We start from the raw sequence: 103597 nt of genomic DNA, 5'->3' as shown, positions 1-103597 counted from the left end.
GTGTGTGTATACTAGCCCTGTAGACCAAACTGGCCTCAAACTCAGATATCTCCCCACCTCTGCCTAATGATGTGATTAAAGTATGCGCCACTGCCCAGCAGAAATTACCTTTTGGGTCACCTTAATCACCCAAAGTAAGTTCATATGGATACTAAGGATGCTTCAAAAATCAGGACAGGTTTTTGTTGTTTTCAATGAGTTGGAAGTGTTTTGACTGCGTGTATGTCCCTGGTGCCCCAGAGACCATTAGAGGACATTGTGTCTCCTAGAATTGGAGTTATGGGTGGTTGTGCGCTGCCTTACATGCGTACTCGGTACCACTAAGTGCTCTGAACCGCTGGGCCGTCTCTCCAGCCCTTTACACTTATTTTTACATTGTGTGCGTGAATGGGCACGTGGGTGTCACAGCGCTGAGGGTTGATTCTTTTTCCGCCATGTGGCTTCAAGGTATCAAACTTAAGCGCCTTTGCTGGATGAGTCATCTCTCCGGCCCCCAAATTACAACAGGTTAACAGGGTAGCATGGGTTGGTTAACTAACTCCCTAACAGAACGACTCTGAAGCTTGAGGGTGGCGGGTTTTGGTAAAAAGAGGACCACCCACCCCGCCCTAGGCACTACGGACGGATTTAGAGAATCCACCATGCACTGCCCACAGTAAGGCTTCAGTACAGGCCCCAGCAGGAACGGCCACGCACGGGACCTGCCAGCGGGAGGCCCGGCCGCTCCAGCAAGCAGACCCTCGGTTCCGGGAGGCACCCTCCCATCGGGGAGGAAGCTGGGCCGCCCGGCCGCGGGCCTGCGTCTGGGGAGCCCAAGACGGGCGCCCTTTGCCGCTCAGGCACCAAACGCAGCACTCAGCACACACCGCTGCAAATCCCGAGTGCGCCCGGGAGAGCCCGGAGGCTCGCACAGCGCGCGCGTTCACAACAGAACGTCCCTTCCGCAGACACCTAGGAGACGAGCCCGGGCCAGAGCGCTCCCCGGGCGCCTCTCAGGCGCATGCGCCGCATGGCGCGCCCGGCGGCGCGCGCGCCCCACGAGCCGCGCGACTCGCCGAGAACGCCGGACCACGCATGTGCAGAGCACCTGGCTGGGGAGGAGGGGCTTGCCTTCGTCCCGCGCGCTCCCGGTGGAGGGGCGGGGCGCTGTCAGGGCGCAGGCGCGGGCGCGCGGCCGCAGCGACGGTTGGGGAGGGTTCTTCCGGAAGGTTCGGGAGGCTTCTGGAAAAAGCTCCGCGCGCTGGGCGGGCCCGCCGCTATATAAGGCAGGCGCGGGGGGCGGCGCGCCAGTTGCTTCAGTGTGGTGGTGCAGCCGGTCACGTTCCGTGCGTGGTCACTCCGCAAAGGTGAGGGCCCTGTCTGCGGGGCTTCGTGGGGCTGCGGGGTGCGAGCCTGCGGGGTGCGGGCGGGCCGGCGGGGTGCGGGCCTGCGGGGTGCGGGCGGGCCGGCGGGGTGCGAGCCTGCGGGGTGCGGGCGGGCCGGCCGGCGGGGCCGCCTTCCGAGTCCCTCAGCCCGCGGAGGTGGGCCGCCATTGCCAGACCCTAGGCCCAGGCCCAGGCCCAGGATGCGGCCGCCGCCGCTGAGAGGAAGAGTCGGGCGCGAGGCGAGCGTTCGGCCCCCGCCTCCTGCGTCGGCCACCGCGGCTCTCGGCGGGGCTCCGGAGGCGCCATAGCGGAGGGCGGTGGGGGAGGGCGGCCGTTGGGGACGGCGTGCGTGGAGCCGCTCGGGTCCGAACGTCTTCCCGGAGTTGCGCACATGCGCCTCGTAATTACCGCATTCTGAAATGAGGTCATCCCTTTGTCATCCAGCCTCCCCTTCTCGCCTTTTCCTGTGTGGCCCCTTTCTTAAGACAAAATCGAGTTCTTCAAATCAATTTATAGAGTGGGTATTAATTAGTACGGTTGCAGACCGACCGTGAGGCTTTAAAGTCGCCCTGTGCTCTTCCTAGATGCCTGAGGAAACCCAGACCCAAGACCAACCCATGGAGGAGGAGGAGGTCGAGACTTTCGCCTTTCAGGCAGAAATCGCCCAGTTGATGTCCTTGATCATCAATACTTTCTATTCAAACAAAGAGATCTTTCTGAGGGAGCTGATTTCAAATTCATCCGATGTAAGTGTATCCTTGGGGAATTAGGTTTCGGTTCAGTAAAAAGATTTCACCTTGGCTTTATGCTTGACGTTTTTCGTGTTTTCTTAATAGGCTCTGGACAAGATCAGATATGAGAGTCTGACGGACCCTAGTAAACTAGACTCTGGGAAGGAGCTGCACATTAATCTTATTCCCAACAAACAAGATCGAACCCTTACTATTGTGGATACCGGAATTGGAATGACCAAGGCTGACCTGATCAATAACCTTGGTACTATTGCCAAGTCTGGTACCAAAGCCTTTATGGAGGCTTTGCAGGCTGGTGCAGATATCTCTATGATTGGCCAGTTTGGTGTTGGTTTTTACTCTGCATATTTGGTTGCTGAGAAAGTGACTGTGATCACCAAACATAATGATGATGAGCAGTATGCCTGGGAATCCTCAGCAGGGGGCTCATTCACAGTGAGGACTGACACAGGTAGGCAAAAGCCAGAATTTTTGCGGAGATTGGGGTGGGGTGGGGTGGGGTGGGGTGGGGGTTGCGGTGTTTGCCTGACTAGGTTTAGTCAAGTGGTTGAGAATAGGTGGAAGAATTGTAAAGAGTTCAGAAGTAGTCTGTGATACCTAGTTTAGTCCTCTGACAAAATTGTTAGAGGGTGAATTTGAGGAGCTGGGTTGCTGGAGGAAATACAAAAATTGTATGTATAGGTAATGTTTGCTCAGTAGTAGTGCAAACTGTGGGGGCCTTTGCATGTGTAGTGAAGGTGAGCTGTCTGGGGTTCAGGAGCAGAGTGAAGACACACTAATAATGATTTCACTTCCCCTCACGCCTCCAGCAAGTACTGAGGTTACAGACTATTTTAATACTGTCTCAGCCATTGAGGAGGCCATTACCTTTTTCCGTTCCCTAGGTGAACCAATGGGCCGTGGAACAAAGGTTATCTTACACCTGAAAGAAGACCAAACTGAGTATTTGGAGGAACGGAGAATAAAGGAGATTGTGAAGAAACATTCTCAGTTTATTGGCTATCCCATTACTCTCTTTGTAAGTTTTCCTTTCAACTTCAGAGTAAATTGAAATAACTAAAGTGCTAGGTTTTGTTTTGTTTCTCTATGTAACAGCTGTGGCCGCTCGCTCTGTAGACCGGGCTGACCTCAAACTCGGAAAGAGATCCACCTGCCTCTGCCTCAAGTGCTGGGATTAAAGGCGTGTGCCAACATGGCTGGCCAAAATCCTAGTTTTTTGTTCTTTAATATTTGTTATGTATACCAGTGTTCTGCCTGCATGTATGCCTGCACACCAGAAGGCATCAGATCTCATTATCGATGGTTGTGAGCCACCATGTGGTTGCTGGGAATTGAACTCAGGACCCCTGGAAGAACAGCCAGTGCTCTTAACCTGAGCCATCTCTCCAGCCTAAAAATCCTAGTTCTTAAAAGTAATGGTAAATCTAGTGTTTACTAGAAGTAGTGTGAAGCCTGTTTGGAACCAGTTTGTTAGGTCTGTATATTCTGAAAAGGGCTGTTGTTGAAAGTATAGACAATACTGATGGGAAAAAAGCCTTTGGTTATGTAATGCCTGCTGGGTTTATTTTGATTTATTTATATTTCATTCCTTAGCTGTATCCTTTAGTTGTATAATGCAGACATTGAAGTGACTTCTTTTTTTGAAGGTGGAGAAGGAACGTGATAAGGAAGTCAGTGATGATGAAGCTGAAGAAAAAGAAGATAAAGAGGAAGAGAAAGAAAAAGAAGAAAAGGAGTCGGAGGACAAGCCTGAAATAGAAGATGTTGGTTCTGATGAAGAAGAAGAAAAGAAGGATGGTGACAAGAAGAAGAAGAAGATAAGAGAAAAGTACATTGATCAAGAGGAACTCAACAAAACAAAGCCTATTTGGACCAGAAATCCTGATGACATTACTAATGAAGAATATGGAGAATTTTACAAGAGCTTAACCAACGATTGGGAAGAACATTTGGCAGTGAAGGTAAGTGACTACTGCATGCTTTAAAGCTAGTCTGCAGTTTATCAGGTTGGATTATCTTTACACCCACTCACCTATAGAATGTGCACTTAAAAGTGTTTCATTTTATTGCAGCATTTTTCTGTTGAAGGACAGTTGGAATTCCGGGCCCTTCTTTTTGTCCCAAGACGTGCTCCTTTTGATCTGTTTGAAAACAGAAAGAAAAAGAACAACATCAAGTTGTATGTGCGCAGAGTTTTCATCATGGATAACTGTGAGGAGTTAATCCCTGAGTATCTGAGTAAGTATGAGTGGGAAGAATAAGCAATATTAACAACAGTCAAGAAAATGGATCCTATTCTGGGGTCTGTATTGGTTTAGGGGGTGCTGAGGATGTAACCTGTTGGCAGAGTTCTTGCCTAACTTGAGGCTCTGGGTTCAGTCCCCTGGAGATAAAAGATGATGCATTACAGTGTTTAAAAATGATTAGTTATCTTTGGTCTTCTTTTCCTACCCAGATTTCATTAGAGGAGTGGTGGATTCTGAGGATCTTCCTCTAAATATTTCCCGTGAAATGTTGCAGCAAAGCAAAATTTTGAAAGTTATCAGGAAGAATTTGGTCAAGAAATGTTTAGAACTATTTACTGAACTGGCAGAAGATAAAGAAAACTACAAAAAGTTTTATGAGCAGTTCTCAAAAAACATAAAGGTTGGTGTTGACACATTTTCCTGTTACTGGCAGTTTTCAAACTAGCTTTGGTTTCTGGTGGTTGGTTTTTGAGACAAGTGTTTTGTTTGTTTTTTTTTGTTTGGTTTTTTGTTTTTGTTTTTGTTTTTTTGAGGAAAGGGTTTCTCTGTAACAACTTTGGCTGTCCTGGAACTCACTTTGTAGACCAGGTTGGCCTTGAACTCACAGGGATCCTTCTGCCTCTGGCTCCTGAGTGTTGGGATTAAAGGCTGGCCTCAAACTTTGATGCCTCTGCCTCCCAAGTGTTTGGATAAAAGACTGATTCTATCTGTAAACGTGGGAAATGTTCATGTGCCTTATGGTTTGTTCCAGCTTGGAATTCATGAAGACTCTCAAAATCGGAAGAAGCTTTCAGAGCTGTTGCGGTACTACACATCTGCTTCTGGAGATGAGATGGTGTCTCTCAAGGACTATTGCACCAGAATGAAGGAAAACCAGAAGCACATCTACTTTATCACAGGTGATGGTGTTTTCTCTACCTGTGTGATGCTGAGGACAGCATTTTTGTAAGCAAGAGTGTCCAATCTAGTTACACTTTACACTTAAGCCTGTAGCTAGGTAGAAAAGTTGAATGCATGAAACCATTTCTTAAAGTAACTTTACAATATATTTCTCAGGTGAGACCAAGGACCAAGTTGCTAACTCGGCCTTTGTGGAACGTCTCCGAAAGCATGGCTTAGAAGTCATCTATATGATTGAGCCCATTGATGAGTATTGTGTGCAACAGCTGAAAGAATTTGAGGGTAAGACCTTGGTGTCAGTTACCAAAGAAGGACTGGAACTCCCAGAAGATGAAGAGGAGAAAAAGAAACAGGAAGAGAAGAAGACAAAATTTGAAAACCTCTGCAAAATTATGAAAGATATTTTGGAGAAAAAGGTTGAAAAGGTAAGTGAATGTTTCCCTGTGTTCCTATCACTAACCTGCTACTTGGTCCTTTTATCTTAGAAGAAAAAAATAGTTTGGATTACATAACTGCTGATTGGTGCCTACACTTGCAAATATTAGCATTTTTGCTAAGTTTTTATAGGCCTTAGTCATCACTTGGTGTGTTTTTGTTTTTAAATAGGTGGTTGTATCAAACCGATTGGTGACATCCCCATGCTGTATTGTCACGAGCACATACGGGTGGACAGCAAACATGGAGAGAATCATGAAAGCTCAAGCCCTCAGAGACAACTCAACAATGGGTTACATGGCAGCAAAGAAGCACCTGGAGATAAACCCTGATCACTCCATTATTGAAACCCTACGGCAAAAGGCGGAGGCTGACAAGAATGACAAGTCTGTGAAGGATCTGGTCATCTTGCTGTATGAAACTGCACTCCTGTCTTCTGGCTTCAGTCTGGAAGATCCCCAGACACATGCTAACAGGATCTACAGGATGATCAAGCTTGGTCTAGGTAAGCTGCAGACTACATGTTAGAAGGAAACATGTCAAATGGGTTGTTCATTATGAGCTATTTGAGACAATAATTGGATTATTGCTCATGGAAGACCTCAGCTATGTAAGGGGTAAATGAATAGTGTCCTTTCCTTTGTTTTGAGATAGTCACATTAGCCCAGACTTAGCCTCAGATAGTTGAGAGTAGCCTTGGACTAATTCTGCTGCCTCTACCTCATAAATGCTGAGGTTTACAGGCATGTACTTGACCTGCCCAGTATGAATGAGGTTCCTGGGGTTTTTTGGTTTTGTATTTTTTTAATGCTTAGTCTAAAGCAAGTCATTTGAGGCTGGCATTAACAACTGCAACACTTTTATTTTCAAAACAAGGTATTGATGAAGATGATCCCACCGTGGATGATACCAGTGCTGCTGTAACTGAAGAGATGCCACCCCTGGAAGGAGATGACGACACATCACGCATGGAAGAAGTAGACTAAACTTCACCAGAACTCTGTTTGATGCTTACTTTCATTCCTTCTCTGATAATATATTTTCCAGGATTTTTGTTTATTTTTGTTAACATTTAAAACATCTGTGGCATGTAAACTAAGGGGAAGATAAAATTTCTTTCTACTTGTGATACTGTGATACTATAGGTTTAATTCAACAGGTTGGTAGAACGTTTGTTGTAAGACGTAATGTAACCTATTAACTTTGTGGTCTGAAGTGTTTAGCTGTTGAGAAGCTGGATTCCTTAGTAGACCAAATAATTTGTCACTTGGAAGTATTCTGAGATTTAGCTTCATGTTTAAAAGGAAAAAAAAAAATTAAGATGGCTTAAGTTTCATCTTAAAATTTTTCATCCCCTGTAGTCATTCTGCATGTTCTAGTCTTAGAAGAACACAAGCTAAAACAAGAATTCCCCATGTGGCTTGTTTTCCAAAGTACTGAGAACAAAACCCTATGCTTCCCTAGGTCTTGTAACCCAGCAAGTCTTCTGAATGGAAATATAGTGCTCGGTAATATTCTACTTTAAAAGGTAAATACAGATGAGATTAAAAAAAAAAAACAGGTGTGAAATGTTTTGTTTTTTTAAATAAGAGGTGGCTGCTTATTAGCTCCATAGAAGGTCTGGGCCCAGTGGAATGTAGATGATTTAATACCGTCTGGCCTCTGTATTGAGGTCCTCTTTATTTTTTCTTACTCTACCATGTCCAAATGTTGACAGACTAAGCTGTAACTAACCAGCCTTATTTTTTGGGGGGGTGGGGGGATGATGTCCAGTATTTTTGGCATCATGCAGAATTGAACTGGGATTCCTGTATGCTGGGCAAGAGTTCCTCTACTAAGGTAAAGCCTTAATAGTTTTTTTTGCTGGAACTGGTAGTGTTTGGGCATTTGTGTTCTATATTCTAAAATTGGGCATTTGTGTCCAAATTCCTTTCCAAATCTCAGATATCTTACTAGAATCTTAACTATGTAGCTTAGTGGTAGAAGGTGGTTGAAGACATTTAAGCAATAAAGAACTGGTTTAGGAGTCAGGCAGTGGTAACGCACACCTTTAATCCCAGCACTTGGGAGGCGGAAGCAGGCGGATCTCGGAGTTTGAGGCCAGCCTGGTCTACAGAATGAGTTCCAGGAAAGGCACCAAAACTACAGAGAAACCCTGTCTTGAAAAAACAAAGAAAAAAAAAAAACTGGTTTAGGAAGAGGTAGCCAGGGTGCAACGGGGTTCAGTGTTAAAACCAGCAAAGTTTTACAGGGAAATCTGCTCCCTTGAGTGTGACAACCTGGATGGTGCAGCTAGCCTCTGGTGCACGTGGGATGTGCAAGATCCTAATTTCATCAGTACCACACAAACAGCCCTGGACATAGAATGGCAAAGTCAAAGTGGTGGCAGTACATCAAATAGGATCCTGATCAGAATGCATGGGTAAGGGAGGGGGTAGTGGTAGTGTAGGAGGCACTAAGATGTTAAATACTTGGAAAGCTCCAAGGTGGTGGTTCTCAACTTGGGGGTTAGAACGGCGGTTGTCTAAGACCATCAGAAAACACAGATAAAGGAAAAATTGCAGTTCTAAAGTAGCAACAAAAATAATATAGTTGAGGATCACCACAACATGGAGTGTATTAAAGGGTCACAGCATTAGGAAGGTTGAGAACCACTGCTCTAAGGCTTGGTTACTGAGTCAGGATTACGAAAGCCTAGTGTTCAAACTCTAAAGTCAGTCCAAAGCCTTTGAGATACTTAGTTGCTTACTAAGCAAAGTGATACCAGTTGGAAGAGTTGGGTGTCAGACGGTACAAATACACAACCCTTATAAAGACAAAAGCCAAATACTATAGGATCCTACTATAGAGCTAAGAGTTCCACCATGAAGAGGCAGAGGAAGTAGTCCTACATAGGTTCAAATAACCCAGGGCTGGCTAGCAGGTGGTAGTAGTCTAGCATGCATGAAGTCCTGGTTCCATCCCTTCAAAGTACAGGCAGGATTAGGACTTCAAGGCCAGCTTAAACTGCATGAGACCTTGTCTCGAGCAATGGGAAGGTTGAAGTCTAGTTCAAAGTGGAGTTGGATGATGGCGGTGGCTACACAATGTGAATATACTCACAACAGTAGTTAAAACAGTAAAAAGGTGGAGGCAACTGAACAACCTCATGTCCACTGGCCCAATTACACTTACAGGATTGTTGTAGGGTTTCTGTTGCTATGAAACACCATGACCAACTTGGGGAGAAAAGGGTTTATTTACCTTACACCTCCACAGCCCTGTTAATCATCAAAGGAAGTCAAGATGGGAAGGAATCTGGAGGCCGAGGCCATGGAAGGGCTTCTGTCTCAGCCCTTTACTCCCTTTCTCGTCATGGCTTGCTTAGTCTGCTTATAGAACCCAGAACCACCAGCCAGGAGCAGCACCACCCAGAATGGGCTGGGCCCTCCCCCTTCTATCCTTAAGAAAATGCCCTGTAGGCATGCATACAGCCCCATCTTAGCCCCCCCCCCCTTTTTTTTTAACCCCCAACCTCTACCCCTGAGACATCTCTAGCTGTCTTGAAACTCTAGACCAGGCTGGCCTGGAAGTCAAAAATACCTGCTTGCCTCTGCTGGGATTAAAGACATGCAGACATACACCACATGGCCTGGCTCTGGAGGCCTTTTTTTTTAATTAAAAAAAATTTAAGGGTTTACTTTATAATACCAAGTTATAGACTACCATTTTGTAAGAGCCAGCAGCATGAACTTAAGCAGCTAGTCATCACGTCCACAATCAAGAGCGGAGATGAATGAATGCACCCATTTGCCCATTTTCTTGAGCTGACCATTTTCTTCTGTCTATATAGTAAGCAAATATGTGTGCTTGCATAGGAATGATGATGCCCACAATAGGCTGGGTCCATATCAATAAGACAACCCTTCACAGACATGCCCCGGTACTAATCTGATTAAAACAGTTACTGAAATGAGATCCCCCCGCCCCCCAGAGGCCTTAGTTGAGGTTCCCTCCTCTCAGATGACTCAAACTTTTGTCAAGTTGACACAAGACTAGCCAGCACAGGGGTTTCCTTTGAGTTTGACACAGGGTCTTAACAGCCAAGGCTAACCTGAACTTCCCATGGCTAAAATTGTCTTTGAGCTCTTCTTCCAAGTGTGGCATTACAAGTGTACCCCATCATTCCCTGCTCTGGGTGTGTGTCTAGTCTTGAGGATTAAATGTAGGATCTCATGCATTTTAGGCAAGTGCTCTATCACTGAGCTGAGGCATATCCATAGCTTCTCTTGTTTCTTGGGTTTTTTTTTTTTTTTGGTTTTTTTTTTTTTTTTTAATATGGAACGCTTCACGAATTTGCTTGTCATCCTTGCACAGGGGCCATGCTAATCTCCGTATCGTTCCAGTTTTAGTATATGTGCTGCTGAAGCGAGCAGGGTTTTGGTTTTTTGAGACAGGGTTTCTCTGTGTAGCCCTGGCTGTCCTGGAACTCTCTGTAGACCAGGCTGACCTGGAACTCACAGAAATCTGCCTGCCTCTGCATCCCAAGTGCTGGGACTAAAGGTGTACTCCACCACGGCTGGGACCATAGTTTATTTTTTCTTGTGAGATCTCCATGTAGCCCAGGCTGTCTTGGAACTTGCTATATAACTGGTCTCACCACTCTGAGAGATCTTCCCTCAGTGTTTAGGATTACAGGGATGAGCCACCATTCCAATTCACACAAGTATTTTGCAAACTTTTATCACCCACAAACAGCATCCCTGATTGAGTGAGCACTAACTTGGTTGACATGGCCTCTCTGCCTCTGCATTCCAGCTTAACACTCCATTGTCTGCCTCTGTTTAGATGCCACTCTCTTGAGAAAATCTTTTTGTGACATATGCCTCTGAATGTTCTTGTGTTCTCTCCCTCCCTCCCTCCGGTGCTGGGGATGTTACCCAGTACCTCTCACATTGTAGGGTAGCCTCTACCACTGCACTACACCCCCAGGCTACCCATACCTTCGTTGCACACTGTAATGGAATGACTGGTAGCTGCAGGTCAGCCTGCCTCTCCTGTCTGCTGCAAGGAAAGGTGTGGACAGAAATTCTTCACTGCTGGCTTGGTGCACAAGGCAGGTGCCTGATCCATATTTGTGGGATGAATAACTGATAAATACAACGGATACTTTGCCTTTGTGCCCAAGGGCAATTCATTTACATGCTTTTGTATCATTTAGGAAGCTTTGTTCCCCCTGTCTAAGGGTTCTGGATGTGCTCAGACCTTTAAAGAATGATTCGCAGAGTTGTCTTCCATGGGAAGGAACATCACCTCCTTGGGAAGAACATTCCAGGAAGCTGCGCTTCTGGTGAGTCACTGTGTATTAATAGCAACACCAAAATCTGAACAAAGATTAGTAAGTTACTGCAGAGCCAAGAAGCTGAACTGACTGTCTGCCAAGTGTTGGCCTGCAGCATGCTTCACCTTCCCATAAAAGCTCTTCAAAGCCTTGACACTTGACCAATGGGAGTTCTAGGACTGGAGAGGTCGATGAGGAGACTGGCCAGCTTGAACGTGGTAAGCACTCTCCATTCTCTGCCTTAGATTACATTCCTAAAGCTAGCCACCAAGGTCTAGTCCCTTATTTGTCCACTTCCTCCTCTTGAGGCTGACCACCAAGGTCCAGCTGTCAAAGTATTGAAGTCCAGCAATCAAAAGCCCCTTTGAAGCCAGCTGGTGGTAGTGCATGCCTATAATCCCAGCACTCAGGATGCAGAGGCAGGAGGATCTCTGAGTTCAAGGCCAGCCTGGTCTGCAGAGCGAGTTCCAGGACAGCCAAGACTACATAGAAAAACCCTGTCTCAACAAACAAACAAAAACAACAACAAAAAACTCTTTGGTTCACCTAATTAAATGCCCAATCAAAATATCCTAGCCCATTCTAACACAGACCTCCCCTTTCTCTCTTCTTAAAAATGACACTACCGGGCAGTGGTGGCACTCGCCTTTAATCCCAGCACTCGGGGGGCAGAGCCAGGCAGATCTCTGTGAGTTCGAGGCCAGCCTGGTCTACAATCCAGGACAGGCACCAAAACTACACAGAGAAACCCTGTCTCAAAAAACAAAAAACAAAAAACAAAAAAAAAAAAAAAGAAAGAAAGAAAAATGACACCTGCAATGTCATTTGCTTCTGTTTTCTGCCTGAGTCAGAAATCAGCCACTTTAACTTTTCTTCCCCTCTCAGTAAGGTGCTCTCAGGGCTGGAGAGAAGGCTCAGCGGTTAAGATCACTGTCTGCCCTTCCAGAGCATCTGGGTTCAATTTCCAGCACCCACATTGTGGCTCATGACCATTTATAATGGGCCCTGATGCCTCCGACTTCTGGCATGCAGGCAGACATGCAGATAGAGCACTCATACAAAAGTAAATAAATCTTTTAAAAAAAGAAAAGAAATGTGAAAACAGGTGTTTGAGTGTGTTTGTGCCTAATCCGGGGCCTAGGAGGGAACCCCAGTGTGGAGGGTCTACGCCAGTTGAACCACTTGTTTAAGATTTAAAAGATTCTTAATTGTGAATGTGTGTGTGTGGAGTGAGGGTCGAGCACGTGATGAGAAACAATGGGAAATCGGAAGACATGGAGTTCCAGGCAGTTGTGAGTTGCCTGATGTGAGTATCAAAGCCAAGTCCTCTGCAAAAAGTATGTGCCCGTTTACCTTCTGTCTGCTCGCTGGTTGGTTTTTGCTTGTTTTGACACAGGCCTTTATGGAGCCCCAGCTGGCCGCTAACTCCCTGAGTAACTAAGATGACACTGAACCCTGTTCTTCCTGCTTCTGCTTCCCAAGCGCCAGGATTATAGGCCTGGGCCATTTTGGTGTTTTGTTTTTAAGGCAGCATCCACTATATAGCCCTGACTGGCCTTGACATCACTGTGTAGCCCAGGTTAACCTAAAATTCATGGTGATAACATCCTTCTGCCTCAGTCTCCAAGTGCTGCGATTACATGCTACCACACCAGACAGACAATGCATTAAACGCATTGTATTTATTTTTCATTTAAATTATAGTGTGTGTGTGTGTGTGTATGTGTGTGTACATGTGCCATGTGTGGAGGTCAGAGGACAACTTTCAGGGGTCCATTCTCTTCTTCCATCATGTGGGTTCCAGAGACAAACTTAGGTCCAGTTGTCAGGCTTGGCAGCAAGTACCATTATGTGTTGAGATCTCGCACCAGCTCCAGGAAGTGCATTTCAAGTTGACGTCCGGTGGATGGGCTTAGTGGAGGGGTGCCTTTAACACCAGCCTTCAGGAACCAGAGTCAGGCGGATCTCTGTGAGTTTGAGACCAGCCTAATCTACATAATGAGATCCAGATCAGCCATGCAGGACTACATAGTGAGACCCGGTCTCAAAACCAAAAAGAAAGCACCAAACTAAACATAAAATGATCTAAGTCTGACAACAAGTATCCTCTGTCCTTCTGAAGGTGTGAACCTTCCCTTGGGCATCAGTTTGGCACAGCTGAGAAGTTACAGTGCTTCCCCTGAGAGAACTGGCCTGAACTAGAGACATTTTGCCTGCTTGATCTTAGGAGAAAGGTAGAGAAATGTTGGCATGGGAAGTTTAAAAATACCTAACTGTCCCCAACCAGACAGACCTGGTAATTGTATTGTCAGAAACTAAAGGGAGCACAGCGATCCTGAGCAACACTGGAGACACAACCAAGAGGCACGCAGAGGCTTTGGTCTCCTCTCTTCTAACACCGGGGAAACTGAGGCAGGAAGATGTGGAGTTTGAGGCCAGTCTGGGATATATAATGAGACCCTGTCCCAAAGGGAAATGAAACAGAATAAAGCAACTGCCCAAGAAGAAAAGAAATGTAAGGGTTGGAGTTGTAACTCTGTTGGTAGAGTGCTTACACAGTGTGCCCAGTCCCCAGCACTGTCGGAACAGGGTCCAAGAATGGAGTCGTCCAAGGGGAATTCTGAGTGCTTGTGAGAAAACAAGACAAGAGTCTGCTGACCTCGGTTTCCTCCAAACACTGAATTGTTCGTGGACTGTGTTTGCATGCCCCTCCCAGGTGTATCGGATCGGAGTGAGTTCACTTCAGGTTATTGGTTACAACTGTCTATTGGTATTGTTTCTGTGCCTCTGTGGGAAAACGTGTTTTCACCAGGTGCAGCTGTCCTTGTTATTATATACAGGTTGAGCTCATGAGACCTTTGCTCAGGTGACCTCTCTTCAAATTGGCTACTGCATGAGACTTTAGTCCACCTCATTTTTAGGCTCCACTCTCCCAGGTCCCACCACCAACCAAAGTGGTAAACATAGCACCTCATAAAATGGTCTATGCCTATAATCCCAGCACTCGGGAGTGGAGACAGGAGAATCAGAAGTGCCTGGTCATCTTGGGCCACATAGTGAGTTGAAGGCCAACCAGGGCTGCATAAGATCCAAGAGCCTATTTCAAAAAAATATATATATATAAAAAAAAGAATAGACATTGCTCTGCTGGGCGGTGGTGGCGCACGCCTTTAATCCCAGCACTTGGGAGGCAGAGGGCAGGCAAATCTCAGTGAGTTTGAGACCAGCCTGGTCTACAAAGCGAGTTCCAGGACACCCAGGACTATTACACAGAGAAACCCTGTCTCAAAAAAACAAAACAAAACAAAACAAAAACCGAAAACAAAACAAAACAAAAAAATTACTGGGGCTGGAGAGATTGCTCGGTGTTAAGTGCTGTGGCTGGTCTCCCAGTGGACCAGGGTTTGATTCCCAGCACCCACTTGGTGCCTCACAACTGTAAACTCTATTTCTAGAGGATCTGATGTCCTCTTCTGGCCTCCATAGGCACCAGGCACATACAAGTTGTGCAAAACAGCCATACACGTAAAATAAAAGTGGATATTAAAAATACCAATAATTGGTCAAAGAGCCCCCCAAAGCCCTTCAAACACGTGAGCTGTTGCCACTGCTCTTGGTGCCCACCGTAACTAGCTAGGAAGGCCCTGTTGCTTGCAGGACAGAGATCCAGCTGGAGCTCAGCTGAAAGGAGAGAACAGCCGCCCGAGGTTCCTCAGCACTGGCCGCGGCACGCTCCAACAGCAACCTCAGGCGGCGTGTGCCCCCGGTGCAGCGGTAGTGTGAAGGTTACGGGGTGACCACTTCCTGAGCGGATCTAAGGTGTACTCTGCAGGAGAGACTGCATCCCCGGGACTGTGGACCTGCCAAAATCCCAGTGCTTCTCAACCTTCCTGATGCTGCGTGCGACCCTTTAATGCAGTTTCTCATGCGGTGACCCCAAACGTAAAATTAATTTTTGTATTTCGTAACTGTAATTTTGCTACTGCTGTGAATTATAATGTAGCTATCTGATATGCAGGGTATCTGATATGCCACCTCTGTGAAACAGGCCCAAAGGGGTCAGGACCCACAGGTTAAGAACCGGTGGCTTATGCGTTCATAGGCCCCAGGAAGAACCTGGATGCTAAATGGACTTACCAAACTTTGTGCTTATATCATAGATTAGTGCTGCTTTCAACCTTAGCCAGCTAACTCTCCTGCTGTGGGCAGCAGGGCAGACTCATAACTGGTCAAAGTGCTGAGAAGAAGCGATTGTCGGGGCTCAGCCCTAAGTAGGACATCTCTATCCACACCCCCAAGGTCGGGAAATATGGAAGAGGGGCAGAAAGAGCCTAAGAGCTGGAGGTGGGGAAGAGCGCTGTGAAATAGTCTTCTGCACTGGACACAGCAGTTGCACTTAAGGACGAAACCCTGACAAGGTCAAGTCCAAAAGCTTAGTTAACAGTCCGGCTGGCAGCACGAGGTAAACTCAGCTCAGAAAAGTGGGGGACATGAAAGGGGTAGGTGGACATGTTGAGGGGTGCCAAAGGAAGTAGGAGTAGGGGTGGCTAAGACGTTGTATGCACAAATGAGATTGTCGAAGAATAAATGAGGGTTGGGGATTTAGCTCAGTGGTCCTAGCAAGCACAAGGCCCTGGGTTCGGTCCTCACCTCGAAAAAAACAGAATAAATGAGACGCAGAAGAGAGAGAGAACATAAATGTAAGGCAGCTAGTATGTTAGTCGACGGAGAGGTGGAGCTTGTGCTTGGCCTATGCATGGTGCTAGCTGGAGCTCCAGCATGGAAAGCGGAAAGAGTGGGCTTCCTCAGCAGTCAGGAACACTTGACGCTCTTGCAGAAGACGTGGGTTCAGTTCCCGGCATCCACATGGTGGCTCACAACCATCTAACTCCAGTTGCAGGGATTCCCGACACCCTCTCTGGCATCAGTGGGACTGTGGTATGCAGGGACATGGGCAGAACACCCATATACATAAAATAAATTTAAAATAACGATAATCTTTAAGAAGAAGAAAGAAACACACGCGTACCCAATACCAGTTGTAGCCTGCAAGTGCGTTGACCTGTAGCTTGAGGGGTGTTGGACTGCAGCTAGTCTGGTGGGCGAAGTGGGCTCACCAAATGGGCGTTATTGGCTGTAGGTCCCCAGTTTCTTGCTTAGAGATCCAGTTCCACAAGGGACCTTTTATGTTCCTTAACAGTCCACGCTTTTCTGTTGTTGTTGTTGTTTTTCAAGACAGGGTTTCTCTGGGTAGCCCTGGCTGTCCTAGAACTCATTCTGTCGTCCAGGCTGGCCTCGAACTCACAGAGATTCGCCTGTCTCTGCCTCCTAAGTGCTGGGATTAAAGACATATGCCACCACGGCCCAGCAATAGTCCACTCTTATTTCCTGAGGTGTTTGTTGTGGAGACAGGGTCTCATGTAGCTCAGGCTGGCCTTGAACTCACTAAGTAGTCAAGGATGACCTTTAGCTCCTGATCCTCCTGCCTCTACCTCTTGGGCACTGGGATTACAAGTGTGAGCCAGCATACATGGCTCCCTTAACTCTAGAGGTCCCCTCCCCGCTTAGGTCCTCCCTTGAGCTCCACCTACGTCTGATTTCACCTGTGTGGCTTTCCATTGTGTATTTCCGAGGCGCCCAAGGGCGGGAGAGACAAGAAACTAGCCAAGCTCCCTCCTTCCCTTCAGTTAATGAGTTATTCTCTCATCTTGTCCCACCTTTTCCTTAATGCCTCTCCATCCTCATATGTACATAGGTGGAGTACTGGGAACCGCCTTCAAATGCATGGGTGATCAAGGATGTCCTTTCTCATCCATCTGCCCTGGGAGTTCAAGGTGGCTCCACAATTAGGATTCAAAGTCCCCCGGCCTGCTGGGAGATGACAGTGTAGGAGTCAGATAGTAACACGTATACAGCTTCTGCAGACTGCAGAGGGGCAGCCTAACACCTCAGTGTCCCACACTTCGAAGAGCTGTGGATGGCTGGGGGGTTGGGGTGTGTGTGGCCCGGTGAATTGGCTATGAGAGGCGCTAGAGTGGCAGTGTGGGACAAAATCCTCAGCTGGAGGGGAGAGCCAACTGTGTGGATGATGTTCTGGGGCACCAAAGTCTTGGCTTTTACAAAGGCCTCTCTGGTCTAAGTGCAGCCTGGTAGAGCACCTCAAACCCAAGGAAGGGACAGCTCTGAGGAGCCCTGTGGCTGTGAGCATCAGGCTGTCCCAGGATGAGTGGGATGGCTCATGGAGCATGGGGCAGGCAGACAGCAGGACTCTGGACACTGTGAACTAAGGGCGGGGTGGTGGGAGCTGGGGTTTAGGGCCTATGGTCCTGGGTGAACCCAGGAACATGCACATTGGGTTGCCATGGAGATAACTGTGACCTCACACAGGCCTGAAGCACAGGGCACCTGCCTCTCTTCTTGACTCATGGGTGACCACTTGGGGACCAAAATGAACATCCTATCCAGGAGGTAAGTCTAGAATGATAGTCCTGTGCCCTTCAAACCCGAAGCTTGAAGCTAGTCAATGGCTTTACATGGTATCATGGCCACACTGGCTGCCAGCCAGCTTCACAGAGGCCTCACTTGGTGTCCCCTGCCCAGCTACTGTTGGGACCAGTCTCTTCCACAGCAGGCTAAATCTGGGCTGACTTTCCTGGGGAGAGTAAATGTGGTCCAGCCTGGATCTCTGGATAGATGTGGCCGGCCACTGAAGCCACTGTCCCCAGTGGGCACTTGTGAAGGACAGAGTGGTATGGGTGTGTGTAGAAGGATAGTAAGAGGAGGGTCTACTAGATTCCACCTGGGGGGGGCACTGTCCTTTGAGGATGAAGATGTGACCCCTCAGGGTAGGTGACCCTGCCCTCTTGCCTTTCCCAGGAGACCTTGCTGTGAGGTGCATAGAAGGGGGGGGGTGTCCCTTGATTTGCCCTGGGCACAAAGAGTGGGGTTTGAGAAGGGCCAAGAGATGCCCAGGATTGACCTACTCCACTGTCAGAGAGCAGGGACCCTCTGTCCAGAGCTGAGCACCCCTGCTCCCCACTTTGAACCCATAGGAGAATTCTGGGGCATCTTGGAATTAACATGCCAGATTAACAGCTACATTCAAAGCCATAGCAGGGCGGGGGACATGTAAAATAAAATATTATTTTACCTGAGGAATTTCCTCTAGACAACTGACTTGGAATGAGAACTAAGACCCCAGTTGCAGCTTCACTGTGACCAGGCCTTTGCCTGAGACGTTCCTCGTTCCTCTGGTTAGAACTTTGTGGTCCAGTGGGTTCTGCTAAAAGCCGGGCTCCTTGGAGAGGCCGACTCCCACCCGGCACAGTGACCTTCCCTGGGGGGAGAAGGCTTTCGAGACTGGACGGCATTGCCTTGGACTGCATCTCACCTGTACCCCTGCCAACCCTGTGCTTCAAAGTGAATCCAGGGCCGCGCCTGTGCTAGCGGCCAGTCCACTACCGAGGTACACCCCGAGCCTGGTTTTGACATTTTGTCAGGGGACCTCAGGGACAGGAAATTTGCAAACTAGAAAACAATAAATATTCCTTTTTAGTTCGTTAATGTTAGAATGGTCAGGGGGCTGTCAAGATGGCTGCCAAGGCTGACAGCCCGAACTCACCCCCAAAGCCTGCATGAAAGGCGAGAACTGACCCTTGGGAGTTGTCATCTGACCCCCACAGGACCACTGTGGCATGATCATGCGTGTGATCACACATACATGCAAAGTGTCTGCTCAGGCTAGGGCTGCAGCCCAGTGGTAATCACTTGCCTAGCAACTCAAAACTCTGGGTGTAAGCGCCAACATGGCAAAATGAAAAACAAACATAAAGGTATTTGATCAGAACAGTACCTAGTAGAGAAAGGGGTGTCAATCTTAGAAAAATTAATGACGGGGGTGGGGGGGGGTGGGAGACAAAACAGCCTTCTGTGATTTGTGCACCAAATAAGGAGCCTGTCAGCCTCTCTGAAGGTCCTTACAGGTGAGGCTCAGGGCAGTGTATTACCTGCACTTAGGGTAATTTGCTGTCTCCTGAAACTTGTAGATGATTCTGCTGTCCCAGAAGGCATTTACAGCAGGAGCTGTTCTTATGAGTGTGTGTGTGTGTGTGTGTGTGTGTGTAAAATGTGGGCTTCCTGCTCTCCTTGGATCCTGGTCTGAGGCGTCATGTCTGGTCTCAGGTTCACACAGAGAAGCATCCTGAGAGAGGGTAGACTAGGTCAACAGAGCTAGGTGAACCCATCTCAGACTGGCAGGCTCCTCAAGTTAATCCTCTTAGCACACTGCGGGAAAGGGGATTAGGGAACCTCAGAACACATGCTAGTGCAGGACAAGACGTTCAGTTTTGAACCAGACTGGTGGTGGATTGTTGGGAATCCTTACTGGGAACTCTTGCAGTGCTAGGGACTGAGCCCTGGGTGCCAGGCATACAGGCAAGTACCAACACCGAGCTGCAATGCCAGGGTCCTATGTGACAACCTTAGGCTGAGCCCACAGATGGGTTGTTTTTTAGGATTTTTGGCTGGTCTCAAACTTCTGAGCCTCCTGCCTCAGCTTCAAGTGCCAGAAATACAGTCAGTGCTACCACACCTGGCTAGTGGTTTTTGTTTTTCTTAAACACTTCCATATTGTTTTGTTTTCTTTTTTCTTTTTCCTTTTGTTGTTTGTGTTTTGAGACAGGGTTTCTCTGTGTATCCCTGACTGTCCTGGAACTCGCTCTGCAAGAGCGGTGAGCCCTCTTAACCACTGAGCCAACTCTCCAGGCCCATTTCTGCACATTAAAAAAAAAAAGTTGATGTATTTGTGTGTGTGTGTGTGTGTGTGTGTGTGTGTGTGTGCGCGCACAAGTTTGTGTATGTAGTTGTGTGTGTTTGCTTCTGTGTCCTTGGAGACCAGAAGAGGGTGCTGGATCTCCTGCTCCATCACTCCATTTATCCCTTTGAGGCAGGGTCTCTCTCCAAACTTTAGGGTTTGTGTTCTCTCATCCACCTCAGTAATCCTCCTGTCTCCGCCCTGCTCAGAGCTGGGGTTATAGTCGTGATCACCTGGATTGCTGTGTGGGTGCTGGGATCTGAAGGTCCTGTGACTCTACAGCAAGCATTCTTAACCTCTGAGCCACCTTTCCCGCCTGCTTTGGGACATTTTAAAAATTGGGTTCTTGGGGTAGGGTTTGTGTTGGTTGGTTTTTGTCACCTGGAAAGAGGGCGTTGCCTATTGGGGACTATGGGGGTCCAGCCCCTTGATAGTCCCAGGGTCCGGGAAGAATCTACAAGCAGCTGATAATTAATCTTTGATGAAAAGAAATGAATCTATGTACACGAAACTCCTTAGTTCATACACTTTATTATTCTGTGATAGTTCTCTCTCTACACAGCTTCTATTCTGCTCTCATGTCTAGCTCCTTTCTTGCCTGATTTCTCTATGTTAATCTACTGTCCCCCTCTAGGTTCTATCTTAATTCCTTCATCTAGTTCTGTCCCTTCTAGGTTCTCATCTATCTAGTTCTTTCCCCTATCAGCTCCTCTCCCGTCTCCTTCTCTCTCATCTGGTTCTTCCTCATCTTGTTCTTCCCCATCTGGCTCTTCCTCATCTTCCATCTCGTTCCTCTAGTACTCTCTACTAGCCCTTCAATCTAGTTCTTCCCCATCTCAGTTTGTTCCTCTCCAGTTCTTACCCATCTAGTTCTTCCATTCTCTTTTCTTCTCTCCCCCTCTGCCCTGGAAGTCCTGGTATATATAAAGGGAGGGTCCGAGCTAAATTGTGTAAAGCTATTACTTAACGCCCACCTCTCCTAGCTGGTGTCTCCTTGTGGAATTTACCTTAAGTCAGGAGACTTGCCTGTGGGCTGCTATCATTGTTAGTCCTTGGAAGTTGGGGCCCACGTGGGCGTTGTCTCCTTGTGGAATTTAAGTCAGGAGATTTGCAAGTGGGCTGTTATCATTGTTATCCTCGGAAATTGGGTGCCCACCTGGGTGGTGTTTCCTGTAGTCCTTGAAAGTGGCCAAGGGAGATATCTGATTCCAGAGAAAGTCCTTCCCGAGGCTGTTCTCCAAATTCCTGGAATGTGTATGTCCAGAGAGTGATCAGTCCACACTGTTAGGCCTTCTTAGGGAAAAGTCAATTGGGAAAACTATGAAGGCACACATGATTTTCATAACAGAATACAGCTGATATATAACAAGCCAAGTAACACCAAAAACTCCTTGGAATTTGGCTTCCTCTGGAGGAATTCCTATATCCCTCCAGGTAGTGACTTTGCCATAACCAGCTGAGTTCTTATGATATGTTCCTGTGGCCTGCAGCAGTTCCCTCCATCAGATATGCCTGTGAGCACAGCTGTGGGGCATTTACTTGATTAGTGGATGTTAGAAGCCCCAACCCCCATGGGCAGGTGGTCCTGGTGGTCCTGGATTGCGTAAGAAAGCAAGCTGAGCAAGTCACTAAAGCTTTCCTCCATTGCTCTGTGATCTCTGCCCCCAACTGCCCTCAGTGATGAGCTGTCTCTGGAAATGCCAGATGAGGTGAGCTTCTCCCCAGGTTCCTTTGGGTCACTAGGCTTTGTTTGTTTGTTTGTTTTTCGAGACAAGGTTTCTCTGTGTAGCTTTGAGCCTTTCCTGGAACAAACTCAGTAGCCCAGGCTGGCCTCGAACTCACTGAGATCCACCTGCCTCTGCCTCCCGAGTGCTGGGATTGAAGGTGTGTGTCCGTGTGGGTCACTAGGCTTTTTGGCAAACCAGCACAAGGCTTTTTGTTTTCGTTCCTTATGGATCCTGATCATTACCTCTGCAGAAACTCTCTCCTTGCCCGTGCGCTCTCGGCTCCCTTGGTTCCTGGAAGAAGCAATTCTGTCTGGTGCAATCTTACTCAACAGTTTTGCTTAGATTTCTTGTGGGTTTTTTTTTGGGGGGGGGGCTGGTGGGGGGGGGGGGAAGGTCCTGTCTAAAAAGTCAGTCTCTGTGCCAACATCTTTGTTTCTGAGACATATTTCTCTGGGTAGCCCTGGTTGTCCTGGAATTCACTCTGTAGACCAGGCTGGCCTCAAACTCACAGAGATCCACCTGCCTCTGCCTCCCGAGTGCTGATTACAGGTGCGCACCACCACCAACGAACTTTTTTTTAAGATTTATTGTTATGTATTACAGTGTTGTGCCTGCACACCAGAAGAGGGCATCAGATCCCATTACAGATGGCTGTGAGCCGTCATGCGGTCGCTGGGAATTGAACCCCGGGTCCTCTGGAAGAGCAGTCAATGCTCTTAACCTCTGACCCATATCTCCAGCCCAATAAACATTTTAAAATTGAAAAAAATAAAATAAAATAAAAAGCCCAAGATAGCTGTGGGTAAGGGGGACAGCCAGGCAGAGGTCAAAATCAGAGTATGTGAGGGTGCTGGGTGTGGAAGGTGCACAGATGGGCTGGGGCTTGGGAAGGGTCCCCCGAGGACAGGGTAGCCTGGAGGGCGGGTGGGGGATGGTCTGAGTCTGCAGGGGAAGCTCCCTGGGAGGCAGGTGAAAGGCTAGACTCAGGCCTGGGCAGGGGTGGGGAGAGGACCCAGCTAATGGCTATCTGGAAGTGGGTGCCAACGTTCGCTCATCAGCTGGGTGTGGAGTTTGAAGTAAGAGGGGTCAGGTGACCTGTTTTTGAGCAAGAAGAGCGCAGAGATGTCCTCACGAGTGAGATTTGTATAGCAGGAAGATCTGGGTTGGACCCCCACTGGAGACACCAGTGGAAAGGTAGGCGGTGGGCCTGGCCACGCAGTTTGGAGATGAGATCAGGGTTATACGGCAGTCCCGGCCCGGCCGTCTGACTGACCTGTCAGGGCCTAGGTAGAGACAGATGTTTAGTATAGTACCCAGGTTTGGAGGTTAATAAATAGAACTTGGCCGGGCAGTGTTGGTAATGCTTTTAATCCCAGCACTCGGGAGGCAGGCGCAGGCAGATCTCTGAGTTTGAGGCCAGCATGGTCTACAGAGAGTTCCAGGACAGCCAGGGCTACACAGAGAAATTCAAAACAAAAAACTAAAAATAGAACTTGCCTGGATGTAGAGACTTGGTAACTTCAGGTAGATGCATTGATTTCTAGAAGTTTCTTTAGGTAGTTTTCAAAAATAAAGCAAAGTGAATGGTTTCATATTCTCCCAGTTGTAAGGATTGTAGAGATGGGGTTCAACCTGTTCCACCAGCCCACTCACACCTCAGAGTGTCCCTAGAGAAGGCCTCTGAGACTCAGGGTCCCTTGCCAGTCCTGGGGCTGCTGGGCCTCCCTAGAGCTGGGCAGAGGCCAGAAGCAGCTGTCTCCAGGGACAAAGGGACCTGGGATGGAAGAATGAGGAGGGCTAAGGGCAGCCGTCCTTTGGAACCCCCAGCTCTCCCCCCCTTTACTGTTCATTTTAACCTTAATTAGTAAAGAAAATTCCAGAAGCTTTAGCCAGGAAACATCTCCGGGATAAGTTTAGGAGATGCCTGGTTAATAAGACAAAAGAGAGTCCTCATTCCTTTCACAAAGGACGTTTTCTGTTCTGTTCAATCAGCACAGAGCAAAGCCCTTTGCCAGGGTCAGACAGACCACAGACACAGGACAGATGGAAGGCTTTAGGAGATAACTGATTAATCAGGTAACATCGCAGGATTGCTGGTAAGATGGTTTGTGGGTAAAAGTGCTTTTACCCCGTGCAAACCCGAGGTCAATCCTCAGAACCATGGAAGAAAGAGAACCAACTAATAAAAGTTGCCCTCTGACCCCAACATGTGCCCCATGGCTAACATGCATCAACACACAATTTTTTAAAAGAAAAACTGCAGGGGTGTTGGATGACGCAGTGGCTTTGGCAATAATAGACTTGGCTTCAATCATTCTCCAGTTTAAAGGCTGAGGGGGTTGAGAGCGAGCCCAGGGGACCAGCTGTGGTTTGGTCTGTTTCTGCCTTCTGAGGTTGGTAGGTGTGAGAAGCAGCTTGTGCCCTGGGACTGGGGGACCCTGAGAGCTGTGCCTGCACCTGGAGGGGACTTGTTACACTGGTGTCATATTAAAGAAAAAAGCCTTCCATCTGTCCTGTATCTGTGGTCTGTCTGACCCTGGCAAAGGGCTTTGCTCTGTGCTGACTGAACAGAACAGAAACCGTGAAAGGAATGAGGACTCCGTTTTGTCTTATTAACCAGCACTTACAATGGAAGACAGGACTTTCTTGACCCAGAACGGCACTCACAACCACAGTCAGATGGTACTGTCTATAGCCATGCGCTGCACCCAACATTAATGGGATATTTTGTTTGGTTTTTGTTTTGTTTTTGGTTCCAGACAGGGTTTCTCTGGCTGTAGCCCTGGTTGGCCTAGAACTCACCCTGTAAACAAGGCTGGCCTCCAAGATGTGTACCACTACCGCCCGGCAGGATATTTGTTTTTTAGATTTATTCTTTTTTGGGGGGTGGGTGGGGGCAGGGTCTCACTATGTGGCTCTGACTGTCCTGGAACCAGCTCTATAGACCAGGCTGGACTCAAACTCACAGAGATCCACTGTGGTGATATTATGTTCCCCAAAATATTGTGCACCCTAATAAACTTATCCAGGGTCAGAGAACAGAACAGCCACTAGATAGACATAGAGGCCAGAAAATGGTGGCACTCACACCTTTAATCCTAGCATTCCAGAGGCAGAGATCCCTCTCGATCTCTGTGAGCTCAAAGCCACATTGGAAACAGCCAGGCATGGTGACACACACCTTTAATCCCAGGAAGTGATGGCAGGAAATAGAAAGGTATTTAAGGGTGAGGACGAGGAACTAGAACCTAGTTAAGCTTTTAGGCTTTTGAGCAACAGTTCAGCTGAGATTCATTCTGAATGAGGACTGAGAAGCTTCCAGTCTGAGGAAACGGGATCAGCTGAGGAATTGGTAAGATACTTGCTACATCCCACCTGCCTCTCCAAGTGCTGGGATTGAAGTTGTATGCTACCATGCCCTGTGGGTATTTGTTTTTTGAGGCTGCTTTCCACCTGTTGGTTGCAACACACACACACACACACACACACACACACACTCTCACACTCACACTCTCACACTCACACACACTCACACACACACACACACTATTCTGGGCCTGGGCATGGAAGAGTACATAATTTAAGATTAAAGCTATGTATTTAGTTTAGCTTAGTGTAAAGCTGATTGCATGGGGTATTCAAGTACAGCACGGTCAGTTACATTGCTTTCAAGGTGGGTTAAACAAAACAGTCTGAGTACACAGTAGGGAAACAGGTTGAGTGCACAGTGTTTTATTATTTTTAATTTTTTTGAGGTTTTTTTTTTCAAGACAGGGTTTTTCTGCATATCCCTGGCTGTCCTGGAACTTGCTTTGTAGACCAGGCTGGCCTCTGCCTCCAGAGTTCTGGGATTAAAGGCATGCACCATTACCACCACCTGATTAAGAATGTGTTTATTGGGGCTGGAGAGATGGCTCAGAGGTTAAGAGCACTGACTGCTCTTCCAGAGGTCCTGAGTTCAATTCCCAGCAACCACATGGTGGCTCACAACCATCTGTAATGACATCTGGTGCCCTCTTCTGGCCTGCAGTCATACATGCTGTATACGTAATAAATAAATCTTTAAAAAAAAAAAAAAAAAAAAAAAAAGAATGTGTTTATTTTTTTTATGTGTATGAGTCTTTGCCCGAATATCTGTGTACCGTGTGTATGCAGGCAGTGCCCTCTGAAGCCAGAAGAGGGAGTCAGATCCCCTCTGACACTGGAATTACAGGTTGTAAGCCACTGTGTACACATAAGTAATCAAACCCAGATCCTCTGGGGAAGCAGCTAGTGCTCTTAACCACCCAGCCACCACCCCAGCCCCTGTGAGGGCATAGTTTTAAATGATCTCAGAGCATATTATTAACTCAGTTGCAAGGTCTAGCAAAAGTTCACCTTCTGAAGACAGGACATTTTTTTTTTTAAAGATTTATTTATTTATTACATATACAGTGTTCTGTCTGCACGAATCCCTGCAGGCCAGAAGAGGGCACCAGATCTCATTACAGATGGTTGTGAGCCACCATGTGGTTGGTGGGAATTGAACTCAGGACCTTTGGAAGAGCAAGCAGTGTTCTTAACCTCTGAGCCATCTCTCCAGCCCAAGACATTTTTTAAAAAGGCTATTACAGATGGATGGCGGTGGCACATGCCTTTAATCCCAGCACTCAGGAGGCAGAGGCAGGCTGATCTCTGAGTCTGAGGCCAGCTAGGTCATCTCTGGCCCTCACTCTGTACTGCTGAGTGTGCCACTTTTCTTAGGCTCAGTTTCCCCAGCTGTAAGCTAGGTGTCCTTTCCTCACCTAAGCCCTGCAGGTGTCAGAACAGCCAAGCCTTAGTGTTTGACTTTGTAGACCTGGCTGGCCTCAAACTCGCCAACATCGGTCTGCCTCGGCCTCCCAAGTGCTGGGATTAAAGATGTGCACCACCAGGCCCAGCTTTATTTTTATTATGTGTCTGAGTATTTGCCTGAAGGTATGTGTGCACCATGTGCCTTTGGAGGCTAGAAGAGGGCATTAGATCCCGTAGAACTGAAGTTGTGAGCCACCGTGTGAATGCTGGGACTCAAACCTGGGTCCTCCTGTGGTCCAGCCAGTGCACTTAACTGCTGAGCATTTTCTCATTTGTAGACTGTGTGGTCAAGGGCATTTTGTGCATGTGTTTTTTCTTTTACATTTATTTGTTGTGTATGTGTACCATGGTGTACGTGTGGAGTTCAAAGAACCACAAATAAAGGCATCAGGCATATGTATGTGATGCATAGACATACATGCAGGCAAAACATCCTTACACATAAAATATTAAAGAGCCAGGTGTGGTGGCGCACGCCTTCAATCTCAGCACTTGGGAGGCAGAGGCAGGTGGATTTCTGTGAGTTCGAGGCCAGCCTGGTCTACAGAGCGAGTTCCAGGACAGCCAGGGCTGTTACATAGAGAAACCCTGTCTCAAAAAACAAAAAACAAAAAACAAAAAAAAAAAAAAGAAAAAAAAACTGTCTCAAAAACCCACATATACACATTTTTTTAAATGTGTGTGGACATTTTGCCTATGGAGGTCAGAAGGAGGAGTCCAAGGCTCTGAGACTGAAGTTACAGGTGGTTGTGAATCATGTGCTCACTGGGAATTGAACCCAGGTCCTCTGGAAGAGCAGCCAGTGCTCTTAACTACTGAGCCATCTCCCCTACCCTCTCCCCCCTTTTTTTTTTTAAAAAGTATTTATCTTTATTAATTTAAACTGTGTTTATGTATACATGTGTGCAGATGCCCAAGGAAGACAGAGGTGTCTGGCCCCCTGGAGCTGGAGTTACGATGGGTGATTTTGAGCCACTGTATGTGGGTAGTGGGAACTGAACTCAGGTCCTCTGCAAGAACAGCAAATGGGCTTCACCTGAGCCATCTCTCCAGCCCCTTCCTTCCTTTTCTCCCTTTTTTGTTTTCCGGAGACAGGGAGGGTCTCACATAGCCCAGGTTGGCCTCCTCTCCCTATGTAGTCCAGGATGATCTTAAACCCCTGACCCCTCAGCGATGGGATTAGAGGCAGATGTGAGCACCAGCATGCTAGGCTCTAGCTTTCTTCTCTGCTGGGACTTTCCCAACTTTTAAGATGCCCATGAGCTCTGTGTGATCACGAGGGCCAGGTTTTGCTTGCTTTCCAGGCTTCAGAGCCGGGGTTTTATTGCTGAAAAGCATACGATGTGATGCGTGCACATCTGTAACGGATGCTCTTTCCAACAGGGCCTAGCAGATGCTTCGAAGATTCTGGAGAAGTCGAGTGACATGCAACTTCACGGAGGTCTGTAGCGCTAGCTTTCTTGGTATTTAAAATACACTTATTTGTGTCTGGGTGGGTTGCCTGAATGTCTGTGCACCAGAAGGGGGCGCCAGATCCTCCGGAGCTGGAGTTACAAACAGGGTTGTGAGCCATTAGTTGGGTGCTGGGAGCTGAACCTGGGTCCTCTGAAAGAGCAAGCGCTCTTAACCACTGACGCAACTCTCCAGGCTCATTTCTAGCATTTTTACATTTTATTTTGTAACTTTAGAGAGGGTCTCATGTATCCAGGATGGCTCTCTTTCTCTGTGGAATGTACGGTCTCTTGTTCTCTCCGGATGCTCTCCCCCGCCCCCCAACCCTGTTTTCACCCACCATGTAGGTTTTTGTTGTTTTTAAAGGTAGGGCTCATGTAACCCAGGCTGGCCTCTTGCTATATAGTCCAGGATGACCTTGAACTTCTGATCTGAATGCTGGGTTTTCAAGCTTGTCACCACTCCAGTTTATAGGTGTTGGGGACCGAGTCCAGGGTCTAATGTGTGCTAAGTAAGCACTGGATGGACTGAGCTATATGTGCTAAGTAAGCACTGGATGGACTGAGCTATATATATCCACAGCCCTCACTTTGCTTTTTGATGGAGGGTCTTGCTATGTGTCCCAAGCTGGCCTTGAACTTCTATGTAGCCCAGGCTGGTGTTGAACTCATGTTCCTCTTGCTTTGGTTACTTCATATTCCCAGAGAATCAAGAAGGCGGGCCTGGGCTCCAGGGTAGGGCTGGTTGTTTTAGGAACAAGGCTCCCTTCCTCTCCTCTGTGGCCTTCCCTGTTCCAGACCCTCTGACCGGGCTTTGTTCTCTAACTTGGTATTTTCAGTTAAGTGAAAGTCCGTGTGCCTGGCCTTGAGGGATGGCCAGCCTGAGGCCCGGCCGACCTACCTGCATCAGGGCAGCGTTCAGTGCAGCTGGCTTCCGGAAGTGGCAGAGACATGCTCGCCATCGCCTTCAGGTGCCCTCCCGTTCAGCAAGGCCGGGGGTGGTGTTGGGGGTTGGTGCCATCCCTTCAAGTCTTGGCTCCCTTCCTCCCTTTCCAAAAGGAAAAGTATTCAAATCCTAGTGTTCTTTGATCAAGAAAACGAAAGCTGCCTTCCTCTGCGGCCTGGAGCTAGTGGGAAAGAGCTGGACTACAGCGGCCAGGCCTGGGTTCCTCTGTGAGCTTTCTCAGCCTCACTGCTTCTGCATGTGTGCGGAGACCAGTCAAGAAGGAAAATTCAGTGCCCTCCACCTCCTTCCGGCTTTGGGCCCAGAACCAGTGTCAGAGTGCTCTATGGCCCACCGTGCCCAAGAACGGCTCCCCTGCCTCCACTAAGCTCTGGGAGGACTTTTGGCCAGGGTCCCCTCCTTACCAGGGCGAGTGTCAGCATGTCCTGTGGTGTGGGCAGCGAGCACCCCAAGTGCCCCACGTGTTAAGCTGTCATGACAGAGTGGGCATCAAGCCTTTCCTCACAGGTCAACTCCAGAAGGAACCTCATGGACTTTGCTGAAGGCATCTGGAGAGAGGTATGCTTCAGACTGGGCTGAGGCCCGAGGGTCCAGAGACCTGGGGAGCCCTCCAAAGCCAAGGCCAGCCCGGTGAGAGGGCTGTTCGGGTCAGAGTCCAAGCAGGGAATGTTTCCACCTGTGCACACAGCACACAGCCTAGGCAGGCAGTCTGGGGAGGGAACTAGAGGAGGTTGTCTCACTACACAGCCCAGGCCAGTCTCAACTCCCAGGACAGGCCTCCTGCCTCTCCTACCCTTTGAGTGCCGGGGTGACAGGCAGTGCCACCACAAGACAGGAACAGATACTGACAAAACATGCTCACAGAAAGCAAGAAAGGACAGACAGGAAGTCGGGGACTCCCCAAAGGCCCTGCCAAGCACCCTAAGAGGATTAAGCACCGTTGTTGGTGATGCACCCCTTTAATCCCAGCACTCGGGAGGCAGAGGCAGGTGGTCTCTGTGAATCTGAGGCCAGCCTGGTCTACAGAGCGAGATAGCCAGGGCTACACAGAGAAACCCTGTCTTGAAAAACCACAAAAAAGTTTTCCACTGGGCAGGGTGGCACACACACTTAAGTCTCAGCACCTGGGAGGCTGAGACAGGAGGATGAGAAGTTGAAGGCTAGCCAGGGCTACATGAGACCCTGCTTTTTATTTAATTTATTCATTTACTACTTTGTTCTTTTGGGACGGGGTTTCTCATTGTAGCCCTGAAGGTTAGCTGGGGCTACATGAGACCCTGTCTTTTGTTTTATTTATGTTTTTGGTTTTTTGGGACAGGGTTTCTCTGTGTAGCTTTGGCTGTCCTGTAACTCACTCTGTAGACCAGGCTGGCCTTAGAGATCCACCTGCCTCTGCCTCCTGAGTGCTGGGATTGAAGATAGGCACCACCAAGTCCAGTAAGACCCTGTCTTTTAATGTTTGAAATGCTCTATTTCTGTATGTACGAGTGTTCGGCTTATATGTATGCAGTGCTGAGGTGGCAGGGGAGGGGCTGGAGTTCTAGATGGTTGTGAGCAGCCATGTGGGTGTTAGAAACTGAACAGCTGACCCTGCTCTCCAGCCCTGAGACCAGGTCTTAAACAAGCCAAACAAACCAGGTGTGGTGGCACATGCCTTTGATCCCAGTACTTAGGAGGCAGAGTCAGGAGGATCTCTGTGAGTTTGAGGACAGCTTGGTCTATATACATAGCTCCAGGCCGGCCAACGTTACATAGTGAGATCATCTTTACTACAACAACAATAATAATACAGCCCCTACCACCACCATGTGGGGATGTAACTTTGTAGAGTGCTTGCCAAGCATTTATGAGGCTCTGGGTTTGATCTCCAGAACGATCCCTCAGTGAGGAGGTGAATGCAAGAGAATCAGAAGTTCAGGGTCATCTGGCTACATGGTTAGTTGCAGGCCAATCTTGGCTGAGACCCTGTCTTTACAAAAGGAAAGGTTTAGATGCACAGCAAGTCACACTCACTTGCCACCTGCCATCATAGTGATGGGGACATCTTTTTTGCCTCTGTGTTACACACTACCCTGCTAGGACTATCCACTGGCTCAGAAACTTTTCAGTTCTGTGGTGATGGGAATTGAGTCTCAGGCCCTCACACACAGCCATGCCCTCAAAAAACTTGTCATCAGTTTTTAGATCCTTATGATGGTGACTCAGAAGATACCCCGGGTCATTCCACCTACCGCAACTCCCGCCAGCGTGCCTACCGCCTCCTGGGTGACAGGAACCGCAACGCACCTTCCTACACACTGAGGTTCAAGATTGGTGAGGAGGCCAGTGTGGAAGACTCGCTCCCACCAAAGGCTCCAGATCTCACCATGAAAACTTCTGGCTGGACCCCCATAGCCCTGGAAGTCAATGATGTCGACATGCAGCCTGAGGGGGAACTAAAGGCACTCAGCCCCCAGGAAGTCAGTGGGTGGCCTGCCAGGCTGTCTCCATCACCAGAGGACTGGAGGATGGCAAGGGCTGCCAGCCCCCTCAATCCTGTGGAGACCCCCGAGATGAGCAGACACCTGCCCAGCAGAGCGAGAGCAACACGGCCACCTCCCCGACTTGGGGGCGAGAGAGACAAGGGACCCAGGCTGATGCTGTCCAAGAGGAAGCTGGAGCTTTTACTTTCGGAGCCTGAGAGAACTAAGAGAAAGAAGAAGTACGTGGCCCACTCAGCCCAGGCCGGGTTAGCGCAGGATAGGGGCGTGGGGCCAGCACAGAGCCAGGACTCACTCCAAACCAATAGTGATGAGCGGTAAACAGGGCTCTACCGTCTGGCTTAGAACTGGGTGTGCAGGCCTGGGGAGATAGCTCAGGGGGTCAGGATGAGTTCAGTCCCCAGGACCCAGATGGTAGAAGGAGAAAACCATCTGCTAATGGTTCTCTGAGAACCACACAGGAACACATGTGCTTGTGCACGTGTGTACACACACACACACACACACACACACACACACACGTAAAAAACAGGCTGCAGTTCAGGGATGGTTCCAGTGGCCTTCACCGGGCATCCTAGACCCCAGGATCTTGTTACATAGCCCCGGCGACCTTCCTGCCTCAGTCTCCTGAATGCTGGATTGCAGGCTGAGGCAGGGGGCAGGGCAGATCCCTCCCCATTCCTAGTGTGTTCACAAGTCTGTGTGCACATGCTCATCAGGCCCTCCGTGCCACCTGGAGCAGGGTTTCTTAGCTCGGGCTGAGCCTGCTAGGACACTGGGCTCACTGGGGGTGCTGTGTCCCCCGTTCCACTTTGGCCAGCTTGTTCACTGTCCTTTTCTCTGTCCGGTAGGTAGTGAGAGCTGAGTGCGAGCCTGGTGCCGCCGCTGGAGGTTCAGGCCCCATCTCCTCTCCAATCTAGTGTCATCCCCATGGCGGCAGGACAAAGACCACAAGGTTCCCAAGTGCAAATAAAAAAGGCACCACAAGGAGGTGCCTTTTCTTGGCAGGGCAAGGTCCACCTTGGAGTGCTGTTGGGACCATCCCAGCATTAGTTAGGGGGTAGGGTCTTGCTCACCAGTGCCCCAGCTGGCTCCGCCAGGGAGTAGAGCTGGTGGTGACTGTCTAGCATGCTGACTCTTCTGATTGTGGGGCGGGGGAGGGTACTCCCTGGGGAGGTCTGATTGTGGGACGGGGGAGGGTACTCCCTGGGGAGGTCTGATTGTGGGACGGGGGAGGGTACTCCCTGGGGAGGTCTGATTGTGGGACGGGGGAGGGTACTCCCTGGGGAGGTGGTACTCCCAAGACAGGAAGTCCACTTATGGGGCTGGAGTAAGCCTAGTGTCCCCAGCAGTCCCCCAGAGACTCAGGGAACAAGGAGAGCCCGCAGGAGCTGCTGTGGGCTCTGTAGGACAGTCCCTAGGTGTTCCTCGGTGGACAATGTCGGCTGGTCACTCAGGAGTCCTTATAACCGGGACAGCAGCCTCTGCCACCAAGTGCCACCCTCCCAGTTACTGTGGAGACACAGATGCTGGGAGCAGATTAACTGTCACCCTTACTGGAGGCCAAGGCCACCGTCTCACCATGCCGGAGTGGTATGGAAATGAAGTGTGGGAGAACGGGACTGATAGCGGGGCTGTGTTTGAGACACAGAAGGTCCCTGGGGATGGAGGTGCCTGCCAGCCAAGCCTCAGTGTTTCAGTCAAGAACACAGCTGCTGCCAGGCCTCGGGGATGGAGTGCAGCTTTCCTGGCCTCACTGGCTGCTTCTGTACCCGTGACCATGGCGACAAAGGTGAGGCTGGCGTGCAGCTGGGGAGAGCTGCCCCAGGGGGGAGACGCAAGGGTTCCCACACCAGACTGAGCAACCACAAGAGGCGGCAGCATGTCATGCTTAGTGTTTTATAATAAAACAAGCCGTTCCATCAGCCGTCTAAAAACAACACACTTTCAGCTTTCCGTTCCCAACCACAGCTTTCCGTTCCCAACCACAGCACCTCTTTCTCCCGTCACTTTCTCCAGCGCAAACCAACCACTTTCTTTTCACAAGTCCATCAAACTTACCAAACGTTTAAGGATGAATCAATGTTAAATACTGGATTTTAGTATTCCAGAAAGAGGATCTGAGAAAAGTCTAGCTTTACTCTGTGCACAGAACTGCAACTCCACGCTCGTAGAAGCTTCGAGGGTCTTCCTTTGTAGCAATTTCAAAGTCCACGGTGAAGATAAGGTCTGCCCGCGTGAAGTTCAGGTAGACAGGCAAGGTCACCTGTGGGACAGACAGACAGACGGGCTTGCTGTGATTCACTCTGTAGACAGGAGGCTCCTGCAGGGGTCCAGGGCTGTGGTGAAGTTGTTGCCAGGCAGGTGGTCCCAGGCGTGGCCCAGCCACGCAGCAAGGGAAGCTGGTACTCACCACGTTAGCCTTCTTCTCGGTATTCGTCTGCTTCACCCAGCGTAGCTGCGTTAGCGGGAGGACTGTGGAGATGGCATTGGAGAGCGACAGTTTGTTGTTGCTGCATGTGGCCCCCTGAAGTTTCAGACCTGTGAGGAGACATGGCTCAGCAGGGCTGTGCTGCCTGGCCCCTTCACCCCATCATCTGGAGAAGGGCCGCACTGCATGGCTGGCTGGCCCCCAGACTCTAGCTCACCCGTGACCCCAAAGCTGCAGGCATCAAGGGAGGCGCTCTGGGAGGCGGTGACATTGACTTCCAGGCAGAGTTCCTCCAGGGACCAGCTGTTGGCCTGTGCTACGTACTGCCTGGTGGCAGTGATGTAGGCCTCGGGCACAAACAGGCCCCCCAGGCACACATGGATGTTCTGTAGAAAGAGCAGCCCGTCAGGCACAGACCACCCTAAAGGACACTTTCCCACCCCAGTCCGGGACCACAGGTGCTCCCGACTTCTCGGGTCACGCTCACCCACCTTCAGCTCCTTGGCGCCCCCGGACGCGGCGGCCTGTGAGATGCTCTGCAGCTGTTTGACCCTCTCACTGAAGTCCGACACCCACTGGATCACCGTCATGCCCGCAGGCACCGTGTAGTGCGACCAGCTCCGAGGCAGGATCCCTGCGGCAAGGAGCCGAGACCCGGGGTTGGCGGCAGCCCTGCCAACCGCGGCACCTGCTTCCCGTAGCCCTCCTTCCTGGCTGCACCTGGTACCCTGTCCACACCCAGAAGGCCCAGGCAGGTCCACACCCAGAAGGCCCAGGCAGGTCTGTCAGTGGGGCTTCTGGGGTCAGAGCAGTGTGGGATGCACACTTGGTCCTTGGACGGGGACCTCCTGCCCCGCTCCTGCTTGTTTTGGGTCCCTTCACTGCATCACCCTTCAAAGTCACAGACGCCGCACAAAAACTTCAGCAGAGTCCAGGGAAAACCAGGGGCATTTCCAAGACGCTCCCCACCCGAGCCACCCTGGTGAAGTCTGAAAAGATGCATGGGAGGCTTGGGGCTTCGGGGCGTCTATCCACCCTGCACCTCTCAGTACCTTTCACCAGCTCGTTGATGAGTGTGCGCAGATAGTTGGTCTGCTTCTTTTTCCCCTCGCACACTTGGACCACATCAGCAAGGTCCTGGCGCACATCTTGGAGTAACTTGGCTCCCATTTTCACTTCTCTCTCAAAGAACCTAAACAGAGGATCCTAAAACCCAAGAGAAAGAGGCTGAAGACAGGGAAATCTGTGTACAGAAGCAAGTCAGCCTTAAGGGGGCCCCAGCCATGGCCCCTGTTCCCGATACAGAATGACTTCTGCCCCTAACTTTCAGATCATGGACAGTTGAATTAAAAGTAGTCATTCCAGCTGGGCGGTGGTGGCGCACGCCTTTAATCCCAGCACTCGGGAGGCAGAGGCAGGCGGATCTCTGGGAGTTCGAGGCCAGCCTGGGCTACAGAGAGTTCCAGGAAAGGCGCAAAGCTACACAGAGAAATCCTGTCTCGAAAAACAAAACAAACAAAAGGTCATTCATCTTGCTCAAGGTTGGGGATTAGCACTCTGACTATTAAGACAACACTGAGGCTCCAGCCAGCTACCTTGATGTTCTCCACAGTGCGCTTAAGTGGGCTCAGCGTCTGTGGGATGAGGTGCAGCCAGTTAGATGCTGTGGTGTGCAGCGTCCTCATCCAGGCTGGACGCCCATCGGATGTGGAGTCCGTCCTTGTCTTCTTCTCCGTCTCTGCATAGGCCAGGTCATCCTCATCCTCCAGCATCTGCATCTTCAGCATCTTACTGATCATGTCCACACCTGGGCAGTCACAGGGGTGGGAGGCAGCCAATGACGTCAACCTCAAGGCCATTAAGTCACCACAGCAGCCTACTGGACTGTACTCTGTGCTACACATGATCTACAGCGCAGACCAGGGCCGGGTGAAGAGGGGTCAACAGAAGGAAATGGCCCAGTCAATCACCGGCGTGCCCCACGCTGTCGCTCCAGTAGGTCCATACGGCTGTGGCCTCAGAAGCATGGACTCAATCTGCTGTGGGGACGCTTGAGATGGCAGTTGGGATTCCTCTGAACTCTGCCCCCACCACCCACGCCCAGATCCAGCTGTGTCTGAAGACACAATGGTGCCTGGCCTGTCCCTCCCCCATGGAGACTGAAGGGTAGACAGCTGAGCTTCCCTGCTTTCTGGGCTGGGAAGGCTGAGAAGCCAGGGAGTGACCACGAGGCACCAGGTTCTTGACGGTGCTGACGGGACACAGGACTGAGTCCTGGTGTCACCTGCCCCAGTGACTTTCTGACAACCATAAAATGAAGGATGGCCTCTATACTGGAGAGGCTGTACCTAACCTGCTGCTTAGCCTCCAGGTCTCAAATACTCGTTCTCAAATGCTCACTACCTACTCTCCATGGGTAACAGTCCCCATCTCACCAAGGTGGCCGCCTCCCATAAGCACCTCAGAAACAGCAAGCTCCCAGAGAATGTTCTCTGCAGAAGGGCAGGGAGCTGGGAACCATCCATCCTGCCTCACCTCCTGCTGAGGCTTGCACCAGCCCTGCCCCTTCTCAGTCTCTTCACAGAAAGCAGGCTGTGGCTACTCATCTGGGGAGTAGCTTTAGAAAGGCCGACTAGCTGGCACTTGGACTCTATTTCATGGCTCTCCTCTGGCTCAAGGTACTTCTCAGTAGTTCAGGGGAAAAGTCTTTTGTGTTTTTTGAGACAGGGTTTCTCTGTGTATCCTAGTCTGTCCTGGAACTTGCTCTGTAGACCAGGCTGGCTTTGAACTCACAGAGATCCACCTGCCTCTGCCTCCTGAGTGCTGGGATTAAAGGCATGCACCACCACTGCCTGGCCAAAGTCTTGTAAAGACAGAGTAACAACTGGGCATGGGGGCCCATGCCTCTAGTCCCAGCACATGGGAGGCTGAGCAGTGAGTTCCAGGCTAGCCTGAACTACAGTAGGACTGTCTCAAAACAAACTCCAAACAATTAAAAAAAAAAAAAGGAGAAAAATTAGGAGTTCTTTGGCTTGTCTGAGTACAGGCTCGTGGCCACAGTGTATGGAGGTCTGAGGACTGTGGGTTCTGAGGACAGAGCTAAGGTTATCAGGCATGTGCAGCAATCCCTTTTAACCACTGAGGCATCTCACCTGATGGTTTTAAAGAGGGCCTTAGGTTAGCCTAGAACTCTTGACCTTGTTGCCCTCACCATGTGGTTGCTAGGATACAGATGAGAGCCACGAAGCCTGGCTCTAAATGGTTGTTTTAGAACATCGTTGAAGGGGAGTGTCTGGGGCTCACTCACAGACCCTGCCTAACTTGTGTGTTAGGCTCTGGATTCTAGCTCCAAAGCTGTGAAAAGTAAAACAAAACAAAACTGACTTAACACAAGGTATGTTTTGTTGTCAGAGCCACGGTCTCATGCCCTAAGCCTGGGCATGCAGTGTAGACCAGATGCTGAACTCTTGATTTTTCTGCCTTTGCCTCCAGGCTAGGACAGAGGTCTGCGTACCTACCACCAAGCCCCATCAGTGCTTCCGACCTTGAACTAAAGCACCCTTCTGCACCTTCCCACAGAGGTCAACAAGCCCTCCCCAGCAGGCTCAGGGTGGGCAGGGCTCCAGGAGTGAGGGGACTCACTACCCACCTTGAGTGGTAAGCAGGACCCTCTCGGCGTTGTTGGGCAGGCCCAGCCACGAGGGCGTCTGGGCATCAGGCAGCAGCTCCACCCACTGCACAAACTCCTCGCGCCTGGAAAAGCAGGACATTTGGAATCAGAGTTGGGTAGATTGGCTCCAGACACCCCTACACCATGATGTCTGTCCCCACGGGCAGCCGCACCTGATACCGTCAGGCATCTGAATGTCCTTGTGCCCATCAACCTTGCAGGCCAGCTTGAATTCACTATCGAAACTCCGGGTTGTGAACAGCCGCTCCAGGAAGGTATTGAGCAGACGCTGGTCAAACTCATTGTCCACGCGGCCACCATAGATGGACTGGGCCATCAAGGTCTTGAGGGCAGACCATGGGATCTTATCCGGTGAGATATTCTGGCGGCCCTGGGGTGAAGAGAGGCTGGGTTATATGTGTCCACTGGAGGGGGCCAGCTCTGTGCCTCTGGGGGTGCATCTGCTCACTTGGGACCTACTCCCTTCTAGAGGTGCTACACTGTCCAGCTCTGGTGTAGCCTACTTGCCTTGGCTGTGTCATCCAGCCACGTGTCCACTGTGTCACAGGCTGACCGAAGGTCAGACTCTCCGAATTCGTACTTCTTTGACCACCCCAGCGGAGCATAGCGCAGGCGCTCTTGGATGATGGCATGGAACCAAGCCAGCAGGAAATACAAGCGGGCACGCTCATTCGGAGACTAGAGGAGGAAAATGACCAAGGACAGAATCGTCACAGAGCATCATGTGTTTGTCTAAGGAAACTAGACACCCTCACACTTCGGTCACCTGGACTGCAGCACCACAGTCACACGGCACAGATGACGGCAGAAAGTACCCAGTTTGTAAAGACCAGGACAGACACACGGCACCTGAACTCAGACAGGTGTCTAGAAACAGGCTTTCTACAAGTGGACTCCAACAGTGGATTCTGGCACCAAGCAGAACAGAACTGACAGGGGTCCTTGCTGAAGTAGCTGTCCTCATGTGGAACAGGGGCAGTGAGTGGCTTCAGGGGCTGTGCCTACTCTGCCCTCTGGAGTGGACTCTGGGTCACAGCACTGGGGGTGCAGCTGCTCCCCCGAGACCTACTCCTCCCTTGCCTGCCCCTGTGCACGGAACGCAGCTGGTCTTGGGTTTATGTACAGGGGTATCCGGGGGGTGCGCTCTTTACCTTGCATATCCGAGAGACGGGGATGCTACTGAATGTCCTCAGCATGTTGGCCTTCACCCCAGGTGGTGGCTCAAACACAAAGATTCGGCCTGCCCGGAGCAGGTTTACTGGCACCTAAGGGGAAGGTAGCCTCTGTGATGTCTGCTTTTATTTTGGCGCGACAAGGTGTGGCTAACCTCAAGTTCTCGGCAATCCTCCTGCCCAGCATCCCAAGTTCTGGGTTGCAGACATGTGCCACCACACCCAGTTGACCCTCTGGTTTCGATGCAGCCAGTTCCTTGACTGTGCACACCATTTCCACAGGAGGCACCAGCACCCAGAGCTCCCACACCTTTTGCTCACCTTGGGGTTGATCTCCATGGTGAGGAAAAGTCGGAAGCAGGCATGGGGCTGCAGGGAGTGCAGCTTCTTCTCCAGCTGCATTAGCCACCCTGGGGCCAGATGCACGTTCTTCAGCATCACCCACCTGCACACACATACACACAGTCACAGTGACTTGATGGCTTTCCCAGGGATCCTGGGGACACACGGGATTTTAAGACCAAACCAACTGCACCCACCTGCCTGACTTCACAGCAGTGTTGATTGCCTTATCTGCTTGGTTAAAGCCTTCGGCTGAGCCTGAGACATGGAAACTTAGTGTGAACGGCAGCCTTATGCTTCAAGGCTGCACATGTCCACGAACCAGCAAGTGTCCTTACCAATGGCAATAGAAGTGATCTGTGTGTTCTGCTCAGCTGCCAGGTCCTCAACATGCCCACTGGCATCATACCCAGGCACAGAGCACATCAGGACAGGTGTGTTTGGCTTCACCTGTAAATGAAAAGACGATCAGCTGCAAGACAGGACCTGTCAAGAGAAGGCCTGAGGGCGGCGCTGCCTTTGGAAGACTGCAGCCAACAAGCTGCTGGTGCGAGGGCAAATCGGGGCTGGGGAGCCGGGATGGGGCACCGGGACATTACCTCTGTGCCCACAATGTGGGTGAGGTCCAGTGGCTGCTCCATGATGGACATGAAGGACTCCCCAAGGTTTGTGGAAACAAACATGTGGGCCATGGCCAGCAGGCGGTCGGGTCGGAAAGCCTGAATCAGCAGGAGGCGGTGGATGGCCTGCCCGATGGGAGCTGCAGGGAGGCGTGACAAGGTGGGTGAAGGCACAGGCCTGGAGTCTCACTCCTGACTTCCCCATCCAGGGAACCGGCTTGGCCAAACCTTCAGCCCCTGAGACTCCGCTCCAACTCGTCCACAAAGCACACACCCTACTGGCTCTCTTGGGCCCAAGGGGCATCTGCCCTCTCGTCTACGACCACTTCAGCTGCCCAGCGAGGAGACTGTAACACCAGGCGTGGGGTACTGATCAGGAGCCATGGGTTGATATTACTGCCTTCAGAGACTATTCCCAGCTAACCTTGAACTCACGATCCTCCTGCCTTTTCCTCCATGGTGCTGGGATTACAGGTGTGTGGCTGCCACACCTGGCTCTTTGTTGACTATGTGTGGTGGCCTGTATGTGGGAGCGTGTGCACTCACATGGCATGGCATGTGTGTGGAGGGCAGAGGTCAGCTTCACGTTTTAGTCCTCTTCACCCTGAGACAGGATATCTGTCTCTTTACCGGCATGGGACCAAGGCTAGCAGGCCTGTGAACCTCTGTTGATCTCTCTCTGCCTCCCATCTCCTCACAGGGCTGTGCTGGGGTCACAGATGCTTGCACTACTGTCTGTAGGTTTTGGGGATTGAAATTCAGGTTGCCTGTCTTGTATGGCAAACACTTTTACCCACTAAACCATCCATCTCCATAGCCCCTCATCTGTTGCATTAATTTTTTTTTTTTTTTGAGACAGGATCTCACTATATGGTCCTGCGTAGCCTTGAACTCATAGTAGATTAGGCTAGCCTTGAACTCTGAGATCTACATGCCTCTGCCTCCTCAGTGCTGGTATTAAAGGCATGTAGTATAATGCCTGACAAAAATAAATAAATAAAACTATTTATTATGTTTGAGACCAGGTTTCTTTCTATGTGGCCCCTGGCTGCCCTGGGGGAATTTTTTTTTAAATACATTTGAAATGTTTTAATTATATGTGCATGTACATCCATGTGTGTGTTGCATATGGAGTGTGGAGGTCAGGACTCTCCAAGCACGTGGGTCACAGGGATGGAACTCAGGTCTTTACCCACTGAATCACCTTGCTGGCCCTCGTCTATTGATTCGGAAACCACACCACACATACCTGTTGGCAGCAGACCCAGAAGACTTCACTGGGAAGACAGAATACTGGCTGGCTGAGTGCAGTAGCACCCTTTGCTCTGTGGTCTGGTCCCTGAGGCCACATGCTCCTGCCTGCCCTTTCTTCTTGCGGCCTGGTCAGGTATGATGCACTCAGCCTTGTGGCACAATTAAAGACAATTTCCCCCTTCATGTTTGTTAGGTATCCCCCACACCTCAGTAAGGTGGGCCTTAGGCCTGCTAGGTAAGTACTCCATCACCGAGTTATGTCCCTAGCCTCCTCCATCTGCCTATGGTCGGTCACTAATGATGACTAGAGGGAGGAATTACAAGTCTGACCCTCCATTTCTTAGCCAACTCCTAAGCCATCTCCCTAAATGATTTCCTAAAACGGTGATTTTGCTGCTTAGAGACAAGATCTCACTATGTAGCCTAGGCTGGCCTGGAACTTCAATCTTCCCACCTCAGTCTCCTGAGTAGCTGGGGTTCAGGGTTCATCACCATTCTGGACTGGCTTCTAACATGTCCTGATGCTGAAATACTTCCCTGGGGTGGGGGTGGTGTGTGTGTCACTGACGACTTCTTTTGGGAAACAACACCTGAATTTATATCCAGGCTCCGAGAGAGAATGGCAGGGGCCTGGAGCTGACTCACTTGTAGGTGTTTCCTCGCTCCAGAGGTACGGCACGGTCTGCTCTGGTGAACTACTGTCCAGCCAAATGCCGAACTGCTGTAGAGACAAGAGGAAGGGGGTCAGCAGAGAACAAGAGTATCTGGTGTGCGTGGTGCTGGCGTGCAGCCCAGGTCTTGCTCCACTGCACGAGCGAGCAGACCGTAAGGGTCTGACACAGGCGCACCCAGTCAGGACTGCAGGCTTTCTTACCCGAGGAAGCTGCTCACAGACATTTCTCACTGGGAACACGTGAAAGACAATTATTACCTCATCTGCCTGAACCTTGGCAATCAGATCTTTAAAGGCAGGCAGACAGCTCAACCTCACGACTGCTTCCGCCTGCTCCACAGTCAGACCCTGGATTTTGGGGGTGGAGCCAGCACTCAGTACAATCTCCTTCCCTCTGAGGAAGTGCTGGAACTCTGCATCATAGGTGGGCTCCCTGCGAAGGGTGGAGAGGTCAGGCAGGGTCTCTTGCCCCAGCAACTGAGACACAGACAAAGTGATTCACAGACAAGGGAAAGGAGAACGAACGCATCCTGACACAGATGCCAAGACCATCTGCAGAGCCACAGCTGAGCTAGCCAGACTCACCCCATGGTGCCTTTCAGCTTGATCCTCGCCAGCAGCATGGCGAACGTGATGTGGTCCTGATGCAGCATGCCTCGAGCCACTCGGTTAAATGCCACCTGGGGACCAAGGGGGACACGTTGGTGTTCTGGAGACAGTGCTTCCGTACCCTTACACCAGACAGAGTGTGCCCTGCTCTCTACCTGGAAGAGGTCCTTGGTTATGACGGAGAGGCGCTGCGTGTGGTCAGTGGCGCCCTTCAGGTTCGGGTTCTCGTACAGCACGTTGTGGTAGATGTCGAGGAAGAACTGTAGTGAGTACTGATAGAGGAAGTGAACCTGGAAGGAAGTCACGTGACCATCAATCAGGGCGGGCCTCGGGCCACAGTGGGTTCAGGGCTGCTATGCCAATGGCCTCACCTGCTTCAGGGACTCCATGGTGAAGTAGATGCTGCTGCAAGCAGTGGACAGTGGCAGGTACTGCTGGGACACAGTCTCCACCTCCTGCATGACGATGTCTGTCTCCTCCACTTTTCTGGTGACCTCGGCAGCTTCCCGCTTGAGATTTTCCAGGGTGGTTATGATGGTGTCGTCATCCAGAATGCGGCCTTTCACCTCGTTGAGAGCTTGCAGCAGAGACTTTTCTAGCTGCCGGAGACGCAGCTGGAACTCCCCTTGAGAGAGAAGACAGGATTGGAATACCTGTGCTCCAGGGCACACAGTGCCACCCTCGCCACCTTCTCCCTTCAGAGCCCAGCCTGCGCCTGCACCACCACCCCCTAGAAGCCGAGGACCAGAACCTACCTTGTAGTTTCAGGAGGTCAGAGCGCTTCTCATCCACGTCAGGCCTTTCTGCTTTTAGCACTTCATTGAGACACTGGCTCTGTAAACTGCTCCGCGTGACTGTGAAGTTCACGAAGGTGACCCGGGAACAGAGATCTGGTGGGAACTCCACCTGTCAGAAAGGAAGACAAAGCAGGCTGGTCGCTTCACTCAGCTCCTACCACCACCACCACCACCACCACCACCACCACCACCACGCGCATCTAAGTGTCCCCTGCTTACGGTTGGGTCTCGGGTAGACAGAAAGATGACAAATGACGGTGACAGGTCTATGTCTTGGTCACCGAGGGTAATCAGCACTCTCCCTCCTGTCCGTCGAACTTCACGGTTCAGTACCGGATTCAAAACCGGATCATAGCTTTCTACGTCCTATGTAGGACACAAACGTAAGGCAGACGTGAGTTTCTTGTCTGGGCCAGTGCACCACCCACAAGCCACAGGACCTGCCTGTGAGCCTACCTTTGAGAACACTGAAATACAAGTTGAGTTATGCCCTTTTTCATTTTTTTTTATTTTTAGAGTCAGGGTTTCCCTGTGAGATCCACCCGCCTGTCTTCTGAGTGCTGGGATAAAGGTGTACACCACCACACCTGGCTGGGGACTTGATTTATTCTTGTTCTAGTATCAAACCAAGCCTAACAAAGTTCAAACACCGTCAGTGTTTATGCTGTGAATTTAGATTTACTTTATATCAACTGAGAGATTGATGGACCGTACCAGGAGTGACAAATCAAATATGAACACAAACCTGGACGAGAAGAGGATTGCCAAATCTCAGAGCACTCTCCAAATTCTTCCGGAAGGCATCATCCAAGAAGCTGGTCCTTGTGATCTTCCGGTCCTTATACTCATTCATGATGAATTCTGTGGCCTGTCCCGAGGGGTCAATGATCAGTGGGTACCTGGAGTGAGGTGATAGGAGAGTAGGTAAAGAGTCCACCAGGAGAGGCAGAGGCTCCTGTTCAGACGGGAAGAAACCGTCACTCCACACAGCAATCTCTAGACATTCCAGTTCACAAATGTGATTTACATCGTTCTCTCTCTGGAAAACCACTGAATAAAGATGTAAACATGAACACTGCCCTCTTAGCCCGGCCTCCCCACACACCACTTTCCGCTCATCTCTTCCTACAAGGTGTGATTGCTAGCCGCACCTCTGGCCTGGAAGCGTACCTATTGAACCGCTTTAGCATGATGGCGTTCTCTGTGCACAGGTCGTCAGCAGGTAAGGAGCTGGCTTGCCAGCGGAGGCGCTCGTCAGCGTTGGAGAGATACTCTGTCCTGGCGATGTCTGTGCGGAACTGAAAGGGAGGCTGGTTATCTCCCCTGTGGTCCAGTTAGGACTTGGTCAGACTGTGCCCAGCGCTGGCTGGGGTGCCGGTTACCTGGATGTTGGCTTGCTGTAAGTGGTGAGACCAGGTGGTGAACAAGTTCTGGCGCATCTGCTGGTCAAAGTACCCTGCGTACGCAATGAAGGCTGCGGACAGGAGGCAGTCGCCAGCAATGGTGGACATCTGGTTCTTGAACGTCTCACTTGTCTTTTCCCAACGCTCCCTTTCAGCAGATAAGCTCTTGAGAAGCGCAGTGCTCCGGTTTACCTAGGGGGCGGGGCGGGCATCAAATGACATGTTTAGGAACACCCTGAATACTAGAAAGGAACTCACCCTCGGGGCCTATGAGATGGCTCAGTGAGTGAAAGCTCTTGCCGCCAAGCCTGATGACCAGAGTTCCACCCCTGCGACCCACGCAGTGGAAGGAGAGAACCAACTCCACAAGTGTCGTCCTCTGGCTGCCACGTGTGTGCTATGGCATGTACATCCGACCTCAGAATTAGTGAGAGAAAGAGTATCTGTGTGTGCAGGGTCTGGGGAGGACTAGTAGACTCAGGCAGACTGGGCTATAGACACTAACGAAACATGTGTCGGCATCTCATCAGAGCACAGACAAGGGCAGAGCACTAACTTTAGCCCTAGAGAAATGCACATCTGGGATTGTCTGAGGTGAGGAACAGCTGGGTATGGCCAAAGGGAAGACACACTGATGGCCTACTTCAACGACTCAAGGAGGAAGTGAGTGAAAGTAAATGTACTTGGTGCACACTCAGGGCCCCAACACACACAGAGCTGGTTCACTGCCTCGACAAGACATGCGGTGTAAGAGACAAGCCCTGTTAATCTAGGCTTCCACCAGGGAGGCCATGAGGACCTCCTTGGTAACAGAGTTCAGGGAATCTTGGGCCGCAAGGCAAGGCTTACTTTCGCTTCAACAGCTGCCAGGTCTGCCTTGATGGCCTGGGCCTCGGAGATGAGGACGGCATACTCTTCCTTGTAGCGGGCGATGCTGGCCTCCAGATCCCGGATCATCTGCTCCACCTCATTGGCTTTCTGCTGGTTGTCCTTGGCATCATCTTCCAGCTTCTGCAGCTCATTTCTCAGGGGCTCCACTCTCTTCAACATGTCTGCATAATTCAGCTGGGAAGGGCAAGGCATAGGGTGTGACAGAGAATGACATGTGACAAAGGACAAGGCGGGCTGACGTGAACATGTGAAAATGCCACATTGAAGCCCATTACAGTACGGCCAGGTAAAACAAGGGCTGGGGCTGGGGCTGTAGCCCTGGCATTCGGGCTGCAGTAGCCTGGGCTATAAAGGGAGATTCTCTCAAAAACCAAATGGGGGCTGAAGAAATGGCCCAGCAGTTAAGAGCAATTCCTGCTCTTACATCACAGAGGAACCGAGTTTGTTTCCCAGCACTCAGCCCTTTTCTGGATTTCTCATGTGCACATATTCACAACACACACACACACACACACACACACACACACACACACACACACACACACACACAATAGCAGGGCAGTGGTGACGCACGACTTTAATCCCAGCATTCAGGAGGCAAAGGCAGGCTGATCTCTGAGTTCAAAGCCAGCCTGGTCTACAAAGTGAGTTCCAGAACAGCCAGGGCTACACAGAGAAACCATGTCTTGAAAAACCAAAATAATAATAATGTAATAAATAATATAATAAACCTTAAAAACGAAGATCCCAAACTAAGTCAAAGCAAAACTTAAACCCTGTGGCTAACAAGACGGCTCAGCAGGTCAGAGAGCTTGCCATGTAAGCCTGGAGACCAGAGTTTGACCCTCAGAACCACGCAGAGGTAGAAGGACAGAGCTGACTCCACAAGCTGTCCTCTGACCTCCACATGCCCACGGGACGCACATCCCCATGTAGCAGCCCCCTCCCATTTGAGAACCGGCTCACTGGCCCACGCTGCTCTCGGCAGTGCCCCTCTCTTTCCTAGTAAGCGTGTCTAGGTCTATCCCACACTTGACTTCTCTCCATCTTTTCCTGCCGGGAGCCACTCATTTTTACCTAACCCACACTGTTTTTCTTTTCAACGTAAACAAACAAAAACAAGAGAATCACAACAGCAAACAGCTAATGGAAACAAGACGTGACAAGAGACCCCCCACCCCGTGCCCAGGGCCGGCTGTAGAGGGACCTACCTGTGCAATTGCCCACTTCACCATGGGGCCGCAAGCCAGGGAAGCCCGGTTGACAATTTCATAGTTATAACTGGGGTTGGACATGTAGTTTTTCTTCATCTTCTCCCTTATGGCATCACTGGGAGAGGAAATTATTTCTAAGCACGCACAGAATAAAAATAATGCACTTTCACGAAATACAAGTGTAAAGGCCTCGCACTTCTGACGGTGCTGGCTGAGCCCTGGTTCTCAGGGGAAGGTGACAGGGCTGCTGAGGACAGCCTCTGCCCGCTTCTGCCTCTGGCCCTCACTATAGCAACTCGGGCCAAGACCCCTGCTCTGCGGCAGCAAGGGCCGAGTGCAGTCCCTCCTAACCATCTGGAGGGACGAAGCTGTTGCTGGCAGAGGCAATGTCAGAGACACGTGCAGCGCAGAACGCTGGCTTCCTTGCTGAGACTGTATTGAAGGCACCCTGGGACTGGTGTGACCCGTGCTCCCTCTGGAAGACGAGATGCCAGCGATGACCAAGCAGAGCCTTTAGAAAGTGTCCACTGCGAACTGCCGCAAGCAGACAGGAGCGTCCCCGAGGGGCCTCACCTGATCTCCTCCGCCGAGAAGTTGACGATGGTGGGGATGAAGTTCTCCCTCATGATGATGGAGCGGATCTGCTTCCAGTCTGTGGTGCTCTCGCCCAGCAGCAGGCAGATGGACTCCAGCGCCAGCTTCACAGCAGCAGGAGGGTTGGCCATGGACCTCACCTCCACCAGGTGCTGCTTCTTGATGGACTTCACAGCTGGTCAGCAGGGGTGGTGGGGGGAGGCAGAGTACAAGTGAGATGTGGACAAGGCTGCCTGCCACCAGGGCTCCACCCACTTAGAGCACACCTTACATCACCTACCCTAACTGCAACTGTCCTTGGCGAGCACGGTTAGCTTGTTTTACAGTTTCAGGAATTACACTGTCAACCAGCCACAATTATTTTCTCTCTCTCTCTCTTTTTTTTTTTTTTTTGTCTCTATGAGACAGGGTTTCTCTGTGTAGCCCTGGCTGTCCTCGAACTCACAGAGATCCACTTGTCTCTCCTCCTGAGTGCTGGGATTAAAGGTGTGCACCACCACTTGAGGCTATTTTCTCTCTTTTAACTTATGTAGGAGAGGAAAACTTTTCAGAGATGATGACTTGTTCTCCTAGAAAGTAACATCCCCACTTTTGCTTTACGAGGCAGATAGCGACCCCAAGCCACAGCCAGGCTGAGGCCTGCGCGAGCCTCATTAATCTGCTACAATTCACAGTTGTCTAATGGCTGCTCTAAAAAGGGGTTAATACCTTTATAAGCTGAAATGCGGTTTTTTAGATTGAAGATTTAGAAAGTACTTTTAGTTACTGAGTAGAAAATTTTTCCTTATTATCCATCTGTGTGTGGAAACTCAGAGCCTCTGTAGATGTGTAACCGTCCTAGGTGTGAAATGAAAGCTGTAATAACTGGGCCACCAGACACAGCCAAACTCTAGTGAGCATACAGCTAAGGTCACTCTTCCTTACAGGGTGACCACAGTCAACATGGGAGCTACTGCTACAGCCCTGCACGGGTCTTTCAGAACAGAGGAAGAGTGAGTAGAGACCCTCCTGCCTGTGTCTTCCGAGGGCTGGGATTAAAGTCGTGCCCATGCACCCCCGAGTGAGTGTTTTGCCTGCAGGTCTGTATGTGCGCCATGGGTGCAGTGCCTGAGGAAGCCAGAGGAAGACACTAGGACCCCTGCACTGGATTTACACAAGTAGGCACTGCCATGTGGGTGCTAGGAACTGAACCTGGGTTCTCTGCAAGAACAGCAGTAAGTCTTACTGCTCAGCCGTCTCCAGCCCTATTTTCAGACAGGGTCTCAAGATCCTCCTGCCTTGCCTCACTACGACTTGAGATTATAGGCTTGAGGCCCAGACTCAGCAAGAGAGAGAATCCATCTGCTAGCTCTCTTACTAGAAGGGCCTCATGACAGTAAATCAGACCGGGGCTATAGCATGCTGCTCTAAGAGGTGGAGACAGGGGAGCACTTCAAAGAGGCTGCAGGTGTCTGCCCACGATGCTCCCGGCAGCACAGCCCCCGGACCTCACAGCGTCTTCGGTGTCGCTGAAGGTCCACGTCTGACAGCACTGACATACCATTCTGGGCCTCAATGACGGCAGGCTCCACCTTATCAAGATCCTCCTTGACACTCATCTGCTTGTCTGCAATCACCTCCTGCTGCTTGTGCAGCTGCTCCTGGATTTCCTGGCTCATGACCTAGAAAGCAAGGATGGCTTAGGTGCACATGGCTAAAGCACTGTGGACCTGCTAAGTGAACCTTACACAGCTCCCCTCCTGCCAACACACACCTGCTAGCCCATTCAATTTAGAACCCTGTACAAACCAAGCCTCCTCTTGCATAGGCCCAGGCCCGCAGGTTGGCTCCCTGGAATAAGGGACGCACCTTTTTCTTTTCAGCCTCTTGCTGGTCTTTCACCATTTTCTTCAGCTTGTCGTTGGCGGCCGCGTTCTTCACTTCCAGCTCTTGGCTCTTGATCCTCAAGTCCCGGCGCAGTTCTTCCACCTACAGAACAAGCCATTCTCAACACAGACACACGCAGCAAGTCCTCGGTGGGGCCGTGAGGGGCTGCTGCTCCTGCTCTACCTGGTCGACGGTTTCTTTGATTTTCCGGAGACCGACATTCAGGTGCATCTGCTGCTCCTCCAGCTCGCTGCGCTTCTCATGGAAAAGGTTGGCGTAGTGGTTGATGAAGTCCAGGTAGTGGCGGGGCGTGATGGCCATCGTTCTCCCTCCTCGCTTTGCCAGGCGTGCGTTGGCCTTTTAGAAAACAAACCCAACACTTCACTCCTCAGCCAGCCTCAACTCTACCCTGTCAGACTGCAGTGGGACATGGAGAGCGGGCCTGGCCCTCAGAACACTCAAGCCAGCCCCCGTTCTCAAGACTCAACAACCTCCATCCTTAAACCCTGGCGAGTGACAGCACACACAACGCCCATGCTGGAGACGCTGTTTCTTTGTTATTTTGAGTTAGGGTTTCACGTAGCCCAGGCTGAACTTGAACACCTGACCCTCTTGCCGCTTTCTCCTAAGTGCTGGGATTACAGGTGTGGGCCACCATACTCGGCTCAGAAGCATATTTTATGAGAAAAACGCTCGACAAACAACGGGTTTACTATGTCAATGTAGGCCGTGTTTAGTCTTTTTTTTTCTTCTTCTCAAGACAGGGTCTTATTATGTAACACAGGCTGGAATGCAATTCTCTCTCTCTTTTTTTAAGTTAAAAAAAATTTATGTGTGTGGATGTTTTGCCTACATGTGTGTCTGTGTACCATGTGCATGCCTGGTAGCCATGGAGGCTAGAAGAGGGTGTTGGATCCCCTATGACTGACTGGAGTTACAGAGTTGTGAGCTGCCATGTGAGTGCTGGGACTAGAACCCAGGTCCTCTGAAGAGCAGCCTGTGCTCTTACATGCTGAGCATTCTCTCAAGTCCTAACTAAGTTTCAAGGTCCCAAATAAGTGTTGGGATTGCAGGCATGTCACCAAAGGTTTCTGCTTATTTCCAGCGGACATAGAGAGTAAGAACCGGTTTTGTGTGATAAACAGCTTTGGCTGCTGCTGGAAGGGAGGCATCAGAAACAGGACAACTGGGATGGCTGTGGGGACACTAGGTGACAGGCTGCCACAGCTCTGAGTGGGTTTCATAAAGGTTTCTCAACAGTCACCTGTCTGTTAAAGCACTCCTAAAGTGCAGGACAGTGGGGACGATTCACCGCGACCAGCCTGTGCTCCTGTACGGTATCTGGGAGCTTCTGGACTCCAGCAGCAGCGTTGGCTCCTACAGCCTGCAAGGCTTTTGCCCACCTGGCCATTTCTTTCTTTCTATGTTATTACTGCGTGCACATAACACGGATGCCATGGTTCCCATGTGAGGGTCAAAGGACATCTTTCGGGAGTCAGGTCCTCTCCTTCCACCTTTTGGGGGTTCCTGCGATCAAACTTGGGTCACTGGGCTTCCACAGCAAGCACCTTTACCCATCAAGCCATCTCACTGGTCCCCATCTGAGCAGTTATGGACACATGAGAGCCTCTTGTTCTAGAGGAACAAAGCCTGGGCGGAGAAGGAAGTGTGAAGGGAGAAAGAAAGGACCGCTGACAAGAATGGACGTCATCTCCTGAGCATGAGTGAGGTTAGCCTGGGTCACAGACAGGGCTAGTTCCAAGGCAGTTAGGGCTACACAAAGAAACCCTGTCTTGAACCCTCCCCCGCAAAAGAAAAAAGAATAGATGTCATGAAGAGGTGAGGAAAAGTATTTGCTTTGCTGCGGCAGAGCAAGGTCAGCTGGGAAGCTCCCAAACGTCTAATGCGATCCACTAGCTCGGCTTTCTGCGGGCTGCTCTCCAGCTGCACACACCTGGTGAAGAGTCTGATGGACGAACACACAGCTGTTCACGATGGCTTCCCGGTGTGTTGGTGGCTGCGGCAGCTTGTCGTACACGACTGGCATGTAGTCAGGGACTATATAGTTGGGCTTCTCCAGGTCCATTTTACTGGTGAATTCTTTGCCGACCTGATACAGCGCTTCAGTGGACCAGTCACCAAACCAGTTCAGCACACACCTGAAAAAGACGCCGCCCTCATCTCAACAGCTCTCCAGAGGGCATCTGTCTGCCTTGGATGGAAGCTCAGTGCAGACCTGGAGCCAGCAGAGGTCAGCATTACCTGTTGAAAAGGGCTGGTGACGTGGCTGCCCGGTCCTTGAGCCCCTCTGAGGACGGGTTCATGGTGAACACCACGTGCAGGTTGCGGATCACCTGGCTGGTGAACCACTTGTAGAGCTCCTCGTGCGAGTCCAGCATCAGGCCTTCCTTCTGGGCCCCCTCTTTGCACTGAGTCATCAGCGTGGCATATTCATCCCCTTCAAAGAGCCCAGGAACCTGGGGAAAGAACAGACTCACTGTGGCTTAACTGACCTGTAAGGAGATGCCATGCAACACATTACAGCACACGCTCCCCTACCTCTCCATTGGCCAGAAGGGTATTCATTCGCTCCAGGAACCCAGAATCTAGGACATTGGATTCGTCCATTATGAATGCTATCTTTTCATTTTTACAGCCAGAACGTCTCAGCACTGTCCTCAGATCTTCGTCAAAGTCTTCCCCTGTGTACTTCCTGTGGACCTACAGAAGCAGCCACAAGTTAGAATTCTTCTCATTCAACAGCTACATGCAGAATCCAGACTCAGGGACTGAGAGGCTATCCAACAGACCCACCTTAATCTGGTACACGCTCAAGCCATTCATCCAGGCGACAAAACGAGACAGGGTGGTTTTGCCAGCTCCACTAACACCAATCAGAAGCAAATGACCTTGAGGCTGTCGGAATATTCTGGAACATCATCAGAAGAGATCAATTTCCAGGCTTATATGACTCACTTCCCATCTGATACTCAGGCCCGTGACTTTTCTAGGATGGTGTTTGAATGTGTATGTTAAAGCACCGTGAGCAGCTGTGCAGGGCTGGGTCTAGTGGACACAGAAGACACAGCCCTGCCCTCTAGATGCCAATGACATGAGAGATGAACCCAGCTCTAGCTGGAGGCTGAAGGACCCAAACTGGCAGCAGGCCTACAGAGAAGGTTCTTGGAGTGAGAGCCCAGGACAGTGAGGCTGGACTGAGGGATAAGGGAAGGTGTCAGCAGCAAGGCTGAGGTGGAGGTGTGGGGAGACAGCACACAGCTCAGGAGACAGACTGTGGCAGTAACGGTAAAGCCTACCTGTCAATCCTGAGCACATGGTCGAGCACTTCATTGAACAAGACCAAGGGAACATCCAGTTCTTCTTCATAGAAGACCTTCAGCCGAGCCTTGACATAGTCTCTTAGCTCTTCTTGGTCTACTGGGATGTAATCCTGTTTGGGAAAAACAATGCAGCCTGCCATTGATCAGGTCACTGAGCCGTTAAGACATGCAGTTCCTCGACACCAAGGACCGCTTAAAAATGCACAGCATCAAGGGCTGGAGAGATGGCTCAGCGGTTAAGAGCACTGCCTGTTCTTCCAGAGGTCCTGAGTTCAATTCCCAGCAACCACATGGTGGCTCACTACCATCCGTAATGAAATCTGGTGCCCTCTTCTGGCCTGCAGGTGTATATGCAGACAGAACACTGTATACATAATAAATAAAAATAAATCTTAAAAAAAAAAAAAAAAAAAAAAAAAAAAAAAAAATGCACAGCATCAAGACAGCATTCAAGGAGTGCAGAGCATCCCATGCACGGATTCCTCTGTAGCCCTGACTGTAGAAAGCACACACCACACACGTCAGCTCATCCAAACTCAGACTCCCACCAAAAGCTCAAAGGTGGCTGATGGCGCTCTTGGAGGAAGCTGACAAGCCGACTCTAAAGAGCGTTTGGAAGAAGAAAGAGTTGAAAATGGTCAAGATATTCATGGAAAAGAAGCAGGCATGAGGGCCTGTACTGCTGTAATCAGGACAGAAAGCAGAGAACAGATCAACAGAGGTTACCAGAGCTGGAAGACACACGCACAGGGAAGCCTAGCAAGACAGCAACAATTAGTGAACACAGGACGAGTACAGAAGGGAAATGCGTAGACAACCCACAGCTCACAACACACCTAAACCAGTTAGAGGTGGTTAAACTAGTAAGAACGCTTGCTCTTCAGAAGACCCCATAAATAGTAAAAGGAGACCACCGGGGAAGGTCTCCTGCAAACGACAATGACGGGCTACAGCTTAGCCCAGAAAGTTCCTTGACACTGAACGACCTACTGGGCTGTCTCTAGCGTCAGCTGCCCTCCCGACAGGAAGGCGCCCCTGACAGGTGGAACTCTGTTTTATTCCATTATGCTTTGTTTTTTGGGATGGGGATTCATTATGTATGTTGCCTTGGGCTCAAGTGATTCCCCGGCCTTTGCCTCCTAAGTAGCCAGACCACAGATGTGTGCTCAGAACACCTGTTTCTGGAGAGCACGGGGCATGGAACCAGGGTCTCATGCATTAGGCAAGTGCTCTACCACTGAGCTACAAAAGCCAAGCCCAGCTTACGATTCTCTCCAAACTCAATTCACAGTTGCCTGTCAGACTTCCAGGCTGGGAGGAACCCTCTGTTCCTTCCTTTGCTTTTAGAGCATGGCCTCCCCACAGAAGTTTTGACTTAGCAGTGATCTCTGCATGAAATATGCATCAAGACTAAATGGGAAGCAGTTCCCCCCTTTTCCCTCCTCCACAGGAAAAGCACAATTCACAGCTATTTGCAAATGTCACTGCTATTATTTAGCATTTGACATTAAGAAGCTTTCACTGGGCGGTGGCTCACGCCTTTAATCCCAGCACTTGGGAGGCAGAGGCAGGCGGATCTCTGTGAGTCCAAGGCCAGCTTGGTCTATAGAGCAAGATCCAGGACAGAAACCAAAACGACATGGAGAAACCCTGTCTTGAAAAACCACTCCCCTCCCCCGAAAAAAGAAGCTTTCATACGTGCAGTCTTGAGGCAGGGGGAGGGCTTGGACTTGCCTCTATTGGATGTGCCTCCCCATGGAGGCCTTGCCTTCTTGGGAGGGATTTGGGGGGCAGGCTGAGAGGGTGGGAGAGGGAAGAGGGCAATCTTTGATTGGTGTGTAAAATGAATAAAATTTTTTTTTTAATTAAAAAAAAAAGTTTGAATTTGTGAAGACTGTGAAAAAAAAAAGCTTTCATACAAATTGCTCACAACTGCCCCATTTTTAGTGTTTGGGTGACCTTCTGCAGCTGCTAGACCACTGCTCCTGCCCACAGATCATCACACATGGAAGAATCCATTGAGAGGCTAGGCCAGCTACATGTCTTCTGGGGCTTTCTGCCGAAAACCCAAAGACTAAAATTGCTTAGTGCTGCCAGGCAGTGGTGGTGCACGCCTTTAATTCCAGCACTTGGTAGGTAGAGGCAGATGGATCTGAGTTTGAGGCCAGCCTGCAGACAGCCAGGGCTACACAGAGAAACCCTATCTTGAAAAACAGACAGACAGACAGACAATGCTTAGTGCCTCTGCTGAAACTACAGTCCTTGATGTTCTCCTTTTTCCATAGCACTAGGGACTGAAAGCCCCAGACATGCCCACTTGCCCTCCCGAGCTAGCGACCAGAGGATAGCTCTGGTGGGAGCTTCTGCTGCCCTGCGGCGGCGGCGGTCTGTACCTTGGACAGCCAGTTGCTGTACAGAATAGGCCGGCTCATGGCCTTCTCTTTGTCTATGTTTGGGAAGTGCTTCAGAGCAACCATGTCGATGTTCTCATCTGTCCAGCGTCGCTCTTCGTCCTCCACAAGCCTGTTCAGGGAGAGCAGCACAAGTGTCAGTCACGAGGCCTGGTGACAGCAGCCGCATGGCGGGGCTGAGAGCCTCCACCCCAGTTCCTGGGGTGGACGTGGCTGAAGCAATCTGATTTTTTTAATTGTTTTTTTAAAAGATTTATTATGTATACAATGTTCTGTCTGCATGTATGCCTGCAGGCCAGAAGAGGGCACCAGATCTCATTATAGATGGTTGTGAGCCTCCGTGTGGTTGCTGGGAATTGAACTCAGGACCTCTGGAAGAACAGCCAGTGCTCCTCACCTCTGAGGTATCTCTCCAGCCCGCAAATTGATATTTTGATACTAAACAGACCCTGGCACCATGACACTGTATAAGACTGATTTAAGGCCGGGCGGTGGTGGCGCACGCCTTTAATCCCAGCACTCGGGAGGCAGAGCCAGGCGGATCTCTGTGAGTTCAAGGCCAGCCTGGGCTATCAAGTGAGTTCCAGGAAAGGCGCAAAGCTACACAGAGAAACCCTGTCTCGGAAAAAAAAAAAAAAAAAAAAAAAAAAGACTGATTTAAGATATGAATGATAAATTTGGTTCCTTTCTTTTTCCAACCTCTACTATACTACCCAGACTAGCTGTAAACCCCCAGATTCACCTCCTGCATGGTGAGATGTTGGCTATACACTACCAAGCCCAGCTCAAATTTGTTTTTACACTTGCTAACAACGTTCTACCTACATAGGAGAGCCTGGAGCGTGTCTACTGTAACATCAACAGAGCAGACAAGAGACACTGTCCTGAAGCATGGGGTCTTCTGAGAAGCAGAGTGTAAAATACTTGTGTGTGTGTGCGTGTGTGCGTGTGCATGAATATGCACTGTGAGGCAGAGTCTCACTCTAGAACCAGTTTTACCTTGAATTTGAAATCTTGCCTCAGTTCCCCAAGTGTTAGAATTTTATAGGTATATGCAATCATGCAAGGTTTCCAAAACAGAATTTATATGCACAATTACTCCCCCCCCCACACCCCACAAGACAGGGTTTCTTTGTGTAGCCCTGGCTGTCCTGGAACTTGCTCTGTAAACCAGGCTGGCCTCACATTCACAGAGATCTGTGTGCTTCTGTCTCCTAAGTGCTAGGATTAAAGGTGTGTGCCACTACCAGCCAGCTGCACAATTACTTTTTTTGAGTCTAAATAAAATTTTCTCTGTGGTATCCTGTGACAATTACAATTTTGCTGTCAGCAACGATGAGGACAGTTCACTTAACAACAGAGGCCTTTTCCAAAGCAGCAGCCTATAAAGGGCAGGCTGCACACCTGTGTCTCTCCTTTTGTCTACATTTTTATGGCTTTTTTTTTTTTTTTTTTTTTTTGAGACAGGGTTTCTCTGTGTAGCTTTGCGCCTTTCCTGGAACTCACTTGGTAGCCCAGGCTGGCCTCTAACTCATAGAGATCCGCCTGGCTCTGCCTCCCGAGTGCTGGGATTAAAGGCGTGAGCCACCACCGCCCGGCTTTTTTTTTTTTTTTTTTTTTTTTTTTTTTTTTTTTTTTTTAAAGATAAGGTCTTATGCAGATAGTCTGGTTTCAAACTGACAATATATTGCCAATGCTGACCCTAAACTCCTGATCCTCCTGTGTGCTGGGACGACAGGCCTGTGCCAGCAATTCCCAGCTCACCCTCATCTTCTGAGCCTACCCTCAAGCATCCCTTACAGCATCTTCCTGAAATGCAACTTGGCAGAAACCAAGAAGCGCAAGGACAGTGGCCCAACAGGCAGCCCCCTGCAAGAAGCCAGCACGGGAAGATTCTCAGACAACACGGACGGGAAAAGCTGCAGGTAAGCTGAGTGTAGTGGATACGTCTTTAATCCCAACACTCAGGAGGCAGGAGAATCTCTGTAAGTTCAAGCCAGTTTACGGTCTACAGAGTGAGTTACAGCAAGGGCTGCATACTGGGACCCTGTTTCCAAACAGACAAGAAAAGTGCTGCTGTTGGAAACCTAGAGTTAATCTCATGAACACAGAAGTAAGCCCAAAATACAACTAAAAGACTCTTATAATAAAATACGTGAGATAAAAAACATGAAAGAGGGCCAGAGAGATGGTTCAGAGGTTAAGAGCAGTGACTGCTCTTCCAGAGGTCCTGAGTTCAATTCCCAGCAACCACAGGTGGCTCACAACCATCTGTAATGAGATCTGGTGCTCTCTTCCAGTCTGCAGGTATACATGCAGGCGGAACACTGTACATAATGAATAAATAAATCTTAAAAAAAAATTAAAGAAAGAAAGAAAGAAAGAAAAAAGGACAGGTCAGGGTGAGGAGGAAAATAAAGAATTTATTATAAAATGAAAACTATACTGAACTATAAAGATGGCATTTAAAAAAGGTTTACAAAACAAAAATATCGGTAGTTTCCAAGACTCCCTGGAAAAGACAAAATATTTTGCTTGTGAGACTGAAACTAGAGGGCGTCCCACAATCCACAGCACTTGGGCCCACCAGTTCCTCCCTTGGCACTGGCCACTTACAGTGTGACAGCCAGTGCCCTGGAGCCACAGAGCACCTCGGCCGAGAGTAGGAAGGACAGGGAGGAGCTGTACCCTCCAGTGAGTCTCTGCTCCGTAAAGCCCCATCAGCACCTACGGTGCACGGATGGGTGTTGGTGTTGGTTTAACCGGTCCACTGACTGCCTTCCCCAGTCACATAACAGCAGACAATTCTGAGAAATCCCATGGAAACAAGACCTGGAGGTGGCTGTGATCCACATCCAAATATGCTAGGCTGTCTCCACTGCTGTCCACCTGCTCATGCATGGCTGGGCCAGCCTTGCACAGATGTCCACAGAGGACCCCAGAATGCAAAGAGGGAGGAATGTAATCAGAATACCCTTGGCTCCCCTTACCTGTCTTGGAAGAGACGCAGGGCTTCGTGTGCCCAAATGCGAATGAGGCCTTCAACAGGCAATGTCTCCAGGGGCCTCAGGGCTTCAAAGATTCCTCTTACCCACCTAGTCATCTCACGGGGTGAATAGATATAGTGTGGCTGCGTATCCTGAGTGAACCTCTCCTGCAGGAGTGGAAAACGGAGCTTACGTCAATGTCCAATAATGTGAAAAAGAGGTTACAAGGTGAGAGGCTATAAAACATTTCTGTTCTAAAGAGAATCTAGACCCAAGGTATTCAAGAATAAACTAGTCAGCAATGTTCAGGTTCAAACAGCTGGGTGGGGCTAGTGTAGAGCACTCATCCCAGATGTTGGAGGCCCTGGGTTCCATCCCCGAGGCTGACAAAAACAAATCAATTCCCATAAAGATCAGAGAACAAAGACAGTCCTTCCCTCCACAGACCCCAGCAAAGCAGGATGCCACAAAATAAAATCAGACCCACGCTCACTCCAGACTGGAGTAAGTATCTAGGATCAGCTGTGGAGCTTGGGAGGTGGGGTTCAGTGTCACCCTTCGCTGCATAGTGGGATCCCTAAGACCCTACTTTAAAGAAGAAAAAATAGCTGGGCGGTGGCGCACACCTTTAATCCCAACACTCGGGAGGCAGAGAGAGGCTGATCTCTGTGAGTTCGAGGCCAGCCTGGTCTGCAGAGTGCCAGGGCTGCATAGTGAGATCCTGTCTCAAATAACAAAGCAAACGAGGGACAGAAGAAAAGTCCACAGAGACAAACAGGTTAAAGAGGCGGCTCAGTGGTCCATACTGGCTGCTCTTCCAGAGGAACTGGGTTAAATCTCAGCACCTACATGGTGGCTCACAATTGTCTTTAACTCCAGTCCCAGGGAATCTGACACCCTCTTCAGGCCTCCTCAGCACTGCACACTTGGTACACAAACACACAGACTAAACTCCCATACACAAAATAAAAAAACCTAAAAAAAACCCCAAAAACCTTCTAAATTAATGTTTATACCATACAATACCCTTCAGAAAACATATTTCAATCAATTAAATGCATAGTAAAAAGCCCTTGCAGGATAGAGCAGAAAGAACCAAGCACTACAGACATGCTGGTGTAGACAGCCCAGCACCCATTAAAGGGCCACGCAGGTCAAAACCCAAGCAATACTTCTCAGCAGGGTAAAGATTTATTTGTATTGTTAGAGGCAAAGCCCCATGTGCCACAGGCTATCCTTGACCTCGCTACATAGTACTGGAACAACCGAGCTACCTCCCTAGCCCCTAGCCCAAAGACCTATTTTTTAACATGAACTTTTCATTTTTACAACTCCAGTCCTAACATGTAGGTTTGTTTTGTTTATTTACTTTGATGGCTTTTGTTTTGTTTTTATTCGGAGACAGGGTCTCACTATGTAGCTCTAGCTGTCTTGGAACTCACTAGGTAGACCAGGCTGGCCTCATACACATAGAGATCCATCAACCTCCACTTTTTAAGTCTAGAATTAAAGGTGTGTACATTACCATGCCTGGCTCTAACATGTAGTTTTAAAAATGAGAGAAAGTGTATCTCACATTCATTTGTGTGTGTGTGTGTGTGTGTGTGCGCAAGTACACTGGAGTGGAGCTCTATCAGAGGGTAACTTGAGGGAGTTTGTTCTCTTTTCCAACTGTGTGGGTTTCTGGGGTCATCAGGCTTGGTGGCCAGCACATTCACCAGATGAACCATTTCAACATCACCCCCATTATGGGATTTTTAAATGTTCAAAGAATATCAAATGATGGGCTTGCAATCCTCCTGCCTCAACCTGAACAGCTGAGATTACAAGCCTGTGCTACCAGACCTAGCTGGATCCCAGTCTTTCAATAGGTGTTTTTGCTGTAGAGGAGAAGAATTCTGAGGAGCGGCAGCGTCGTGTACCTGTGACATGGTATAGAACTCCACCATGGCAGCGGTGAGGGGTTCTGCATAGGTGCGGAGCGAGGGAATGAGCCTCAGCATGGCTCGGTTGAAGGTGCCGTAGATCTGCGTCAGGGAGGCCGGTCCTGGGTAATCCACATAGACGACAGGCACGTGGCGTAAGAACCTGTACCGGGACAGCACAGCTCAGCACCTCATAATGGACTCAGTCACTCCCAATCCACTCAACAGGCCTCATGCCAAAGCTGACCTAGGCCACACACACTGCTGGGGCCGGGGCCTGACGTACCACGGAAAGTACACAAAGCTTGGAATAACTAAGCAAAGAACTCAGGCTCAGTCCAGCCTCACTTTGGCCTTGCAGATGGGTGGGAGCAGTTCATTACTCCCATAAAGTCAATGTCCCCTCTTTCCCCCTTTCCCTCCCTTTCCCAGCTGGTTTTTCGGTGGTAGCACAGGGACTGAACCGAGCACCCACGTTCCGCATGTCAGGCTCTGGAGCACTGCCGCTAGCCTAACGCTCTGCTTTACCATCTTGAGACGGCTTCACTCTGAGCTCAGATGGCCTCAGACTCTTGCTCCTTCTGCCTCATCCTGTAAAGTCTGGGTATATAAGGTGCATGCCATCTCGTCCAGCTACTAATGCTTTTATTTTCAACATAGCTCCCTGGTTACATACAGGGCAATTAATCCAGGAGGAATCATTCGATAAGCAATGTTTTAAAATACTTTTTATATTTATTTTTAACCAATTAGTGTGTGGGGCACACATGTGCAAGTGCACACACACACACACACACACACACACACACACGTGTCACAGTGTAGCCATGGAGGTCAGAGGACTACTTGCACGTGTTGGTTCTCTTTCCACCATCTGAGTCCTGGGGACTGAACTCAGGGTGTTAGGCTAGGAACCTCCTTACCCCCAAGTCATCGGGCCAGCCCACCTTTCTGTATTTTGTTACCTTTGTAATTCAAATCAGCTTGCTGCTGTGCTATGTTCACGGCAGTCCTGGACCTCGTGTGTGTGTGTGTGTGTGTGTGTGTGTGTGTGTGTGTGTGTGTGTGTGTGTGCGTGCGTGTGTGTGTGCGCACGCGCACGCGCGCGCGTGTGTGTGTGTGTGTGTGTGTGTGTGTGCGTGCGCGCGCGTGTCACAAAGTCCACAAGCTGCTTACCTGTGTGAGAGGGGCTTTCTCCCAGGGTCCGTGGGTGGATTGCAAGCCCCAACAAACTGGATTCTCTCGAGCTTCACCCACGTTTGGTCTGAGGTACGATAGAAGCCTCCATGCTCCACCATCTGAAGAAGAAGGGCACGTCACAACTAGGAGCAAGACGTGAATGACAGACACTGTGGGGAGAAGGGGTCCCTGCGTCACACACCTGTCTGATGAAAGAGATGACCCTCTGTGTGCCATATTTATCCATATCTGGCAAGTTGATTTCATCACAGAACAAGACCAGCCACTTTCCAAGTTGAACAGGAGCCAGGACGACGCCGTTAGGTGTGCGCCTGTATTCACAGTAGTGGTCAAAAGTCTTCAGCAGCAGCTCTGGGGTGGTGGCGCTTGAAAAGTTAAGGCCCACGACCTTCGGACAGACACAAAATGAACTTCTAAGTCCAAGCCCACATTTCAGCCCCAAAGCTTTTGTGTGTACAATCTCTTGACCTTACCTCCATGTCCGGCAAGGCCCGGAGGGCACTGAACAGTGTCATGGTCTTGCCAGATCCAGGAGGGCCGCATAAAACCAGGGGCTTGTGTTCAGCCAGCCAAGTATACAAGAGAGCTTCGTGGCGGACTGTGTCTAGAGTCGGCACAACAACATCTGGGGCTGCTACCTTGTGTGTCTCCACTTCAATCTGAGGCACCTTGGCCTGCCACGGCGACCACTCTCCACTGATGGATACCTACACACACACACGGGGATGAGTCACTCTGTGGCTACTGTGCTTCCTTTCTTCCAGGACTAACTCATTTTAACGCAGTTGAGATCTTCCAAAATAAGGACAGGACAAACTATTCAACATTCCCTGCTATCTTGCAAAACCAAAGACACTAAAAGATAAAGCCAAACTCCTGACAGGCTGGCCCAGGATAAACCACATTCACCAATTAGAACCAGGGGTAAAGGCTGCAACAAGCTACGCTTACTTCATAGTCGATGATGGGTATGTTGGGTGCAGTGGGCAGCGGCACGGTGGTGATCCGTCTGATGTACTCGCCCAGCTCTGCTCTCATTTTCAGACGGCTGTCTCCAGATAGGGACCAGAGGATGGCATAGACCAGATAGCGCTATTGAAAAAACAGTAATTGTTATGAAACGGGAACAAAATGGAAGACAGAGATGGCAGAGCTAGCTTTGAAGCCTCCTTGGACAGTGGTCTGTACCTCTCTTAGCCCCTGCCTCCCCATGAAAGCTTGACCTTTACCCAGGAAACAGCACACTCAAATGGCATAATGTTTTGGAACTTCTCAGACTCCTAGCTGCCAGGACGTCCCCTCACCTGAATGTAGCGTTCCAGCTGCTCAATCTGCATGGGGAAGTCGGGATGGTTGGCGTTGTACTGTGCCACATTGCGGCAGGCCTGGTGCAGCATGGAGAAGAGTGAGCCGAGGCAGCGCAGGCGGGTCAGGTCCATGATGTGCTCCAGCTTGAAGGCGTGCTCCAGGGCCTTGGTGACCAAGCCATTGGATGTGAAGTACGGCTGCATAATCGTTGCTGCATCTCTTTGAATCTGAAACGAAGAACAAAAATGTACAACAACCACTTCAAAATGCTGGAGGAAGCCAGCACCTGAGAGGCTCAGGCAGGAAGGCTATGAATTCCAGGCTAGCCTGAGCTATACAGAGACCCTGTCTTTAAAACAAAAGGTTGGGGGGTTTCATCTATCATAACCTAAGTCTGCAGGAAGGTCATGTGACCTGGTGGTTCCTCAGGGATGCTACCTTTCACCCACTAACATGGATAAGGGCACTCATTCATGAATTTAAAAAAAAAAAAAAAAAAAAAGAGTAAATCAAAGAGCACTTTCAATTTTTTCTCACTTCTTATTTGTTTGTTTTGAGATAGGGTTTCTCTGTGTACCCTTGGCTGTCCTTGAACTCACAGAGATCCACTTGCCTCTGCCTCCTAAGTGCTGGGATTAATGGCATGTGCCACCACCAGCCTTTTCTCATTTTTAAAATTACCTCGTTTTGTGTGTGTGTCTTTACCAGAGTCATTTCACTTTCTCCCTTTAAGTTTTAACTTTTGTTCCAGTAAGTTTACTCAAAAGCTGTTGTAAGACAATCCTGCCCACTTAAAACTCTACCGAGTGCTGGGTTTCCCACTCCCACCCTCTTGGACCCAGACCTGTGGACCCCCAGAGAACAGGCCGTCTGCAGACCCGTGGACCCCCAGAGAACAGGCCGTCTGCAGACCCGTGGACCCCCAGAGAACAGGCCGTCTGCAGACCCGTGGACCCCAGAGAACAGGCCGTCTGCAGACCCGTGGACCCCCAGAGAACAGGCCGTCTGCAGACCCGTGGACCCCCAGAGAACAGGCCGTCTGCAGACCCGTGGACCCCCAGAGAACAGGCCGTCTGCAGACCCGTGGACCCCCAGAGAACAGGCCGTCTGCAGACCTGTAGCATTGGAGAAGCGGCCTCTTCGCCCTCGTCTTCTTTGCCTTTTCGCCTTCGTTGTGCCTCATCCTCCCCTTCGTCCAGGGGAATGCTGCGCAGCCTGGCCAGGAAGTTATTGAAGATCATGTCTGTGCTCAGCACATCCTCACTGAACCACACCATGCCGCAGCGAGACACTGTGGCCAGGGTTGCATATTTCAAGTCCTGCACTTCAAACATTATTCGTACCTTGGGGGAAGAATTAGGCAAATTTAATGATACAAATTTGGTAGAAACTTGAATATTGAAATTCCTTTACCTATATGCACAATTAAGAGTATTCTAAATTTTTTGCACTTTTAAAAAACCCCTACAATTCATACAGCTATGATACTCATATCCTCTCTCCTCAAGAATCTGGGTAGGAAACTATGCCTGGTGTGACATTCCTGGTGCATGGGGGCCCAGCTGCCTCAGGAGGTGCTGTCATGGCCAGCCTCAGTGAGCAGGACTCTCCTATAGATATCACTCCCATGTTCCACACACCCAAAACTCACCCACCTCAAGTACAAGCCCGGTCTATCTGCACTTACATCCAGTGTTAGGCGTTCTCTCCAGATCGCTCACAGGTAAACAGTGGGCTAAGATTCTAACCAGAAGGTCAGAGTCCAGACCTTTAACCCCAGAATCAGCTATCTCACAAGATCAAGCTATCTTGTCAGAACCCACTGGTCACCCAAAGGACCCGATGAGATTAATGGAGTGCAGTCACAAGCACACCCTTTAAGACTGAGCCGTGAGCATCAACCCGGACACACACACACACCAGCATCTCTCTCACAGTGCTTTCGTGCACCCTGCCCTCAGCTGATCTGCGGGTCCACTGACCTGCAGCCACAGTCAGCCACTTGGTACCTGCAGAGACAACTCTAAGATTCCCCAGGGATGCCTGAACTGCGGGTACTCCGAGCCCTGTGTCTCTATACCAGTCTCCTCCTCCACACGGAGACAAACCTCAACTAACAAACCAGGCACAGAACCAGATTAACAACAGTAAGCAGTAAACAGAAAAATTCTAGGAACAGACTATAAAAGTCTGGTCTACAAAGCGAGTTCCACGACAGCCAGGGCTACATAGAGAAACCCTGTCTCAAAAAACCCCCAAAATAGGTTACCTCAAACTTCTAAGCTGTTTATTTCTGGAAGCCTCCCCTTTAGATGACACGGGGGAACGGAAGTCTCGGGAAGCGAAACACTGACAGAGGATGGGGCTACTCCCAGAGCCATGCTTTGTGTACCTCCAGCTGGCAGACAGGCGACTACTCCCAACTACTCCCAACTACTCACGTTGGGTGGCAGGCTGAGGCGCTCTCCATTCGGCAGGGTCAAGAGCTTGTTGTCGTCTAGCACGGAGTTCAGGTTCTCCACCCACTCGGGGTCCACGTCCCCGTCAAAGACAATCCACTGGCGCTTCTGCAGCTCACCTCTCACATTGTCTATGATCCTGGTTTGGAAAAAATGTACACGGCTTGTTCAAACCAGGAGCCCAGATTTAAACGCTTTCCCTCCCCAACGGACTGTCACTTGTGTGGACTTCGTGAAGAGGACAATGAACACAGTGACTACAGCGCTCAGGTCCTACAGTCCTGAAATCTGAACATCCACCACAGTAGACGTACTTTCTCAGCACATGTGTGAAGAGTCCATCGGTCCACTCCCTGGTGTTGGGGTCCAAGGTTCCGTAGAGGTGGTCTTTGCTGATGGCTTTGGGGTCAATTATGTGGGCCACACCCTCCACACCCTCAAGCCTCTCAAGAGCCTTCAGTAGCACACGCCAAGCCATGCTCTTCCCACTTCCTGAAGGCCCAACCATCATCAGGCCGTGGTTAATCTGGGTGATCTGATAGAGCTGGAGAACCTGCAGGGCCAGAGAGCAGCACTGAGACCACCAGGGGAAGAGACACTCTGCAGTCACTTGTGCTGACAGTGAGCAAGAAACACATCCTCTGGATTCCTAAGAGCCTGGAAACTCCAAGAGATTAAGGGGACCACATGGCAAAGACATTTCTAAAGCAGGCAGAAGTCTGGGCCAGTGGAATAGATGCCTGCCAAGCTTTCTCAGTGTGGGCACATCCAAAGACCATCCGAGGATGACAGGATCAGAAGAAGGGTTATTATTCCGATATAGAACACTCGGGTCAACATACACAGTGGGTATAAATGACAGACCCAGAGGCCGGGAAGAGACTGGTCTAGAAAGGAAGCTTGGTTGACTGTCAACTGAGGCTGGTAACCTGTGGCACCAGGAAATCCTTAAGTTGATTATTTAAGGGCATAAACCAATTTCTACCATAATCATACTTTTAGTCAGCATTTTTAGAGTTAGTGCTACATGTGAGAGACATTTCAAGTTTTGCTATCTATACGTGTTAGTAAAGGGACAATCAATAAGCCTTGATGAAAGGTCTCCAGAGATGGCCGGGAGGGAGCCTGTAGTCCTGGGAGCATCAAGTTATGGTACCTTTTCAACCCACATCCCTCCAACTTCTTCTCCATCGCCGTAGGTCAAGTACATCTCCTGACACACTTTCTTCAGCTCCTCCCGCAGGGCCGTCATCTCCCCGCGGTGGTACTGAACTCCAGGGAACACATCCGACAGGAGGCTGAAGAGCAGCGGGATGTCTTCTGCCACCAGCTTGGGCACCATGGTCTCGCAGACACTCTGGATCAGAATCTATGGGTGGGGTGGAGTGCTGTGAGGCAGGAGCATGGCTGCTGCCCTAGAGTGCTTCAAACTTAGTGAGCAAAACAACGCAAACAACAGTCACACCACACAGTCTACTCTACTCCCAGGCCAGGAGAATCCTACTGAGAACTCCAAGGTAATGACCTAAGCGTCCTATGGTGAATTTCAGAACGTGGACGTTTTGAGAAATCAACAGTATACTTGTAAGCTGGATGTGGGGTGGATACCTGTAATCTCAGCAACTGAGAGGACGAGGCAGCTACGGTTCAAGGTTAGCCTAGGCTACACAGTCCAAGCCACACTGGTCCACAGAGCAAAGGGAAAACAACAGAACCCAGCGTGTACAAACCTCCTGCTCAGGCAGATTCTCAGCGATCTCTCCTTCATCAACCACTTCCCCCCTTTCTTCTTTCTCCCTCTTTATCTTCTGGATCCTCTCCCTCTTCACATTGCCTGCACTCACGAGCACACTCTTCAGAGCCCGAAGACCAAAGTCATAATGGCTTTGAGAAGACAGCTGCTCATCACAGAGTCTGGAAGAGAAACGTTTTTCTTTAAAGACAGCGCCCTGTAGGCAGACAGCATGTGAAGTCAGGGACTCAGGCGGGCACTGAAAGACTGGGGACTCTGGACACGACATCAGCCACCAGCTAGAAACGTGTCTGTGGACGGCTCTCAGCTACTCACTTGAAGAACGGGACGATTTTGTTGGCGAGGACCTCAGCAGTCCGGAAGCCCTGTGAGTACAGCATGACCTGGGCGATCAGCTGCCGGTCAGGCTTGGTCATGGCCAAGCTCCGGAACAGCTTCTTGAGGTTGTCAGGGAGGTTCGAGCGGCCTGCGTAGCCTGGGTTCATGGTGATGAAGATAGCCATGTCTGGGCTAACCTTGACTTGTTTGTTCAGCAGCTCACAGGTAATGGGGGCGGAGGCTGGAAGGAGAGGGCGTGAACTTACTAAAGACCCCGAGAGCAGAGCGGAGAGCAGAGTCACCTGCACGTCTCTAAAATGGCAGCACCACTGATTCCCTCACTGACCTGCTGGCCTGAGAGGAGGCTCTGGGGCTGCTTTCACCAGCCAGGCCCAAGCCCTCTCGGACCTAACGTCAGTCAAGCACAGAGCGGCACCTGTCAGGGCACCGGAGGCAAGCCGCTCCCTAACTGTGCGAACATGCTGAATGTAGAGACCACGACAGTCAGCTAGCTCCTCTTAGCATCTGCTCAACTTACGAAACAAAGCCTCCAGCCTGACAGTCCACCTCAACCACATGAGTGTTTACTGTGAGAGACTACAGGGTGGCTCTGACAGTCCTGTTTGCTTCAGGTCTGGGAGACTCTTTCTAACAACACAAGTTGCTCTAACTGTGGAGTAAAAGTAAACAAAAAAAGGCTAGAGTAGGCACAGACAGGGAGACCCTCACGCCAGCCTAGAGTACATCTTCAGGCACCAGGCCGACCTTCCCCACATGTGCCTGGAAGCTGGGTGCAAGAAACAAAGCTGCCCCAGAGTCTTCGGGGCAGCTCTCCTATGCTCACAGAGGACTCACTCCACAACCAGATGGTGGGACACTGAGGTAAAACAGTGATGCCGGAAGGAAAGGGCCCCTGAGGGCCACTGTGGGATACATGTGTGGAAGGGAATGGGCTGTGACCTTGGCCTTGCAGAGGATGCCCTGCTCCAGGACTAGGAACTGGTACTGTTGCTGCCCAGCACCAGGAAACAAAACCGATCTCAAACCACCCAGCCCCTCATACCAATCTCCAACCGCGATCAATCGCTACACCCGCTTGTCTGTGGGAGTAAGTTGTCAAAGCAAACGAGTTCCCATCAGATTTCCCTCCACCTCCTCAGCGACCAAACCAAACCAAACCAACCCACAGACAATCTTACTCTTATCATAGTTGGGGTTGGAATGCTCCCGTAGTGCCTCCTGTATGCACTGCACCTGCTGGGATACGGCCGAGAGCATCCGCTCCTCCAGGCGGTTAAACTCATCAAAGCAGCCCCAGGCGCCCACCTGGCAAAGCCCCACAAAGATCCGTCCCATCGCCTAGAATGGAAGGAACCACAGAAGCTGAAACCATTTGTTATGGACCGAGTTGTGTCCTTTCCCAAAGTCGCCCTTCGATGTCCTAACCCCCCAATGCTATTGTACGTGGACACAGGCCCTACAGGAGGTGAATGAGGGAGACACTGCTCAGAGGACTGGAGGTTTTTTTTGGTTTTTCGAGACAGGGTTTCTCTGTGTAGCTTTGGAGCCTGTCCTGGAACTCACTCTGTAGCCCAGGCTGGCCTCGAACTCACAGAGAACCGCCTGCCTCTGCCTCCCGAGTGCTGGGATTAAAGGCGTGCGCCACCACCGCCCGGCAGGACTGGAGTTCTTGTAAGTTACCAGAATCCACCCTTCCTGCCCTCCCTCCCTTGCCCTCGACATACAGAGAAGAGGGCACATGCTCAGACGGTGGGAAAGCAGCATCTGCACACAAGGAAGAGAAGCCCTACTGGGAGCCGACTACCAAAACCACGTGGGTTTCCAGCCTCCAGGACTGTGGGGAGGAATCTTTGGTGTGCAGCCTTTGGTAACTGTAGCTGACTTGTCTAACCCTGAGTAAGGCACACCTTTCTGAGACCTTTTTTTTTTTTTTTTTTTCCCGAGACAGTGTTTCTCTGTGTAGCTTTGTGCCTTTCCTGGGACTCACTTGGTAGCCCAGGCTGGCCTCGAACTCACAGAGATCCGCCTGGCTCTGCCTCCCGAGTGCTGGGATTAAAGGCGTGCGCCACCACCGCCCCCTTTCTGAGACCTTTAACTACTCCCTTCAAAATGAGAATACTGTCTACCTCCCAATGCAGATACTCAGTGAGTCATTCTTCTTCATTCACATAAACAGCATCACCGTTACAAAGACATGCTAAGAAATGCATTTTCCATCCTGTGTCAGTAACAGCCCTCTGACAAAACTGTTGTTTTAGTTTATCACTTTGTTAGCAAAGAAAACCTTCTGCATAATAGTCACTGCTTTCAGACACAGACACTAAGCATTAGCTGGCCAAGTACCCCCTCCAGTGCTGGACGTGTGGCATGGGGTAGAGCACTTGCCTAGCATATTTAAATTCTGGTTTTGACCCCTGGTTTGGGAAGGGAGGATAGTTACTGCTACAGTTGACTGTGCATGCCTGCTAGCCAGCTGAGATAGGATTATGAGTTCCAGGCCAGCCTGGACCACACAAGGAAACCCAGTCTCAGATACATAAATACACAGACAAGCAGGCAATGGCCATTTTAGACAAACAATAATGGTTAATTTTGAGACTATGAAGGTCAAGTTGACATCAATGTGTGTGTTGGGCTCTGCTGCAGTTCAGAATAGCACCAGGTAAGGCATGTAGTACTGAGCCTTTGAGAGGGGAAGCTTAATGGTTTCAGATGCTGTGGAAAAAAAAAAAAAAAAAGTCTTACTTGGAAATCGAAGGTCTCATCACAATTGAAGACCAGGACAAAGCGCCCCAGCTGATGGCCAAGGGCTTTGACGGACTCTGTCTTTCCAGTCCCAGCAGGTCCTGTTATTTGAAAGAAAAGCAATCTAGTCCATTACCTAATTGGTAGTCAATCCTTAGCTTGAAAAGAGCCATACATTTATTTTGAAATTCAGATGTAATAAATACAAGGAAATTAAAGATTTTAGAATGTAGAAACCATGGAATGTAGAAAAGCACCCCAACCATCAGCTTAGTGTATAAAAAGGACACCCAACCCCATCTGTCCAGGTTTGTGAAATAACTTACCAAATGGAGAGCCCCCAAGCCTGGCCTCCAAAGCCTGTGTCATTGTCAAATAGCAACGGTCAGTGAGGGGTGTCTGAACCAGCTTGTCTTGAACGCCCAGGTACTCAAAGCCATAGTTAAACTTGGCGTTTGCCATCTGAATGGACAGCTGCTGCAGCACATCAGTTTGCTTAGGGTCAAAGTAAAATCGCATCTGGCTGAGCCATTCAAAAGACTTGGCGTTGTCGATTTTGCTTTTGATCAAGGACCTGGTAACATCTCTTTGGTGAACCAACTCTGTGATCTGAGGAAGTAAAAATTTGCCACAAGCTAAAGTAACTTCTGCAGACTATCTGTTAAGTTTACATTAGGATTTAGGCTGTTACAGTGACTAGCAGCAAATATTCCAAACCCCAACAGAACTTCACCCACAGGGACAGTGGAAATGTCATCCACGCATCCACGCAACGGTATCACAGACTCAGGGCTACAGAAAACACAAAAGCCAAAAACCTACAGTAAGCAACAGCCCTGTGCAGCTGAACGAGACACAGCAGCTTTCTCACGTCTACCCCACGGACTGCCCACTTTGTGCCACCAGGCTGCGGCAGTCACCCTGCTGGGGAGTGTACACCCTCAAAAAGCTGGTCACTTTCTTCCTCCCATCTAGGCGCCCAACACCTCCATAACACATCATCCTTTTGTGGGTGTATGTATGCATGCGTACACAGAGGCTGGGGCCAACTCTGGGTGTCACTTTTCAGAGGAATCCACCTTTATTGTTTGAGCAGTTTTTCCAGGACCCGGGGCACTGGAAGGCAGTGCAGCAAGCATTTTACCAACCTGCCTTCACCAAGATTATCTTAAAAGAGGAACAGAGAAACAAAGACTGAATGCCTATGTCCACTCATGTAAGCCAGGCTGGCCTAGAATTCCCAAGCCTCCTGCCTCTACCTCCCCAATGCTAAGGTTACAGGTGTAGACCACAACTCCCAGCTTACTTTTCTTTTATACAAAAAGTCCATTAAAATTTTTTTTTTTATTAATTATGTGCATGGGGAGTATGTGCACATGAATTCAAGTGCTTACAGAGGTCAGAAATCTCCCTGGAGCTGGGGTTACATGCAGTTGTAAGCCACTGGGAATCGAACTCAGGTCCTCAGGAAGAGCAATGTGTGTTCTTAACCACTGAGCCATCTCTCTAGTCCCCAAAAGGTCCATTTTTAAGCCTCTTTTCCTTTCACTACTTGAGCTGCGAGTTAAGAAGGGGCTCAGGCATGAGGCTCACCAAGTGCTCCAGCTTCCGTCTTCGGAGAGGGGGCTGCTCCATGAGGACAGAGTCTGCTAACACGTTGAGGGTGACCTCCACATTGCTCAGCACGGACTGTAAGGGGGCCACATCGCCACCTCCCCCGACGCTGCTTAGCGCATTCTCCACGTTTTCAGACCAGGCTATTTGGGCTGACAATACCACTAACTGGGCCTGAAAGAAACAAGATAGCAGATCCACGGGGTCATTTTTTTGAGATGGGGTATTACTACACTGCTTGGGGTAGTCTTCCTGTCTCGCTTCCCGAAGAGCCAGACTACAGGTGTCATTGCCCGGGTCCCAAGGGGTCATTTTCAAGTCAGTCAGCACTTCCATCTTCAGCCTGCCTGCTTCTCTTAAAGATTACCTGGTATTTATCAATCCAAGTAATATAGGTATTTGGGTCAATTGAGGTTGCTTTTCCAAAAATCTCCACTTCTGTAACGGACTCTGCCAGAAGTTTAGCCAGGGTGACTCTCATTTCCTTTTCCACCAGAGTGAGCCACTCATTGATTTTGGGGTGTTCAGTGATGGACACTGGAGTTTTAAACATAACCTGAAGATAAAAAAACATGTCAAGAATTAAGAGTGCAAGTATGTGAGAGAAGTTTCTGAGTCACAGTCATTTTTGGTTTTGGTTTTGTTTTTTCGAGACAGGGTTTCTCTGTGTAGCTTTGCACCTTTCCTGGATCTCGCTCTGTAGACCAGACTGGCCTCCAACTCACAAAGATCCGCCTGCCTCTGCCTCCTGAGTGCTGGGATGCGCCACCACCGCCCGGCTCTGAGTCACAGTCATACTACCTACCTCCTCTCCTTCTCGAGATGAAATGCCAAGGACCACAGAGTTGTCCTCATTTAAGATGATGCTGGAAACGCCAGCGAACATTTTCTTGAAGTGCTTCTGCAACTTAGCTACATTCTTGCTATTTCCAATGATTTCAAGCAGATCTTCATCACCCACAAAGTAGAACCTGAAATCAATAGAACCCAGCTGCTACTGCCTGGTGTACAGAGGGTGACTGAGCAAATGCTCAAGTATAAGAGAGGCAGCCGGAAGGAAGAGCTCCAGCCTGAACTCAGATCTCATGCCAACACCTCCAGGGCTTGGCAAGAGACATGTTTACAATAAGACTTGGAGGAGTTCAACGTCATTCACTACAGTCATTTTGACAGCATCTGCTCCACTCACCATAAGCAAACTCCTTGGAAAGGAGGAGAGGCCACTCAGGAGACAGCAGAGCTAGACCCTGGAGTGAGCAAGTGGCTTGGCAGGAAAATGAGCTTAGTGAACTGAGGTGGAAAACTGGGAGTTTGGGGAGCATTAGGAACCAGTGCTGCAAGGCAGAGGACTCAGCCAACGACTTGGTCATCAGAATCCTCAACATCAAAGCTGAGTGACACCAGGAAAAGGGAGCAGAGCCCAGTTGAACTTGGCTGTCTCAGCTTACCTGGGGAAAGACGACCGCTCTCGTTCTAGGTATTCCCCCAAGGCTTTCTGGATCTTTCCGAGCAGGTCTGCCAACCGCTCCAGAGACCGCTGTACTCCCTGTATGTTCAGAACATCCATCACAAGTGGAGACTTGGAGACTTTTTTCATCAGAGCCAAAAACTCTGTGCTGATACTAGAGAAGAAAGGAGAGCTGGTCAGCCTTGGCAGGGGCTCCTCAGCCCTGCCAGTGCCTGGTCCTGCTGGAGCTGTACCTCTGGAAGCGCTGGGTTTCCACGGGCAGCAGATGTTTAATGTCCGCACTGCCTGTGAAGATGCCCTCCAAGTAGACCCAGCGCCTCTGCACATCAATCCACACGTCGAAGAGGGCCATGATCCGGTTCAGCTTGTCTTCCCAGCTCAGGGCATCTTCTTCAAACACCTGGTGGGTACACAGGAGGGCAGAGCTCAACCACTAACCTTCCCCCCAAGGATACGCCAAAGGTGATGGAAAATTGCAAATCAGGATCCCATCAAGTTGTCTGACCCGCATTTTACATAAGCAGACACTTAAGGTGTAATCCCGGTTGCAGAAGAGAGCCCCCGCCTCTAACCTTATAGTATGGAGAGAGCTTCATGGCGGACACGCTGTTGATGTGCTCCTTGACCTTGTTGAAGAGGTCATCCCAGCCTCGGATTAGGCGGCATTTGTTCTGATAGTTGACTAAGTCCAGTTCGTATGTATTCCACACTTCCCGTATCTGAGTGGAGCCAGGAAGAGGCCATTCATTACCAGCACAAATCAGCACTCAGCATTTGTAGGCAGCAAACATTGGGGACAGAGACACGTAGATGACGCGGCCTCACTTCACAGTCAAGTCCATGAACAGCCCGACGCCCACTCCCATCACTCGCCTGCTTCAAAAACTCCTCCAAAGCCATCTCCCCCTGCGCCACCAGCAGCACATCCTTGACAACAGCTTCGTTCTTCTGGAGGTCAACATCCCAGATCTGGCCCAGGGTCAGCTCAGACACCACCCAGTTCACGTGAAGCCGCTTCATCAGCTGTTTCCAGTGCCGGTCTTTAAGTGCCTCAGACTTCAGTTCAATTACCAGCATGTTTATCTGTGCAGGGTAGACAGGACGTGAGCAGCGTCCTCTGAAAAGACACCTAGTACCCAGAGGGAGAGTCACCCACCTTCATGTAGCCTTTCAGCAGCCTCTGAACAAACTCATAGGAGGCGTACTGCCGAAGCCGTGCAGGGAAGTTCTTCAGCTGGTTCAAGAGGCCATCTAAGTTCTGTCGAAGCTGTCAGGAGACACGAGAATGGAATCAATCTCTCTCTCTCTCTCTCTCTCTCTCTCTCTCTCTCTCTCTCTCTCTCTCTCTCTCACACACACACACACATACATACACACACACACACACACACACACACACACACACACAAACCAACATCAACATCAACAACACTGTATGGTTTTTTTTTTTTTTAAATTTCCTTTCGATACATGGTCTCATGTATCCAAAGGTAGCCTTGAACTTACAAAGGCCCCCCGACTCCAGCAGCCGGCAATCTGGGGACTGAACCTAAGGTTCTGTGCAGGCTGGGTGAGCACTCCACCTACTGAGCTACAAGCTTTTGAATGGCTCTAAGACAGTTCACATCAGTCTCGATGAACCACATCAATAACACGTAAGGACCTAAGGGACAGCTTGTGAACTTGCAACGTTCTTTCTGTGACTGCTAATAAGTAGACAGACTCAGACATACACTTCAACAAGTTACCTTACGAGGCTGAACAGAGACCCATGGTTGCTCCTTCATTTGATCAATTTGTTCCCAGACCTTAGAAAGTTCTGACCAAACACCTTTGAGGTCCTGTAATTCCTCCAAGGCCACCTGCGATTGAGAACAGCAAGGTAGTTAAACTGGGGACATTAGAGCAGCTTACAAATTAGCAACAAAAAGAAAAACCACCTTAGCATCTGCCAGGGCCCTTTGGATGACCAGGACAGTGGTGGAGTCTGGTGGAGCAGGTCTCCAGACTTTGCCCTCACAGGTCCTTACCTGTACACGCTCTTCACTGCCACTGAGGAGTCCTGTGTCTGTCAGTTCCAGCGCTTCCTTGGCCTTTGCACATTTCTCTCTGTCATCCTTCAGCCGGCCAAACTTCCCTTCGTATATGGTCAGGGCCTGAAGAGCCTCCTCAGGGCGCAGATTGCCCTGGAATAGCCAAAGCACAGAGAGTGGCAGGACTGTCCCAGGAGAGGGGGCCCTGGGGCTTAAAGACAGTGGAGGGCCAACAGTGACAAGACAGGAACCACATCTCCCCATGATGTATGCAGCTAGCAGCTGCCTTGTGAACCTTGAGCTGTTTGGGGAACAAATTCTAAATTCTGAGCATGTCTAAGGGCAGTTTAAAAACAGCAAAACAAGCTTTAATCATTTAAAAACACCTCTGGGGGGCTCAGTGGTTAAGAGCACTGACTGCTCTCTTCCAAAGGACCTGGGTTCGAGTCCTAGCACCAAAATGGCAGCTCACAACTGTCTCTGCCTCCAGTTCCAAGAGATCTGACACCCTCTTCTGGCCTCCAGAGGCACTGCATACACACGGTGCACAGACAGACATGCAGGCAGAACACCCACAGACATTAAAGAAATAAATAACTGAATGACTGAAATGACTATCCCTCTGTGTAAATAATGACGGCCCTGGCTTTCACACTCACATCTACAAATACTGGGGCATCCACACACCAGGTAAGACCTCTACCGGCTCTACTTCCAGCATCTCACTCTCTACTGCTATTGCTTTCACCTTGCTATGCTGCCCTCAACTCACCCACTCAGGTGATCCTTCTGCCTCAGCCTACAGGACTGGCTGCCAGCCCAGCCTTTCAATTACAGAGGGCAATCCCATCCCTGACAGCAGTAACCCATGCTATGCTGCAGGCGGGCAGGCGGGCTTAGCGAGGCTCACCGTGACGGGTTTGGTCTTCTCCCAGTCTGTCAACAGGTCGGTGGTGCGGCTCTCCACAGCTCGGTCCTCCTGCACGATCTTCATTTGCAGATTTGCCACCTGCTGCTGGATGGCAGAGTCCTTCCGGCGCATGATGTCATTGAAGGCCCCCCACTCACCCTCGATGTTGTCAATGTAAAGCCAAGAAGGTGGGAACTGGAACCTTTGTTTTTCCAGCAGACGCTGCCCATTGCGGTAGAGCTTTGAGAGGTAAAAGATCCTTTGTTTTGGTTTTCTATAACACAGGAAAACTACTGCCAAAGTCCCAACAAGAGAGAGCACCCCGCCCCACCCCACCCCCGCCCAGAACCACAGACCAAGGCATCTGCTCGTCCCCAACTGTCCACCTCCAGATTACTGTGGTCAGAGTGATGGTGCCGAGTCTGGAGTGGCCCGCCAGTTACTACACCTAAGAGCACCCAGCAGGCAGAGCCCCTGCGCTGTGCTTCATCCTTTATCCTAAATTACAAGGGAACACTCCACTCCTAAGTTCTGGAAAGCAGTCAGAGGTTTAGACACAGTGCCTCTCAAACCGAACTGTGCATGACAACCACCCAGAGCCTTTCAAGGGCAGACTGCCAGACTCCATGTGCAGTGTTTGCACGCTTTTTTCTTCACACGCATTTAGGGTGTGTGTGGCGGGGAGCACATGTGTCGCAGCATGTGTGCAGAAGGCAGAGGACAAGTTATGGAAGTCGGTTCTCTCCTTTCACCACGTGGTCATCAGGCTTGGCAGCAGGCGCCTTTACCCACTCAGGCACGTCTCTGCTCCCAGCAGCCTCTTTTCTGAGACCAGGTCTTGTTATGAAGACCAATCTGGCCTAAACTCACAATCCTCCTGCCTAAGCCTCCCAAATGCTGGACGGCAGGTGTGTGCCATCACGCCAGGCTGGCCACAGTGCATTCTAACAAGCACATCCGGTGGTCATGGTGGCTTATGGCACTGTAAGAAATGCTCCTCAGGTGCTGAGTCCCTCAGAACATAAGATATTAACAGCTAATCACGGGTCAAACATGAGAACTCACTTCAACTTGCTTCTCAAACTGCTTGATCTTCCGTTTTAGAGACTGCACATAGGTGATGAAGGTCACTGCGTCAGAGGTACTGGCCGTGTCCACAGAGTGCTGCTCCAGCTCTTGGCGAGACTGTTGGAGAGAAGGCTGTATTTTACCACGGGACCAGGCTTAACCTGTAGCCGCCAGTTCCCTGGGCAACATCCCCACTCCTCACCTTTGAGATCTGGGAATGGAATTCTGTCATGTTGGACCCCAGCATCTGCCCAAATTTGCTGAGCACCTCCTTATGCCAGGAGTCATACTTCAGGTTCACCTTGGACTGGACCTGCAGGTGAAGTGATACACACAGCCTTGTCACTTCTCAGCTCCAGCGCAGAGCCAAACACCAGTCCAGCTTTTCCAGTCTCCTGACACTGTTCGAGAACAAGCCACGCTCACCTTGCCGTAATCTATCACCACGGGTCCAAACTCTTTCTTGGTCTCTGCGTTGTCGAAGGTCCCCCTGGCTTTCCTTATCTGGACCAGGAGAGCCTGCCACTTGTTGAGGTCTTCCCCAAGCCTGTTGTAGATGTTCTCCGCCTGCATGTCCCATAAGCACTGGTACTGAAGCCAGACCTGCAAATAAGGAACACGCCCGATTCCAGCTGCTGTTCTGTAGACCACTAATATACTAGCAACATTATGCCACAGTCCAGATGCACGTTTTCGTGCCATTAGAAACCCTCACTTCAGTCTCAGAACTAATCCAGCAAAAGGAGAACATTTACTTTGCCTGAAAACCATAGTTAAGACCCTACAAGATTTATCCTACTATTCACTCTTGGCTTTAAAATAAGCAAATCATGAGGTGTGATGGTGCACACCTTTAATCCTAGCACTGTGAGGCAGAGACAGGTGAACTCTGTGAGTTCAAGGCAAATCTGGTCTACATAGTTAGTTCCAGACCAGCCCACACTACATGGTAAGACACAGCCAGGTGTGGGGACACACATGTAATTGCAGCTCTCAGGAGACAAAAGAATTCCAGGGTCTAGGTCAGCCTGGTCTACAAAGCAAGTAACTCCAGGCCAGCCAGGGCTAGAATAAGGAGTAAGACCCTGCCTCCAAATAAATAAACACATAGAAGATAGATAATAAATAAATAAATAAATAAAGCAAGTGTTGCCCATTGGACCATACTACCTATTAAGACTTATTAGCTTCCCAGTATTTTTTCCTTCTTTCTTCCTTTTTTGGTGGTGCTGGGGATTGAACCCAGGGCCTCTAGCTACACCCCAGCCCTTCTCTCATCCTCTTGCATGTCTAGAATAGAGTATCCACTGCATTGGGAGGGAGTCAAGAGCATCTTACCTTAACATACTGCTCAACTTCAGTCACAATGCCCATGACCGCAGAGTACGACTCTTCCAGGGCGACGGGGCCATCAGGCATGCGTGTCAATGCATTCCGATAGAACTTCTCTTCCTCAGTCAATTCATAATGCACGCCCACCTGACCAACAAGAGCAGGATACGAATGTTAAACAGTGCACACAATGCCAATCTCAGTCACCTTTATTTACTAAAAATGACTAAAAGTCACCATCAAGATTATCTTTTAAGAGATAATATCCACTTTCCCTAGGCACAAGTAACAAGAAGCCTGATTATATTTAACTCGTTAAACCAATAAAGGGAACACCAGAGTAACCACAAACCGGAAAACATGGAGACACTAATGGCACAGGGTAAAGAATGCAAGGAGCCCTTGGTTCATCTGAACTGCCTGAGCACCTCCTACACGTTAGGCCTCAGTCTAAGTACAATAAACAGACACTCCCACTCCCACGAAGTCAGAGTCTACAGGAGGATGGAGACAAAGCACACCCATGTACAGAGTGTCAGGTGGGAAGCAAGTCTGTGCAGAATGAGTAGGGAAGAGAGGGAGGACAGGGATGGGTCGTGCTTTCCTTATTTTTTGTAGGACAGGAATTGATGCCAGAGTCAGTCTGCACGGTTGAGGGCCAGCAAGAGTTCAGCGAGGCCTGAGCAGAGCCAGGAGGGGAGAAGCCGACATTAAGGTCAGAAGGGCACGAAGGTAACTATGGGCCCCACAAGCACCAGGACGGCCGCTTTCCGCAGGAGAGGCGGCAGGCTGCGAGAGAGCCGCAGAGGAGCAAAGGCCGGCAGGCTTACTCCGAAGGTGAAGACTAGTTTTAGGGAGCAGAGGCAGAGAGAACGGTAGGAGGAAACATTAGTAACCCAAGGAGATGGCGGCACCTCCAGTGACTGGGGAAACAGCAGGAGGAACTTTAGAGACAGTGACGGCAGGCGTCTTTACGGCTAACACATGCTTTCTGGACTGGGTGGGAAGAGGGCCCAGAGAGGAAGGAGTACAGCAAGAAGGGCACCAAGTCACGGCTACGGGACAGTGTGGTGATATTTTATCTGTGCGCTAATACATAAAGCTTGCCTGGAGATCAGAGGAAAAAGACAGCCATTATATTAAACAGAAGTCAGGCAATGGCAGCATACGCCTTTATTCTTATCACTTGGCAGGCAGGCATCTATCTGGATCTCTGTGAGTTCAAGGTCATACTGGGGGAACAGAGCCAGGCATGGTGACACACGCCTTTAATCCCAGCACCAACCATAGAGGTCTGGAGGTCTGTATAGATAGATAGGAAGTGACAGAGCTGGGCAAGAAGAGGAAGTGATGTAGCTGGGCTGAGAGAGCAAATGAGAGAACAGAACAGAAAGGCATATGGGCGTGGGTAGACAGGAGTAGGTCTCTTTGGAAGCTGTGGAGTTGGTGAGGTGAGGTTAGCTGTGGCTTTCCCTATTTCCCTGATCGCTCAGGTTTTCACTCTTATATTTGGCTCCATGTTTTTATTTAATAAGACCATTTAGAAATTCGTCTACAGGACAGAACAGAGATGAAAAGCAGCAACTGCAGAGATGGGCCTGGGCTCCGGGAGAGGTCAGGTTGCATGTGAATGTGGAGATGGCTATGTCAGGGCAGAGCTGGCTGAAGGGTGCACAAGTGTCTGAGTATTAGTGTCCAGGAACAAGCAAGCTTTCATTTGTCAGTGTGGAGAGAAACAAGACAATGCAAAGCCTTAAACACAGACTAGGACAAGGAGGGTCACAAAGATGATAATGCAGATGCCTGGGACAGAAACCAAAATTCATAGCATGGTTTTGATTAGCTGAGCAAAACATACTCAAGGACCAGGGAGATGGCTCAGTAGGCACCTGACGCCAAGCCCATGTCTTGAGTTCAATTCCCAGAATGAACCTACAAGGTGGAAGGAGACATCTGACCTGCAAGTTGTTCCCTGACCTTCACTGTCTGTGACAGGTGAAGAAGTGTGTGTATGCACACACACGCCCCAAATAACGTAACTAAACAACAACAAATAAACCCTAGAAGAGTGACATTTATGCTCAAAGTCATGGGGAAAAAAAGGTGTGTTTGGGGGTTGGAAAGATGGCCCAGTAGTTCTGAGCACTGGCTACTCTTCCAGAGGACCCAGGTTCAACTCCTAGCACCCATGTGGCAGCTCAAGACTGTTTGTAACTCCAGTTCCAGGGGTTCTAATACCCTCACACAGACATACAAGCAGGAAAAAAAAAACAAAACAAACAAACAAAAAAAACCAATACACATAAAATAAAAATTAAAATTGAAAAAATAATAAACTTATTTATTTATTTAAATTGTAAAGGGTGTGGTTCTATCATAATTACTAAGTTCTAGAACAGACTGCACAGCAGAGCTGTGGAATCTGGCTAGAATTATGGACAAAAAGGTCTTTCGGGTTTTCCTCTGGCCCTACAAGTATACCAGGAAGACTATAATCTAGGATTGGCTTTAAACTTGTCAGTGGGGAGCTACAAATGAAGTGAGAAGAGCTACGTGCTGATAAATAAGGCTGCAGATAGGAGCTCATGGTTCCCACTTCTTGAAAATTTCTCTGAAGTAGGAGCTGGGTGTGGCCATCCCAGTATTCACGAGGCTGAGGCTGGTGGTCGGCTAGGACTGTACGGTGAGACCCAGTGTCCAAAACTAAACAAAGTAACAATGGGGTAGAGAGGAAAACAGGAGGATGGGATTATCAAAGGAGTTCATGGGCCAGGCATAGTGACAGGTGCCTTTAACACCAGAGCTCAGGAGGCAGAGCCAGAAGAATCTAGATGAGTTCGAGGCCAGCCTGGTCTACAGAGTGAGTTCCAAAATAGCCAGGGCTACACAGAGAAACCCTGTTTGAAAAGAAAAACCAAAGAAGCTCATGGAGGAAACTTTGAGGAGATGAGGGAGACTGCAAATGCCAAGCTTTCCCTTAGAACACGGGACCTGTACATGAAAAGACATGTACAGGGCTTGTTTAATGACACATCCTGAGAAGTAGCATCCGAGTCCAGGTGAGACCTGGTCAGAGGGCACGTGTTTGGAGATCCTGGATGCTTACCTGGTACCTCTGACTCTGGATCCTGGGCAGGGATAGCACAACCATCTTCCAGGCGAACATCTCCTGGTATAGCTTGTACCTGCACTCTTCGATGGGTGGATTCAAATAGATTACCTGGTTTGTTATTCTAAGCTCATGAACAACGTTCTGTTAAAAAAAAAAAGTTTTGTTTTTACTCAGCAACGTATTTTAATAAAATGGTTTTGATTCTTAACAATCTTCTTTGTCTAAATCATGACATCTTTGGTTAGAACCACAAAGTCTGACACTTTATCAGATGTACTCCTGGACTAGTTCACATTTGTCCCTCTAAGATCACAAGAGGTTGGGGATAGGCACTGCTTCATCTGTTCGAGGTGCCCTGGTGCCTGTGTTGGACTCCACATGCTCAATAAAATGACCTCGAGGCCTGAAAAACTAGTATCACTGAAGCAGCTGAACCATACAGAGAATGATCTGATCTCCACTGTCTGTGCTACTGCAAGTCAGTACTTCAGGCTACTTCAGAAGTCCACCTTTATCTCCACTGGCTAATGAATTGATTAAGTTAGACACACGTATTGTTTCACTGGGATACAATATTTTAAAAAGCATGTTTATGGGCTGATGAGATGGTTCAGCTGGTAAAGGGGACTGTTGCTAAGCCTTGACAACTGAGTTTGACCCCTAGGCCCACACGGAAGGAGGAGAGAACTGACTCCCACTAGGTGTCCTCTGATTTCCACAAGCAGGCCATGGTACACATGCTCCTTCCCCAAGCAAATAAACATAATTTAAAAAATTTACCTAAAGAATGCTTTAGGAACAAAGAACTATAGGACTAAAAGGTTAAGAAATTAAGCATTAAAGAAGAAAGAGGGGATGTAGTGGTGCACATCCTTAATCCCAGCACTCAAGAGACAGAGGCAGGTAGGTATTTGTGAGTTCAAGCCACCCTGGTCTACAGAGTGAGTTGCAGGACAACCAGATCCAGAGAGACCCTGTCTCAAAAAAAAAAAAAAAAAAAAAAAAAACCACAAAAAAACCCCCAAAAAACCAAAACCCAAAACCAAAAAAACCCCAAAGCAAAGGAAAAGAAAGACAGACGAAGGGCCAGGAGAGCTGGCATGAGCAGTTAAGACTACACACATCCTGACCGTCTAGAGGACCCCAGTTCAGTTCCCAGCACCCACATCAGGAGCCATGAGCTGTAATTCCAGCTCCAGGTGATCTGACACCTTCTTCTGGCCTCTGCAAGCACATGGCACACACGCACAAAAACATAAACATGAATGAAAATAAAATGTTTTAAAAAAATAGAAAAAAAGATAGAGCTTGTAGTTAAAAGTATCAATGGCTTCTCTCAGATCAAGACTACTGGTGTAGTTCATTTGGGTTTCCACGCTGTGAGCCAAATGTATAGGTAAATAAACACAAAGAATGTAAACAGGAAACATTGATCCAGGATGTATGGATCACTGCCAAGCAGACACCTTTGGGAGCACACAGTTCCTGCTAACACAATGCAGAGCCTTCAGCCTACTGTCCAGCATGGGGCTGCTCTGCTGCTGGCCTGAACTCAGACAACTTGTTACATGCAGTTATTGAAATTGTTTATCATATAGATACTGGGCAAGTAAGAATTCCCTCGTGTATGTTTCCTAAATCAGACTTTGAGTTCTTTATGGCTGTTTTGAAATTATTTTGAACTGATAGAAAATTGCAAAGAAAGTACAAAGTGTTTCAGCAGCGTCACTGACACTGATATAGCCTGGCTCACCCTGCACTTGAATTTAGTTGTCCTGTTCTCAACCCTTTCCAACCCAAGGCACTGTCTATTTTCCATAACCCTGACACTTCAGGAGAGCTCTGGTCAGATGCTGTGCAGATTGACCATCAGTGTGAGCTTTTATTTCTCTTCTAAGTTTTCTGGAGAAAAAGCAGGTGTGAAGTGCCCTTCCCATCGCAAGACATTATAAGTATGTAGTAACACCCACATCACTGGTGGTGCTGTTAGGCTTTTCCAGTGTAAGGTGACTTCTTTGTATACCCTACAGTCCCCAGTCCCGGTGCCAGGAATCCAATATAGGATTCCCAAATTCTAAACAAGCGTTCTAACACTGAGCTATATCCCCAGACCTTGTCCTCACAGGCACCTTTTTTTCTTGAGACTGGGTTTCACTACATAGCCTAGGCCAACCCTGAACTTGTGATCCTCTTGCCTTAGCTTCTAGAGGTCCTTCCCAAGGGGAGGACCTTGTTTTGCTTATACCCAGGTGAGTGCCAATGGAAATACTCACTTTGATCTTTGGCTCTCCACCAGGCTTGTGACTAACTTGTGGAGCATCTGTATCCATGTCTACTTCTGCTTTATCTTCAGCTTGTCCAAGCAGAACCTGGGTCCAAGCTCTGAGTCCAGCTTGCAGACGAACACCCAGGATCCTTTCAATCTACAGAGAAAGCACAGTCACTGAGTGGCTGCTTTTGCAGGGGAGCTCACAAAGCACGAGAATGAGAAGGTGGCAGGTGTCAAAGCCGGGTTTGCAACTGCCATTCTGTCTCCCTTCCGTCCCATCTACAACCTCATCTCGGCTGCATTCTCCACCTTTGGGACTTGTGATCACCAGTCTCCCTGGCTCCTAAGTGACAGGGAGACTTAATGCCATGTTGTAGAGGCAGTTAAACTCTTGGTGGCTATTATTTATGATGGAAAACTCACTTTATGTGCGATTTTGTGGCGCTTGGAGGTAGATAGCTTTAGAGATGAAATTAGAAACAGTGACTGGAGATCAAGCCATTTCCCTTCAACAAGTAGAAGAAAGCCTTCTCTCTGTCCAGAATGAGGCAAATGTCCTGTGACAGACAGGACTTCTGCATGTCTTGGCCACCAGTGTGCCCTAGGCCATACTATACCGCAGGAATGTGAGGGCTGAGGGCCATCCACAGCTTCTGTGGGCTGTTAACTCTTCTTCCTACCATATCCTCTGCGTGGAAACCATTTTAAATTTAAGGAGAGAACCAGCCACGTTCAATCTGTAACCTCTGCTATGGCCTCTCTAGCCACTTGTCCTCTCCAAATGCGGCTGTAAGAAAAGCCACTCAGCCCTGGCCTCACCCTTCCACAGCTTTAGGAATCTGGTGTGGAGAGGGCAGTGGTCAGAGAAGGATGCCCGGAGGGCTAGCGGCTGCAGAGTGGATCATTGGTGAGAAAGGCACTGGACTCCATCCCCAGCATCACCACCACTGCCACCAAAAAAAGAAAACAACTGAAACCCTATGACCAGGAGAGAAAGACCAATAGGAACCTGGCATGTATCCAGCAAAAGGAGGGGCTCTCCTCTGAGCCTCAACTCCCTGCTCCTAGCTGAGAACTGAAGGGGACAGGGCACAGAGCATTCTGCTGTGGCATTGGTTGAGGGATTCTGGAGGACCAGCCAAGTGAGTATCTAAGGAAATGCTTTGCAGACAACTACAGGCCGCACCTAACAGGGCTCATGCCTGCGGGGACAGCAGAAACGGAAAGCGCTCTGGCCAACCCAGCCATACCTCCATGTCCAGCTTGTTGACCCAGATGGGCAGATTGGAGTAGGAGTGCAGGTTTAGGTCGTCCACTGCTTTCTGAACTCTGTTCAAGATTTCGGAGAAGGTCTTGTGATCATACATGCAGGTTTCCAAGGAACGGACTTCCAGGTCTATTTTTTCCTCAATTATCAGGAGATCGTCCACCTGGAGGAGGTGTGTTTAGCATTAAAACATCCACTTGCTCTATGACTTTTACTCCTGTTCCTCTCATGAAGAACTCTGCTCACTGAGGGCAGAGAAGTCCCTCCATAAACACCTAGCCCTAGGCGCTGGCGTGAGGATGCGGCTTCCCCTGCATGGCCCAGAGAGGAAAGGATGGCCAGGAACACCACCAGTGTCTTTCCCTCTGCCCTGCTCAGGGAACAAGCACTCCTACAGGTCTGGAGACACCTCCCCCTCTAGCTGTATCGGCACCTGCCTATGGCCCCCCATGTCCTTCTCTATCTAGATTTCTCAGTGTTCCTCGCCAGCATTCCCAAAGCCCCAGGAAACGTCTCTCCTCCCGAGCTCCAGTGGCTTTAGCTCCAGTCTTACAGACTGCTGGGGAGAACCAGTGTTCCCTGACTTAGCGACTAGATCCACCACACATGCTGAAGGGTCAAATGAAGTTACCTTCTCCTGGAAGTTGAACACTGTCTCCGCCAGGCGCTGCACATACGGGTCGAGTTTGTAGGACTCCCACACCAAGGCAATGCCTTCTGCGATCAAGGCCTGCACCTCCTTTTTCAAGCCGGCCACCAAGAGCGAGATGGTGTTGCGCTCCTCCACCTTCTCACAGGTACGCTCGTAAGTGCGGACACTTTCAATCAGTGAGATAGCAAATGGGTAGAGTTGGTTGGCTTGGTGAGCCTTGTTCACAATGGCAAGTGGCACACGGAAACCAAGCCACTTGAGGTTTCGCACTTCTTTGGACAGAGTTATGATCTCTGGAAGGAAGTTCACCTTCAACTTGAGCACATTCCCAGTGCGACCCCGCACACGAGCACTCTCAATGGTGAAGATGCGCCCCGAGACACCAAGGTTGCGCTGCTGAACCTTCCTTGCCCAGTCGTCGAAGATCTCCTGGGTGTTGAGCTTCATTCGAAAGCTGTCTCCATCCTGCTTCAGCTTCTGCCCTTCCACATGGTTCTCCCAGCCTTTGCCCAGGACATCTTCCACTCGCTTCATGTAGGCAGTGAGCTGTCTGTCAATCTGTTTAGCCCAGATGATAGACCCTGACACAGGAGGCAAGTCACGGACATGACTCATTTTACAAGCTTGGCTTTGAGGGTACTGGACCTTGAACTTGTCGTGCAGAGATTCGATGTCATCTTTTACACGCTGGATCAGCTGGGTCTGGTATTCACGGATGGCCCCTCGGATGTGTGGGCGGACGAACAGTGCATTGAACCTGGAGAAAATCCTAAACATCTCGTTGGCATTCTTGGCTGTGCCGAGTTGATCTCGAAGGCGGGCAGTGATGCGGGTCTCCACACGGTCGATCCTCTCATCGTATCTCTTCATGGCAGCCTCCCAAGCCTCTGTACCTTCTTTGGAAACGTCCAGCCCATCCACTTCCTTGACGTTCTCATATGCCAGGTTCACCTCCTCGATAGCATTGGCATCTGCAGCATCAAAGAGGACTTCAGCCACCTTCATGTCTTGGGGTTCAGGTGCCTCTCCTTGGTTCTGTTGTGCAACTGCTGTGACCTAAAAGAAAGATTTGGAACAAAAATATTTGCAAAAGAAGTGAATTCTGTCATTGCAGAGCACAGGGTTACGACGCAGCAGTGTGGCCTTTCAAACCTTCCTTCCTCGACAGTCATAATCCAACCATGACCGCGCCATACGATCTCCTGGCACACTTTTGTCTTTATTTTTTCAGAAAGGAAAGAATAACTGGTGAAAAAGAAGAGGGAATGCAAAGAGGAGAAGAACACCCAGGACTAGAGTGTCGTTCAGCAACACGGCACCTGATGACTTTAATCCCTAGGATGGAACAAAACAAAAAAAATAAACAGAACAAAATACTCTACCCCAAAAATGGACAAAGAAAAAGGGAAGCACTGAATTATTTTAATTAAGTTCAGAGATAAACAATCATTTCTCATAATTTATGGGCAAGGACTCTGTAAAAGTCACACACTACAATCTAAAGCCCAGGGTGTCTGGCTCTAGGGCTCTCAAGGTGAAGGGCAGAAGGAATGGGTGGAGCATGGTGGGGGAGCGGGGACCTCACACGTTGGCCAGTACTCTGCTCTGCACTGCACCCCAAGTATTTGGATACCTAGAACAACATAACGCAGCATCACAAGATCTCAAAGATGACAAGTGACAAAGGAAAACTGAAGAAAACCCTAAGTACGAAGCAGTTCTTTAAAAGCGTGAACTAGGCATCAAAGCACAGAGCACGTGAACGTTTGTAACAGGCGTACCTGTGGCCTCAGGACCCTGACAATGACCGCCCTCAGCTGCTCATGCTGGCGTCGGAACTTTCTCATCTGGTCAAGGCGCGCCTGAAGCTTCCTGTGAGCAGGGTTGATGCGCCACACCATCTTCAGGTTCTCTTCCCTCTTCCTCTTGACGATGTCTCTCAACAGCACCTGGAGCTTCTCATACTCATCATCCCACGTCTGGAAGACTTCGAAGCAAGCCACCATGACCTATGGCGAAATGTGGGAGATGGACTTGTCATTACGTCACATCATCTCACTGGTTCAGGGTGGTTTTCTAAGAACTAAGACTTACTTTTTCAAATTCTTCATAAGCTACATGCATCAGCTTCCTAGTGCCCAAGACTTTGAGCAGCTGAGAACTCAAGTCTCTGGAAATTGCCTCCACAAGACGCAGTGCCCGCTGAATGGGGTATTTTGTGTTTCGGATCTTTCTCAGATGTGTGAAAATTGCAACAAGTGCCTGCCTTATTTTGTCCAGCTCAGTGGCAGAGAGCAAGTCATTTAGAGGGAAATCTTTCATCAGAGGATTGTAGTCATTCACTGTTTCCAACGCCTGCTTGAGACCTGGATTGACAGAAAGGGTTAATGGCTTTTGTGGAAAGTAAGAAAGTCAAGTAAATTACATCTTAACTATGGAATCATTTTGATGTTATAAATGCTTTAGTTACAGAAAAATCACTCATGGTATTTGGAAAAAAAAAATTACCACTAGCCCTAACGTGGCCTCAGTTTTGCTTTTCTTTCTTTTCTTTTTTTTCTTTTCTCTTTTTTTTTTTTTTTTTTTTCGAGACAGGGTTTCCCTGTGTAGCTTTGCGCCTTCCCTGGATCTCGCTTGGTAGCCCAGGCTGGCCTCGAACGCATAGAGATCCGCCTGCCTCTGCCTCCCGAGTGCTGGGATTAAAGGCGTGCGCCACCACCGCCCAGCAGTTTTGCTTTTCTTAAGAGCAGAGATGGGTTGAGAGATGACACCGTAGTTAAGAGCACTGGCTGCTCCTGCAGAGGACCTAGATTTGGTTCCCAGCATCCACATGGCAGCTCACAACCATGATAAGTTTTCAGTTCCACAGGACCCAATAGCCTCTTCTGGCCTCGGTGTGCACCGTGTATACACATGATATACACACACACACACACACACACACACACACAAAACACTTAGTTAAAAACGGATGGTAGCCAGCCTTGCACCCCAACACTTGCTGGAGGCAACTGCCTGGCTTAACTTTATATTTTGCTTTAGTATTGTCTACTTGTTTTACTGTAATAATTAAGTTTAGAGAAACTTGAATGTCAGCCTTGAGACCACTCACTAACAGCTAAATTTAAAGGGTGTCATTATGAACATAGACTCACAGGAAAAACTGGCTTTTGGTCTACCTCTTCCTCTGACATAAGATTTTTAAAAAGTATTAGGGAAGAAAGATTCAAAGCAAGGTGAGGTGGTACTCCTGTTACCCCAGTACTGGGGAAATGCAGACAGGATGGTCAGGAGTTCAAGATCATTCTTGGCTATATACCAAGTTTGAGGCCAGTCTAGGCTACATGACTATATAAAAACCCATCTTAAAAAAAAAAAAGAAGTAATTAAAGCTTCAGAGTTGTTTTAAAGAAAAGAATCGAATGTACATATCAGTGTTGGTGAATGCCAGTTAACATTTGTAAGGTGGGCATGGTAGCCTGAAGAGCTCTACTTGAGATTTCCTTACTTAAAAGGCGGAGTACCACGTTTTGTTGGGAGGAAATAAATGGGTCTAATTACTTGATCTTTGTGGCTATGGAGCTTGTAGAAACGCTTTACAAATAGATACTGGCCAAACATTTCTGGGTTTCGTACATGCCAATGCAACTTCACTCCTCCTGTTCCTATTAAAAAGCAATTAGTTGGGCTAGAGAGATGGCTCAGAGGTTAAGAGCATCGACTGCTCAAAAGGTCCTGAGTTCAATTCTCAGCAACCACATAACATGGTGGCCCACAACCATCTGGAATGAGATCTGGCACGCAGGCAAACACGCAGACAGAACACTGTGTACATGATAAATAAAATCAATCTTAAAAAGAATTGGCTAACCTACTACAGAATTTGGTACTGGACCCAAGACCTATGCTTGCTAGGCAAGCACTCTACCACTGAGCTACATTCCTATCCCTTGGTTGTCTTTGAAATAGGGTCTTGCTATGTAGATCAGGTTGGCCTTGGCCTTAGACTCCTACCTCTAACTCCAAAGTTCTGTGATTAGGCTGGGGCTAGTTCAGTGGAAGAGCATTTACTCAGGATCTAAGAGACTGGGTTCAATTCTCAGCACTGGGGGTGGGGAGAGGAGATGCTGAGATGAGAGGGGTGTGCACCACGCCCAGCTCTGCACTTCCTGACCATTCAGGAGAGGGAGGAAGGTGGAGAAGGTAATGGAGTAGGAAAGCAGAGGAGGAAAGCAACAATGATGTGCTCGTCTTCCTTCTGCAGCATGGGCAATGACCACCTGAGTACCCAGCAACCACACAGTGGAGTGACAGGAGGCCGAGTCCCAGGGCTCACTATCCTCAGGACTAGAAACTGTCTTAGTTTCTCAAAAGCCATGAAGGGGAACAGAATGTGTAGGTGCTGAGGGGAGCCCTAGAATTTTATCCCCTAGGATTAAGGTAAGAAAGAGACAAGATGCCAGAGAGAAAAAGGGTTAAGAGTTAGTAGAGTAGTGTTTAGGGTGTGTCCTGCTGGTACACACAAGGCTGGGCCTGGGTCTTATCTCACAGTGCATCTACTAGTTGTCATCTAAATCATCGAAGACTTAAGAAGCAAGATCAATACTTATGCATCAGATTATCAGCTCTGGGTCTTACCTGTGTCAGTGTCAAAACTGACAGTGGCGTGGAAACGTTTGCCATGCTTCAAGATATCCAGAGTCAGGAGGACCTCAGGGCTCTCCCGTTTCTCCTGGATGCGGTACAGTGCACGTTCCAAGTTTAGCCAAAAGCTGATTTCTTGCAAGGCAGTTCCCGACGCAGGGTCTCGATCGAGTTTGGTCACCTTTGAAGGTAAGATGACACTGACTTGTAAATCTCAAGTTGATCTCTCCCCGATACATTTGAAGGGTTTGGTTTGAAGCTTGGCGAGGTGGTTGGCTCCCACAGTTCACAGTATACTTACTATTCTGCCCAGACTCTGGCCCTGCATGAACATCCCTAGAAACAGGAGGGGCTCCCACCATCACGTTAGTCACACCAGAACTTGGGGCAACTTCCCACAGACATTAAAAGAGCAAACCACTGCCAAAAAGCAAATCATTTTACAGTGCTCTTACCTTTTGAATTTCTCGGATCCACCGATTAACTCCAGACTGTAACTGGTTAAGAAAAGTTGGGTCTTCAACCTTATCACCAAAATCTGTAACTTTGGGCTTTTCTCCACGCTCATAGCACTGCTTTGCAACGTTCGTGATAATGGGATGAATGGGCAAGCTGATTTCTGGGATCTCAATATTTTGCTGCAGGTGAAGGAGTCCCATCTCAAGTTCTGCAATCTTTTTTTCAACTGAAGGAGCCATCTTATCACCATCCCTACAAAGACATGAAGTATCTCAGAACTAGAGCATTATGTAAGGTCTGTTCAGTATTAAGGAGATACACTCCTGTAACGAGACAGAGCCCAGACTCAGTGAGAAAGCAGGGCTTACCTGTCTGCCTTGCCAGACTCTCTGATGTAGGACTTGAAAAAAGGAGCCACTGCATTGCTGATGAAAGAATGCAGTGTTTCATAGGGTGAGTCTTCACTGAGAGTGAGGACTCGGAGCTGGGAAGACACAGGCTTATCTGCATCAATCACCGGAGTTCGCTTGATGAATGCCAAGCTAAAAGGCAAAGGCAGAATTAGAACAGAAAAGTCCCACTCTTAGTAGTTTTAACAGCTATAGTTTTTGTGTTGAAAACAAATTAAAACTTCATTTGAATGTTTAACTTAAAATTATATTAAGAACACACTGAGCTGGGTAGGTGTGGTAATCTCAGCATTCAGAAGGCAGAGGCAGGGGTATCTCTTGTGAGTTTCAGGCCAGCCAGGAATACATAGTGAGACCTGTCTCAAACTAACCAACCAACCAGACTGAATGGTTGCTTTTCTAGCTGTGACCATTTTCCTTTCCCACTATGGGAGAATGACTGTATCCTGTATCAATCCCCCATCCTCCACCCTGGAACCCACGTGGCAGAAGTAGAGGAAAGGCTCCTGTACTGTGACCTACCCAATGGTAGAGTGCTTACAGTACCGCAAAAGATGGGAAGCCGAAGGAAAAATTTATATACATATACATATACATACACACACACACACACACACACACACACACACACACACACACACACACATATATTGCAGTGCAGGTTAGGCAAATCACTGTGCTTCCCCAACCCATGTGTGGCCAATACTAGCAACTCCTATCTGGGAGTTCTACTCACTGTCCACACAACTCTTCTGCAACCTTTTTTTTTTTTTTTTTTTGAGATAAGAGTCTTTCCCTCCTATGCAGACTAGGCTGACCCCAACTTGATCCTCTAGCTTCAGCCTTCTACATGCTGGGGTACAGTGTGTACCACTATTCTTAGCAACTCCCCTGTAGTCTTGAAATTGCTTAAGAAGTCTTGACTGCCAATGCAGAATAATGATAGTACTCATATATGAAAACTTGAAAGTTTCTACTGGAATTGCAAGTTGATACAAACTTTCTGGAAGGTGGAAAATCTAGCAACATTCATTAAAACTTTAATGATGTCTTTCCTGTGAATGAGTAATACTACTTTGAAGGATTTATCCTAAAAAGAATCAGGCCTGTACACAAGAATGTTTACTACTAATTTATAATGATGAAAATAAATAAAAGCAGAGACTATTATTAGACCAAAAAATAAAATCTAGTTGAAACCCCAAACTACTAGTAAGTACATGACAGCTGAAACATAAGACCGGCACTATGTGTGACTATTAAAATTGGAGTGTTTCAGAATTTAAACTGACTTAGAAATCTTGCCTATGTTCAGGATGTGTTCATGTGCCGTAGACCTGTGGCTCATTGTCATAATAGCATACTCACACTACTTACCTATTGGACTTGACCCCGTAATGAATGTCTATGTTGATGTTATAGGAAATGAATTCTTTCTCCTCTTCTCCTTCATCACCAACATCCTCTACAAGTCATAATAATATTATCAAATTCACATTGGCATTTCTAATTTCTTATCTATCAAATCTTAAGAGACTGGCCCTCACCCCCTCCCACCCCACCTCTCAAGTCCCAGGGTGCTGGCACTACCTGTTTTTCCTGACTCCTAAGTCGGGCATTTGTTTGCTGTGTGATCTTGGGGACAAGGAGGCTGACTTCTCTGTATCTTCCAGGCAATACTGAGTGCTTGGGTTGTTGGAAGGACTCACAAGAGGACACAAATGAAGGCTCAGGGCAAGGCACGCCTGTGGGCAGTGCCAGGTGCCAGTAGTTTCTGCCAACTTCTCACTGTCCCAGCCCACTACACTCACCCTGTGTCTCAAACATACAAATCTCTTTCTAACTTGAGTATTCAGCTCTTAATACATAACACGACAAGCATTTCCATGTCATACAGTCAGCCCTAGACTGGCAGGACTATTAGCCCTGTTGTCCAGGTACAGAGTGTAAGTAAGTGGTCCCCAAGATGCTCAGCTGGAAAGCACCGTGAGAATGCAGAGACCTACAAGTCCACACAAGCTTTTCACCAGCACATGACAGGGCCAGGCTAAGGGAGAAACCCATCCTGGAAGACTGCTGACAAGAAATGTCCCCAGAGGCAGTCACCCGGCTTTTCCTTTGCCATGCTGAGCCCCTGTCAGTCTTTTGGGGGCTGCAGATAGAACCACCTTTTCCACCTACGCTAATGGAAGGCCCAGGCCATGTGGCCCACAGGGCACACAGGTCCCACTCAAAGCTTATTGGAACTTGGCCCTACAACAGTCTCAGGAGGCATGTGAGTCAGACTTCCAAACTAAAAATCAAAATTATAGAAAGAATTTTTAAGAGGGATCTTGGTGTGGTGGCACAGGCCTTTAATCCTAGCTGCTGGGAGGCAGGATATCTGTGAGTTTAAAGTCAGCCTAGTCTATATAGTGAGACTCAGTTTCAAAATAAAATAATAGCACTAGAAGATGAGCAAACTTCTCTATCAAGTTAAATAACCTCTAAGGCATTTGAACATTCTAGCTGAATTATCTCCACAATGACTCGCAGTGTGAAAGACCAGCAATAGCAAAATCTACACACAATTGAGGAATTTAACAGGATTATTTATACATTTCCTCGTTTATATCACCCCCCTTCTTTCCCCCCCCTTTTTTTTGAGACAGTGTTTCACTGTATAACCCTGGTAGCCTCTGCCTTCCAAGTGCTGAGATTAAAGGCATGAGCCACCACACCAGCCCTGCCTTCATTTTTAAGCCATGAGGTAGGTGAAAAAGCAATAAACATAACAGAAGATGCAGAGGCTGAGTGGCGTGAACTTCAAACTCATAAGCAGAGAAGGGCATAGGACACTAAACTGGGTGGTCTATGAGGCTTCTTTTTAGCAATCAATCCATGAAATTCAAGTATAAAATACAGCGCCTGAGCAAACACTATCTGCTTTGTTAGTTTAAGATGAGACAAAAGCAAAATCTTTTTTTTTTCCAAGATAGGTTTTCTCTGTGTAGCCTTGGCTGTCCTAGAACTCACTCTGTAGACCAGAGAGACCTCACAGAGATCCACTTGCCTTTGCCTCCGTGTGTGCTGGGGTTAAAGGCATGCACCACCACCACCTGGCAGAAGCAAAATTCTAAGTCATGATGTTTGCACAAAATGGGTGGAGCTGAAGATCACCGTGGTTAAGTGAATAAACTCAGGGTTAGTGGACTCAAAGACCAAAGTCTTCTCTCTTATGTGGGCTTCGGATTTAAGTCAGGGGTGGGGGGTGGGGGGTGGGGGGTGGGGGGTGGAAAGAGGACCGTGAGAGGTGAGGAAGCAATCTTGGGGGGTGGGGGAGTAAAAAGGGTAATGAGATACATGTGAGATGGAAACAGAAGTGGGGATTATTTGGAGAAAAGCAGGGGAGCAGTAAGAGGGGATCAGGTAGGATGGGGAGAGCAAAGGGGACCGGGGCTGAATAATGACAAAGTAAAATGACACCTATGTATGCAAATGCCGTAATGAAAACCATTTCCTTGTAAGCTAATTTTTAAAACAAAATCCATACTAGAAAGCATGATATGGAATGTATCTTATCCAGAAGACTTTTCTTCCAAACAACTATTTTTGATCTAATTTTGGGAAGGGGAGAAAGAAGTGGGTGGCAGAACATTCTAGTATGCCTGGTACTACCTCTTGTATTTAAAAGTAATAACTGTCATTATGTGGGAGTTGGCATCTTCTGACTGTACCCTGAAGGCCTCAGGCACACTGAGAAGAGACGGCAGCACCTGCCCAGATGCTGCATGCCTCTTCTCTCTGACACGGGAGTCCCTGCTTGACTGGGTTGGCACTCTGCATCTCAGCTGAGGAGAGATGGTCTACTGTGTGGTGTGTGGATGTTGAAAAGCAACCCCCTGCAGGTGCAGAACGTCAGCATCTGTTGGCTGTATGGCTCCCCTCAGAAGTCCTCAGTTGTCTTAGAATCTGGAGCGTGACCACTAAGGACTGTCACCCAGTGCTATGGAGTGGTGAGTGCCCAGCACTGAGCCTGTGTCCCTCCCTCCAGATTATGAAGCCATACTTTGGCAAGAGATCCAACATGTTCCTCTTGTACAGGGTCCTCCCACCACAGGCCTGCCCAAATGAATGCTAAGGGAAGTTTTTGTTAACCTTTTAAAAACTATTTAAGGGCAGTGGTGGTGCATGCCTTTAATCCCTGCACTCAGGAGGCAGAGCCAGGCGGATCCCTGTGAGTTCGAGGTCAGCCTGGTCTACAGAGCGAGATCCAGGAAAGGCGCAAAGCTACACAGAGAAACCCTGTCTCGAAAAACCAAAAAAAAAAAAAAAAAAAAAAAACCTAAATAGGTATAAACCCTTTATAAATCAACTGATTTTGCAACCACTCAAATTGGCTACATTATAAGATAACCCTGCTGCCTGGAAGTAGCCACACCTATGCCTACAATCTCTGAAATGCAAGTAAGACAAAGCACATAAAGACAAGCTGTCAAGGCAGGGGAATTATAAAGCAGTGTCTTGTCAGGCCTGAAGGCGCATGTCTTTAATCCTAACACTCAGGAAACAGAGGCAGGCGGATCTCTGTGAGTTCAAGGCCAGCCTGGTCTATAGAGCAAGTTCCAGAACAGCCAGAGCTACACAGAGAACTGTGTCTTGAAAAACAAAAACACAAACAAAAACAAGAAGAAGGAGGAAGAAGAGAAGGAGGAGAAAAGAAATACTGTTCCCTTCAGTTTTCTAAAATAATCCCAGCACTTGAGAGGCAGAGGCAGGTGGATCTCTGTGAGTTCGAGGCTAGCCTCGTCTACAGAGCTATTTCCAGGCAGTCAAGGCTACACAAAGAAATCCTGCCTTGAAAAAACAAAAATAGATAGATAGATAGAGAGATGAAATACATCACCAAATAACACTCAAGTAACATACAGACAGCAAAAGAACATTCTATAACCACTTGACACAACTGGAAACTCTGAAGCAGTCCTTCCCAATGGTTCAACATCATTCACAGAAATGCAATCACAGAAGAGAATCCAACAGGCTCCATGGCCCACTCCAGGCAGTGAGTGAGTCAGGGCTGTAGAGTGAGTCTGTAGCCAACCAAGGCTGCAGTTCAACACTAGGAGCACTGCAGTGCGGCAGAAAGCTGCTCAGGGCAGCTCAGGAAGACACACCCAATGACATAATCCTCAGACAGGAAGAACTTGAAGACAGTCCTGCGGCTTTGGTCAAATTCCAGCACCCTCTGATAATAACTTGGGGAAGTCACTACCATTCAGTCAGAGAAACACATTTGGATCAGTCTTGTTATAGAATCCCTAGTGAATAACTACAGAAAGTCTGAATGTGCTCAAATCCCACTTATAGAATGTTACAATGTTTGATAAATTGTCATCAGATAATCTTTTGCAAAAGGCCAAATGTGATAGCATATACCTGTGATCTCAGCACTGGGGAAGCAGAGACAGGAGGATCACCACAAGTTCCAGTCAGCCTGGTCTACAGAATGAGTTCAGGTTAGCCAGAGTAATGGACCAGCTCCAGAACTGTGTGTGCTCCCTATAAAGACACTTGATTATTAATTGCTAATAACAGAAAGGCTGTGAGTGCCTTCTATCTAGAAGGTCATCTACAAACACAAGCTACATGTTTTATCAGGTGGTACATTTCAATAAATCTCGAATCAGGTTCCTGATCCCTGTGAGTTCCCGGTTAATACACAGCTAACACAGGTAAAGAATCAAAGCACAGAGCTCAGGAAGAGCTGGGCCTGCCTCCCGGTTGCTGAGCTGCATGCTGTGCTGAGCCACACCGGTGGACGATGGCCAACTGGCAGTAGCACTTGGATATGCATGCTTCTATGGACAGACCGATATATCTCAAATTACTAGTGCAAATTAGGAGCACACCGTGTCTTAATAAAATTCAACTGCTGAAGGAATTGTACTATCCGAGTAGACATTTTCATCAAGTATGGCGACTAGGGAGGGGAAAAAGCTTGGTCATTCCCTCCCAACTCTCTGCCAGCCACAGAGCAAGATGAAGGCATCCCTGCCCCTCATCCCACAACTGGCTTGTTACAAGTTCCTGGGTTTATCTTTTTATCATGGTGGTCACCATCACTACACGAACTCTCTTTTCTCATAGGAATGTTTTAGTTTTATCCATTTTTCATCTCTGGTGCTGAGGACCATGACTTTGCTGCCACACTACCCTCTATGCTGGTACCCGGCTAAGAACTCTGAGAAAGTCAGGTTTTCTCAACCTGAAAGCTTTGCAAAGAAATATCCTTTCAGGTGCGCTAAGGAAGCATTACACCTCACTTAACTACTGGTACAAAACTTAGTTCATTTAAACAGAAAGCCACTATTGCCTAAGAACTTAATACTCATAGTCTAGGCAGGCCTTGGATTCAACCTTGAACTTCTGAGTCTTCTGGTTCCACCTCCCCAATGCTGGGATTAGGGACTGCACTACCAAGTGTTGAGAATGAAACCAAAGTCTACATAAGCACCCTACCATCAAGATACCTCCCAGTCCCAAGGACTTAATACTTTTTTAGCTAATATTAATTTAGAAGAAATAGTTGTTAAGAAAATTGACTAAAACAAACATTTGTACCTTTAAATTTTTTTTAATATTATTGTATGTGTATGGGTGTTTTGCCTGAATGCACATCTGTGTACCACTTGTATGCCTGTTGCTCACGGAGGCCAAGAGGTTGTAAGTCACCATATAGGTGCTGGGAATCAAGCCCAGTTCTCTGCAAGAGCAGTGAGTGCTCTTAACCATGGAGCCATTTTTCCAGCATCAGACATTCCCATCTTAACAGATGCACTGAAGAACTGCATAGACTAGCTTCAGGCTTCAGAATTCTTCAAAAATCCTTTTCCTCTCATCAAACCCCTCCCCTCAAGGATCGGGGATCTATTTGAAAGTGGGAAAACTGTGGTGGAGACTTCAAGAAAAAGGGGTCTTCCAGACACAGCAGGACTGAAGCACGGATGAACTAACAGATTTAACAGAGGCTGTGGCAGGATGCACAAGACCCGCACAAGTTCAATCAGACAGGCCTCCAGCGCTGTGGAAGGGAAGTAGACATGGGCTTCACCCCTAATCAAGAAGCTGTCTACAATGAATACCTGTTGGCAAGGGGAAACCAGTTTTCTCCAATGAAGTCTCACTGGGTAATCCACCACACTTCAGGGCAGGCCCCATGCCCAGGAGTAGCTGGCCAACACAAAACGAAGTCAATGGTATTTTTGTGGACTTTGTATTTCATGTTACTGTGTTTGGGTCTTTTTTAAATTTGATTGGTTTTTGTTTTGATTTTTGTTTTTGTGAGTTTTTTTTGTAGTTTCTTTTTTCTTTTCTTTCTTTTTTTTTGTGTGTGTTTTTTTGAGATAGGGTTTCTCGAAGCTCTGTAGACTAGTCCTCAAACTCACAGAGATTTGCCTGCCTCTGCCTCCCAAGTGCTGGGATTTTTTTTGTTTTTGTTCTGAAAGAGAAAAAGAATGTAAGTTCGAATGGGCAGGGAGGTGGGGAGGATCTGGAGAAATTGAGGGGAAGGGAAAATATGATCAAAACATATTATATGGAAAATTTTTTCAATTAAAAAAAAACTGACAAAGTCCTTTTTTTTTTCTTTCCACATTGGTGTTAAAAAAAAAAAAAAAAAAAAAAAGCCTGCATGTACATCTGTGTGAGGGTATCAGATCCCCTGGAACTGGAGTTACAGACAGCTGTGAACTGCCATGTGGGTGTTGGGAATTGAACCCGGGTCCTTTGGAAGAACAGCCAGTGTTCTTAATTGCTGAACCATCATCTCTCCAGCCCCCCAAAGTCCTTTACCTAACTGATTCTCTTCTGGGGTTCTCAGTCCACCCATCTTTACTCTTTTCGAAAGCAGTGGATATGGTCTCCCCTCTGCCCAACGAAACCACATTTACTGCGCCGCACACTCCTGTTCACCCTGCTGCAGGCTGCCTTGTCCTACAGGAGTGCAAGGAAGGCCCCACCTGCACCTGACAGCTAGGCAGTGCGCCCGGGTTGACAGGCTCCTCCTGCTCCAGTATTACAGCCTCACAGAAAGCTTCCCCTGTTGACGGACTGATCCCTTTACTAACCACGTGAGGGCCAAGTTTGGAAATGAATGCAGGCTGAAGATCCATAATCGGAAAATCTCAATTTTTTGAAGATCAGAGAGTTTCAGATTGAGAAGTATTTCATAATTCAGATTAGAGAGGCAAAAGTCATACTTGAAACACTTCTGGCCCCCAGCATCCTTTAACACCTCCAGGGATGTTCAGCTGTATGAAGTCTTTAAAGCCATCAATTACCACCCTTCATGATTTCTCATGAAAATTAAATGCTTACAAAAACAACTTCTGAAAGCTCACGGAAACAATTCTCCTAAGTCTCCACACAGCTATGTTTCTATGAAGCTGGGAACCATAAGATGCTCTACATGAAATGTGAGAAATTCTTCCACATTCCAGTCCCCAACCATCTCTGCACTAATGAAGAGTGGAATCCCCTAAATTACCTACCCTAAAAAAGACGGCAATGCCAGTTCAAGACCCTAGAAAAGATGGCATTGCCAGTTCAGGACCCTAGAAAAGACGGCATTGCCAGTTCAAGACACATACACTAAAAGCAGCCATTATTCCCAGTCATGAAGACAAAGTTCCAAGCCTAAGAATGGAGTGAAGTGTGAGAACAAGTGTGTGGTCTCAGTCTGTCTGCCTGTCTGTCTCTCTCTCTGCATATCATCCTCGCTAGGCACAAAAGTTGGAGGATGCCAGTCACAGAGGCACAACTGTTATGTTCCTACTGACAGGACCAACGTGCCAGGAACAGAGCACAAGGAAAACTGGTATCCATCTAAGAACTGCTACAAAAACATCCTTACTGTGTAAACCACCTAGTTAAGGAACAAACACCTTTTCATCTAGAAGAGAACAATTTCTCACAGACTAAGAATTAGAGCAGATTTCTCAGGAATTCTGCCCTTTAATGAAAGTTTATAGCTGGTTAGGGTAGCTTAAAAAACAAAACAAAACAAAACAATCTTATTTGGCCACATACAAAAATGCTTCTATTTACTTGGTACAAGTGTTTGGGGAGAGGCTGGAGACATAGCTCAGCCTGGCATACATGTAGACCTGCACACTATCCCCAGCACCACAGTAAAAACTGACCAAGGTAGTGAACACCCTTAGCACTTGGGAGGCTGAGGCACAAAGATCAGAAGTTCAAGGTCATCCTTGGCTACAAATGAGTTTGAGGCCACTTTAGGATACATGATAATTTGTCTTAAAAAAGAGAGAGAGAAAGGAGGGGTGACTAATATTAAAAACAAATTTCCCAGCTCGGGAAATCAGCTATATTATTAATCACAGTTGGTGGTATTCATTCACTGCAATTAACTATTGCCTATGCATATCTAAGTGTGCAGAAGCCGAGGTGAACTCCCAAGAACTACCAAAACAAAGCCCTCCTACCAAGTGCCCAGGTTTTGTATAGAGCTAGGAGTGCAGTTCAGTGTTAGATGGTGTGCTTGGCAGCCCCCAAAAGACAGAGAACCATGTAATCTCTGTGAGTTGAGGTCAGCCTGATCTACATAGATCCAGGCCAACATTAGCTACACTGTGAGACTTTTTTTTCAATAAAAATAAACAACGACAACAAGAAGAGTGTGCTTATTAGCATATGCAAGGTCTTGGATTTAATCCTCAGCACAGATAACCAAGACACTAATAAGAATGAGATCTTAAGGCATAAACTTGGATTTTTAAATCTTTCCCTATGTTTTCATAAGCAAATAAGAAATTAATGATACGTTAAATTGCTAGGAATACATACAGGATTTTTTATAAACACAGAAGGGAAGTATTTCAGACTCAGACACTCAAATTCCTTAGTCAACTTTCAAAAGTGCAAGTCATTATGGAACCTAGGCTGGGATGCTGGATCATCCCTTTGCTGGAAGAAATGTGTACTGCATAGACACTGTTCCATTCCACCCTTGGTACCAGATTGCCATGTATGAGAAAAGCAAATTACTGACAACCACTCCAGAGCTAAGAGCAAAACTTGGTAATCTTTTCATAAAGAGAAACCATGACTCATGGCTTTTGTGTGTTTGTGTTTAAATCACTGATTTCAATACATAAACTGTGCAACAAAGAATATAAAAGAATTAGCTAGGGTCAAACTACTCAAAACTACTTTAAAAACATAGGTTAAAAATTATTTTAGTAAACAAGCACCAATAGCATACTGCTTTAAACATTCTAGTGGATCAAAGAAAAATATTTTGCTATCTTCTAACTTCTGGCCCAAAGCAAGGCCACAATGAACATTTTTGCAAATAAGAATAACCTTTAAGAGATACAAACTATCTGAAAGATACAAACTATCCGAAAAAGGAAGGTCAGCGACACCGGTTTTCTAACAGGGAACCGCACAGCCATTTGAAATTCTAAGGAACTTGCTAGCAAACATTCTCAGACCATCTTCAATCTTATCTTAAGTGCTAACTTTAAAATTTACTTGGACAGCACCTCTGGACCCCTAGGGGGATGCCACACCCGTTCACCAGCGTGTCACACACGCTCCCAGATGCTACAAAGTGGTTTTAAAGACTCAAGGAGGAAGGAATCCTATGAGCAAGCTCGAGATTCCACGCGCATCTAGGGATGCTGTGACTGTCTATTGGAGGAGACCACTGGAGTATGTCAGCTTGTTTGACTCCTTCCCCAACCAGGTAACCAACATTTTTTAAAGCTTTGAAATCAAGCTTAAATGTTACAGGGCTGTCATTAATCAACAATTAATCATCTAATCAACAATTTCAAGCCATGAGCAGCAAAACAAGCAATGAACTGGAAACCGGTATTTTGAGTCTAGTCTAAGGTCCAGTACTAGCTGGTGACCTTGGGCCAACCACCAGACTCGGTTTCCTGGTTTGTAAAATGGGGAGATACACCAACTCAGCAACGATGCTGTGAGGCCAAAGGAGGCCTACGCGTAGGCAGCCACAGAGAGCAAAGATGCTGAGTGCCCAGGGCCTGCCCACTCAGGCTCCCTCCAACCCACTGGTACCCGAGACCACCCAGGGGCCGGCACCCAGGCTGCCCTAGACACATCCTTCCCAAAGGGGGCTGAGCTTGGATACGAATCGAAACCGAAAAGCTCATGTGACTTTGGAGGCAGGGATGCGGCCCTGCTCCCCGCCAGGCCCGGGAGACGCCGTCTCCACCCAACTCGGCCATCTTGAGAAGCGGCGGAGACAAAGCGACCCCACAGTGCGGGCGCCGGCGGACCGGGGCACCCTTGCCGCTCCACGCGACCGGGGAGGGGGCGCCGCGCACCTTTGAGGGTGGAGCGCTCCACCAGGACCGTGTGGACCTGCGGGTCTGACAGGAACTTGCGCATCTGCTCCAGGGCGCTCTTCTCCTCCAGCGCCGCCTCCAGCGCGGCCGGCGCGTCGCCGCCGTCCTCCAGCAGCAGCGGCACCAGCTTGCGCAGGTGCTTCTGCAGCACCGCCACGTCCGCCACATTCTGCACCGCCGACACCTCCAGGCCGGCCGAGCCGTCCTCGCCGCCGCCGCCCGGCTCCGACATGGCGGATCCGCGGAAGGGAGAAAGAGAAAGTCGAGAAGGGCGGTGACCGCCCGGCGCAAGGAAGCAGAGAGCGAGAGGAACCGGAGCCCGAAGACGCTGTGTCCGCTAGCCCGCGGCCGACTGCGGACAGCGGAGCCGGCTCCGCCCTAAAGGCCGCCGCTCCCGCCGGCCCCGCCCCGCCCGCTGGCTGCAGCCACCGGCGCCCGCTCGCGGTCGGCGTCGTGACGTTACGCATGCGCCTCGAGGCGGGGCTAGGCGCGGAGCCGCATGGCCTTTTGGGACTTGTAGTCCGAACACAGGGCGGGGTCCGCGTGTCTCCGCCCTGGAGTGGTCCAGGAACCGCGTCTTTCTCCATTGCAGGGTCACAGAGAATATCACAGAGCCGCTTAAGGCTCCATAAATAGTGTATGAAGAATGGGTTGACAAGAGTTGATATTTAGTGAGCGCTCATCCTCTGCCCGGCATTGTTCTAAACAACTTGCGTTCTCCCATTGAGTGAATGAATGAGTCTGGAGTGCCACCATCAACCTCAGCCCACTCGTTATTAGATACACATGGGAAGATGAGGACTTTTTTCAGAGGAAGAGGAGATGAGGGGCGTGCCCACAGTTAACCTCGCTAATCTGGCAAGGGAAGAGGGTGGAAAGGGAGACGTTCTTAGCTGAGGAATTGGCCTCTAGGAAGGGAAGGTTATGGGTGGAGCAAGAACTGCAGCGCAGCATAAGGTTAGGCCAAAAGAACCTGGATTGCAGATAGCATCGAGCTGTAATAGGACCTGGCTTCTGAAGACAGTGTCATTTACCAAATAAGGGTGATGTGTCTGTAAGGAGAGGACCCATATAAGTGAATCTACTGACAACATTACTGCCCCTTTCCCGGCCCTGAACCTGCACAGCCGTTCTGTGGGCTCAAGAATCTGGGTCAGCAAGAGGCAGGGGCTGGGATGACTCCCAACTAAGTTTCCCTGCTTCTGACCATCTCCTCTCATCCAGGGAGGACAAAAAGGCCAGAATCTGGGTGCTTACTTTCTTCGGGATAGTAATTGGCCTTTGAAAATTCAAATTCATAGCTTGCTTCTTCAGTTGGGCAGAGGGAACTGAGCCAAAGTCATCTTTAAAAATATGATAATGCAGTTAGAAAGCTGAGCCCTGATTGGTGGACTGATGATGGCATGATTTGATTCTCCCAAATCATCTTCGGAAAACAGTGAGCCTTACAATATGCTTCTTCCTTGCGCAGTTACCCAGTGCCAGGTCCCAGAGCCAGATGATTCTTGTGTGTGTGTGTGAAAGAACAGATAATTATCCCCATCTCCCCTCCATTAGCCCACTCTGGTATGATGCATCCAAGAAGTTCTAAATAATCTTTCCAGAGGTGAAAGGACAGCCCCAAAGCAACTGCGACGAGTTGGCGTTATGGAAATGCTGACACACCAGCAGT

The 103597-nt window shown here is 49.0% G+C and overlaps 3 protein-coding genes, 2 long non-coding RNA genes and 1 other non-coding gene across 7 annotated transcripts; 3 read left to right on the top strand and 3 right to left on the bottom strand.

The window, feature by feature from the left end:
* Positions 1–1204: 1204 nt before the first annotated feature.
* Hsp90aa1 (heat shock protein 90 alpha family class A member 1) lies at positions 1205–6826 on the top strand. The gene is made up of 11 exons (XM_059279258.1): positions 1205–1346; positions 1949–2110; positions 2201–2567; positions 3001–3134; positions 3763–4077; positions 4189–4354; positions 4572–4762; positions 5114–5261; positions 5419–5687; positions 5869–6202; positions 6574–6826. The coding sequence occupies exons 2-11, from the start codon at positions 1949–1951 to the stop codon at positions 6681–6683; spliced, it is 2196 nt and encodes a 731-aa protein (XP_059135241.1). The 5' UTR covers positions 1205–1346; the 3' UTR covers positions 6684–6826.
* A 3182-nt stretch (positions 6827–10008) lies between these two features.
* Positions 10009–10112, bottom strand: LOC131924707 (U6 spliceosomal RNA). The gene has a single exon (XR_009383007.1). It is a non-coding gene; the product is annotated as a U6 spliceosomal RNA (small nuclear RNA).
* A 5600-nt stretch (positions 10113–15712) lies between these two features.
* LOC131924113 (uncharacterized) lies at positions 15713–17370 on the bottom strand. The gene is made up of 2 exons (XR_009382785.1): positions 17176–17370; positions 15713–16885 (listed from the first exon to the last, which is right to left on the bottom strand). It is a non-coding gene; the product is annotated as an uncharacterized LOC131924113 (long non-coding RNA).
* A 16-nt stretch (positions 17371–17386) lies between these two features.
* LOC131923942 (uncharacterized) lies at positions 17387–31605 on the top strand. Its single transcript, XM_059279175.1, has 5 exons — positions 17387–17485; positions 27773–27830; positions 28680–28811; positions 29312–29362; positions 30982–31605. Exons 3-5 carry the CDS (start codon positions 28713–28715, stop codon positions 31603–31605), a joined length of 774 nt encoding a protein of 257 aa, XP_059135158.1. The 5' UTR covers positions 17387–17485; positions 27773–27830; positions 28680–28712.
* A 511-nt stretch (positions 31606–32116) lies between these two features.
* LOC131924109 (uncharacterized) lies at positions 32117–40518 on the top strand. Of its 2 annotated transcripts, none has more exons than XR_009382784.1 (4): positions 32117–32275; positions 37208–37372; positions 37607–37757; positions 37954–40518. It is a non-coding gene; the product is annotated as an uncharacterized LOC131924109 (long non-coding RNA). The 2 variants fall into 2 exon arrangements; XR_009382783.1 differs by having other exon boundaries at positions 37876–40518.
* On the bottom strand, positions 33259–102311 carry Dync1h1 (dynein cytoplasmic 1 heavy chain 1). Its single transcript, XM_059279331.1, has 78 exons — positions 101905–102311; positions 91925–92012; positions 90506–90679; positions 90134–90389; positions 89673–89859; positions 87129–87400; positions 86816–87043; positions 85014–86090; positions 84366–84545; positions 83120–83269; positions 80841–80987; positions 77741–77881; positions 76829–77005; positions 76605–76715; positions 76400–76519; positions 75335–75574; positions 74422–74577; positions 74140–74253; positions 73548–73658; positions 73265–73474; positions 72964–73110; positions 72625–72791; positions 72372–72545; positions 71729–71894; positions 71291–71479; positions 70903–71097; positions 69636–69918; positions 69310–69410; positions 67743–67902; positions 66541–66784; positions 66203–66386; positions 65629–65841; positions 64787–65025; positions 64455–64611; positions 63129–63356; positions 62010–62240; positions 61657–61797; positions 61179–61412; positions 60887–61093; positions 60682–60803; positions 59503–59668; positions 57584–57747; positions 54576–54705; positions 52159–52292; positions 51656–51770; positions 51401–51562; positions 51104–51318; positions 50796–51000; positions 49025–49198; positions 48824–48943; positions 48516–48636; positions 46955–47150; positions 46379–46496; positions 45126–45341; positions 44256–44468; positions 44044–44171; positions 43619–43772; positions 43093–43239; positions 42832–42982; positions 42448–42701; positions 42232–42366; positions 42053–42147; positions 41726–41900; positions 41440–41515; positions 39520–39680; positions 39259–39370; positions 39118–39178; positions 38900–39023; positions 38558–38671; positions 37914–38084; positions 37559–37776; positions 37365–37468; positions 35311–35522; positions 34768–34921; positions 34207–34349; positions 33933–34101; positions 33698–33825; positions 33259–33550 (listed from the first exon to the last, which is right to left on the bottom strand). Exons 1-78 carry the CDS (start codon positions 102155–102157, stop codon positions 33422–33424), a joined length of 13938 nt encoding a protein of 4645 aa, XP_059135314.1. The 5' UTR covers positions 102158–102311; the 3' UTR covers positions 33259–33421.
* Between the last annotated feature and the right edge of the window lie 1286 nt (positions 102312–103597).

Source organism: Peromyscus eremicus, chromosome 14 (assembly GCF_949786415.1).
Source record: "Peromyscus eremicus chromosome 14, PerEre_H2_v1, whole genome shotgun sequence".
NCBI lineage: Eukaryota > Metazoa > Chordata > Mammalia > Rodentia > Cricetidae > Peromyscus > Peromyscus eremicus.
Note: the sequence above shows the minus strand (reverse complement) of the source record. Positions and strands in the feature narration are given on the sequence as shown.

Coding starts and splice junctions, on each gene's coding strand:
- Hsp90aa1 (XM_059279258.1), top strand. CDS start 1,949: ATGCCTGAGGAAACCCAGACCCAAGACCAACCCATGGAGGAGGAGGAG. Junction 4,763..5,113: donor AGTTCTCAAAAAACATAAAG/GTTGGTGTTGAC, acceptor GGTTTGTTCCAG/CTTGGAATTCATGAAGACTC. Junction 6,203..6,573: donor GATGATCAAGCTTGGTCTAG/GTAAGCTGCAGA, acceptor TTTCAAAACAAG/GTATTGATGAAGATGATCCC.
- Dync1h1 (XM_059279331.1), bottom strand. CDS start 102,157: ATGTCGGAGCCGGGCGGCGGCGGCGAGGACGGCTCGGCCGGCCTGGAG. Junction 66,387..66,540: donor AAAATCGTCCCGTTCTTCAA/GTGAGTAGCTGA, acceptor TTTCTCTTCCAG/ACTCTGTGATGAGCAGCTGT. Junction 47,151..48,515: donor CGTCATTGAGGCCCAGAATG/GTATGTCAGTGC, acceptor CCTGCTGACCAG/CTGTGAAGTCCATCAAGAAG.
- LOC131923942 (XM_059279175.1), top strand. CDS start 28,713: ATGGCCAGCCTGAGGCCCGGCCGACCTACCTGCATCAGGGCAGCGTTC. Junction 28,812..29,311: donor ATGCTCGCCATCGCCTTCAG/GTGCCCTCCCGT, acceptor CTTTCCTCACAG/GTCAACTCCAGAAGGAACCT. Junction 29,363..30,981: donor CTGAAGGCATCTGGAGAGAG/GTATGCTTCAGA, acceptor ACTTGTCATCAG/TTTTTAGATCCTTATGATGG.